Source organism: Uranotaenia lowii, chromosome 2 (genome assembly GCF_029784155.1).
Source record: "Uranotaenia lowii strain MFRU-FL chromosome 2, ASM2978415v1, whole genome shotgun sequence".
In the NCBI taxonomy this organism is placed as follows: domain Eukaryota; kingdom Metazoa; phylum Arthropoda; class Insecta; order Diptera; family Culicidae; genus Uranotaenia; species Uranotaenia lowii.
In genome coordinates this window covers 321,077,693-321,198,198 of record NC_073692.1, presented here as the reverse complement: position 1 = coordinate 321,198,198, position 120,506 = coordinate 321,077,693, and the positions used below count along the sequence as shown (strand labels likewise).

The 120,506-nt window shown below is 38.5% G+C and overlaps 11 protein-coding genes across 17 annotated transcripts; 7 read left to right on the top strand and 4 right to left on the bottom strand.

Annotated features, from left to right (window-relative positions):
- The first annotated feature begins 10,812 nt into the window (after positions 1–10,812).
- LOC129747659 (uncharacterized) lies at positions 10,813–17,949 on the top strand. Its single transcript, XM_055741962.1, has 3 exons — positions 10,813–11,441; positions 16,187–17,237; positions 17,301–17,949. The coding sequence occupies exons 1-3, from the start codon at positions 11,346–11,348 to the stop codon at positions 17,696–17,698; spliced, it is 1,545 nt and encodes a 514-aa protein (XP_055597937.1). The 5' UTR covers positions 10,813–11,345; the 3' UTR covers positions 17,699–17,949.
- Positions 17,950–26,034: 8,085 nt separating this feature from the next.
- LOC129747335 (transmembrane protein 222) lies at positions 26,035–26,903 on the bottom strand. Its single transcript, XM_055741491.1, has one exon. The coding sequence runs from the start codon at positions 26,738–26,740 to the stop codon at positions 26,192–26,194; it is 549 nt and encodes a 182-aa protein (XP_055597466.1). The 5' UTR covers positions 26,741–26,903; the 3' UTR covers positions 26,035–26,191.
- A 781-nt stretch (positions 26,904–27,684) lies between these two features.
- LOC129748296 (RNA polymerase II transcriptional coactivator) lies at positions 27,685–28,518 on the bottom strand. The gene is made up of 3 exons (XM_055742838.1): positions 28,363–28,518; positions 28,202–28,277; positions 27,685–28,142 (listed from the first exon to the last, which is right to left on the bottom strand). Exons 2-3 carry the CDS (start codon positions 28,253–28,255, stop codon positions 27,858–27,860), a joined length of 339 nt encoding a protein of 112 aa, XP_055598813.1. The 5' UTR covers positions 28,256–28,277; positions 28,363–28,518; the 3' UTR covers positions 27,685–27,857.
- An 853-nt stretch (positions 28,519–29,371) lies between these two features.
- Positions 29,372–33,931, top strand: LOC129742916 (uncharacterized protein K02A2.6-like). Its single transcript, XM_055734855.1, has 2 exons — positions 29,372–33,043; positions 33,113–33,931. The coding sequence occupies exons 1-2, from the start codon at positions 29,372–29,374 to the stop codon at positions 33,929–33,931; spliced, it is 4,491 nt and encodes a 1,496-aa protein (XP_055590830.1).
- Positions 33,932–36,736: 2,805 nt separating this feature from the next.
- On the top strand, positions 36,737–39,790 carry LOC129747977 (uncharacterized). The gene is made up of 2 exons (XM_055742423.1): positions 36,737–37,209; positions 38,856–39,790. The coding sequence occupies exons 1-2, from the start codon at positions 36,955–36,957 to the stop codon at positions 39,513–39,515; spliced, it is 915 nt and encodes a 304-aa protein (XP_055598398.1). The 5' UTR covers positions 36,737–36,954; the 3' UTR covers positions 39,516–39,790.
- A 9,113-nt stretch (positions 39,791–48,903) lies between these two features.
- LOC129749202 (uncharacterized) lies at positions 48,904–61,666 on the top strand. 5 transcript variants are annotated; one of them, XR_008737961.1, is made up of 5 exons: positions 48,904–49,196; positions 49,309–49,422; positions 49,492–49,634; positions 49,699–50,041; positions 61,321–61,666. XR_008737961.1 is itself a non-coding variant. In XM_055744130.1 (3 exons), the coding sequence occupies exons 1-2, from the start codon at positions 60,009–60,011 to the stop codon at positions 61,181–61,183; spliced, it is 1,059 nt and encodes a 352-aa protein (XP_055600105.1). In that variant the 5' UTR covers positions 59,972–60,008; the 3' UTR covers positions 61,184–61,244; positions 61,321–61,666. The 5 variants fall into 5 exon arrangements, 1 of the variants encoding a protein (XP_055600105.1); XR_008737958.1 differs by having other exon boundaries at positions 49,263–49,422; XR_008737959.1 differs by having other exon boundaries at positions 48,904–49,210.
- Positions 61,667–63,364: 1,698 nt separating this feature from the next.
- On the top strand, positions 63,365–65,017 carry LOC129749094 (sister chromatid cohesion protein DCC1). The gene is made up of 4 exons (XM_055743954.1): positions 63,365–63,494; positions 63,563–63,644; positions 63,711–64,768; positions 64,835–65,017. Exons 1-4 carry the CDS (start codon positions 63,478–63,480, stop codon positions 64,932–64,934), a joined length of 1,257 nt encoding a protein of 418 aa, XP_055599929.1. The 5' UTR covers positions 63,365–63,477; the 3' UTR covers positions 64,935–65,017.
- Positions 65,018–65,025: 8 nt separating this feature from the next.
- On the bottom strand, positions 65,026–67,818 carry LOC129749093 (ATP-dependent RNA helicase DDX24). Of its 2 annotated transcripts, none has more exons than XM_055743952.1 (4): positions 67,523–67,818; positions 67,027–67,461; positions 65,295–66,967; positions 65,026–65,176 (listed from the first exon to the last, which is right to left on the bottom strand). In XM_055743952.1, the coding sequence occupies exons 1-4, from the start codon at positions 67,733–67,735 to the stop codon at positions 65,041–65,043; spliced, it is 2,457 nt and encodes an 818-aa protein (XP_055599927.1). In that variant the 5' UTR covers positions 67,736–67,818; the 3' UTR covers positions 65,026–65,040. The 2 variants fall into 2 exon arrangements, with proteins under 2 accessions (XP_055599927.1, XP_055599928.1); XM_055743953.1 differs by having other exon boundaries at positions 67,027–67,458.
- Positions 67,819–68,211: 393 nt separating this feature from the next.
- Positions 68,212–82,052, top strand: LOC129749092 (uncharacterized). 2 transcript variants are annotated; one of them, XM_055743951.1, is made up of 6 exons: positions 68,212–68,986; positions 72,052–72,172; positions 72,242–73,128; positions 73,200–74,000; positions 74,070–74,959; positions 75,715–82,052. In XM_055743951.1, exons 2-6 carry the CDS (start codon positions 72,064–72,066, stop codon positions 75,809–75,811), a joined length of 2,784 nt encoding a protein of 927 aa, XP_055599926.1. In that variant the 5' UTR covers positions 68,212–68,986; positions 72,052–72,063; the 3' UTR covers positions 75,812–82,052. The 2 variants fall into 2 exon arrangements, with proteins under 2 accessions (XP_055599926.1, XP_055599925.1); XM_055743950.1 differs by having other exon boundaries at positions 72,052–73,128.
- Positions 82,053–82,576: 524 nt separating this feature from the next.
- LOC129749096 (DNA polymerase interacting tetratricopeptide repeat-containing, protein of 47 kDa) lies at positions 82,577–84,265 on the bottom strand. Its single transcript, XM_055743955.1, has 4 exons — positions 84,042–84,265; positions 83,030–83,787; positions 82,807–82,971; positions 82,577–82,732 (listed from the first exon to the last, which is right to left on the bottom strand). The coding sequence occupies exons 1-4, from the start codon at positions 84,183–84,185 to the stop codon at positions 82,624–82,626; spliced, it is 1,176 nt and encodes a 391-aa protein (XP_055599930.1). The 5' UTR covers positions 84,186–84,265; the 3' UTR covers positions 82,577–82,623.
- Positions 84,266–107,432: 23,167 nt separating this feature from the next.
- On the top strand, positions 107,433–109,460 carry LOC129742914 (uncharacterized). The gene has a single exon (XM_055734854.1). It carries the CDS (start codon positions 107,433–107,435, stop codon positions 109,458–109,460), a length of 2,028 nt encoding a protein of 675 aa, XP_055590829.1.
- Positions 109,461–120,506: the final 11,046 nt, after the last annotated feature.

Sequence of the window (120,506 nt, the reverse complement as noted above, 5' to 3'; positions counted from 1 at the left end):
CCACACAAACGGTTCCACAACCACCACCCAGCCTAACAAGTTTCGTCATTACGCCATTTTACCAAATTCAAAACCTTATACGATATGCTATACGCGAAAGACCACGTGCTCTCAGCTGGTTCGGCGTCTGCATGTTATAGCGTCAAATGACGGCTTCCCATTCGATGTGCCGTGGTCGAGACGTCGCGACGGCGTGCTTTTGAATGGGATTTTTTGCGCGGTCTTTAATGTGTGTGCGATTTTACAGTAATGTGTTATTGCATAACCATATGAGATTTTTTTGTATTTTATTTGCATTGTTTATTACCTACTATTTTAATGAAAAAATTTAAATTTGATTAAGTTGATATTTTAATAATATTTTCAATTATTAGTACCGTAATCCGGGGTAATATTGATCACTTTTTTCAATACAATTCGATTATTTTTTCTGTTAAGGGTAATGTGGCATGTTTTATATTTTTAAAACCAATACTGGACTCCTATGAACGAAAAAAATGGTTGCCGAAATTTATTAGAATACTTAATATTTGATTTAAAAATCAATTTCGTCTTAGTTTCGAATCTGATGCTTTGGGGTAACATTGGTCAGTCTCTATTTGAGACGGTTTTCATGAGTTTTTTTATCACATAGGATACAAAACACCTTCATAATATTTACCAATGCTAGTTTATCAATTATACCTAGCTTTTTAAACTTTTCTTTAAAAAACATTTATTATCGAAAAAAGAACTATGATGCTGCATACATTTAGGGGCAAAAATTATAACAATTGCTAAATAGTTTTAGCTTCAAAATACAAAGGAAATTTTAACTTCACACATTCCCCTAAGCCCTCCCATTATTTCCATTTTCATTTTTTCTTCAAAGTCAACCATTTGATAGGGTTTCTATCCATTTGTTCAATACAGGCTTACTCTTGGGAAATGTCCTTTTTTTTTAAATATAGAAAATTTATCACTAAATGACTATAAAAATAGCACTATAAATATACATATACAAAGAAAAAAAGTTGTTCTTTAACTTTTAACAACCCGTTAGCTTCTAAATGCTTATTGGTGTCATTAGGAGAGCTGCTTGTTTGCGAGCCTTAGAAAATAAAGATATTTTAGGATTTTTAAATTTGATTTTTACTGATAGAAAAAATTTTTAAATACAAACCAAATTTGGCTTATTTGATACTGAATAATAATAAACATGCTTTCAAATGTAGAAAACCGTTTTCAAAAATTCAAACTATAGACTGAGTTATTGATGATAATGGGCAAACATTTATTGTTGGTCAAAGTTTCCCCGGTGTTCAAAGTTACCCCGTTTTACGGTATTATATAATGTAAAGGGTTCGAGAGAACGAGAATCATGAAGAAATTTCGTCAGAATTGAATGTTTCACGAATTACAGGAGCTCATTTTATGAATCACATGACGTGACTCGCTAAATTTCATTTCGTCGTTCTGCCTAACACTAGCAAGGAAACGTAAGTTCAGATGACCTTCAAAGGCCCACCGCAGCTCATCTGAACGAGTATTTCAAGCATTTCAAGCCTTGAAGAATTACTGGTGTTTGAACTAAATGATGGAATTTGGGGAGTTCGCAGACTGGTGCTCCTGACGAGAAGTGAATCATACTCTCGAAAAAAAAACTTTGTATAAAATTTATAGTTTCAGAAACCTCGTAATGTAACTCAGATATTTTTGCCAGACAATATCCTGCTACGACATTTCAGTTTTCCGTTATTCAAAGTTAAAAAAAAAAACTTGAAAAAACATTCTTCGGAAAATGATTGTAGATCAGCTACGAAATGCTGAAAAAAAAATCACTTAGTGTTCAAGAAAGCCGAAGTTAGAGAAGCTACATTTTGCGCTTATGGAGATATCTTCTTGAAATTTTTTATGATCATGACCACATGAAATGTAGAAAAGTGGTGTAAAAACCATACTTTTCAATCAATGAACTTTCGAAGTGGTTTAAATCATACCTGATAAATAAAAAGAGGATTGGAAAGTTGACGTAATTTGACACATTTTCACATCTTCAGATTTTCGTAATACCACACACAGACTTTTTGACGAATTTTCATATGTACTCTTTTTTCGAACTTTTTGTCAATTTGCAATTTCTCAGATTTTCTAGCTCAGCTTAGCTTATTTGACTTAATCACTTAATGACTTATCCACCTTAAATCACTGAACCCGATGTGCTACAAAACTACAATTTCTTTACAATACTTAATTGAGCAAATTTTTCATAACTATCATTTCATTAAACACTTCGAATTACACGATCACTGTGGTTTACTTTAATAAGCTTTAATTTAAGACTTTAATAAGCAATACAAATCTATCGCTTATCAACATATATATTTAGTGTGAGGACTTCAAGAACAAATATTGGACTCTATTCTCACATTTAAGCCCAAATTTTGAATAATCCACATCCATATCAAAATGAAATATCTTTGCTGAAAATCTTTCATACTTTTTTATGATTTCTGAAAATTACATACTTTTCACTGTTAATCGATTGTTGAACCTCAGACACGGGTACCACAAGGATGTTAAAGTGTCATATATAAAACCAAAAATAAATAACAACCTTTTGTTCATGCTTGATTCCATAAGTTAGCGTTTTTGGAGCCATTCGTGTATGTAACAATGTGGTCGAATTTGAGTTTTCAAGCGAAAATTCAAGATTGTTCATTTTTATCAAAAGTACACCAACAGAATCTTAAGTCTTTCATTGATTTTTTTCGATTAAAAGGAATATGAAGATTACAAAATCTCAACATCAACTTTGTTTTCAACAATTCTCAGTGGTTGAATGATGTTATACTATTATTAGATATTTGAAAATATTCTCTCTAAATATTCACTATCAGATCTTAAGGCTTGAGATTTTTAGCGATTTTTTTTATTTGTTTGAATACACAATACATTTAAATTATTTTTTTTTTTCATATTTACCAGATAAAATTAAAAAAAATACGGGTTTTATCTAGTAGTATGAAACATGGAATCATTTATTTGGGGCTTTCTACATTTTTGGCTTTCCCCTGGAATGTCATTTTCTTACTTTTATGAAAACAAAAAATAACATCTTGTCATTAACAGAATTTATTGCAGTTGCTTAAATTGCTTTAAATATATTTTCTACATTTATTTGGCCATATTATGCACATATTTATGATGTTGCATTTTTGTTTAAAATACCGAAAACTTTATTTATTCCTCTCATTTTGCAAAGATTGGATCGAAAAAAAAAGAATTAGTTTTTTCCGGAATTATAAAACCCCATAAATGCTCTTTATTCTGATCAAATGTATGTAAAAGATTGATTATTTAATGTAAATTAACCATTCCGAGCATTGAAACACTCTACATTCAATAACTAAGATTGTAGAATACCATTTCTGGTCTTGGTACAATCAGTGATGAGAAATTTTATTAGATTTTTCAAATGAAATAATAATCATTCTGTTTGTCATATTACAACTCATTTTTTTCAATTTGTATCAATTTGATGTCTTCTACAAAGTTGCAGTCAGGGAAATTTCTCATAAAATCATTTTATTGACATATGGAGTTGGATCAACGCTAAAGGTGAGACAAATGTTTTCACAGTAATTAGGGGGCATCCATAAATTACGTAACGCTCCTAGGGAGGGGAGGGAGTAAGCTCGAACGTTACGAATTGTGATATAGAGGAGGGGGGGAGGTATGCTCATCGTTACGTAACGATTTTTTTCTTGAAAATGGCAGTTTACTTAATCGCAGCTATTTTGATGTCACACCATTTTTGCAGATTGATAAACAAACCATACCGAGCTTAAAATTTCTAAGCTTCAACGTGAATGGTTTGTAACCTTTCGTCTTTAAAGATTCTGAGATAGACTCCAACATGTGTATGGAATATCCGTGAAATAAGCGTTGGAAAACCGTTATTATCTGCGTTACGTAATTTTTCATAGGGGGGTACGTTGAAGCGTTACGATTTGTGACATACGGGGGGGAGGGGGTCAAAAAAGTGCATTTTTTTGGTTACGTAATTTATGGATGCCGCCTTAGTATGATTTTGTCTTTGAAAAAATCATTAAAAGATCAAAAAATCTTCAAAAAAAAAAATTGCTCTAGACCCTCCGATAGATTATTTTAAATTTGGCTCAAATGAAAAGTGAAGGTCCTAGCTTTTGAATGGTGCAAAAATTAGCGATGCTTATTTTCGATAAATAAAAAGGTTCCATCGAAGACACCGTGAATCATTCCACACACAAACACCGAACGGCCGCCCGGTAAGCATCAGGTTCAACTTGATTCTCCAAATATTTCAAACCTGGAGCTCGTTCATTTTTATATAGAAAAAAATAAACATTATGGATGACTTCTTAGTTATAACTTAGAGTAAGGTGGGGTAAAAGTACGAGTCGGGTAAAAGTACGTTTTGGGATCATCACAAACCGAGAACAGTAAAATTCCAAACTCTGGCGTGGATTGATAGTGATTGGAACTGCCAACAACCAGCCATATTTTTTTTTCGTAGAAATTGAAAATCCTCCGAAAAATGAGGTAAAAGTAGTTTTTTTGTTTGAATGATGTAATATTTCAAATAACGCCAAACATGTTTGTGCAATCAAAAGTTTGGCTTTCAATGATAGTTTTAATGTGTCTATTTAGTTGTTTTCAATCACTATTAAATGCCGAAGAATGAATTTACTTACTATGTCTCTGTTCTGCACAAAAAAAATGTGAATCATAAGAAACCTTGAAGGGGCAAAAGTACGAACTGCAAATGGGGCAAAAGTACGAAGGGTCTTTTGAAGTAAATCTGAACGGAAAATTTTAACTTCTTTTTTAAATGCTCTGGAAACATCAGCGCATATTTTTGTTTCTACAAGACGTGCTAGCGCGAAAAATTGCTCAAATTCGATGAGAACCGGATTTCGAAAACCTACTGAGTTTGGACAGTTAGTGGAGAACTCCAAATTCGCGCAGGTTTTTTGCCCATGAATAGGATTTGTATCAGAAGCGAACAAAGAAGCTGCTGCTGTAAGCAGAGATTAATACAAAATAATTTTCCTGTTGACTTCATGCAGAATTGTGGAGTTTTGAACGGTCGTACTTTTACCCCACATCATTCGAACTTTTGCCCCAGAGGTGGGGTAAGAGTACGTTTTGATAGCAGTTAGGCATTTTCACAACTGCTATCAAATGCGTCGATCGATTATCTTCGTAATTTTGTAGAAGAGAGATAAAAGTCTAAAGAATCAAATGCTGTTCTTGGTTTTTTGGAAAACTACCGGCAAAATTTTCTAAAAATAGGATAGCACTAAGGTCGTACTTTTACCCCACCATACTCTATAACTTATAAGGCTGATGGCTAGATGTTGATAAAAATGATTGAAAAATTTAAAAGGAATAATGAGCGAGAACTGTTCCATTGTTATGGTCATGTAAATTTACAGTTGTGTTTGGTTTTTGCTTCCGGAATTTCAAATTTAGTACCTAGAAATAACTTGTTCTAATTGTTTGCAGATTAAAACATACAAATGTACAAAAATATTTAATACTGTGTAGAGCATGGGTGGCCAAACCATGGCCCACGGGCCACATGTTTCTGGAGTGTAAATTTGACACCTCTGACTTAAACCACAATATCCAAACCGCAAAGCTGAAATTAGGTGTTAGAGATCGGAAAAATTTCAAATAAAAATAAAAGTTATAAAAAGTATGAAAATATCGTTTTCATCTCTTCGCAACGTGTGGCCCATCTATCTCCACTTACGTTACCGCATATGTGCACCAAGTTTCGCACCCGTACAACAATACGGACTTGACGTTTGAGTTGAAGATTCGGATTTTAGTTCGTAGAGAGATCCGGCTCGAGCGCCAAATATTTCGGAAACTTGCAAACGCAAATCGAGCTTTTCTGATCCGGGTTTCGATGTCTTTCTTGATACTCTTCTTGGAAGCACTTCAGTTTCTCAACCTGTTGCCCAGCTATCACGAAACTGAAAGGATTTACTGTGTTGATTTCCGTTGACTTGGTTGTCCGACATTGACTTTGAGACCTGCTGCCTAGGAGCTTTCGGTGAGGTCGTCGAATTTGCTCTGCATGTCTTGTTGTCTTTGGGCGAGCAAAACAATATCATTAGCAAGGTCAAGGTCGTTCAATAATACATTGTCGAAGGATTCCACGGCAATCCTCGGTATGGTCTACAGTCAATCGATCCAGTCAAGGTCTCATACATTACGATGAGAAAGAGTAGCGGTGATAAGATACATCCTTGTTTCACTCCAGCAGTTACCGGGATTGGATTGAACAAGACACCACCGTGCAGGACTTTGCACGAAAATGCCTCGTACTGAGTTTCGATGAGATGGACCAGTTTCTCTGAGACTCTGAGACTCTGAGACAGATGTTTTCGTGGTTCAGTCGGTCGAATGCTTTTTTGAAATCATCGAACACCAGCAGAAGAGAGTCATGAAATTCGTTGATTTGTTCCCGTATGATTCGTAGCTTTGTGATATGGTCCACACACAATCGTCCAGATTGGAACTCAGCTTGTTGCCGTCGGAGTGTAGCGTCAATTTTCTCCTGGATCATGTTCAGGATCACTTTGCAGTTCACTTCAGTGTTGCACAGATCAAAGTTATGCCCCCCCAGTTACCACACTCTGTCAGGTCTCCTTTTTTCGGGACCTTTACGAGGATACCCTGCATCCAGTCGGCCGGGATTGTTGCAGTATCCCAAATGTCAGCGAAAAGACGGTGTAACATTTGTGCTGACAAGGCAGGGTCGGCTTTCAGCATTTCAGCAGTAATGCAATCGATTCCAGGCGCTTTGTTGGATTTCATGTCCTTGATTGCCGCTTCTATTTCAGTCAGCGAGGGCGATTCCGAGTTGACGCCTTTAATGCGACTTACTGTTGGCGCCTCGAGCTGCGGGTTCTGTTGGCCATCGCTATTCGTGACTCGGAAGAGTTGTTCGAAGTGCTCAGTCCATCGTTTGAGCTGATCTGTCCGGTCGGTCAATAACTGACCTGTTCGGTCTTTTAGCGGCATTCTTGCATTAGTCCTTACAACAGGTTGTACTCCATTTACCCGAAAACCATTGCCCAGAATGAAAAATCCCCAGAATTTCAATCGCCAGAAAGAACCATTCCCCAGAATTTTTTCCCCCAGACGAACCATTCCCCAGAAAAATTTTCGCCAGAATGTACCATTTCCCAGAATTTTTTATCACCAGAATGAACCATTTACCAGAAATTTTTTCGCCAGAGGAACCATTTCCCAAAAAATTGAAAACATTTATCCTTACTAGAAATTATTAAAAAAAAAAAGGAATTATTACAAAAAAATGGGGTTTCATAACTTAATTCTTTTGCGGCAAAGCCGAAACCAACGAGGATGAAGGGGCTGAGGCGGCACAAAGCCGCCGAAGCTCCCAAATCCGAGGTGGCCGCCGACCCGCCGTCGGAAGCGGCGGCCCCATTACATTGGTCTAGGTCTGCCGGGACTTCCTAGGTCTGCGTGAAAGCTAGGGGTGATCCCTTAGCCCCGTCCGCCACGCGACAGCGTGAAGGACAAAACTTCTTTCAAGTTCGAACGCGCAGCGTGAGGAGTCGGATACCAAAACGGTTTTTTAAAGGACCATGGCAAGCATTGAATCAATTAAAGTACCATAAACCATACACAAAGCACAATATTGGTTCTAAAATAAATTTAGTTGGAAAATTTCAAAGTTGTAGTTTCATTTAGAAAATCATTTTGAAAAAACGAATTTCGAATCATATGAAATTCACAAGAATTCATTAGAAAAAAAAACAAATAAAAATATAAGGGGAAAAAAATCTGGGATTTGTGCCATTCTGGGAAATGTTGCATTCTGGGGAAAAAAGTTCTGGGAAATGGTCCATTCTGGGAAAAAAAAATCTTGTAAAATGGTGCATTCTGGGGAATTTTTTTCTGGGAAATGGTTCATTCTGGGGTTTGATTTCGGGTATTTGTCATTCTGGGAAAAAATCATTCTGGGCAATGGTTTTCGGGTAAATGGGATACAATCCTTGCAACAATGAGGCAGCGAGAAATATCATATAGTAATCAGGTATCTCCAATGGCGGCGGCTCTTTCTCCCTCTTCGGCTAGGGAGTTTGTCCAGGCTCTTTTGTCTCGTCTACAAGCTCGTTTAACTGCCTTTTCCAGCTCCGCATATTGTAAGCGGACGGCTGCTTTGGCTGACCCGGTACATGGCTGCTCAATTTCGACTTTCGCCTTTCTCCGATCATCGACCATCCTTCAAGTTTCATCCGACATCCATTCACTTCTTCTTCTACAAACTTTACCGAGAGTACCATGGCTCGTCGTGATAAAGACATTCTTGATTCCACACCACTGTTCTTCGGCTGTACCGTCTGTCGGCAATTCCGAGGCTCGGAGTTCTAGCTGTTCAACGCTGTTCAACCCTTTTCAACTCTGGTTTCTCCAACCGGCGGACGTCGTATCCAAACCCGACTTTCTCCTCTCGCCGTTGGACACGCGCAACTCTCAGTCGTATCTCGCCAAGGACGAGGTGATGGTCAGATGCAATGTCTGCGCTTCGTTTGTTGCAGGCATTAAGAAGGCTCCTTCTCCATTTTCGGCTGATGCAGATGTATTCAATTTGATTTTATGTTCGGCCATCTCGGGATACCCAAGTTACCTTATGTACTGGTCGATGGGGGAAAAACGATCCACCGATCACCATGTTGTTGTTACCACAAAATTCTACAAACAGCTCTCCGTTTTCGTTCGTTGTCCTAGGCCTTGGCGCCCCATGGATTTGAATGTCACCCTCCGGATATTTCTCAACCACGCTGTTCAATTCCCAAGCAATAAAGGGCCCACATCTACTTAAACGCCTACCTCAAAAGTTCGAATTTCGCTGAACAAAGGATCCAGAGGGGATTGGTAGCGAATTTTCTCAAATGCGAGCATAAAAATTACAAAATGTTCCTCAAATAGCCTTTTTGTGACACGTCAATCGCGTCATTCAGTATTAATGTTACAAATACGGACTCAAATAGCCTTCTATGAACTTGAAGCTCCAAAATGATCCTCAATTAGCCTTTTTGGAGACATGTCCGCCATTTAATGAATATGAAATGTGAACGAACATCACAAAAGGGCATACAATCAATTAATCATTTTTGTAGCTTGGAAATTGTTGAAATGTATAATTTATATTGAAATTGAAACTCAGAACAACTCAAAGCTAACTCACAAAGGATTGTTTCTGAAAAGACTAAAAAGTAAATTTTTCCACTTTAAAGAATTTCGTCCAACTATAATTACTTCCCAAGAATTTATCACACATTGAAAGTCAGTTGAAGCAATTCATGAATTAAATATCTAGATAAACTCAAGAATTTGTATAATTTTATGGGGGCTTGTGATATAGCTCAGTTGGCAAGTCTGTTGTCTCCTGAGCCGATGTCTGCGAGTTCGAGCCCAAGAGTAAAAATCGAACACAGTTGTACCGGATAAGTTTTTCAATAACGATCCACCAACTGCAACGTCGATAGAGTCGCGAATGCCATAAAGATGGTGAAACGACTTTTATCGAAACAAACAAAAAAAATATAATTTTATGCTTAAAAGTTATAAACATGGAATTCCATTTTTTTTAAATCGATATTATTTTAACGGATGTTTGAGTTGCATTCCGTTTCGTAATGTTTTTGAGTAGGTTATAATTAACATGCGTCTTCGGTGCTGGCCACTGGCTGCCCCTGTAGGTATTCTAGGAAAGTTTATTACCACTCAGAATTTTAGTTGCCAGCAAGGCAACATCTAGGCGTGACCTCGTGGCATCGTGTTTGGCTATCATCTCGAAAGGGTCATCACGCAGTTCAAATCTGGTATCAGAACTAATTTTTTTTCATACGCTCGTGCCCACCCTAAGAGCTTTACGGAATTTATGGACGTCCCATAATAAATCTATCACTGCCCGATTTGATATGATTCAAACATAAATTATGGACCTTAAATGTTCTTTAGCTGATTAATCCATTTCTCTGATATTTATAAATATTTGTGATTTTGAGTAAAATGCAAAAATAAAGGAACTTTCTCAAGTGATATGAACCGGGTGTGTTATAGGTCGAGGAAACGCGTCAACTTTCCTAAACCTTCCTTTTTTTTGCTGGAAGTTTAAGATATGAAAAAAAAATCAATTATTGTATAGCCGATGACAACAACTTACAAGGCCGACCACTTCTTGCAACCGTCTATCCGCATTCAAATGTGGTGCCGCCAGAAATACCACAGAGAAATGCCTGATAGTAATTACGAAGGTGGAATTTATTTGATCATCAACCAACAGCAACAGCAAAAGCGGCCTCACCACACATCGATAAATTATCATTTTGCCAAAGTTCTAGCGGTGGTGACACGAAGTTAACGCCAACGACACCCGCTGGATAAAATTGATCATCGGTTGGAATCGTTTGGGGGTAGATATATTAGACCGACTTGAATTTTGGACATTCAAGGTAACAAACTTTTGAGATAAATAGTCACATGGAACTAGCATTAGAAAGGATAGTTGAAAAAAAAAAGGAATTTCTTGGACAAAGATGTTCCGAAACATAAGTATTTGAGTAAAAGATACTTGAAAATGAAAATAAATGGTAGCCAAACAGGTGATATCGTGAAAATCGAATTGAGAGCCGATCTAATGGCCATAGTACATGGGCAAAAAAGATCGTGAAGTCATCCGCCCGAAGAAGTCCAAAATGATAACTACCTACTTGTGTTGTGAGTCGAACTTGACCATGCATACACCTCATCACTCAACTAGTACATGCAACGGAAAGTTTCGCCTTAGATTTCCGATCACATTTGTCAGTTGTCGACAGGTTCTAGAGAGCTTCGGTGTCCGGTGTTTGGTACTTTACTAAGAGTCGATCGCCCTAAGCGCTAAACCACTGCTGCTGGATTTTGCTAGCGGGATTGCACTCGATGAGCCATACCCCAAACAAGCCAAAGTTGCCGATCATCGGCTTTAACCTACCTAATACATTATTGGCTTATTTGTTGTGCAAATGTGGTGTATTGTTTTCATTTTCGATATCTCCGAGGCACATTTAATTAGCATACCACACCACACTTTGTGCAACAGGATTAGTGGATAGAAAGCCGTTGCAATAAGTAATAAGTTCGGATACGAGTTAATCTCAGTGCAGGCACCATCATCTGAACTGATGAAATAACGTTTTCTCAATCGTGTGTTTTTGAAGATCATCGAAAAACAATTGAACAATTTCTAGTGAGACTTCAGTGCAAGTGACAAATCTACCAAAATTGGAGCAATGGCGTCCAGCTCGGCCGAGAGTATTAAGCTCCCGGATTTGATTACCAGGTGGATGGAGGTGCAGAAGTCCCGGGCCGGATTGGACGATGCAAGTGTGAGTTAACAACGGTTTTGGATTATTTATATGGCTCTCCCACAACGTTTTTCACAGTGCCGAAGAAGAAACGCGTCATTCGATTAACCGTTAGACTGTATGCTAATTTTCACAGTTAGTAGGAAAAAACATGTCAACTGGAGCTTTGCAACAGATAGTGAAAATAATTTCCTTCAATTCTGCAAAGTTCAAAATAATTTAAGAAGGTTTTTAAATTAAGTGTTCTTGTCGAGCCGCAAAATTGACAAGTAATTTGAACCCGGTTATAGAAGCCAAATCAACAAACGAATATTATAAGATGTTTGATAAGAAGGAAACATATATGTAATTTTTTTACCGAAATCCTAACGTGTGTAAATCGTTAAACTGTTCGGTAATTTTTTCGGTAAAAAATAAACAAACATCGGTAAATGAAGAATCGATTTACCGATGTTCGTTTATTTTTTACCGAAAAAATTACCGAACAGTTTAACGATTTACACATGTTAGGATTTCGGAAAAAAATAACCGAACTCGGTAATTTTCGTTTACTGTGTAGAAAAGTAGCTGAAATAATAATTATGAGTACTATTCTGAATCTGAATCTATAATCTGAATCTGAATCTAAAATCTGAATCTAAAATCTGAATCTGAAATCTGAATCTGAAATCTGAATCTGAATCTGAAATCAGAAATCTGAATCTGAAATCTGAATCTGAAATCTGAATCTGAAATCTGAATCTGAAATCTGAATCTGAAATCTGAATCTGAAATCTGAATCTGAAATCTGAATCTGAAATCTGAATCTGAAATCTGAATCTGAGTCTGAAATCTGAATCTGAAATCTGAATCTGAAATCTGAATCTGAAATCTGAATCTGAAATCTGAATCTGAAATCTGAATCTAAAATCTGAATCTTAAATCTGAATCTGAAATCTGAATCTGAATTGTGAATCTGTATCTGGAATCTGAAATCTGAAATCTGAATCTGAATCTGAAATCTGTATCTGAAACCTGAAACTGAAATCTGTATCTGAAATCAGAAATCTTAAATCAGAAATCTTAAACATGAAATCTAAATCCTGAATCTGAAATCTGAATCTGAAATCCTAAAAACTAAAATCTGAATCTGGAATCCAATATCTGAATCTAAAATTTGAAATTAAGATTTCAAATGGCATAACTACTTATATTTGCCGCTGAAATTTGGTTTAATAGAATCTGAATTAGTAATTGTAAATTTATTTTCGGCATATCGGTGAAAATGTATATTCTTGGAAAAAGAATGTCAGAATTGAAAATTGATAAAGATAGATGGAAATGTTAGGAAAAAATTTACAGATGTTGAAAAGAGCGGGGTGATGTATGGTGTAAGTTCACAAGTTTCCTGTTTGTACAGTTAAGATTACATTAAATGTGTGTTATGAAACTATGTTTTGAATCCGAATTTGAGCTTCAAAATCACATGCCGAATTTTTGATTTCTGATTCTGAAAAATTAATTTGTTACTAAATACATTTGTTACGAGGATCATGTTCTAAAATTCATTTTGAACTTCTGATTCGTAGAACAAAATTCTGAATTCGAAATTTAAATTCAATGAAATAGAAATTAATTTAAATCAAAAAGTTTTCTTAGCTCGAATTTAAAACTTGATCGCTTTTCAATAAAAAACCGATATTTAAGTGGCAAAGATAAAAGTTTTAAATAAAACTTATATGCTGAATATCTAAATTTAAAAAAATGTTAACTAAAGTTTAGCATACATGAAAGCGAAGCAAATTATAAAACCAAAGCTAATTAAGTTTTGTTTTTGCAAAATATAACGAATCGCAGTGCTTATTTTTCAACAATACTGTTTTGTTGTAAATAATCAATTGTTCTAAATTGTTTTAAGTAATGTACAAACGAATGATATATAAATTCGAAAAATGGATCTGGCTTCTTTTTTTCACCCGAAATTACATGGTGGCACCGTTAACGTGACACACTTTTTTATTGCATAATACTCAAATTATTTGTTATCTCTTATCGGAATCAATTTTAACAACATCTACCGCAAAACGGGGTATCTTTGACCAACATCCAATTTTTGCACATTATCATCAATAACTCAGTCTTTAGTTTGAATTTTTCAAAATTGTTTTCTACGCTTGAAAGCCTATGAATTAAGTATCAAATAGAATAAATTTTGTTTGTATTCGAATTTTTTTTTCTCTTAGTAAAAATGTAATTTCAAAATTTTAAAATATCTACTTTTTCCAAGGCTTGCAAACAAACACCTCTCTTGATGAAACCAAAAAGCATTTAGAAGCAAACGGGTTGTTGAATGTGGAAGAACTACTTTTTTTCTTTGAATATGTATAGTTAAAGTGTTATTTTCACAGTCTTTTAGTTATACATTTATGATGTATGTATATATGTATGTATGGTTCCCCCATCGGTAGAAAGGTCCAGCCTATGTCTGTGTGGCTTGGCCTTCGAATTGCTTCTCAGGCTTCCACGGACGATGGTTCGCCGAGAGAATGGCATCCAACCTTCAGAGACCTACAATGGTTGGCAATCCACTCCGCTTGCAATAGTCTCTTCAGATTAACCCCAGATGCATCCCCTCTGAAATATTTAGTTGTTTATTCAATATAACACATCTTACCTGTCGGCAACTTATGGGATTCGAACCCAAAAGTTTTCTTGCCGATACCGGGAATCGAACACAGTACGCCTGGGTTACCAGACTCGCGCCAGCCTATTCACTAGACCACATCAGCGCTTTCTTTTAGTTATACATTCATGATTTTTAAAAAATAAGGACATTTTCCAAGAGTAAGCCCGTATTGAACAAATGGATGGAAACCCTATCAAACGGTTAATTTGAAGAAAAAACAAAAATGGAAATAGTGGGAGCGCCTAGAGGAATGTGTTGAGGTAAAATTTCGTTTGTATTTTTTAGCTCAAACTATTTAACATTTGTTTAAATTTTTGCCCCTTAATGTATGCAACATAATAGTACTTTTTGCAATTATAAATGTTTTTGAAAAGAAAAAGAAAACGTTAAAAAGCAATGTAAAATTTATAAACTAGCATTTGTAAACGTTATGAAGGTGTTTTGTATCCTTTATGATCGAGAAAACTTGTTAAAACCGTCAAAATAGAGACTGATCAATGTAACCCCAAAGCATCAAATTCAGACGAAATCGTTTTTTTAATCAAACTTAAAGTGGTCTAAAAAATTCCTGCAACCATGTTTTATGTTCATTGGAGTCCAGTACTGATTTTAAAAATATGAAACATGCCACATTCTCCTTAACAGAAAAAATAATCGAAAAATATTAAAAAAAGTCATCAATATCACCCCGGATCACGGTACTAAAATTACAAACTAAGTACCTACTTGAGTATTTTTCATTCAACTTGTTAATTCTGAAGGCAACATCGAACAAGAAAAATAACCGTATTTAGCAGCGTGTTTTCGTGATATAGACCTTCGCAATGAAATTATTTATATTCACCAAAATAGCAAATTCATGCCGGTTCTAATGGCGCAATTACATAAGTAACAAAATCCAGTGTAAAGTTAATTTTCGGTGTTAGAAAATCTGAGAAACTGCAAATTGATAAAAAGTTCAAAACACAGCTACCTTGGAAAATTCGACAAAAATTCTGTGTTTCGTAATTTGAGAATCTAAAGATGTCAGCTTTCCAATTCACTTTTCAAAATTATTCTTAAAGGATGGACTGAAATAATTTTGACAGTTCATTGATTGATTGAGGGGAGAGTGGGGTTTCGTGGGCCATGGGGAAACGTGGGCCACTTTTAATATCTCAGATGTGTGTTGAGATAAAAATCTCAAACCAACTGTCATCGTCGTCGCTTTGCGTGAGCATATATTCCTATATGTTGTTGACTGAAATACGCATCATATGCTTCTTTTATTTATCAAGCTTAAAAAAAGTTAGAAAAATTTACTTACATAATTAAAAAAACACCCGCTAATTTCATCGATGGGGAACCTAAAGTGCATAACAAAAATATGGTCATACGCTTATGATCTTAGTTTTGTCATGATATTTCACGTGGAAAAGGAATTTTTGATAAAACATCAATAGGTCACTCAAACGCAACCAATTTGCAAATCATAGCTTGTGGGGAATCGTGAGCCACACATCTTGAATTACCTATATTTTTATGTTTTTATACACATTCTTAACTTAAAATACGTTTTCCCTATCTGAAAAGTTTTCTTATGCCAAATGAAGAGTTATGAAAAATATTTTGTCCTTCCTATATATGAAATTTTGCCAAAACGTTCGCGAGCCAGGTTTTGGAATCTATGCGATCATACACTGCTCTCTTTTTTATTTCATCATCTGAAATTGCTTTAAAATAACTAAATGAATTAGGAAATCGCAGTTTTGGGTCAACTCATAAACTTTGCATGTTATTTGGTCAATTTGGATTTGGTGGCCCACGATTCCCCACCATTTTTCAAAATCCAAAAAATATTACTTTTTTTCAAACAGTCAGAAAACCATACCATTTTTCAATTTCATTTTATCTTTTATAATAAAGAAGTTATGGAACAACGAAAAAAAGTGGCCCATGATTCCCCACTCTTCCATACAATTTCTCTATTTTATTTTTCTTACAAAAATCCCAGCTTATCGAAAAGTTACGTAAACGACAAACTCTTTAAAATCTGCCTATTATATGTTGGTCAAACAGATAGTCATGAATACAAATTTTTTTGTTTTGTTTAACCCAATAGCCCCTGAAAATAGATGTCATCGATCTCACCCTGTTGCTTAAATCGATGGGTCTCAAGTTGGAGTATTTGGACTTCCAACCGGATCGAGCCAACATGGATACACTGACGGTCGATGTGAAATGCAACCGGTCGGGAGTTTTGGCCAGGATGAGCTACGATCTGGTGAACGGTTGTTCATGTCCAGAAAAAGACGAAAAAGAAACATCCTTCTGGACAGTACAGGCAACCGGCCCCAAGGCCTTTTCGAAGGGCAACACTAATACGTCGTCCAATTTATTGCCCGAGGTGTCTGAAAATTGTTCTCGTGTGTCCAAAGCCATGCTTTCTAACCTTCTTGACTACTACAGGAGTAGTATGAAAACGATCGAGCGCGGTGAAGATGTTGTCCATTCGCCGTTAAAAGTTCCATCACCGAAAATTTGTGTCACTAGTCCTGGAATGACCGTTAGCTCACCATTTGCCACTCCTCCGGCCGAAGGGAAGTTTATGTCTCGTATAGGAGATGTTTCCATCAAGATTGATCCCTCTTTGAGTCCGATGAAGCCGAAATCTCCCGCTAGTCAGATGAAATGTGAGGAAGATCATACTGATAGTACCAAATCGAACAGTCCGAATATGAGTGAAGCTATTCAAAATGCAACAAGGGAACTTTCGAAGAGTGAAACGGATCTTCGATCTACCAAAGTGGAACTGTTCCAAGATGTTCCCCAGGTCAGTGTTATCCCGGATGACAACTCTTTCGCCAACAGTGAGGAAATGAAAGCCATCATCACATCGAGTCCCAACGATAAGAACTTTGAAGCTCAACTGAACATCGAGCAGAGCAGGGAACGTGATCTTAACATTATCCACTGCCTGCAACAAGCACGGCAGCAAATCGATGCTGCCCTCCTGGTCGTGAAACTAAACAACGCCTGTCCGCGGGATTTGGTCCTATCGCCAGCATCATCGGTAGTCATCACAACGCCTCAAACGGTTATCCGTAAGAAAATATTTTCTATTGACAAGAATCCATCGCTGGGAGCTCTTGGGCGCAGGATGTCACTGCCAGGTGAATAAATGAATTATTTAGTGTAAAGAATTTAATAGAAATTTCAATCTATTCCCATAAAAGGTCGCCCATCGGAATCGCCGAAAATGCTCAACACAGCCTCTACTGGGAAACCTCAACTAGGACCCCCCAGAAAAAAGCCGATAGGAACGTCTCAGCTGGCATCAATGAAGACTGCGGCACCGGTTTCTCGCGGTGACACCCCTAGACCCACCGGAACACAGCTAAAAGCGGCTGTAGGCCTAAGGAAGACCAGCTCCATCACTTCCTTAACAGGAATAAACGGTGCCACTGCGACTGGCAGCGTTAAAGCATCGTCCGGTTCAACCAATATCATAAAAAGAACTACCGGAACAGGATCCAAGCCATTGGTAGGGGTGCGACAATCTTCCAACACTGGTGCCAAACTTGGAAGTGGTCAGCTGATTAAAAGTTCCAGTTCGACCGGCGATAAAAAGTGATTTAGTCTTCTCTTGTAGTTTTTTTTCCAAATGTTTAATTTCTTTTATGTAATGTTTTATTTTTCCTTTTTCGTAACTAATTCCTTGTTGCCATATACAAAAATATTTATTCACAACGTTTAACAAAACTTAAAGAGTATTAAAAAGGTAAAATACAATACTATTGCAATTAAAATACTCATTAAACATGGCAATTTTGTTGTTTGAAAGCTGATTTTTCTTTCTGAGTGACAGACCTTTGAATAATTCTTACCTCAATCTCACGCAATACATATATTGAACAAGATGGACACTCTCTGATGAACCGAACCTACCCAGCTTGGGTAGTCGAAATAACAGGATTTGAATCTGGAGATAAGAGCATAACGAGAGTACCCGGGCGAGCTGGGCGCTTCTCTTTTCTAAGGAAATACTTATTTTCTGAAATAAATTTTCACGAAGAACAGTTTTGTAGCTCCTATAGTATTGATTTTCCAGCGATAAACAAATCTCCTTATCATCTTTACAGAAATAATTAAAAAAAAAAAGGTTCTCAAGTGAAGAAAATATCATAATTTTTGGGCATCGGAAAATAAGCCCTTACGATCGTTAAAACATCTTGATCTATAATGTGCGACTGCAACCTGATGTACACCTCAATGCTTCTCAATTTTCACTATCATTAAATTTGTGATTTTTCACTAGAATCCGTTTTAAAACGCATTACTTTTCCTTGTTGACTCGGGGTGAACAGAGCACTTTTGATCGGGGTACGATGAGCATTTTCTGCCGTAGAATCTGACAGCGAGTTCAACTCGATGAAGTCAACTGAATTATAGAGCTACAGTTTGACTAGTTTGCATCTGACGTTTTGGCCCATTGGTAAGGTGTCAGAGAGGCAATCTGAAGACTCGAGCTCGATTCCTGGTCATGGCGATTTTTTTTTTTCATTTACCTTTCATTATCGATTATTTTGATTGTTGCATTATACGGCTAGTAGCATCATCCGCCAAACAAAGCACCAGAAAAATAATGAATGAGTGTGTGTGAATTGTTTGTATTCTACAAACAGGCATACATTATTTTGTGATTGCTTTGTTTGATGGATCTACGACTAACCGTTTAGTGCAAAATGTATCAATCGTGAATGGTAAATGAAAAACCTCGACCAGGATTCGAATTCGAGTCCTCTGATTATCACTACAATATCTTACGAATAGGCCAACTCATCAGTTCGTCGCCACGGGACCCACATTCGGGTGACGGGTGTATTTCCTGGGAGGCCCTGTCACAACAAAAGTGGGTGACGCTCTCTTACTCAAGTAGGCCTCTCAATTTAGTCACACTTTGCAAATCTTGGAGTTCTTCCAAACTTGCAACTTTCAAAAGGATTGTGGCGAACGTGTTAATGGTGCTTTTAATACCCCAGAGGGAATTCTCATAATGCCGCTTCAACCAATTAAATAATAGCCTTTTTTGGAGTCTGAATACGAAACACATATTATAGATGTTTTCTATGGTTAAATAAGCGTCATTTTTAAGGTGGCATTATCTCCCCTACAGAACAAAATAAGTTGACTGCAGCCACACGACATTGATCCAGCGTATTAACACGTTCGTTGCCATGGGACCCATATTCGGATGATGGGTGTATTTCCTGGGAGGCCCCGTCACATCCAAAATGTGTGACGCTCTCTAACTAAAGTAAGCCACACGTGGCCTAATTTTTCGGTCCGAGAATTTGTTTGGTCCCGCCCGGCTAGTACAACTACCGAACTGAGCGTGGCGATTAACGTTTTAAAGGAGGCAAAAACTATGCCCAACGTGCTTGAGACCGACCTACACAACCGAAAAACACCCTTCAAATCGAAAGAGTTCGCAACCTTCATTCAGCCAATATGGAGCATGGCAAGCATATTAACGAACCATATTCCAAATAAAAAATCAGATTAAACATTAAACACAGATACTGAACTTATGACACAAAGTTAGAAGTGGAACGCAGAAACATGATACGCACAATAAACGGGAAATACCAAAACCGGTAGTTTCTTCGCCGAATTTTTCAGCATACGGAAAAACGTTAATCAGTTCGGTAATTTTTCAAATCGCATATGTGACAAATACGTTTAACTGAACAATCTGCGAAAGAAAGTAACCTCGGTAGTGATTGCTGAAATACAGCAATATTTACCGAAAAAACTGGTAAAAGATTACCAATTGGACGTTTTTATGATCAAAAGTTCGGTTTTTTTTTTTTTAGATTTTAGTTAACTGGGTAAACGCAAAATAATTTAGAAATTATTTTTACGGGATCCTTTTTTCTACATAAGTACGTATTTTCTTAAACAAGTTTTCATAAGGACTTGTTTTGTACTACCTATAGTATTAATTTTTCACCAAAAAAGAAATATCCTTTTCATCTTTACAGAAATATTAAATAATAACCAGCTAGGTTCTCAAGTGATCAAAGCATCATCCGTCAAACAAAACACCAGAAACATAATGTATGCGCATGTGTTAATTCTTCAAATTCTACAAACAGACCTAGATTATTTTGTTATTGCTTTGTTTGATGAATCTACGCCTCACCGTTTAGTGCAATCATGATCATGAATGATAAATAAAAAAAAATCACCTCCACCAGGAATCGAACTCGAGCCTACTGATTATCTCTCCGACATCTAACCAATAGGCCAAATCGTCAGATGATACAAGTTAAGCTGTAGCTCTATTAGTCAGTTGACTTCATCGAGTCGAATCCGCTGCTAGATTTCCCGGCAGAAAACGCTCATTATGCCTTCATTAATGGTCCTCATACTGCCTCGGGGGGTTTCTCATTATGCCTCTACAGTGACTGGTTTTCAGCTTTCGACAAAAAATTTTAAAATGCATTTTTAAACTTTTTTATCTACTTTTTCAAGTTTCATCCAATTAGGTAATAGACTATTTGAGTGTTGTAAGCGTCAGATAACACTTCCATCGAGGTTGTAGTGATTTGTCGCGGGTAATTGTAGTTTTTAAATATCGCAGTGAGGGAAAATGATGGGTGATGGTTTTCCCCAAATAATGTATTCTTCAAAGCCGACAACAGCGCCACAAGCCACCAGTATGCAGCCACGAAGCTTCAACACCTGACAACCAGAGGGCCATTCACGGTAACCCGCGCTGCTTGGTAACCACCCGATCGGTAGCGACGCCCGAAGGCGAAGCGATCGTGTCCGCCATAATGGGAGTGCAACGACCTGGACCAAGGACGGGAAAAGGCGACTACCTGGTGCTGGCTCACTTCCAATAGTACCACAAAACAGCGAAGTACAAAGTGCACAACACATCCAGCACATAAAGCCAGCTAAGTGTTAAAAGTCAGACACCAGGTAAGCCATCAGACGCCTAACCGCCATTTTGTTCCCGCTGAAAAACGGAACACTAACGCCGGATTATTATGCAGGACCCCTAAGTTTTGGCCAAAAGAACCCATTTGGCGGGACAGAAGCAAACCTTTGTCCCTGAGCTCTTGTCACTGAATCAGCTTGGATTTGACCCCGATCGCCCCGAATAGCCGTTACCATCCGGGTGATCATTGATTGAAGGTTGTGGTCGATTCCGAACAACAACACTCGGATCGACCAACCAGTTCCCCAAACCATTCATTGGTCATCAAAGCCGAGATTCCTGGAAGGAAAGTCCCGGTTTCCGGTCGAATTCGTACCGATAGAGGAGTTGGTCAGCCGTAGCGTCACCATCGTCGCAGCTCCGCCATCTTCAGTACTTCAGTAGCGACAACCAGGGCGTGGCCCTAAAAGGTACTGTAACCAATTGACCCTGTTGAAGTGTTGAGAATTGTTGTGGCCGTTTAGAAATAAAAATTCGAGAAGTGCATATTTGGGGTTTTTCCTGAGGTCAAAGTTCGGACTCCCTGCGATTTCCTTTGGTAAGCGAGCCGCCCTGAGGCCTAATAAAGAGAGTCCCTGTAACGCCGGTGGGGTGTGTCGTATCCTGAGTCACTTTTCACTTTTCGTGACAAATTTCCTCGCGTTTGGGAACGTTTATTTCGACGCGACTTTCTTCGGCAACAATCACAGATAGAATGTTTTACTCATGTTTGCTGCTCTCTCATCCATCCTATCAATTTATTCCTCTCTCTTTTACGCATCAGCAATTCTATATTCTGGAAAATACCATATCTCATTCAAATGGTTACCTAAACGTTTGCGCTAAAACACTGAATGAAATTCACTTCTAATTATTAAATCCTTCATCAGTAAAGCTACATTTAATTGAGTAATTTATTAGTAATCTTTACCTTATTCACTACATTACTCTCCTTCTCTACTCTGAGCTAATGTACTAATTCGCTTGTCTCAAATAATGAATTCATCCGGTAGTGTTAAAAAAATAAATACTTTCAAAATTTCAATCAAATAATGTTAAAAATATGAATACTTAAAAAATATAAGCACTCCATTAAACTCAAAAACTCAATTAGAAGCTGTTTTTTTTTTCAGAGATATTTCTAAGATTATCGGTATCATTGGGTTTTAATTTTGTATTATGTCTTATTCGATATTGTAAATGCTCAATTTAATCATGTTCAGAAATTTTCTTCAATCATATTAACTAGAAATTACAATTCACTTATTTTGCAGAAAGCTTACAAATTGATATAATCAGAAATAGTGATTAAAGTTTAAAAAACTATTCTTCGTTTAACAATTTTATTTAAGAAAAAAATTAAATCCGTTAAATAAATTGACTTGCTAGATAAATCATTAACCGAAAAACTACTCCACCATGTAAGTTTACTATAATTTTATGTTACATCCAAATAAAATATATTCTTTCGCATTTCTTCTACCTAATTCCTCGCACCTCACACTTTCGTTTACTCGCTAACCAACCGTGAAATCTCTATCTCTATCTGTTTCATATATTTTCTGCATTTTCACACATAACACTCCCATTCGGGGACGGAGGGGGAAGCTATTTTCCCTCTTGCTCATTGTAGCACAATGAGTCGCCAGATTGCCACGTTGGGTCATATTGGGATAAGCGCGCAAGAAATAAAATTAAATTCTCCTGAATCATATTTTCTCTTTTCTCTCCCTTAGATCCTCAGACGTTGAGATACATCTAAGAATCTTAGCTTCAAACCAAGACCCTGGTCATGAGGCAAGAAACAATGAAAAGATACACTATTTAGTGTCAATAAATCAAAAAATTGTACACATTTCTCTCACTCTGTCACATATTAATACCAGGAAATTATTTTGTCCAGACACAACGGTTATTTAGACCTTTTTTTTTTGCTCTAATATGGAGTATGCTTCTGTGCTAAAATCATCGTTCTAGTCATTCTCTACCTAACAATCGTTCATTAAAATTCATTTTATTATTATTATTTTTTTTTTTAATCATGGCTCAGAGATCTCTCGCTCTGTTAATTTCGGATTCTCAATTCTAATCAACAGAACACAGATTTTCTCTTTACTCCGAACTCGATCTAAAATTTTTTCTCATTTCAAGGTACTGTTTTATCGTTTTAGGTTGAAAATTACTTCAGGTGATAAACCGAAGCATGTTTTATAACTTTCGCAACATTTTTTTTTTCTCAGGCTTCAAACCGAGACTTTTAACCTTTAAGATAAAGAATAAACAAATATATAGCTCAGCCATTCAACGCATCATTTCACATAGCAGAGTCTCTCGCTCTAACTTTTTTCCATTCAATTATTTTTATTTCAGAGATCTCTCGCTCTGATTCAGAGTACTCTCGCTCTTTTTTATTTTTCTTCATTTACTTCAGCTGGCTTCTTTTCTCAGGCTTCAAACCGAGAATTTCCATCCAGTTTTTTTCAGGTTCAGAGATCTCTCGCTCTGTTTTTCATACATGACATTACTTTTTTTGTACCGCGTGGCTTCACTAAATATTTGTTTTTCTTCATCCTAGGAAAATTTGAATAGCGAATTCCACTCCCGTTTCACAATTACACTTTAACCGAGCAGTTATGGAAGCTGCTACGCCATTGTCGTATCCTGAGTCACTTTTCACTTTTCGTGACAAATTTCCTCGCGTTTGGGAACGTTTATTTCGACGCGACTTTCTTCGGCAACAATCACAGATAGAATGTTTTACTCATGTTTGCTGCTCTCTCATCCATCCTATCAATTTATTCCTCTCTCTTTTACGCATCAGCAATTCTATATTCTGGAAAATACCATATCTCATTCAAATGGTTACCTAAACGTTTGCGCTAAAACACTGAATGAAATTCACTTCTAATTATTAAATCCTTCATCAGTAAAGCTACATTTAATTGAGTAATTTATTAGTAATCTTTACCTTATTCACTACAGGGTGGTAGGTTTAAAACTTACAGTGTCTGAATACGAAACAATGATGTAATTCACATATTACAGCTGTTCTCTATGGTTAAATAAGCATTTTCCTTAAGGTGGCCATTATGCCCTCATCTCCCCTACATTTGAAAAATTGTCAGGCATTGTATAAACTATAGAATTTATCAAATTCATATGACCTAGAACACATTGCATTCAAAATTTAAGCTTCTTAGTTCAATCCAAAATAAACTTACAAAACTAGATTAATGTACAGATCGTAAATACACGACATCTTTCAAAATTAAAAAAAAATATCTGTCTGTGATTGCGACTTGCAGAGACAAAAACTTGCTTTACAACTCTGTGATTTTATAGATATTTGTCCTCAACCTGGCTATAATTTGGTTTTCAGAGTTCATCGTTTCATTGTTGGGCATCGTTGTCATTTCAATTCTAAGTTGTTCCGTAATTCTGAAAATGTGAATTTAAAAAGGACCCCACCGCCCCTTGAGCCCTTCCAACGCCCCCAAATTTCAAAGATAAACTCACCGCCTCTCTAGAAGCTCTCAACGCCCTCTAGGGGGCGGTAGGGTCCACTTTGAAATTCACTGGTCTATAACCACAAGCAGAACGTGTCCAGCAGAACGTGTTTGTTTGCTCTCCGAGTCCTACGGTGGGAGGTGATTTAAGCAGAGAGTGAGAGAAATGCGTGCCGTGACTAAAGCGGGCCATAGACTACACAAATGGCCTGTACAAATTCGATGATTCCAAGACGTTTGTTTGATCTATGCTCGCCCACACACTATACAAACATATTTCACGCGAACACAAATGATTGCTGGCGAAAACAGCAACAGCAACAAAAAAAACCATCTCCACCCCGGCTCGGAGAAAGTTTTGTACAAAATATTTCGATCCCGACCGATTTTACTCCAACCGTTTGGGCGCTCATTCAAGCAGTGCCATACACTATGCAAATCGTGCTCACAGCGACAAAATTTCATCGAATTTCATCGCATTTGTACAAATGTTGTGTAGTCTGTGGCCCGCTTGAGGCATGTTTTTCGGATTTTTTTTTCTTTCATGCTTAGTAACGAGGAAACTAGTAGCTTTAGGTATATATAATGTTCTTTACATATTTTTCTGACATTACAAGGTTTCTATTGATATAAGTTTTATGTGAAATTAATTATAATTCAAACGACTTAGATAGATTTTACTTTTGGAGTGTCAAATTGACACTCTAAGTCGGAAAAGGGAGTTTTTTTTGTCCAGGCTTCCAGGGTTCGTCCAAAAAAATTTAAGATGCAATATTAAATAACTTTTCAATTCATTTAGGGTCCCCGAATTTTCTTTTTTTTTTTTTTTTTGAAGCTTCTGAACAAAGTTACAATCATTCAAACTTGCAATAGTGTCCAATTGACACTCTGATGCGGATGAGGGTTAACCTTTGTTAAATCGATTCATACTTAAAATATGTTTATAAACTTGTTGAACATAAAATTCATGTAAGTACATAGAACACGCGTTGCATACATTTTTTTAGAACCCATTTCTGAAATAATTTAAATGATACATACCTAATTGATTTTTAATAAAAAAAAACGATACTATCACTTTTTTAACAGGAACAAATCTATATTCTCGCAAATTCAAAATACATATGATTATTCGTTGTTCTAAATTGTCCATAAAATTATTAAATGCCAAATACCGATATTAACATAACAAAAAAAGCCTAAATTTGTGTTACGTTTTGTAATCATGGGCCATTGCAATTATTTTAGAAGCCAGTTACATAACTTTGAAAACAAGACCAAATGTGGAGTAATATTTTGATTAAATCAAAAGAAAGTTTTAAGAAATTTTAAATCATTAAGTTAAGTCTAGTACGTATTTTTAGTCGTTACCATCAGTTTTTTTCGCTAGAAAGAGATCTTCCATGAGAAATTGTGTGTAATTGAGTTATGAATTTTTCCAGAAAAACAAAATTAAAAGTACATTTTCATTTGAATTACTGTTTATTCATTCATCGATTAGTACATAAATAAAAAAAATAAATACAGTGCATTGATAGCTTATGCCTCTCACAATTTTCACATTTGTCATCTTAAGGAAAGAATTAGTTTAGTTGTTGTATCAGTTCAGGATGTGTGTGGGGATTGTGAAGTTCTATTTCAAGTAGATCGCCACTAAGGTACATGTCACCAGTACCACCGCAAAAGGAGTCCAGGTCTTCAGGAAACCCTTCCAGCCTACATACTTTCCAGCGAAGAACATCCAAAACGCCAGCACGACCATATTCCAGTTGGTGTACTGTTTGTACTTCATCAGAGACAGGGCCATGCCGACGTGCGAGTGGCAATTGTCCAGAAAGAGGTTGTGCATCCGGGTCCCGTACACTACCGAAGCCTTCGATACGGATTCGTCCCACTCAATGATGCCACCCTCAACAAAGTGCGCATCCAGCTGCAGGTATCGGGTTGGCCTTCCGAAGCCCATGTTATCCTCAGAAACAAAGTACGGCCCGGCAAAGTCCCGTATCACCCCGTTGGACATGGCGATGCCCATGTGACCGATAAAGGGGAAGAACCAGGTTAACACCGGAATCGGGGTCCATACGATACAGAACGGATACTTATCGGTGGTGAAGTTGATGTTTGCAATGGTGGCCGAGTCCCCGGAGCCACTTTCCGACGAGAGCCGCCTGCCGCGGTCCATGATTCTCGCCCGGTAAGCTGGTGCGTGGGAGGACAAATTTGCACTGTTTTTTAACAGAAATCTTCGGTCCACTGCTGATTTTCCGATGTTGTTTTTCAAACGCAGAAGTAAACAATTTTTTTTCAGCAACTAAAAAATATCGTTTGAGTGCGGCGGAATGTGACATTTATGCATTTATCGTTAAATGATTATTGAAAGGTATTAGAATGTTACGATTATTCGGTCGGGCTTCGACCAGACCGAACTGAACTTCATCAGTATTTTTTAGAGTAACTCGAAACTTATGTGCTAATATTTTCAGTTAAAGACGACAGCTTCAATGTTCCTGAACCGAGAGAATGTAATCCAATGAATTCATTTAAATCAATCATATTTGCTTTATCGATTAATAATATGATTTAATTTCTTGTGTTTCTGATTTTCTCATGGCTATTAAGATAAAGATTGGCTGTAATTACTATGTAAATAGTTTTAACAAATGTATGAAGAGCTTAGGAACATGACTAAGTTGGTACCGAATCTTCAATATCGGATTTCTTTTTTCATTGTGAATGAACAAAAATAGAGTTAAGCATGGCATGTGGTTACTGCTAGTGGTATTATTCTTAGCCGATTGATGGTGGTGTAATCGGTGTAATTGATTTTTTTCAGTGGTGAATATAAATTCTGAAAAGCCCCCTAGCGGACGATAGCTTTAACAGCGGCATGTCTAGGGATTTCTGTAGCGATATCAAGAAAATCTTTAAGGACTACCCGTCCTCGAAACATTGATTCGCGGTTTTTACTCTAAAATAAGATTGAAGGTTTTCGATTTCTCACTGATGTACCTTTTTTTTAAATTTCTTAACCCCGTACGTAAAAACCTAGTCTCTTGAAAACTTAACATTTTTAGAAGCTTGTTATAATAATTCAATCATCTCCCAAAGAAATAACATAAAGCAAACTGATGTACAAACAACTTTTTTATTACTCTCGGTAATCAAAGGAATTCAGTTGAACAGGAACATGACTTACGAGCTAGAGTTCGCATTACACGGATCACACCAATTAGGTTCTGGCACACCGGAAGCGAAAAATGATCAAAACAAATAAAGGTAAAAATAAGTAACTTAAACCTCTAAAACTGTTTAATTTTCTCATTAATCTCGTCCTGGTGCTCCAGCAGCTTCTTCCACTGAGGGACGGTCAACGAGATCCCCTTCTTGCCGGGCAAAGTTTGGCCGTCTTTTTCATAGTATTCGCGCACATTGACGAAAATTTTGTTGCGGAACTCGCTGACGGTTACCTTTCGCATCCGGTCCAACTGCCATTCTTCTTCGCCATTTTTGTTGGTCACCGAAGACGTAGCGGAAGCCTTAGCAGCCGGTTTCGTGTCAGGTTTGCTTTTTTTGACCGGATTGCGCTGCAAATTCAAAGAAATGTTAGGTTAAACCGGTTAAGAGAGCTAGCAGCTGAACATACATCATCGGGACCGGAGTCTGAATCGGACGTGTCATCCTTCTTGTTTTTCGGCATTTTGTTTTCTAGTGATAGAAATCTGCAATGAGGTTATACAATTTTAGGAATCTCAAAGATTATTAAAATAAAATACTTTCAGTAGCATACCAAAGAGTGATACCCACCTGAGTTAAAGGAACAAACTAGAATCCGGTTAATAAATTGCGACAAAATAATAATTTTCGGCTTTTTCCAAATAGCTTACGAACCAGGGAACGAGGAGAGAGCGCGTAAAATAAATCGAACTGCACCGGTTTCAGGTTTCACCACTTTGAGGGGTATTATCCACTTTTACCGTTCCGGTTACACCGCAGTTGCTACTCAATTGTGGTGAATATAAATATGTATAAACACGCTAAGAAAATTGTACATATTGGTACCGTAAAAAGTACATACTTTGAAATTCAATAACTTTCACGTAGAAGGGAGTTTTAGAAATTACATACATTGTCAGTCCTCTGTTCTACAAAACCCTCTCTGTAGAAAGAACATCCATTTCAGAAATTTTTTAGTTGACGGTGTTTTGCTTCTAAAGCCCGGTTTACAGTTCTTGTGAACTCGAACTAGTGAAAGTGAACGTGAACTCACCACAGTGAAAAAAATATTCCGCAGTGAAATGTCAAATCGGTCAAATCTTAAAAATTAGTAAGAGGTTTGTTCAACTGCGGGTAGAAATTGGTTTCGATCGGAAAATGACAGATCATTCAACCAATGTTTTGATCGATACTTGTCGAACCAATGCTCATATTTAAATTCAAATTTTTCAAAAAAAACATATTGTTCTTTTTCAAAACATATTCAGTGTTAGGGCGTGAAACACCCTATGAAGAAACCCGCTGGGCTCACTGCTGGCAGCTTGTCTGTCAGCCGATCGATGCGAATCAGCGGATAACAACAAAACATCAACAACACATTATCATTGTTTACATTAGAATCGTGGCCGTACATTTTAGCACGTTAGTAAAGTCTTGTTTTAATTCGTTAATTGTTTCGCGTTTTATTATGTTTGTATCCGTAACGTCCCGGAATACAACAGTGGCGACGAGTCGGTCGTAATTATTCGCGACATCCGCTGTGTTCGATCGCGAAATTACGTCACCCACGCGAAAACGACGTCGGTGCGAGACGAGTGAAATGGATTCGAGTGAATGTAACCTCACTCCGGATCGACCCGCTGGTGCAAGTGGAACCAACAACGGTTTTCCCATTGGACAGCAGCTCCAACCAGCCGGAATGCAGCAGAATTTCATCCGTGCTACACAATTCGGTCAGCAGCTACCGAATCCGGGACTCGCAACGCAGTTCCTCGGGCAGCAGCAGCAGCAGTCTCGCATGCAAGACTCCCCAGCGACCGAAGGCATTTTCTCGCAGCAGTCATCACCACATCAGCTCTCAGCATCCGATGCGCTCCTCACGCAGCTCCTCCAGCAGCAGCAGGCGTTCACAACTCAAATGTTGAACCAGCAGCAGGAGTTTATGCGGCAGCAACAAGAGATGTTTATCCGCACAATGTCATCGATAAACATCCAGGTGCCATCCAATCCCGAAGTGATACTCGATTCACTTTCGCACCACATAAGGGAGTTTCGATACGAGCCAGACCAGAACATCACTTTCGCGGCCTGGTATGCGAGGTACAACGACCTCTTCGAGCAAGACGCTTCCCGGCTCGATAGTGAAGCAAAAGTTCGTTTACTCCTCCGGAAGCTAGGTGCTGCTGAGCATGAGAGGTATGTAAACTTCATACTACCCAGACAACCGAAAGATTTCCTGTTTGAAAACACCGTAAGAAAGCTGGGGATACTATTTGGTGCCACGGAATCCCTCATCAGCAAGCGGTATCGGTGCATGCAGATCGCAAAAAAGTCCACCGAAGATTATATAACGTTTTCTTGCCGTGTAAACAAGAGTTGTGTCGATTTTGAACTGGGAAAGTTGACTGAAGAGCAGTTCAAGTGTTTGTTATTTGTTTGCGGCTTGAAAACGGAATGTGATGCTGAGGTGCGCACTAGACTGCTTGCGAAAATTGAAGATCGGAGCGACGTTACCCTGGAGCAACTATCCGAGGATTGCCAGCGGCTGTTGTGCTTGAAAAAAGACACAGCCATGATAGAAGGAACGTCCGGATCAGCGGTGCAGTTTGTGAAGCGGAGTAATCATCGGCAGCAGAATTCTCAAACACCTCCGAAGAGAACAGTGAAATCAAAAAGTGTAAACAAAAACATTCCCCCATCCCCGTGTTGGAAGTGCGGTGCAATGCACTACACTCGTGAGTGCCCTTACAAGGACCACAAGTGTAGTGATTGCGGAAAAAGTGGACACCGAGAAGGTTATTGTGCGACCTCAAAAAGTGAAAAGCCCTATCGAAAAAGAAAAACTAACACTTTTCGGGCAAGAACACTAAGTGTAAACACAGTGCAACGAAAGCGGCGTTTTGTGCAGGCGAAACTAAACAGTGCTGAAGTGAAACTCCAGTTAGACACTGGATCCGACATCAGTGTCGTGTCGAAGAGTGTGTGGGAGAAAATCGGCAAGCCATCCACCACCCCCGCACTAGAAAAAGCATCTACTGCTTCTGGTGCCCCTCTCCAGCTCCTGTTTAAGTTTGACTGTGACGTCAGTGTCAATGGTCAGCATCGCCGTGGAACTTTCTACGTAGTCGACAAAGCGCTGAATCTGCTCGGCATCGATCTGCTTGATTCATTTGGTTTCTGGTCAGTACCTATCTCATCGTTCTGTAACCAGATTACCAAACCATCTACATCGTTGGAATCACTAAAAGCAGCTTACCCGACCGTCTTCAGGAGTGCCCTAGGATTGTGCAGCAAAACCAAAGTAAAGCTGGAACTGAAGCCCGATGTCCAGCCAGCTTTCCGGCCCAAGCGCCCAGTGGCTTACGCAATGCTAGGTACTGTCGACGATGAGCTCGATCGGCTTGAGCGCGCAGGCATTATTTCACCGGTTGATTTCTCCAACTGGGCAGCTCCGATCGTGGTCGTGCGGAAATCCAACGGGTCAATACGGATTTGTGGAGACTATTCCACCGGGTTGAACGAAGCCTTGCAGCCCCACCAGTACCCGCTTCCGCTCCCTGAAGACATTTTCACGAAACTGTCCAATTGCACCGTCTTCAGCCAAATCGATCTCTCTGATGCCTTTCTACAGGTCGAGGTTGATGAGGATAGCCGGAACCTGCTTACCATCAACACACATCGCGGGTTATACCGGTACAATCGACTTTCGCCTGGCATCAAAACAGCACCCGGAGCTTTTCAGCAGCTGATTGACACCATGACAGCTGGTCTCAGCTGCACTTCTGGATACCTCGACGACGTTGTTGTCGGAGGCGAAACCGAAGAGGAACACCTAGCCAATCTCGAAGCGCTTTTCAAGCGGATTCGCGACTTCGGATTTACATTGCGCCCGGAGAAATGCACTTTCGTCCAGCCTCAAATCAAATATTTGGGGTACCTGCTAGATCGCCATGGTCTACGTCCAGATCCAGCCAAAGTGCAAGCCATCAACGAGATGCCCGCTCCAGTTGACGTGTCCGGAGTCCGTTCGTTCCTCGGAGCCATGAACTACTATGGCAAGTTCGTGCCCAACATGAGGACACTTCGATTCCCGCTGGATGAGCTCTTGAAAGCTGGAGCTAAGTTCAATTGGACCCCTGCATGCCAAGAATCGTTCACCAAGTTCAAGGAGATTCTCACTTCAAATCTTCTGCTTACCCACTACAACCCGAGGCTCGACATAGTCGTCTCGGCGGACGCTTCTTCAGTCGGAGTTGGGGCTACTATTAGTCACCGATTTCCGGACGGTTCTGTGAAAGTCATCCAGCATGCAGCCAGAGCGCTTACACCTGCGGAGAAAAACTACAGCCAGCCTGACAGAGAAGGATTAGCCATCATTTTTGCAACCACCAAATTCCACAAAATGATATTTGGCCGCCACTTCCTCCTGAAGACCGATCATGCTCCTTTGTTGCGAATTTTTGGATCGAAAAAGGGCATTCCAGTCTACACATCGAACCGCTTGCAACGATGGGCACTAATGCTGCTCCTGTACGATTTCTCCATCGAACATGTGCCGACAGCGAAGTTTGGGGACGCCGATGTACTTTCCCGGCTGATCAAACACCATACAAAGCCCGACGAGGATTATGTGATCGCTTCTTTGGTTCTCGAGGATCACCTGAGGTCAGTTGCTTCCGATTCTCTTAATGCACTTCCCCTTACTTTTAGCGACATTCAACAAGCCACGCAAACCGATCTGGTCATGAAGAAGGTCTACCGCTTTTTGCAAGATGGTTGGCCCGATCCAAAAGCTCTCTCCATTCCTGAGCTCAAGCGCTTTTACGACCGAAGAGAATCCCTCACGATTGTCGACGGTTGCATACTTTTCGGGGAACGTTTGGCCATCCCAGTTCCATTCCGCAAGCGCTGTCTCGACCAGCTTCATCGTGGGCACCCTGGCACTCAGCGTATGAAAGCCATCGCTCGTTCATACGTTTATTGGCCGAATGTTGACAACGAAATCTCCAGCTACGTCCAGGCTTGCCGGCACTGTGCACTGACAGCGAAATCTCCACCACACTCTGCACCTTCGCTGTGGCCCAAATCCACCAAGCCATGGGAACGAGTGCACATTGATTATGCTGGACCAATCGAAGGAGATTACTTCCTGCTTGTGATCGATTCCTTCACCAAGTGGCCTGAGATCGTTCGAACGAGCAGCACCACAAGCACAGCTACAATCAACATTCTCCGAGATCTCTTCGCTCGTTTTGGAATGCCGACAACTTTGGTGAGCGACAACGGGCCCCAGTTTTGCAGCGCTTTGTTCCAAACCTTCTGAGCTGAAAACGGCATACAGCACCTCACCACGGCACCTTTCCACCCACAATCGAACGGCCAAGCTGAACGATTTGTGGACACTTTCAAACGGGCCATTCGAAAAATTCGAGAGGGGAGAAGCTCGGTACCGATAAGCGAAGCGTTGTGTACCTTTTTGCTGACCTACAGAAGCACACCCAATCCAGCGACGCCTGAAGGGAAGTCGCCAAGCGAAGCTATGTTCTGCAGGCCAATCCGAACATCCTTGGATTTACTTCGCCCACCAGTTCACAGCGAAAATCCACCAGCTGAACTCAACCGAAGCTTCCAGAACCATGACCCGGTTTACGCGAAGGTGTTTTCAAGAAACCAATGGCACTGGACACCTGGAACGATTGTCGAACGAATCGGAAACGTCATGTTCAACGTGCGTCTGGAGAACGGTAAGCTTGTGCGATCCCACTTAAACCAGCTTCGTAATCGTACTCCAAGTGGGCCAACAAATTCTCCGAAACCATCGCAACTTCCGTTAACCATTCTGCTGGACGCCTGGAATTTGCCAGAACCTTCAACACGGGCCTCAACCTCTGCGCAATCCAGCCCACCATCAACAGCGCATGGTCGTTCAGCTTCGCAGCCAACTTCTACACCGAACACTGTTGTGCGAGAACCAAGGCAGTCACCAGATATCCCACCGATGTCACCATTGCCCTCAACGTCTTCTACTACCTCACCATCAAGCTCTTCTGATACAGTTGAGTTTCAATCAGCCATCGAGCAAACAGCTGTACACTTGCCTCGTCGATCTTCTCGGACTAGAAGACCGCCGATCCGGTTTGATCCGTACCAGCTGTATTAAGGGAGGAGATGTTAGGGCGTGAAACACCCTATGAAGAAACCCGCTGGGCTCACTGCTGGCAGCTTGTCTGTCAGCCGATCGATGCGAATCAGCGGATAACAACAAAACATCAACAACACATTATCATTGTTTACATTAGAATCGTGGCCGTACATTTTAGCACGTTAGTAAAGTCTTGTTTTAATTCGTTAATTGTTTCGCGTTTTATTATGTTTGTATCCGTAACGTCCCGGAATACAACATTCAGCTTTGAAAACGATTGATTTAATCAAATAATCCGAAAGTTCTTATCTTTGAATACAATGAATTTAAATTAAATTTTATGAATTTAAAGTACTCCCAAAACGTATTTATCGATCAAGGAGTAACGAGCTTTAGCGATTCGTTTCTTTTAAAAAACTTATTGGAAGGACGTTATGAATATAACTTCTACAAGATAGCCATTTTTTGTTCTTGATTAAAAATTGACAAACAAAAATTTCAAAATTACTTTCAATTAGTGAAACAATTGAAAAGGTTTTTATTTAATTAAAATGCATCAGTACCCTTTTGTTTGTTAATTTTTCTGCTTTTCAGTTCTCCTTAAATCACATTATTTTTGAATGATTTCATAAATTTTTATAATTAATTCCATACCTTTTCTGAAACACACATTTGAACAAAGCGGAATCTATTTTTTTTTATTTCAATGGAATCCGGCCATTCGATGATCTTTATTTACATTTATTCGTTGAGAAGCTCTTCCAACAGGTGCAATTAAATGATGCCCAAGCGGGTTTTAAAGTTAAAAAAAAAATATCGTATGCGTTTCATTTCAAATTCGTAGTATTTTAAGCCTTTAATTGCCTTCAAATGTGCTTACAAATTAAAAAAACTAATTTTTTATGAAGCAAAACTTTTTCCGTCATCGGTGAAATTTTTTTCAGAATGTACATTGCCATTCGAACGTGAAAATGAACGCGGAATTTATATTCACCACTCTTGTTCGTTTTCAGTTTTCACGTTCGCTCAGTGCGTTTACACTTCGAGCGGAATGTCAGTGAACACGGAAAAAAAAAATCCGCAGTGAAAATCGGGGGAATTGAAATAAAATTAAGATTAAAGGGCTTTGAACAAGGAAATCAGTTCAAAAATAATCGTTCAACCATTCCGCATCTATTCCACCTAGTTTCGCAGCCATGAAATGCAGCATAGTCGAGTTTTTGAAGAATATAAGTTTTTTCATTTTCACGTTCGAAAGAACTGTAAATGCACCTTGGCCGTTCACATACCACTAAGCTGTTTTGCCGTTGAGGAACAAGTTCTGCTTCGTGCACAATATGTGAAAATCGGAACAAACTGGTAAGTGTTTTCTTAGATTTCATTTAGTTGTGCTGGTTCTCTTCATAATACTTTGCTTTTGTTTCAGATCGGCCCACAGAGCTTCGTGTTGTATTCCCGTCAGCCTTCAGATATTATTCCGGACAAGCCGGACCTGACAAGCTTGGCGAACAAAGGACTTGCCTCAACAATTTTTAAAGAACACGGTGATATATTTCAAAAATAAATATTAGGTAACTCCCTATTTATTTCAAATAAATACCAATTTTTTCATGAATTGTGTTTTTTTTTAAATTAATTATTATTGAAGAAACCAATCAAACAAACAAGCATTTACCTTTTAAATCAGTGAATGGGAAAACGGTATTATTTACTATTTTGCTAGGTGAATGAGAAAATGGTAAAATCTACCTTTTTGCTAGGTGAATTGAAAAAAGGTAATATTTACCTTTTTGCCCCTAATCAAAATAGGGGCAACATTTACACACACACACACCTTCAAAATGAGGGGTGTTCAGGTTTTTTGAATGCAAAATTGAAAGAAATACGTTGATATTGACCAAATTTTGACCGTATCACCCTTTAGGTAGTTTCATTGAAATTATTATCAAATTTTAATTTCTTAAAGTTACCAGAGGCATTCGGCTCCCAAACAGGTTTCAACTAAAAATTCCATTTGGTCCAATTCTGCAATTGAGCCGCTCCAGTTACCTAGAAAAATTACTCAATTAACTTTTGCACATGTACCCCCTTGACTTCGAACACCTAACGCACAAACTTCCGGAAGGTAAAAAATATTGTCTTATCAAGCTACATCGAAGCAATAACACTTCCTTTTTCTGGTATCGCATCAGAAAACCGCCACCAAAACATGAATCATCACAGCGAATGTGACGGCACCTTTTTTCGTGATACATCACCAACGACACCATACACGTTTCGACGCCAACGGAATTCTAATGAAGCGTCTCCGTCAGTCCGAGCAACGCCGTTTGATATGCACTGAGAGTATCAAGCTTCATGACGACGGCACATGTTCCGATCGCAAATCAAAGTATAAAAAATGCGTTGCAATATGATCACACGTTGTGCACCGAAGGTGCCAAACGTTGGCCCTACCGCAGAAATTATTCTTCATTCAACTTTGTTTATGCACATTCGGTTGCATTTGAAGCCAAGGATGCAATCTATCGAATCGCAGCGCTACCGCGCCAAAGAGAAAGAAGTTTTGGCGTCCAAATGGAGCGATCCTTCGATTGTTCGATTGTTTGATCACGCAGGAAATTTAAAAAATTCATCACGAGCCACCGTAGATTTGAAGGAAAATGGCAGATGGGTTTGGCGCGTCGGATGGTGATGATGATTGGTGTTAAAATGGGCCATTAAAGGTTATTTAACTAAATCATTTGCCGACCGGGGGCATTGATTTGTTGATTGACGCTACGCGTTTGGCGGTGATGATGGTGATGATCAAGTTCTGAACTCGCGCGCGCGTTTTACGCATGGCGATAGGCGTGGGCGGATGATCCTGCATATTAAACATGCTTACAGAAGGTTCCTGATGATTGCAGTTCTATCTAGTGTTTCATCCGCTGGATTCCGAGGATGGTGACAAATGTGGAAAGATGTATAAAAATGGTGCCACGTAAACAGTTTGTTATCAGTCAGTCGGTTGATCGGTATTCGGAACTGAGCTCTCAAACATGAAACTGTTAGTGTTGTGCGTTTTTGTAAGTGCGGTGGCCGCGGAGGCTCCGTTCACTGGATATGCTCCTTCGGGGTGGCGCCCTCAAGGAGCGCAGTTCCGACTTCCAACGGAATACGGTGCCCCGGCTTCGGAGGGTCAAAAACCGGAAGTGGAAATAACCAAGGAAAGGGTGGCCATTGCAGCCCAAATTGTGGAGGCCCGAACGGAATATCCGGTGAACGAATATTTGCCTCCAACGACAACGGAAGAGGTAAAAACTTCGTGATAGTGTTGTTGATAGTAAAGTTTTGAAAGATAAGGTGTTCATTACAACTAATTAAACATGACTGACCTATAATAAATTAACATAAATAAATCCCGTTCTACGTCATGTAATATTGAAGGTTTTCAATTTCAGTGTTGTTAAGGATTCAGATTTTCATTTAGCTGTGTACAGCAAATTCAGAATTTTATAAGATTGTAGAATAGACCGCCTCAAATTTGTATGAGATATTTTATGCTTGTGGAATGTTATGCGTTGCAGGCTTAAATTGATCCTAGGCCTAGTACAAGGTCTCATGCCAAATTTGGGCCAGATCGGATCACGGGAAAGGGCCGCTCAAGTTTGTATGGGATTTGGAGACATTTTTTTCGGGAGGAACATGAAATTCCAGTTTTTCATGAATAACTTTGACCCCCTTCGGCTGATTTCTTTTGAAAACGGTTGTTCTTAAAGCCCCTAAAAAATATATCTATTTTTTGAAATTTAATAACTTTTGTGTCCTAAGTTGAATTTAAATGCAGCCTAGGTATGAAATATTTGTCATCGTTTAGGCTTTCAGAAAAACTGTGTTTAAAAAAATCGGCCGAAGGGGACCAAAGTTATTCATAAAAAACAGGATTTTCGTGTTCCTCCCGAACAAAATGTCTCCAAATCCCCTACAAACCGATCCGCACAAATTTTGCATCAGACCTTGTACTAGGCCTAGGATCAATTTAAGCCTGCAGCGCATAACTTTTTCAAATGTCGGGTCATTTGCGGCACTCTGTTGATACCGAATCTTAGAAGTGCTTATACAATATACATAGAACGCACTTTTTTTGTGATCGAGACGTTTTCGTCCTGTAGCTGAAATCTCGGGACAGCAAAAAACCTCAAGAAAACAACCTTTAATTCAAGTAAATAGGACCGAAATCAGTAGTCAAATATCCATTTTAGTTTTATTGTCCTTAAAAAGTCAAAATTACCTCATTTTGAACTTACTCTCAAGATGAAACTTCCCAAAAAAAAACTTACTCGTCGTAACCCAATTCCCACATTTGTCTAAAAACCTAAATCTTACTGCATGCTAGAAAGGCTTAGGAGAAAATTAAAAAAAAAAATGAATAAACTATAACACCTTTACGAGTCGATATGACATTGCAGTATATTTTTCATAAACGTCACTAAACATTTTATTAAATAAGTTGAAGATTACAGTTCAGTTCGGGAATTTCGGATTGATATTCCAGACATATATTAAAGATTTAGGATTCAGGTATCAGATATCAAATTTCTATTTCAAATTTAAGATTCCATTCAGATTTAAGATTCGAGGTTCTAATTTCAGATTCAGACACCAATGTTTAAATTTCAAATCATTTTTCAGATTCATAATTTAAAATCAGATTGAGATTTTAGTCTTAGATTTCAAATTCGGATTCAAATTCAGATAACAGACTAGAATTTTCAATTTAGATTTCAGATGCAGATTTTAGATTGACATTTCAGATTACAGATTTGGAATCTCAGATTCAGATTTAAGATTCCGATTTCAGTTTTCAGATTCAGATTTCAATTCGAATTAAAGATTTTTTTAAATTTCAGATTTATGAAAGATTTTGAGCAAAAACTTAAACATTCTGTATATTTTGCAGGCCGAACTTGACCCCATCCGTGTCCAAGGACTGCCAGACAACCAATTTAAAGACTTCCGCCGAGGCAACCTCCAGAAACCTGTAGCAACAAACCCGGGACGTCGTTTCAATCAATCCCAACAGCAGCAGCCACAACAACAACAACAGTTCCGACAACAAGTTCAGCAACAACCAGACCAACAACAGCCACCAACATTCTTCTTTGCCAACGGTCAGTTGCGAGCGCTCCCATCAGCCAACGAATATCAACAGCCTCAGTTTGGTCGTCTGGAACAAGCTCAACCGGTGAACAGCTACGGACCACCAGATCAGGACACTTCTTCCGATGAACCTGCAACGGAACAACCTGAAGACGTTCAGCCGACCACAACTGTCCAGCCAGAATCTGACGAAAGTTCCCAAGAAGAAGAGGGACAGGACAACGTCAACGTCAACGATGGCCGAACCGTTCTTGCCGTGGCGAATTCTTTCTCGGGTCAATACTACATCCTTGGGCCAGACAATACACTCCAGCGGGTGATGTACGCAACTTCCCAGACCGATGAAGATTTACGCGATATGGGATTCACCGCTCAGCTTCGCTACACCCAGGTTGAGCCAATCCGTGGACCCGTCTATGCCTACAACGAGCAAGGACAGCTGATGCGAATTTTCAAATGAAGATTTTAAAATTCACTGAACACGTTCGTTGGACTGCAAATCACGTACTCACTCGATACTACCGGTCAAGTATATCGATGGGTGCACATTTGTTGACACCAGCCAAACCACCGAACATAAGCAATGGAAAATCCATCGTCTCCGCATTAATCCTTGTTATTTATTCCTCGGTTAATTCTTTCGGATTGTAATTTATTTATGTAAAGCGTTTTTTTTTCGGCTCCTTTATCTTTTGTTTTCGATCGCAATAAATTGCTTGTTTTTATGTCACATTATCGACTGAATATTTATATGGTTCCGAAAGCATTGAGTTGATCGATACTGCGCTACTTTAGCTGTGGTAAATACAAAATTGGAATTTGGATTTTATTTGATTTTAAACATCTGCACAGCAAAAAAAAAAAAAAAAGAATCCTTAATAACACTGAAGCTGATAACCTTTAATATTACATGAAGTCGAATGTGATTTATGAATGTAAATTTATATTTATATTATATTATATTTTTAATTCTTGGAGCACAACATTGTTCCCCAAGAGTGGAGACAAGTGAGAGTTATTGCTATCCAAAAGCCTGGAAAACCAGCGTCTGATCCCAATTCCTACCGTCCAATAGCGATGTTGTCTTGTATACGTAAATTGATGGAGAAAATGATCTTGTTTCGTTTGGATAAATGGGTGGAAACAAATGGTCTCCTTTCAGATACTCAATTTGGGTTTCGAAGGGGCAAAGGGACAAACGATTGTCTTGCTTTGCTATCTTCAGAGATACAAATGGCGTACGCAAAACGTGAGCAAATGGCTTCAGTGTTTCTACACGCAGAGAAAACTTGGATTTTGAAACAAAACAAAACTGACTTTGATTCAAAAAAATCATTTTTTCGATTCAATCTCCTGTTTTCTTTGAATCAATGAATTATGGCTTTGTTTCAAATAAATAATTTTTGAAAGAAAGAATTAATTTTTTGAATCGAATAATTTTGGAATTTGATTTTAAACAAATTCTTTGATTCAAAAGACATTTGTTCAATTGCATATTTATTTGGAAACAAAGTAAATTTTCTTTCAACCAAAGAAAAATGTATTCAATGCAAAGGAATAATTCCTTAAAATAAAAACTTCAAACTTAGAAGATTTTTTGCATTGAGTAAGAAGAATTTAAAACAAAAAATCGGTTTGGCTGGTCGTGTGAAAATGTGGATCAGAGTTAGCTCAGTTAGGAGGATTCAGGATGAAGTATGGTAAGTTCAAGTTTATTAAAGAATGAATATTGAATATTTTCAATAAGTGCTTGAAATTTTACAGGACCACGGCCGATAGATGGTTTTCCAAGTCCCTGCATGGATGCCTCAACCGAGGTGACACCGCTCCAATCCAGCGATCAGGTCCACAAAAATTTAAACCGGATGATTCGATTAAAGTGAACCAGTGTGTGACCCAGTGTTTCGTTTATTTGTGAATAAAAATAAATTTTAAATTTTGAATCCTTTCTTTTTATTATTCGAAATTCCTAATAGGAATTTCAGAAAAACAGAAAATAATGCTTCCAATTGGAATAAATAAAAAATGGTTCAATGAATAAATGCTTTTAAATCTAAATTAAATTACCTTGTGGCAAAAGAAAGCAACTTTGAATCAAAAGAAACTGTTTTTTGTTTCATAGTATAAATATTTTGAATCAAAGATTTTTCAAAAGAAAAATTCTTTGAAACAAACGAAAATGCATTTGAAACAAAGAAATTTTTATTTATCCCAAAATCAAAGGAAATTTTCCTTTGTTTTCGCTGCACTTTCCTTTGAAATAAAAAATCTTTTCGCTGCGTGTAGACATAAAGGGAGCTTTTGATGCAGTCTCAATAGAGGTGTTGTCAGACAAATTGCACTCCCGGGGTCTGCCTCCTCTTTTGAACAACATCTTATACAGCTTGCTTTGTGAGAAACATTTGAACTTTGCTCACGGGGATATTGCAGTTAGAAGAACCTCTTACATGGGCCTCCCACAGGGTTCATGTTTGAGTCCACTTTTGTACAACTTTTACGTAAGTGACATCGACAGTTGTCTCTCTGAAGGCTGCACTCTAAGACAACTTGTAGATGACGGCGTGGTGTCTGTCACAGGATCTTCCGAGTCTCATCTGCACAGACCTTTACAAGATACTTTTGACAGATTGTCTTCCTGGGCTTTGGGGCTTGGGATTGAGTTTTCCCCTCAGAAAACGGAGATGGTTGTTTTCTCCAAGAAACATAGACCTGCTCAACCTCAGCTTCAACTCTTAGGCAGAACGATCACTAAATCGAGGTGTTTCAAGTATCTTGGGGTTTGGTTTGATTCCAAGTGTACCTGGAGAGCTCACATTGAGTATCTAAAAGGAAAATGCCAACAAAGAATCAATTTTCTCCGATCAATCACTGGCACTTGGTGGGGAGCCTATCCAGAAGATCTTTTAAAATTGTATCGAACTACGATTCTCTCAGTGATGGAATATGGAAGCTTCTGTTTCCAGTCAGCTGCCAAAACTCACCTGATCAAACTCGAGCGAATCCAATACCGTTGTCTCCGTATCGTCTTGGGCTGTACGCCCTCAACGCATAATATGAGTCTTGAAGTTTTGGCAGGAATACTACCTCTGAAAGATCGATTCAATTTACTATCTCTGCGGTTCCTCATCAGGTGTGAGGTCATGAACCCATTGGTGATTGCGAATTTCGAAAGGTTACTTGAGCAAAATATTCAAACTAGATTTATGTCTATATACCAAGTCCTCATGTCAATGCAGGTAAACCCTTCTTCGTATTCTCCAACTCGTGTTTGTAGCCCAGACTACGATAATTCTTCTGTCCAGTTTGATATGTCTATGCAGCAGGAAATTCGTGGAATTCCGGATCCGCATCGTCCACTTTTGATTCCAAGGATTTTCGAAGCTAAATATAGACACGTCGATGCTGATAAAATGTACTTTACCGATGGATCACTTATAGAGGAATCAACAGGATTTGGAGTGTTCAACGAAATCTTTAGCGTCTCTTACAGTCTCCAGTCACCATGTTCTGTGTACATCGCAGAGTTAGCTGCTATTCATTGCGCTCTGGATAATATCGCCACACGACCTGTTGAACACTACTATATAATAACTGATAGCCTCAGCTCTGTTGAAGCAATCCACTCTATAAGACCAGGAAAATTCACGCCGTACTTCCTCGAAAAGATTCGCTATATATTGACAACTTTATCAAGACGTTGCTTTTCCATCACCTTTGTCTGGGTCCCCTCACATTGCTCGATAGTAGGCAATGAGAGGGTAGATTCCCTTGCAAAGGTGGGTGCGATGGAAGGCAACATTTACCAGCGTGAAATCGTATTCAACGAATTCTACTTCTTGGCTCGGAAAAATTCTCTTGTCAACTGGCAGCGCAGATGGGACGAGGATGACATGGGTCGGTGGCTCCATTCGATTATCCCAAAGGTAAGCCTTTATTTTCCCGTCTCATGTCCAATCATTGTTCCTTGAATGCGGTACTCTATCGTATAAACATTGCTAGCAGCAATTTATGCGGTTGCGGTTTAGGTTACTACGACATCGAGCATATTGTTTGGTCGTGTGAGGACCACCTTGTCGCCAGAGTGAACTTCATAGATTCCCTTCGGGCCCGAGGAAAACCACCTGACGTTCCAGTGAGGGATGTGTTAGCTGTGATGGACTTGGACTATATGTTTGAAATATACCTTTTCCTTAAAACTATTGATCTCCGTATATAATTCTTTTTATTCCCTCATTTCCCTATCTATCTTCTTTTTCTTTAAAAAGTGAACTAGATATAAGCACACAATTGTAATCAAACAAAACGAGTTTGGCTCCTTAAAGCTCGAAGGTATGAGCCGTTTCAAATAAAGAATTTATAAAAAAAAATATATATATTATATTATATTTATATTGAAAAAAGTTGAATCCTAAACAACACTGAATTCTAATGACATGAATAATGAATATTACTTGACATACTTGGGTATTAATTAGAGATGTACCGAATAGTGGTATTCGGCGAACGGCCGAATACCGAATATTGACCTTTTCAACTATTCGGCTAAACGAATATTCGGCCGAATATTCGGTCGAATATTCTTTTGAGTTTTTAATGAAAGAAACTAAAGCGATTATTTCAATGCTTTGTATTTCTTCCATATTAATGCCCCTCATGTTTTTAGTCGATTATTTTCAACCAGATGATATTATTGGATGATGTAAGGCTATGATCATTTAGTATCCGGGCACTTTATTTCGGTGATAACTACGTTATTAGAGCTCGGATATGCAAAACTTTAGAAGCGTTGTGTTGGTTATGAAAAGGACTATCTTGCATATTTTTGTCAGATTTTTAAGTTAATGTGTGTCTGAGATATTCACGATGCAAAAAGAAATGGTAAAAATAATTTTGCACAAATTGGCGCCTTTTGCGCATTTTGCGCCTCGAAAATTTTTCATTGTCGACTTGAAAACTCATAAACTGTTGATTTTTTCTGATTCTTTTTTGGACCGAATGGTTAAGAAGTATAGCCACTCTAGAATCCACACGAAGTTCAAATCAAGCATCGGAATTGATCTTAAATATGGTAAAAAGTCTATGGTTATTGGGGATAACTGAATGCAGACCCCTTAAATAATGCAATTAATCCATTTCCGTCAGTCAAAAAGTGTTGTCTGACTAGCAGACACCAAGTAAATAATTAATAGTAAACAGTTCCTTAGATTGCAATATGTGCAACCGGTTTTTACGCAATGTGACAGATGTGTCCTGATGGACGAAGAAATTCATGTTAAAACCGGATTTAAGAGATCAAATTTTTCGAGATACCTACTCATGAAAAGGTTCCAAAAAGATTCCAATTGCTTTTTCCAGGTGAGTTTGTGTAAAATATCATGATTTTGCAAATGTTTTGATTCTGTGGTAAAAATAATAAATCAATACATGACTGAAAAAAGTGTGCAAAGATAAAAAAGAGATTTTATGAAAAAGTAAGATAATTTCTTGAAATCATTGATAAATAATTTTTTAAATATTTTTATATTAAATGCCATATTAACACCTTCATTTCCTCCATAGAAAGTTTTTCAATCTAATGAATAGTTTTTAAAATACATTCGTTTGTAACTACCCGGATACTAAATGATCATAGCCTTATTACAAGATATTTCTTTAAGTAGGGGTCTCTTTGATTTTTCATATGTCACCAATAACTGATAAGACATTAGATGACTAGTCGCTTCTAGGGCGAATTTGAGCAAGACATCTTCAAAATAGTTGTTGAAAAGAAAGATGATCTTTAACCTTAAGCATACCATACTTTCAACCACACGTCGTATCCACATGATCAGGCATTCAGGACAGTTTTTGAAGAAGAAGAAAAAAAAGGGAAAAAAATTATGTTTATTTTGAGATTTTTGAAAAATCGTTATTGAACACAAAATCTAAAAATTTATGAAGAGGAGTATGAGTTTCTCCCGGCCAGATTTGACTTATGTGAAATCTTTACTGGACTTATGGGCAAGCCTGAATATAACCAGAAAATCTGGTTTAAACTATAATCATAGTATAAAGCGATACTAATCAGCATTCTCCTGTACGATCTACAGTGAAAGATACGCGAATTCACCTTAGATGTTTTGCTCAAATCATAAGTTTTTGATGATTGTGTAGGCTTTACAATACTACCTTTGGATATTTTATAAATTAACCAAAATCATTTGAAAAATTTTACAAGTCTGTAGTAGATATTCGGCCTATTCGGCCGAATACTTAGCTCAACTATTCGGTGGGCCGAATATTCGGCTTAACGGTTTTCGGCGGTATTCAGCGCCGAATATTCGGCCGACCGAATTTTCGGTACATCTCTAGTATTAATCAAATGTAATAAACACAAGACGAGTTTGATTCCTTAAAACTTGAAGGTATGAGCAGTTTCAAATAAAGAAATTAAAAAAAAAACACACGAAGATTTCAATTTTTCTACTCGGAATAATGGCTGTCCGAGTCACAGAGAAATTGCTGAATTTCAACGAAATTCGAATATAAACCTTCCCGAAAGTCGTGACGCTTCATTACTTCCTGTATGCAGGATTAAATTTCTACGAGTGCACAGGTACTCAAACAATTGTCTGAATTCGAGACAGATAGCCGAGATATACAAAGTCTTCGACTATCTCCAGCTCGACACCTTCTTTCTTGCTTCGCGTTTCAGTTAGCGGTAGATCTCCTCCACAGCCGCAGATGATCTACCGATTATGTCATCGGCAAAGCAGATAATTTGACTGAATCTGTTGAAAATCGTGCCCCGCACTTTGCCCTCCGCTCATCGAATAACACCTTCTACTAAAGGGTGTCCACGATGAAATTGCCGCACACAAAATTGATTCGCGCAAACATTCGAGTTTTCATCCGATTGCCATCAACTTTTCAAGGATTGAAAAATAATTAATAAACTTCATTTTATCTCGTATTTTATTCACAGTCCATACGCCAATGCCCACACCTAGGCCTTAACCTCGGCCATAAGATTCTGCGCAACCTGTGAACCGGTTGAACCGATTTTGCATGTAAACCCATACTTTCTTCAGTTCCTCAACTGTCTTCACTACCTTAGGTCGTTTAAGAAGGTGCTGCTTCATAATCGCCCAGTACTTCTCGATGGGGCGGAGCTCCAGAGTGTTGGGAGGTTGAACATTTTCGGCACGAAATTGACCTTATTGTCCGCATATCACTTCAGAACGTCCTTGGAGTAGTGGCATGAGGCCAAATCTGGCCAGAAGTTTATTGGGACGGTGTGGGCCTTCAGGAGAGGAAGCAGTCGCTTCTGGAGGCACTCTTTCATGTACAACTGTCCGTTCATCGTGTCCTGGGTCACGAATAGTGCACTCCGCTTCCCGAACGAGCAGATGGCTTGCCAAACCAGGAATTTATTCGCAAATTTGGAAATATTCTGAGTACGTACATGCTCCGGAACGCTGAACTTATCCTTGGCCGTGAGAAACAGGTTACCGGGGATCTGTTTGAAGTCGGCTTTCACATATGTATGTATGTTTCATCGTCCATGATGCAGCATTCAACTTTCGTCAGCATGTTGAGGTAAAACTTCCTGGCACGAGTTTTGGCGGACTTTTTCTGCTTCTCTTCGCGATTAGGGGCCTTTTGTACCTTGAACGTTCGAAGCCTAGCCTTAGTTTTGACCTTCTGGACAAAACTTCGGCTTATGTGCAGCTTCTTAACCACATCCTGAACGGAGGCGTTTGGGTTTCGGTTGAAGGCCCCAACTAGGCGGTTGTGATTTTTCATGTTGTACGGAATACTTTTTCCTCCACTTCTGGACTTCCGATCGGTGGTCAATCGCTCCTCGAACCGCATAATCACTCGCGACACCGTGGAATTCGCGATTTCCAACGTTTTAGCGATGGAACGATGCGAGAGATCCTTGTTCTCGGGATGAATGCGTAAGATTTTATCACACACGAGCTGTAATTTCGCTCCATTTTCGCGAGTTTTGATTACAGGACTTTAAAACTTACAGGATGTAAACAATGCATTATAAACTAAATCTTCCCAAATTTTTATTAAATTCTACCCAACAGTTAAAAGTTAGAGCAATTTTATAGAGTGGCAATTTCATCGTGGACACTCTTTACTCTTTACAAAAGGCAAATGCAAGCCAGTAAAGTTGGATGTAAGCAGCTTAACCATAGCGAGGTTTCACCGCTTCTGTTGGAGCAAACGGTAGGCGAAAGGAAGTGTGATTTGGCGCTTTTATCAGAACCATACAGAATTCCGTCTGGAAACGGTAATTGGACAGCGGACAGGTCTGGCTTAGCTGCTGTCTATGCCACGGGGCGTTTTCCTATCCAGGAGATAGTAATAGGAGGAGACTTCAACACTTGGGCGGTTAACTGGGGTAGTAGGTGCAACAACCCTAGGGACCACAAATTACTAGAGCCCTTCGCAAGACTGGAGGTTGAGCTGTGCAACCAGAGATGTCAATGTGCCTGATTTTTCGAGGCTCTGCCTGACAACCTGATAAGCCATTGATTTTTTAAAATATGATTTTTTCAAATATGCGAATGTCATGAAAAATGGGCTGTAGGGAACTGGAGTAGGTACCATAGCTGAAGTGAAAAAGTCAAAATGTGGCTAAATCAAAGCTATCGAAAGTTTCCCGGTAATTCTTATTTAAAAAAGAGAATAAAAGGGAATCTTTCGTTTGCTTTGATGCAGTAGAATAATTCAACCAATTAGGCTCACAACACATATTAGAGTATGTGGAGCGTAAGGTCATCACTATGAGCGAAATTTCCGTTATACTTTTACGTAGCCTGATTTTGTGTGATTTTTATTTCACCAGTTCCCTGATTTTTTAGAAAAATGTTGGCAACTCTGTGTGCAACACTGGATCTATCGCAAGCATGGAATATCAGACAGAACGCCTCGGGGTCTTCCGTACCAGTCTGAAGTTGGCGATAGAGGAAAAGGAGAAAGATGATAAAGGAGAAAGACCAAAATTGTAGATGAGATGTATAAGTGCATGAGCACAGCCTACCCCTTGATCAAGGTCTTTTGATACACTAGGTTCTCCGACTTTCACAGTAAGTAGGCGAGGAGTGAGCGGGGCTCTCAATGAGTTTGTTTATTTTTTGCTCAGCTTTTCGGTGGTTTGTTGGTAAACAAACTTCATGAGTTCCGCATAGTTGCATAGCCTACATAGCCAAAATGGCTGAATCGGGAATTCTATATTCGGTAACACCTCCTGAATATATACACACCTTGCCCTTGATGTAGTATCATAGGGTGAAACCACGGGGCACATCGGGCACACGAAGCCCAGGATGGTTTTAGTGGTACGAACCCATTCATGACAGCAAACACCCAGCTGTTATGGTTTGAAGTAAATAAAATGTGTGTTCAATGGAAGTTAGTCGAAACAGGTTGAAATAGGTCGAAACAAGTAGGAATGGATTTTGACAGTTGGTAATCTGTCTCTTTCCAATTGACTTCGACCGATTTCAACCAGGTCGTCCGTTGAACATACTTACACCAATACTAATGCATGTTTTGTGCGTTTTGCACACGAACTTCTAGACAGACCGAAACAGATCACGTGAAAATTTAGACGCGTATCGTAACGGGCTAGAAAACAAGCTTATATGCATGGAAGCCTTAAATGTATTGAAACAAAAAATTTCGTAATATTAAATGAGACTGAAAAAGCGATGATGGGACAATCTGAATTTATTTTCCCATGCATCTGCAGAGTTCCGCGACATTTTGGCGGTTTGCTTTTTGTGGATGTGTTCACATTAGTAGACCATCTTGGTCTTAGCCGTCCACAAACAAAAAATGAATAACAAAAATTACGTGGACGTGTTTCAAACGCATTCGAGAGGTAATACCATTAAATTTCTTAAAATAAGATAACTTTAAGACAAGTTTTTATTTCATTCATTCCCCCCGGGGCAAGTGCAAACGTCTTCTACCGCACAGCACAGGAATAATTGCAGGAAGAGTTAGCACAGCAACAATCGCACCGACTCGAAACACATAGAACCGACTGCCGACTGAATCCAAGCATCCAGAGCACTACACGGACAAAACCAAACTACCCACTCCACTACTCACTACTGGGTTGATGCCTATTAAGCCCAAAGTACGTAGATTTGGGTGGGTAGTTTTGATCTACTAGAGGCTTTTCACCAATTTACTCACTCACTAGGTATTATTTTTTCCTCCACTGTCCGACATTTTCTTTCATTGAAAAGACGCGTCAGAAATTAGCAGAAACATGGAAGTCTGTGGCAAAAGATTATTAGCTGCTAGTTGGAAATAGATGACCTTATCAAGAATCCGGGAGAAATATGGACACAAAGTTTCAAGTAAGTTTTATCGTTTATTTTTCTATAATTTGTCTGAAAATAAAATGCACCTGCATTTTTTTCTTACAGAAAAAGCAGCAAAATCAGTCGCCTCGAAATTCCGACCCACTCCTGTGGTGTCGCTTGATGGCTAACGAATACCATAGCAACATAATGCAACTCAAACATCCCGGAAAGTATCGGAACTCTCCCGGAAGACTTTCCGGAAACTCGTAAGTATTCAGAAGAATTATTTTTTTATAGAAATAATTCTATTCTTCTTTCCTTTTCATCTAGAAAATTTTCTGTGGTATTCAATGTCACCTTTAGCCTCACAACTGGAGTGTGTTCCTTCCCAACGTTTCTAAAAACCCCAATATTCATCAATGACGAAACCATCCCGTTACAAGTTTTCGAATTGCTGGTGATGGTTCCGCTCAGTTTACCCCCATTCGAATCTGGTACGGCTGGCGCTGGGGCACCATTGGGAGGAGGGAGCGAATGGACGGAACACAAGGTCCCGGATGCATCAAAGAAACAACAGTATAAACCTTCTGGAAATACCGGATGAACTGATATATCCGGCCGAAAAACTATTTTCACAGTATCCCTCCGAAAATTAGGGTGCAGTTCTATCAAGGTAAAATATTTTAATATGTTATAAAAGGCACAACATAAAGTTCATTCGTATCGCATCACTCGGAGAATTCAGTCGCGTTTTAAAGTGTCCCGATCTTCGCGAACTGCTGAAAGTGAGTGTGATCCCGTCCAGTGAATCCGGGTATTTGTGCCGTTCGGACGGTAAAAACGGTGTTTTGTGCCGCGACAAAAGTTTCCTGCCAAAGGCTGGTTAATTTGATTGGCCCCAGCTCGCAGAAGGGTCGATCGATCGCCACGAGGTCCGCCGCCATTGTTTGGCGAACCAATTGTTCCATAACCAATCATCATCATCATCCATCATCATCATCGAGGCCGAGTCGAGACGAGGAGGCCATCTTCAACCAACGAGGAAGGGCCAGCGCTCGTTTGGTTGGGTTCTTCGGTTATCGTCATCCTTGAAGACCAACGGAGAACCACGTGGTTGGAGCAGTCTATATACACTGGAAAAAATATATTTCCAAAAAGTGCTAAAATAATTTGTAAGTTCTTTTTTATTTCTTTTTTCACTTTTTCTTTTTCTATCATATTTCCCTTTATATATATTTCGATAATTTTGTGCTTCGCTTATATTTTCAACACGGAGGGCATTCGTTTTCCCGTTGAAAAATATGAGCGAAGGCGGGGGGTTATACCCTTCAACTGGGGATGATGCGAATATCACCTATGAAGATGAGGAGCATCTGGAGGAATCAGCTGATGCTGGTCCTTCAGATGCAAATCGTTCTCGGATGGATGACAATGTCGGATCATCCCCAGTGGAGAGTAGAGTCACCCGGCTCCGAAAATATGCTGAAGGCTCATGTTCCTCTGGGCCATGGGTGGTTTTCATCCGGCCCAAAAAGAACGGTAAACCTCTTAATGTGGTACAGATCACCAAAGATCTGGCGTGGTGGACCTCTGTAACCAGTGTTACAAAATTACGTGCGAACAAGCTGCGCGTTGTTGTGGCTAACTCGAAAGCTGCAAACGAGATTGTGGCTAGCAATTTTCTAATTCTAGAGTATCACGTTTACATCCCGTCTCGAGACGTAGAGATTGAGGGCGTGATCACAGAAATGAGTCTGGATGCGAAATACGTTAAATCCAACGGCGTTGGTAAGTTCAAGAGCCTCGATTCGACTTCGGTCGAAATCGTGGATTGCCGTCAACTCAATACTGCCAACGTCGTAAATGGAGTTACAAAGTACTCGCCTTCAGCTTCATTTCGTGTGACCTTCGCGGGTACCGCCCTCCCTCACTACGTCTTGATTGACGGAGTTTTAAGGCTTCCTGTGCGACTCTTCGTGCCTCGACCCATGCATTGTCAAAATTGCATCAAGTTGGGGCACACAGCGTCGCACTGTTGCAATAAGCCACGCTGTCCCCAATGCGGGGAGAATCATGGGGATGGAGCATGCTCAGCAATAGAGCAGAAATGTGTCTATTGCGGGGGCTCACCCCATGAAATCTCTTCGTGCGAGGCATTCAAGAGTTGCTGGGATAAACAGAAGCGCTCTTTAAAAGAACGATCGAGACGTTCTTATGCCTCTATCTTAAAGAGCGCTTCTCCACTGGCCCAACCTCATTCAAGTAACATCTTTTCTGTGTTGCCAGTTGACAACGAAGAAACAACGGATGAGGAAAACCCTTTTGTTTTCGTTGCGAACTCCCGGAAACGTGCTAAAACAACTCCCAAGACACCCAAAATACCAAAGAAAATCCCTACAATGAGCCCTCCAATCAGTGTCCCTAAAAAGCTGAATGCTGCAGAACAACAAAAACAAAATCCTCCTGGATCCCGCACGATTTTTTCACCACAGAATGATTCAACACCAGCAGGGACCTCAAAGGCCCCTATGACGAATGCAGTTTTTCCAGAATCAACTTCCCAGCCAGGATTGTTTAAGTTGACTGACATTCTGAATGGAATTTTTTCGTTTTTCAACGTTTCTGAATCCATCAAAAGCATTATAACAACAATGCTTCCTGTATTAAAGACATTTTTGAAGCAATTGATGCAAACTTGGCCCCTCATTTCAATGTTTATCTCTCTCGATGGCTAATTTACGCCGAGAGGTCGGAGATATCACTGTTATACAGTGGAATTGTCGTAGTTTAGTTCCTAAACTGGATCCGTTCAAATTTCTTCTTCATGAAACTAGTTGCGATATTTTTGCCCTTTCAGAAACATGGCTTTCTTCTCAATCAAACATCTCATTCCACGATTTTAACATTATCCGTTTGGATCGCAACGATTCTTATGGAGGGGTGCTTTTAGGGATCAATAAGCGTCACTCCTTTTATAGAATCCACCTCCCTTTATCAGGAGGAATTGAAGCTGTTGCATGTCATACAACTATAAGAGGTAAGGATTTATGTGTTGTCAGTTTGTACTGGCCTCATAGAGTTGCAGTGGATCGAAGTAACCTAGAGGACCTGTGCTCAATGCTCCCTGAGCCAAGGTTGATCCTGGGTGACTTCAATTCACATGGAACTGTCTGGGGAGAACAAATTGACGATAGTCGTTCTACTCTTATCTATGATATTTGTGATAGTTTCAATTTAACAATTTTGAACACGGGTGAAAAAACACGAGTACCTAAACCTCCTGCAAGACAAAGCGCAATTGACCTCTCACTCTGCTCAAATTCACTATCATTGGATTGCCACTGGAAGGTAATCCCTGATCCCAATGGTAGTGATCATTTGCCTATCAAAATTACAATCACCAATGGGGTCAGCTCTTCGAATTCTACTAATATTACATATGACCTTACCAGGCACATCGACTGGAAAAAGTACTCGGACGAAATAACAACAGCCATCGATTCTATGAATGTTTTGCCTCCTTTAGAGGAGTACCACTTTCTTTCACGTTTGATACATGAAAGTGCACTTTGCGCACAAACAAAACCCATCCCAGATTCATCAGTTCCTCGAAGGCCTCCAAACCCATGGTGGGATCAGCAGTGTTCCAAGCTTTATAAGGACAAATCAAAAGCATTCAAAGATTTTCGGAAATATGGAACTCTCGTCCTTTTTGATGCTTATGTTTCCTATGGTGATTACTTGTGATCACGTCAGCATGATCATCAGAATTGTAATATTTTAAAGTAGGCTTTTTAGTGAAAATACATTCTTGGATTATACATCAAACTGCAAAGACGTGTTTTATTGATAGTAGAAATTCCGGAAATACCACATCTGGCGACGAGGATGGGATGAGCACACCACCAATTTTCAACCACATCATTTCGTCACCATCTCCAATTTGATAAATGAAACTCTGTTGTTCTTTATTAACATTGTTCTCCGTTGATTCTATCAACCGTACGTTGTGTGATTTAAATTTCTTATTCTGTTGTTGAAAAAAAATTAGCCGAATGTTGACGCTTGTTAGTCACCTGTTTCCCAGTAGACTTACAGCACTGAGGATAATGTCCCATTTTAGAACACTTTGGACACTTAAACCCAAAACAGAAAGTCGTTATTGTCAGACGGAAAAAGAAGCATTGGCTTTAGTCTGGGCGGTTGAGAAATTTTCAATTTATTTGATTGGTCGTGAATTTGAACTTGAAACTGATCATAAGCCTTTGGAAATTATTTTTGCTCCTACATCGACACCATGTGCACGAATTGAACGTTGGGTTCTACGATTGCAGTCTTTTCGGTTCGTTGTGAAGTACCGAAAAGGTTCAGGAAACATAGCAGATTCTCTTTCACGGTTAGTCGAGCAAGAACCTTCTGGAGATTTCGAACAAGATAATAAATTTTTGGTGCTCGCTGTCAAAGAGTCCGTTGCTATTGATATTCAAGAACTAGAAGAAGCAACACTTTCCGATCTGGAGTTAAAGACTGTGAAAGATTGTTTGCGTACAGGAATATGGTCAAGTTCTTTAGTTAAACATTATGAACCATTTGCAAATGAACTTGGAATTCTTAGCGATATGGTTGTGCGTTGCAACAAACTGGTCGTTCCAAAAATTTTACGGCATCGAATGTTAGAACTGGGACATGAAGGTCATCCAGGCGAATCTGTGATGAAGAAGCGATTGCGAGAAAGGGCTTGGTGGCCTATGATGGATAAGGATATCAAGAAATATGTTCTTGATTGTGAGGGATGTAGACTAACTGGACTTCCCAGCAAGCCAATTCCGATGGCACGACGAGAGTTACCGTTGAAACCTTGGATTGATATAGCAATCGATTTCATGGGACCTCTTCCATCGGGAGAATATTTATTGGTTGTGATAGATTATTTCAGTCGATACAAAGAAGTAGAAATCATGAATCGCATTACATCACGTGACACGGTGGATAAGTTGAACCAAATTTTCACAAGACTTGGATATCCAAGAACGATAACTCTTGATAATGCTAAACAATTTGTAGGGAAAGAATTTGAGGAATTCTGTAAAGTACATGGAATAACGCTTAATCACACAGCACCATATTGGCCTCAAGAAAATGGTCTTGTTGAAAGGCAAAATCGATCTTTATTGAAGAGACTTCAAATTAGCCATGCCTTCGGTAGAGATTGGAAGAAAGATCTTAAAGATTATCTTATGATGTACTATACACCCAAAATTCAGCCTCTGTGCCAATGGCGTGTAGTCAATTACATAGCATCATTGGTACAAGAAGATAACGCGATCGGTGCTGATTCGATTTCCTCCCACCGGCATTAATCTCCCAAGTTAACCGAATTGCATATGTCTGAAAGAAACAAAATAAAAACGCTTTCACGTCCCTCCCTATCGCATCACAAGACGAAGAAGGATGGAAATAAATACCGGCCAACACCAGGCAGCCAGCGAACCGAGCACTGTGCGTGTGAATGTAGCAAAAGCAACAACAAAAACATCCTTCTAATTCAATCCCTTCAATTCACCGGCAAACAACCACGGCCGAAAGTGCGTGTGTATGCAGTAAAAGCAACAACAAAAAAAACATTCCTTCAATTCAATTCGCCGGCAAACAACCACGGCTAAGCTGTGCGTGTGTATGTAGCAAAAGCAACAAGAATATATTCCTTCAATTCACCGGCAAACAAGCACCGGCCAAGCTGCCCGGCTTTAGCAGCTGTGTATATGTAGCGTGTGTATGTAATAGCAGGCAGTAAGCAAAGCACAGTTCTCATTCAATGGGTTTCCCGTTTCCTCCACTCCCGTTCCCTTTCCCAATTCCATCGCAAGACAAATGAATACCTTGAAAGGAGGCCAAACGCCGGGAAGCCACTGTCGTGCGTTTCTTTTGTGATTGATCGGTGGCAGAATGCCTATGACAAATATCCCTCTTCCTGCATGAAGCTCAAACAGTACACTGGTTAAGATGTCGATCTGGCATGACCATTTAGTTAGTGATTTGAGTTCGATTCTCCCTACGGGCGCTGTGGTTTATATATATATTTTCTTGTTTCTGGGATGAATTATCCAATAGGAACGAAATCCCATAAAATGTTTTTCTTGTTTTGCTTGAATGTAGTGGTCATGCATCATTTTAGTTGGGAGCCGAGTCCTTATGCCAGTTACGGTTTTTCAAACATATCATCTTCGGCACAGTGCACATTTCAGCGCATTATCGGCACAGAGATGTGCTAAATAGGCATTGGATTTCTGCAACCTCTTCTATGGGTGTACAACTCCACATTCGACTACAGGAAAAACACCTACTGAGTTGTGTTATGGAAGAACAATTCGTTCAAAATTGCCAACTATCGAAGATTTGGAAACTACACCAACATCAACTGATTATCGTGATCAAGACCGCATGAGGAAGCATAAAGGTAAAGAAACAGAAGACATTCGTCGTGGAGCTGAGACATCAAAAATTCAACAGGGGGATAAAGTTTTAATGGAAAATCTAGTTCCATCGAATAAATTATCAACTAAGTTTGGGAAAACACAGTTTACCGTTACAGAAAGAGTGGGTCCAAGAGCGGTAGTGGAGGATGATTCAGGGAGATCATTCGAACGAAATGTAGCTCATTTGAAGCGAATACCTTTAGAACAGGATTCCAGTTCTGAAATTGAAGATCTCGATGAAGCCACGCTCATAAATGCACCGATAACGATTGACGATGAAGTATCAGCAAATGAACAAGAACCTGCTTTCAATAATACATTAATATCATCAAACGTTGCTGAAGTCCGGGGAAGGTTGTCAGCTAATCGCGAACGTCGAAAGCCTTCAAGATTCCAGGATTATGTCATGAAAGTTCAACAAACCTCAAACTTTGCTTAAACTAAACGAGATATGGTGATTACTTGTGATCACGTCAGCATGATCATCAGAATTGTAATATTTTAAAGTAGGCTTTTTAGTGAAAATACATTCTTGGATTATACATCAAACTGCAAAGACGTGTTTTATTGATAGTAGAAATTCCGGAAATACCACATTTCCCTTGAAAATCAGTTCAAAAAATTAATCAAAGGGAAAAAGAAGGCGTATTGGCGGAATTTTGTGGGTGGTTTATCACGGGAAACTTCCTTGAGTACCTTATGGAAAGTTGCACGAAGCATGCGTAATCGATCATCTACAAATGAAAGTGAAGAACATTCACATAGATGGATATTCAACTTCGCACGGAAAGTCTGTCCAGATTCTACACCTGTGCAAAAAATAACCCGGAACGTGCCTCCTGATAGGTGTGGTCTGGATTCCAGCTTCTCGATGGTCGAATTTTCACTTGCTCTCCTCTCTTGCAACAATTCAGCTCCGGGAATTGATAAAATCAAATTTAACTTGTTGAAAAACCTTCCGGACGCCGCAAAATTTCGCTTGTTAAATTTATTTAATCAATTCTTGGAGAATAACATTGTTCCCCAAGAGTGGAGACAAGTGAGAGTTATCGCTATCCAAAAGCCCGGAAAACCAGCGTCCGATGCGAATTCTTACCGTCCTATAGCGATGTTGTCTTGTATACGAAAATTGATGGAGAAAATGATTTTGTTTCGTTTGGATAAATGGGTAGAAGCAAACGGCCTCCTTTCAGATACTCAATTTGGGTTTCGAAGGGGCAAAGGGACAAACGATTGTCTTGCTTTGCTGTCTTCAGAGATACAAATGGCGTACGCAAAACGTGAGCAAATGGCTTCAGTGTTTCTAGACATAAAGGGAGCTTTTGATGCAGTTTCAATAGAGGTGTTGTCAGACAAATTGCACTCCCGGGGTCTGCCTCCTCTATTGAACAACATCTTATACAGCTTGCTTTGTGAGAAACATTTGAACTTTGCTCAGGGAGATATTGCAATTAAAAGGACCTCTTACATGGGCCTCCCACAGGGTTCATGTTTGAGTCCACTTTTGTACAACTTTTACGTAAATGACATCGACAGTTGTCTCTCTGAAGGCTGCACTCTAAGACAACTTGCAGATGACGGCGTGGTGTCTGTCACAGGTTCTACTGAGTCTCATCTGCTCAGACCTTTACAAGATACTTTAGACAGATTGTCATCCTGGGCTTTGGGACATGGGATTGTGTTTTCTCCTCAGAAAACGGAGATGGTTGTTTTCTCTAAGAAACGTAGACCTGCTCAACCTAAGCTTCGACTTCTAGGCCGAACGATCACTCAATCGAGGTGTTTTAAGTATCTAGGGGTTTGGTTTGATTCCAAGTGTACTTGGAGAGCCCACATTGAGTATCTGAAAGGAAAATGCCAACAAAGAATGAATTTTCTCCGATCAATCACTGGCACCTGGTGGGGAGCCCATCCAGAAGATCTTTTAAAATTGTATCGAACAACTATTCTCTCAGTGATGGAATATGGTAGCTTCTGTTTCCAGTCAGCTGCCAAAACTCACCTCCTCAAACTCGAGCGTATCCAATACCGTTGTCTTCGCATCGCTTTGGGCTGTATGCCCTCAACGCACAACATGAGTCTTGAAGCACAGACAAACAGACGGGACACTCAGAAGAAAAATCTTCAAATTTTTCGCAAAGCTGCTTGTATAGCCATCTGGTGGCGACATTGCCTATTATGAGAAACTGCAGCCACCAACCGGTTCAGAAAATAAAAAATCATCACGATACCCATGAAACCAGATATCTTTAAACCTGTTGTAAACAAATAAACATTTACAAGTAATGACATCATCACTCAGACAAAAACATCCGGTGTGTGTGTCACGCAAAAGACGATGTGTACGATCGGTTCCCGAATAATACGATGATCTTCTCCAGCTTGCGGCCACAGGTGTCCCCGGATCGTGGCAGTGAACAGAAAACTTTACTATCCACCCGAGTGACGCCCAACGTGACCGAGTTTGAGGAAATTTTCGACCGCCGGAATTCGGCAACTGCCGCCCACATGAAACCGGTCCGCCGGAATCCAGTGCTGGTGGAGGTGAACCATCACCAGGAACCAGTAGGGGTGGGGGAAGGACCGGAATAGTGGAACTGGACTTGGACGACACCCGATCTGATGTGGGATCCGAGATTTGTTCGGAGCTAGGCGATGTCACCACTAGACGCAAGACGCAGTTTCGCCGGGTGATGGATTTGATTCAGTGTGAGAAGGTTCAAAGTTGATGGAAACTAGCCCAAAGTGTACCCTGGTTGCCACCCCAAAGCCGGAAGCTTTCGATACCGTCAGAAAGCTACAATCGGTCAACAGTTCCAGCACGGTGCAGTAATTTCTATCGGAACTTTGTGACCATTCTTTCGGATTTGTTCTGATGCTGGATGCTGGTTTACCTAAAGCAATCCCTGGAATAGGCTATCATACAGGGTAAAAACTACATCATAGCTGCCGTAGGATCCACCGATCAACCACCGCCAGGATTGGTGAAGAATTTGCGAACCTGTATCACACCCAGAGGCAGATCCATACTGCTCATATTTATCCTAGTTTAAATTTATGCCATTGTTTGGGTTAATACTCTATAACATGCTATAATAAATGCTAGAAACTATTAATCAGTATCAATTCAGTAGCACATTCGTTTCATACTCGATCCTTTATATTTGGTTTGACTCAGGATTTTTCAGTTACCAGACTTTGCCAGCCAAACGGTAAAAAAAATCATTATGTAGACCTAAAATTTTTTTTTTCATCTATGCAGGTTTTCAGAAAATGGACTGTCGGGACAACCCCCGATTTTGATCAAATTAGTGAGAGTTCTTAATTAACTTTTGCAATTGTAAAGTTTCAATATTTTTGAAATTCAAATCATTACGGATAGAAACATAATCAACAGTAACAGAAGGTCAAAATCGGATTGAATAATTTAACACAAAATCAATGCCTTACAATATTTTAATTTTTGGTTTATTTTCACAAACTGATTTTATATTTGTTTTCATAAAAAAAAAACATGATACCAGCCATACCGCTACGTGCATAATTTTTGGCCTGCGTTGGAATGTACTGCTTTCCTGCTATCCACATCTTTCTCGAACTCTTGCAATTCTTGGAACTGATGAATCCATTTTATATTTATTAACGATTCCTCCTGATTAAGCAACAGAATGCAACATGATTTCTTGTGGAATCAAAGATGAACACTGCTGCAGTAGAACTACTTAAAACTAACCGGTACCAGCTGGTTCGTAAAAATGATGCGTACGACTAGGTCACGGACCATGGAAGTTACTAACGTCTTATTTCTTTTCCGTAGTTCCGAGTTTTCCGTTATTTTAATCGAAAAATTTGATCTACTTTTATCTCTCACCGTACTTTGTTTACATTGAAAATTTGTTTTCCTATAAGCTCCAAGGATATTTATAAAACAAACAGCTACTATGATGAAAAAAATTTGATATTCACACCAGTGCACTCTGGTGTCGACATTGCCTAGCTTTGAGAAAAAACCGGAACCGGTTTGCGAAAACCGGAACCGGTTTGCGAAAACCGGAAACAGAGTGTCCCGTCTGTTTGTCTGTGCTTGAAGTTTTGGCAGGAATACTCCCTTTGAATGATCGATTCAATCTACTATCACTTCGGTTCCTCATCAGGTGTGAGGTCATGAACCCACTGGTGATTGTAAATTTTGACAGGCTACTTGAGCAAAATTTTCAAACCAGGTTTATGTCTATATACCATGTCCTCATGTCAATGCAGGTAAACCCTTCTTCATTCTCTCCAACTCGTGTTTGTAGCCCAGACTACGATCATTCTTCTGTCCAGTTTGATTTGTCTATGCAGCAGGAAATTTGTGGAATCCCGGTCCCTCATCGCTCCCTTCTGATTCCAAGAATTTTCGAAGCTAAATATAGACACGTCGATGCTGATAAAATGTACTTTACTGATGGATCACTTATAGAGGAATCAACAGGATTTGGAGTGTTCAACGAAATATCTAGCGCCTCTTACAGCCTCGAGTCACCATGCTCTGTGTATATAGCAGAGTTAGCAGCTATTCATTGTGCTTTGGACAGTATAGCTTCAAGGCCAGTTGGGCACTACTTTATTGTAACGGATAGTCTGAGTTCTGTTCAAGCAATCCACTCAATAAAACCGGGAAAGCACTCGCCATACTTCTTCGAGAAGATACGGGATAGTTTGAGTGCTTTATCAAAACGTCGCTTTATCATCACCTTTGTTTGGGTTCCCTCTCATTGCTCGATAGAGGGTAATGAGAAGGCAGACTCTCTGGCAAAGGTGGGGGCGATGGAAGGCGACACGTACCAGCGTGAAATTGCCTTCGACGAATTTTACTTTTTAGTTCGAAGAAACTCTCTTGTCAACTGGCAGCGCAAATGGGACGAGGATGACAAGGGTCGGTGGCTGCACTCGATTATCCCAAGGGTAAGTCTTAAACCATGGTTTAATAGATTGGACCTGAGTCGAGATTTTATTCGTATATTTTCCCGTCTCATGTCCAATCATTATTCCTTAGACGCGGTACTCTATCGTTTGAATATTGCTAGCAGCAATTTGTGTAGTTGCGGCCAAGGTTACCACGACATCGAGCATATTGTTTGGTCGTGCGAGGTCCATCTTGTCGCTAGAACGAATTTAATAGACTCCCTAAGGGCCCGAGGAAAACCACCCTATGTTCCAGTGAGAGATGTGCTGGGTGTGAGAGACTTGGACTACATGTTCGAAATATATCTTTTCCTAAAAGCTATTGATCTTCGTCTATAATTTCTTCTTATTTTCATATTTCCCTATCTATCTTCTTTTTCCTTTAAAAGTGAACTAGATATAAGCACACAATTGTTATCAAACAAAACGAGTTTGGCTCCTTAAAGCCTAAAGGTATGAGCCGTTTCAAATAAAGAATTTACAAAAAAAAAAAAAACATAAAGTTTTAAAAAATATCGTCCATTTGCAGGAAAATTGTACTACAACAACGTTCGTCACCTAACGAGCTGCTGGTGAAGCAGACAAAGGCAGCTGTAATCAAAACTGTTGCAGCTCTCTGGTTTGGTGCGATACCACTATTGATACCTCCGAGTGTGGTGGCCAATATCCTGCACTCTCCTGATCACCGCTATAGCAATTCGCGTACCTACGTCGTTTTCGGGCGTTACTCCTGGTCCAGATCAACCAAAAATGTGTCTTCAGTTTGGATCAATTCATGGCTGAGACGTTTGCAGTTTCTGAAGACCCCGGAAGAACCGCAGGAAACGGTCGAAAAACTCAATTATAAAAAAAAATATTGATGCAAAAAACGATTATTTAAGGAAAATCATATTTATCAAAAATTGTAAAACATTCATGTAATTAAAAAAATTATCATTGAAACAACATAACTTGGTTCAAATTTCTTCATTCCATGTTAAGAAGCATGACATAAATCGAAAACGACATAAAAACATTAATTTTCAAGCTTTTTCCAAAATTTTCGAAAAATAACGAAGTGAATCATTTTCACCCACTGGGACCTTAAAGCGCAACTACCTACTTTTAGGTTGTTGTGTTTTAACCTACTAGTAAGTTCCTGCACTGAAGTGGCGATTTACGTCCAAAGTACCTAGAGTGGGTTGTTTTTTCTGTCCGTGTAGAAATATATTTTTGGCCACACTGAATAAAAGTATCGTTTTGATTTAAAGTTATCGTTTGATTGAAAACGAAATACACCCTTTTTATAAATGATCCATCATACTTGTCAAAATAATAAAATTTTGGGTAAAACACACAAAATTTTTTTAGCCTAAAATTAAAAAATAGGGGGGGTTAAAAATTAACAATATTTCATGATTTGAATTCATTTGGGTTTCAATTCAAACGAAAGCGATTTTTTTATTTATTTTCGGATTTATTGAATTTATTGTTTAATGCTTATTTATTGAATTTATTGTTTAATGCTTATTTATTGGAAACATAATGCCTTTTTTTATAATGAAATATTCGTGTTCCCCTTGGCACATTATGATCAACCTATTCCCACTAACCGCTTGACTTGGGGAATAATTAACCCCAGTTGTAGCTGCTGGATGAAAGTAATGTTCCGCCTTACTTTTGAATGCATATGGTCCGATTTTCTTCCTGAACAAGTCTCACCAGTTTGCATGTTAGTCCAATCCGATCTGTTCCTTAAACATAAAAAAAATAAATACCTCACCCGAAATTGAATTGATGATACAAACCTGGAATAAATCCGGAGGGGTCCGCCCACACCGACGAATGAAATTTGTTGTTCCGAGCAGTCACAGCCGTTTCAATGGCTGCTCAGGATGTTTCCGCTGCTGTTGCTGACTGTTCGGATGAGAAAATTTGTTAAAATTCTTTTTCTGTTAATTTTTGTTTTTTTTCTTGTTTTTCATTTTTTGGCATACTTCACGTTTAAAGAAATAAACCGAATTTTGGTTTCGAATTAAACCATATTTTATTTGTAAGTAAAAAAATAGGAGTGTGTAAAAATTACAAAATTTTATTATTATTTCCGATTGATTTTTTAGTGAAAGCTGCCAAAAAATCTACATTGATAAAGTAAAATAAAATAACAAAACGTTTTGTGGAAACCAACCCCCATTCTTTTTCTGCGTGTAAGATTGCGAGCGGGCCCATCGCCAACAATTGGCATTTCCCCACTCGTCAAACGAGCAGCTGATTTCTCGTGTTTACATTTTCTCGGCAATCGTGGTAGGGTAAACATAACAACAACATTACGCATGTTCAATGACCAGATAGTAACGAAATAAAATTCGCAATGCAATTGGTGGCTTTGCAAGCGCACCTTGGTGACGAAAATGTAATTTTTTTATTTAATTAATTGTAAATTCGTTAAGACATGAAGGTATGTTGATGATTTTAATTAAAGAAGTTTTTAAAAGAAATCCTCAACTCTGGCATCCCTGACAACAAACAAACATCAATTAATTCTGGAGTGATGATCATTCTCGGTGTTGCACGTAACGAATTTTATACTCGTGCAAAAATTTCGGTTCCCCCAAAAAGTTGGCGCGATATTTACAGTTGGCAGTGGTCGGCGGTGTTGTTGTTAAAGGCTCGCTTTAAAACGGTTCAAAATTTAACTTATAAAACAATGATATTTAGCCAAGAGTACGTACTTGGCAATGTTCATTCAACATTCTGAAAAAATTAAAATTAATATTTCGATTTTTTTGCAGCTATCAACGGTCGGTAGAAGATGTTCATACGATTGTCAGATATGCGAAACTTGATAACAACAACCTTACCAACATCTCTCAAGTATTTATTTTTTATTAAAATCTATCAGCAATAATGAACGAGTTCATGAATGTGATTATTTTACAGGCAATCTACTATCCCCATGAAGATACTCCCGAGGATATGGTCAATCTGAAGCTTCTGGAGGCAGATGATCACATTCTAGAGCAAATTAGCTCAGGGAGTTCGGTTTCTTTCAAAGGTGCACTCAATGAAAAAGTGGTGCTCTGTACCGAGTCCAGGACCTATGAACTAAAAGAGGCTGAAATATCAAATAGTTTGCTTCTGGTACCGAAGTTGAAGCATGCTCAAGCCACTAGTCGATCACCGATTAAAAGTCCCAAGGGTGGAGTGAACACTTCGTTAGATAGTAGCACTGAGGAGACGGAAGAATTGGTCGACAGTGTTGATGAAATTGAACGGAAAGATGTGGTTAAGGTGTTTCACGATTACTTTGAATGTCGGCAGGTCAAGCCGAAATATAGGAAAATTATTGATCTGCTACGATTGACAAAATATTCGGGACCGGAGAATGAGCATCTGGTGGATCGATCATTGCTATTTCGCTTCAATCAGCTGCTGGATACGGTTCAATGTAGCAAGAATGAGTTTGAGGAAGGGTTGAAGAAATACCGAGCCATAGAGATAGAAGACCGGATAAGGATGCTGGACAATGAGTACGAGTATCGCGTTATTACTTTGATGCTGGCGTTCATTGGGGAGAATTCTTGGAAGTTGGATGAAATTGATAAGGCAACCACCATAGAAGCTCTCGAAGGAATTGTCCCGTACGAAATAGTTGATGGAATTTTTGATGTGTTTACGGAGAAAAGTGAACGAGTCCCGGAACGATTCCGGTATCGTGAAGAGCTAGTTTGCGCTTTGTTCGCCGAGAAAATTTTACAGCAAGGATTGAAGTTTCACATTGAGGAGTTTCTGAGCACCTGGCAGGAAACTTTACCTGAAGGGTTCAAAGTCGACGAAAAGTATTTGCGTGGTATCGGCATAATCGATCGAGATGGAAATGTTCCATGCGTTCGGGGTTTGAACGAAGCTGATTTGCCGATGAATTTACTCATTCGACTGACTACGTTGTTCAGAACCAAGGAACGATGGAATCTTGAGCAAATCGAACCTTACATTGAGTGAGTTTGTGATATGATAATATAAAAAATAAATAAACTTACCAGATGTCCTTTTATTCGTTTCAGATGCTTTACGACCCCCAGCCTTGGAGTGACATCGATTCTGGCCAAACACACGCGCTCGCTCGTCGTCAACGGCGTGCGAATATACGTTTCAAAACACTGATGCTATCATCCAAGGATCTGTTCTTTTGTTCTACTTCGAATAAAATAAATATGTTAGTGCTTTTATGTAACGAAAATTGAAAATATCGCACCATTCTGTATTTTTGTTAGTTAAACTTCTGTTTCTTCTTGTTACGTTGCTTCTTGAGCTGGGCATTTTCCTCGGCCACTTGGCGCACCAGCTTGATGGCCGATTGTTCCTTCTCCGCTGGAAGACTAACGGCAACTGCTGAAGAAGGGAATCTAGGGGAAAAACATTAAAATATCTACATATGAGTATAACAGTTTTTTTTTTGTTTGAATCCTGAAAAGACAGAGTCGATTCGCTTTAAGGATATCAAATGTCTAGACAGATACTTACTTTAATTCCACTCGATCCATCACGATTGGTTTGGCTAGTAGCTGACTGAGCTCGAGTCGGCGTGCCTTCATCTGTCGCTTTTCCCGACCCTTGGCAAGGCGTCGTTCTTCCTCCTGTTCGCTGTCCAAATCGGAATCGCTCTGGAATTGTTTGGCAACTTGGTCTTCCCAGACGCGCTCGTCATTGGACCGTCGCAGTCGCAAGTCCAGTCGCTCTATGTCCCGCGCCAGTTGAACACGTTGTTTGATTTCGCGCATCATCCGTTCGGATGTGGGGTAGAGGGGCAAATCTTCGGTGCGACCGAGGGATTGGTTCAGTTTTACGTAGTCCTTGGTTTCACTGGGTCCTATTAGGAGTACAGTGATGCCTTCTTTGCTGGCCCGAGCCGTGCGACCAGAGCGATGTACGTAATTTTCCGTGGTTTTCGGCACCTGATAGTGAATGACGTGATCTACGTTCGGAATGTCTAAACCTCGCGCTGCAACGTCTGTGGCAATCAGTATTGCCGAGGGATTGGCCGTAAAACGTTCCAGATTTTTCAGACGCTGGCGTTGTTGCATGCTTCCAAAAAGACTGAGTGGATCACAGTTCAGATAGGTAAACAGCGAAACGAGCCGTTTGACACAATCGATGGAGTTGCAAAATATCAGAGTTCTCCCGGGATGTCGCTGGAGAAAGTAGTACAAATAAAAATCTTTGTGCTCGGTTTTGCACAGAATTCTCGATTCGATCAAAGTGTGAGCTGTGCCGTGTTGCTGAGTTATGTCCACTATCTTAGGATTGGTCATTCCAATGATTTCGATCAGATGGTTCAATCTTTGACCGGTAGTCTCTTTCGTGATTTGAAATTTCTTATTTTTTCGTGCCTTGGCTGAAAGATGCTCAGGCAGATCATGATCCATTGTTAGAGTCGCAGAGAAGATATAATTTCTACGTAACTTGGTAGCCTCCTCGTTTTTATTGATCATCTCCAACAGCTGTTTAAGTTCATCGAAATGCCCTTTTTCCAACATTCGATCAGTTTCATCAATAACCAAGAATCGAATCTGATCTACTTTACAAAGGTGAGGATTCTTAGCTTGAATCAACTCCCACAGTCTTCCTGGAGTTGCAATCACAATTTCCGGGCATTGCTTCAGAATACGTTCCTGTTTGACTGTAGCCAAACCTCCGAAAACTGTCGCTATTTTTATATCCGTGTATTTACAGACAGCCTTCAAATGGTCGTTGATTTGAACCGCTAACTCTCGAGTGGGCGTCAAAATTAACGCATACAAAGGTTTAGTCAGTTGGTTTTTATCATTTTTCTCCAGCTCTTTTTCACTTAACACCGACCCATCTTTCGAATCCGGGAAATATTCCAACTCTTCCGGTGGAGGTGTCAGCTCGTGACCCTCTCGAGAATCTTCTTCATCCTCAGACACTTTTTTAGTACCTGAAGAACTTTTCGCTTTCAAACGATAACCATTTGATTTAAGTCTCATAATTCCTTCTAGCAAAGGGATTCCGAAGGCCAAGGTTTTTCCACTTCCCGTCTCGGCCGCTCCCAATATGTCCCGTTTCCCTAAAATCGCTACTGGTAGCGACAAGGTTTGAATTTCGGTAGGTTGTTGGAAGCCTTTATCGGCCAACGCTTTTATGATTATTTCCGAAACACCCAACTCGATCCATTTCTGAAACGATAAAAAAATTAAATTAGATTTGAACAGAAAAATTATCGGAAGTAACTAACAGAATACTCAGCAGATGAGTAACATTGCTCAGCGTCGAATTTTGTTTTAGTCAATCCTTCTTTATCAGATTTCTTATTTTTGCGTTTTTTCTTCTTTTTGTCTTTGGCCTCGTCTTTCGAGTTATTTTTCAACATAACAAATTGACCAGGAATATGGTCATCATCTTCATCCTCTCCTGAATCTTCCCCAGATTTCTCAGAAGCTTTTTTAGCAGGTTTTTTCTTTTTTGTCGGTTTATCGTCAAAGCCAGAATCGGATTCATCTGATTGATCAACGGGTTTGTTTTTCCGTAGCTTTTTGGAATCTTTCTTGGTCTTTTTCTTCCGATGATTTTCATCATCGCTGTCCGGATCCGGGGAAGCTTTACGTTTACGTTCAGCCTTGTCCACCGGATGTTCCGGTTCATCATCCAAGATGGGATCTTTTTTCAACTTCTTGAAGGAGAAAAAAAAATAATTGAGCGAATATTTAAATTTTAACTTATTTCATTCTTACCTGCTTCTTATCCTTAAGAACCAAGGAACGATCATAAGTTTCCAAGATCTCCAATCCTATCAGTCCAGCCAAGTCACCGCCGTCATCAGATATTACCGGTCCATCCAGTTTCACCGGTTTCCAGGAGGCTTCCGGCAGACTTTTGGGACCCTTTGGGGCTGCCGGGCGTTTCTTCATCATCTTATGGCGAAACTTCTTCGCTTTTTGCACCATTTTAAAGCGAAATTATCGAATAAAAGCTAAATTAAAGTTCCTGATAAAATCCGAATAGAAACCGCACTTTGCACGTGTTTACATGCGGTCGTACACTATCCTGATATTTATACGAAATTCGTGTAAATGGCTACCACTTTGATGCTTTTTTATCCGCCTTGGAAAACAACCAAAACCATGTAAATACTGGCAAATGCTTCCGGATTTTTCGTTTATTTTTTATAAAAAAAAATGTTAAGGACAATTTGTTGTAGATTTTCAGAGAATTTGGAGTTTCTAAAGAATGAAATTTAAAATAAAATCTAATTTTGAATTTTATTAGAGCATTTAAGACAAACGTTACCCCAAAAATATGTTCAACAGTTTCTCCGTGCAACAATTTGACAGTAAACTGGCTGCGTCCGTGCAATAACAAAAAAAGTCAGCTGTCAAATCGGCCTTTTCGACACCGAGGGGCCCTCAGCTTCGATTTTCGTCGACCATCGGTTCTCTCGGCTTTCTCTCCTCGACCGAACAAGGTGTGCGTGCGTCGCGCTGCTGAATCCAACATTCACTGGTGCGGAAAGAAAATTACCTGCATTAGTTAATTTTCCGTCGAATTTTCAAACATCAATTTGGCCGAGAAAGTCGAAGAAAATCGTAGCTTAATAATTATATTGCTAAAATCCGGTGCCAGAAGCTCAATTTAGCAACAAAAGTGACCCCGTCATCCGTTTCAGAAACGGGCAAACAGTGAAACGCGTTTTGTGGGAATAGGAAAATTTTTCACTTCGTGTACGCCATCTTATTTTCCGAATAAGGGGGCCCCATTGCAGAGCACCGATTTCTCAAGCAAGTATCACCCCAAATCGAATTCGTCGTCGAGAAGCAACAACAACAACAAAAAGCTCGGAAGATTTTGCCTCGTTGCTTCACATACCCTTCTCAAATAGTACGGTGCCCCGTTGTAAAGTATAGTGAGAGCTTGTGCTGGTCAGAAACATTAGAAATTCGACCATCGCGGTGCGGAAAATTCCTAGTGCAGGTTCAATTATTGCGCATACATTACACACGTTCGCACACCAAACGTTTGGAAGGAGCAGATAAAATTGTAACTCCTGGAGAGCAACAAGAAACACTTGCTTAAAATCACGTCGAAGTAAGAAGTATTATTGGTGAAAGTATCGTGATCAAAAGTTTTTAAGTGTTATTCCTGGTTGCATTGTCCGGAAAGCGTTCGGTAGTATTGAACGGAAGAGAAAGCTTGAGTAGGTAAGTTTGAAATAAAAATTTGCATATTTTAAAATTTTTTAACATTTCTGTTATATTTAATAGGTTTGGTGTTTTAAGTGAAGTATTCCATTTTATGAGCGAGCAGATTGAATTCAAGATTTCTTTTTTGCTGGAATTGGCTGATTTCCATTTTTGCTCAGCAAAGTAATCAATCGGAAAGTTGATCAAATTTGCGCATGTGTTTTCCCGAGACATGATATCTCATTTTTTCGCTTTTCTGCACCGGCTATAACGTCGCTTTTGCATGACCGAATGAACGTTTTCTTTCATGATTTATCTGCCGGACTAGTTGAAATGACGCTCTAACAAAGGATGCGTCTGTTAAATAATTATCAACGGCAGAATCGAAAGAAATATCAGTTTAATCCGAGGTCCTGAACGAATAACTTGAATTTGTTCCTCTGATTAAAAAAGGGGGTGAAAATTTGGGGGTTTCATTCATTCATGAAAAAAAAAGCAATAATGATATTTTCTGGGCTTTAACGGTAATGTCCTTTTAAGGAAGAATATGTATGTATCGATTTTTGTAAAGGGCCTATTGTTTTGAGAAAAACGCATTCGAAGTTTTAGAAAATATAATCAATTGCCTATTGCGCTGTATCTAATCAATATCCTAACTAACTATCTTAACGCCTTAAAGGTTGAAAGAATAGTTTCTACGTGATTGTTACGTAAAAATGAATAAATAGGATATTTTGCCCGTTTGTTTTCTCATTCTGTATCTTCGCCAAAATACAAGCGCCCTTTTGAAATCCAGAATGTTACAAGTAACCTCACTGAACATATTTGCACATTTTAACAAACCTTTCAAAAATCACTATTGTTTGCGTTTTTTTTTTGCCTTGCAAAGTTGATTGAAAATTTAAGAATGCGCTTTTTCGATCCCAAAATCACTATTGGCCTTTTTTTCGTGATGAAATTGGGAGGAGGAAAAAGCTTGCCAGATGAAAATAAACAAAAACTACTTAACGCCCTCCGGGATAAGTCGGAGCATCGTGAGTGATAAGTTCTTATTTTAAAACTCAAATTTTAATTCCTACATTATAATAAAAAAAAATAAAAGGGGCTATATTTTCAGATGTAAAATAGAAAGCTTTATACGGTTATGCTAGTAACTGTATTTGTTAACAATTGGTGCATTCACCCTTTTCAAAAATCTGCCGATTTCAAGATTATGAAATTTTATTAACGGATAGAAAGTTATAAGATATGAAAGATGGTAAAAATTAGCGAGAAAATGTATCTATCTGTATCTACTACTTCATTGTAGTTGCCACGCCTTGAACGAAAATTTGGTACAATTTCTCCTAACTTTCGGCCCGGGGGTACACGTCAAGAGCTTACTCACAAGCCAAGATATGACAAAGCAGAATAGGTAATTAGATTTTCGGATGTACACTGATGAGAAATAAACGGTGTGATAATTAGATGATAAAAAATACTAAATGAATAAATAAAAAACTACTGTAGGATTGTGATTCTCAAGAAAATTGCGTTACGTTCTATTTGAACGTTTCTTATAATAAGTTAAAAAGTTGCTTTTTATGCTGAACCCAAGTCGCTAAAATTAGTACAACTTCTTGGGGTGGTCGTTGAGCCTAATGACGAACGTCTTTGGCTTATAAGCCAGAGGTCCAGGGATCGAATCCCGCCACCCTAAATCTAGGTGAAGGAAATTGGGTAAGTCTTCGGATGTAAAATGATCACTTATACCCGGAAATGTTACAATGTAACGAAAAATGTAAACTCTTCTGAGTATAAAAGAATGCAAACTATCTCTCCGGAGCAGGCTTGTAATTGGTCACCATCGTTTGAATTTTTCCGGAGACAACCACCACACATCGTTCGTGACAATCGTGGAGAGCGCAATCGTTTGATCGGAGAGCAAAAAAATGTAAAACGAAATTTTGATCTTTTTTGTGATTAGTCGTTTGACTGTCATCCCTCTTGCGTAGATAATCGAGATAATCATTCCACATTGTTCGACCAACACATCCAAACATCACCCGGCGCTGCAGAGTGACGAATTTTTTTTTCAACAGGAGGGAGTGAATAGAAAAGATTGCATTTGCTTATTGAGTCTGTAAGTTCTGCTGCGTGAAAGAGATAGGCGATGTCGTAAACTGTCGGGAATGATGGTCGTTTGACCATCAAATTATTCCTCTCGTGTACCAAGACACGAAATTTTGTTCGACAATCACACAAAGAAGAATGAATGTCGTTTCGTTTGATGGTAGTCGACTGTTCGGCAAGTTTTCGGTCGCATTCGTTTAATGGCACGAACAATGATACTGATAAAAGCAGGCTGTGCGACTGTCAGAGAAAATGTCGATGGTTTACAAGTCTGCTCCGGAGTGTAAAAGAATTGTAAACTCTACGGAGTATAAACGGATACGCTGTTCATATAGTCTCAGTAACTGCCCATAATAGGAGCTAGTCGATAAGGCAGTTCCGAGTCGTGCTTAAAATAGCATCGGCGAGAAGAAATAGAAGAAGAAGAAGTACAACTTTTTTCTTTCGCCGTATAATTTATTGGTCTCATATTAACTTTTTTTTGTCACGTCAAGTCTTTTCGAACCGTAGGTACACTGCATCTCCGTGAATACCGGAAAAAACAAGTTCCATACATCTTCTCACGTATCTTTTTTCACGTCTTACGCCTCACTTTCAATTTTTCATATCTCACTGCTCTCGTTTCACGTCCCACCTCTCATATTTCATTTTTCACTTCTGACGTCTCCGTCTCATATCTCATCTCACACTTCACTTCTCTGGTCTCACCTCTAACTTCTCATGTATCAGGTCATAAGTACCGTTTATCATGTTAAATATCTGATGTCTCAGAATTCGTGTCTCAGAACTCAAGTCTCATGACTCCTCATGTCGGAGATCTCATTCTTCTCAAGGTCTCAAGTCCCTGGTTCCTCAGGTCTCGGGTTTTCTTTCTAAGGTTTTTCTGTAATGGAACACCTTCCCAAGCTTCGGACTTTCATCGGCCCGGATTATACACTTTTGGCTTAACACTTTCCTGCATTACCTTCCAGATAAAAACAAAGATGCAGTTCCAAGGCAACAGCCAACCACACCCGGGTGGTTTCCGTCCGCGCAGCGAGAAGCCGGACTTTTACGGCGGAGGTGCCGGTGGACCAGGCGGTGGTTCCGGAGGTAAACCCCATTTTATGAACAAACCTGGCGGTACCGGTGGGCCACCTTCAATTCCTCCTTTTAATCCAGGTTTCGGGGGACCAAAGCCGATGTACGGAGGTGGCGGCCCGACCGGTGGACCAGGGCAAGGCGGCCCGCGGGGATTCAACAAGTTCGGACAGAACAATTTCGGTGGGCCCGGCGGCATGGGAGGCATGCCACCCAAGAAGGATTTCGGCGGCCCTAAATTGTACGGTGCTGGACCGGGAATGGGCGGCCCAGGTAAGCCGCAGTTCGATCGACCTCTAGACACGTTCGGTGGACCGAAGAAGTATAACACAATGCCCGGTGGATATGGAGGTGACAGAGGACGCAACGGATACGGTCCGAAACCCGATTTTATGAGTATGAGCAAGGAGGAACGCGCCAAGGTTCAATCGCTGAAGGCCAAGTTCCCCGGACAGGGTCTGGTTAAGCCAATCTGGAAGGAGCTGGAGCCCTTCGAGAAAGATTTCTATGTGCCACACCCTAATGTGATGTCCAGGACCCAAGAGGAGGTCCAGACATTCCGCGAACGTATGCAAATAACCGTTATGGGCAACAATGTACCACACCCTACTCAAAGTTTCGAAGAAGGGACATTCCCGGATTCGGTAATGAACGAGATTGGCAAACAGGGCTTCCCGGCCCCAACAGCCATTCAAGCCCAGGGCTGGCCCATTGCTCTTTCCGGCCGCGATTTGGTCGGTATTGCGCAAACCGGTTCCGGCAAGACGTTGGCCTACATGTTGCCAGCCATTGTTCACATTGCAAACCAGAAGCCACTACAGCGAGGCGAAGGACCGGTCGTGCTGGTCCTTGCTCCAACTCGGGAGCTAGCTCAGCAGATTCAAACCGTGGTGCGGGACTTCGGTTCCCACACGAAACCTCAGATCCGCTATACTTGCATCTTCGGTGGAGCGCTGAAGGGACCACAGGTAAGAGATTGTTTTTATGCGTTTGTTTCCTTTCAGTATATAATTGATGTAAATCATTCGTATTATGGTAGGTTCGCGATTTGGAGCGCGGCGTTGAAGTTGTTATTGCCACTCCGGGACGTTTGATTGACTTCTTGGAACGCGGTATCACTAATTTGCGTCGTTGCACCTACCTGGTGTTGGATGAAGCGGATCGTATGCTGGACATGGGTTTTGAGCCGCAGATTCGCAAGATCATTGAACAGATTCGACCGGACCGACAAGTTTTGATGTGGTCAGCCACATGGCCGAAAGAAGTTCAGGCGCTAGCAGAGGACTTTTTGCACGATTACATTCAAATCAACATTGGGTCGTTGAATCTGTCCGCAAATCATAATATCCATCAGATCGTGGATATTTGCGAAGAAAACGAGAAGGAAAGCAAACTGCTGACACTGCTGAAAGAAATAGCCGCCGATAGAAACAATAAAATTATTATTTTCGTGGAAACTAAGAAAAAAGTTGAAGATCTGCTGAAGAATATAATTCGCGATGGGTATGGCGCGACTTCGATCCACGGTGATAAATCGCAGGCGGAGCGAGACTATGTGTTGCAAGACTTCAGGCATGGAAAGAGTACAATACTGGTGGCGACTGATGTTGCGGCTCGCGGTTTGGATGTGGAGGATGTCAAATATGTCATCAACTTTGATTACCCCAACTCTTCGGAGGACTATATTCACCGAATTGGTCGCACTGGACGTTGCTCGTCATTCGGAACTGCCTACACCTTCTTTACTCCTGGTAATGGTCGCCAGGCAAGGGAACTGTTGTCGGTTCTAGAAGAAGCTGGTCAACAGCCAACCAATGAACTTATAGAGATGGCAAAATCGGTTAGTACAGTGTTTAAAGTAGAATCCCAATAAACGTAAGAGAATAACATTAACATATTCGTATTTTAGGTACCTGGAGGAAAAGGTCGTGCACGTTACAATATTCGTGGAGCCTTGACTTCGAATGGCTTCGGTGGTCGAGGTCGTGAACCGATGATCATGATGAAGGGAGGATTTGGCGGACCTAAGATTTTCCCCAAGAAGCCATTTGAGAACCGTTTCGGTGGTCCCCCAGGAGGTGGTCCAGGAATGAATCGATTCAACAATCCCAATGGCCCTCCAAACAAGTTCGGTGGCCCAGGAAGCGGTGGATATCGTGGAGGCGACAATGGTGGCTGGAACAAGAATGGTGGAGGCTATCAGCAATCATCCCACCAGGGGCAACCTCAAGGAGGTCAGCACATGTACGAATCACATCAACAGATGCGATTCCCTCCGAAAGTTTATCAAAATCATCAGCAACAGTATGACGATTTCTCCAACCAAATGGTTGGAGGTCCACAGCAGGCCTTCAACGGCCACAGTGGAACTCGATTCTACCAAAACAAACCCCACCAGGGTGCTGGCGGACTTCAACAATCTCAACCGGGCGGTCCAGGTGGTCGCTACAATCCAAACAACGCTGAGGGTGGCCCGAAACCGCCATCGGCAGGTCGTCCACCTTATCAGCCGAATCAGCAACAGCAGCAGTTTAGCAACAACTATGCAACAGGCACCGCCAATCCCTATCCGCAATTAGCAGCGGCAGCCGCAGCAGCTGCAGCCGTTGGCGGAGGACAAACCATTCCGGCAGCTGGCTTTGCCACCGGTTTCGATCCTCTAGGGGGTGGTGCTATGGGAACCTATGCTTCTTCGTATCAAATCCCGGCAGCAGCGGCTTTCTATTCTTATCCAGCTGCAACGGGTCCACCACCACCGCCACAAACCCAGGCGCCACCACTTGTTCCACCGGTTCAGCAGTAAGTTGACTACGCATATTCTCCCAATAACTTAACATGCTACCATTCCCCCCCAATGGAATCTCTACATCACAACTAACATTACCAAACGTAGATTTATCAACCATATAGAGATCTGTCAGAGCCACAAAGCTACTACCATCGTTACGGTTTATTCGGAACGTTATGGCTCTAATCCCCTTATATTTATCTTAAGATGTGTGTTCTATAATTTTCTTTGATATGAGGTCATTCCTCTCTAAAAATTAAAGCATACAGTACCCACATTCAGTAGAATGTATATATATATATATATAGTGCGAGGTTCATTCAACATAATATGAAGAATCATCCATTCAAACAAGCACCCCAAACGTGCTGATTCTAATGAAACAAGATTAACAAATTTTCTATTCTCCATAACATACTTATAAAAATCATGTACTAGAATTAATATTTATTGAACGAAAGATCATTCAGATTTAAGCAGAAGAAAGAAGAAATGTTATGCATTTTCAAATTAATATTTAGTTCCTCCCCATTAAAAAAACGCAATTGAACTGATACCCATAGCGCAAACAATTACTACATTTTCCCCGGTGAAGGCTGACTTTTCATTTTTACCCCGGAAGATAGGCTGCGATAATAATAACCCCATTGTTCGTTGCCAATAACAATCCTCTACTAAATCGAAAATTTAACACGAAACCTAGAGACAAAAAATGTGACCATCTGTTCTATTCCCCCTTCTTTTTTTCTGTTATTTCTCGTTTCAGAGCTGACGATGTGCGACAGATGGGTTTGTACTCGCCGAACGGTGGACTGGTAGTATGTCCAGTGGACACGGACTTTCAAACTTTTGTTCCAAACTAAACGAAGATGCACTGGTGAAGAATAACGTAGGTCACAACGAAACCGCTACTAGCCTAATAACTACCATTTTATTGCTACAAACCAATACTATCACAACTTCTGCTAACATTACCGCTTCCATTTTTTGCTACTACTGTTGCTAAGGTGTTGCAACTTTAATTTTTTTCTTCTACCATAACAATATTCCAATATTACGATATATCCTTTAACATGGAAAGAATTCCTCATCATTTGCAAACTAGCATGATTTAATTTATTTGCTATTACACCGAACATGGGAGTATGTTTTGAATTCCAAAATGGAAAATTGATCAAAGCCGGGACTACATATCGGAAACGATCGATATATTGTGCGAAGTGATTCAATCCAAACATTTTGAGCTACAAGAGAGCTGTCGAATTGCGATCATCAGCATATAAGGGCATCGTTATTTTTTATTCGTACATAGTTGAATCCTGGTGTATGAACCCAATTCAACACATTTAAGAAGTGTTTCCAGCCCCAACTGGAACGACCGGAAGCTCTGTCTCTCTAGTTCGGATATTGGTGTATCTTGCTTAATTGCTGTCTTAGGTTATTAATAGACGGAATAACCTTGTCGAAATTTTGCAACCTACCTAGAACTTACGATCGGGAATTTTAATCTGTGTTTTGTGATTGCGTATCGTATGTACATGAAAAGTATTTTATTGTTTCTTATTGATGTAATTTTGTCAGATTATAGTTTCTGATGTTTCTATGCTCGTTGCTAGACAACAACATTTGAAATTTATAAACCTTAAGCCTGAGACTTGAAATATGAAAGACAGAAAACGATTAAGCTAGAACAAATTCAATACATTGAAATATCAAAACTAAGAACTATGGATTTCAAATCGAAGTATAATGTTAAATAATTGGAAAAAATATATATAAACCTGAGCCAAATAAAAAAAATGGAACAAGTGAACAAAGCAATTCAGTCCATTTCAAATTATTGAGTTATTATCCATTCTAACTTGAATTGAATGCGTTTCGTCCAATCCACCAGTTTAATAATACTTAAACAGATCAACCCGGTCGCTGTCAGCTTCTGAACATAATCGTGTTAATTGAAAAGTTTAGTTTTGATTTCTTATGAAAAAACTACAAAAAAAACAACAGCCAACCACTCTGATAACTTGAGGGAGAGTATATTTTTAAATTTACCTGTCGTAAACATATGCTTTATGGGGCAAAAATGCAAGATATAAGCCAGTAGCCGAAAATTGAAAAGAAAACACAAATGTAACTGAGAAAAGAGAGACGGCGAGCGCCTGAAAACTGAAGAAGCCATAATTTCACAAATACGGAAGAAATTTCCCGTGGACAAGTTAATGACACTTAAAACTAACAATGATCAAATGCAAACCACGAAGTAGTTTAACCAGTAAAAAACGCAATCGTTCGGATCGAATATCAATGATAATGATTAAGAGAAAATCCAGGAGAGTAAGTCCGAGATAAGAGCTGTGACAAATGTTAGGTAAACAATAAAAAAAAGAACTAAACAGTTCGAGTCAATCGCAGGGAAATGAAACCTGAAGAAGAAACAAACAGATGTTAAGACACAAACAAACACAATGAAGGCAAGAGACTTGAAAACTTTTTTGTTTTATTCCCTTGAATTTGTGATATTACTCGCGTTAGACTAAATGCAAACACATTGAACAAAATTATACCAAATGGTATAAACATAATTTCGTTTCCGTTCTAAAACCAATTAGAAGAATTTATATTGATGCAAGTGTGGTTTAAAAAAACAGGACCCGCGTTGGCACGAATTCCCTTCCGCTGACTAAGACACTAAATGTGGATAAGCATAACAATCAGATTGAAACGTTGTAAAAACATGTATTGAAGAGTGCTCCTTTCCAATTCCGAAGAAAATCAATTGTAAAGAAAAAATTCTTTCAAATAAAAGAAAAATTAAGTTAACAAAAAACACGACGCTAAAAGTTTCGTGCCAGCTAATACCAATGAAAATATCGCGAACTCATGCTATTTACAACATTTCATTTAGCCAAGTAGAATCTGTTCAAAGGGTAACATTCCTTCGAAGCGCAAATTTAGTTGTATCGAATATTGAACCGGCTAGCGCTGACCGCGGTCTCATTAAAATAGTAATTTTCAAACAATGCACTCACTTCAGTACCTGTGTTTTTGAAACTCAAGAGACTAACTGAAAAAAATATATGAAATCAAACTAACGTTTGGCAATCTTAAACTAGAAAAAAAAAACATTTAAGTGGAAGCGAATGAGTCCTGCTAAAACGCAAACGGAAAGACGAATTTTAATTTCCAGAAACTAAAACCAATTTGATAGTAATCTATTGGACGCCCTGCAAAAATGTTAAGTGATAATAGAAAAAAACAGTAATCAACATGCATCAGTTGAAGACAGTAGTAGTTAAACAAAATCGCAAGTGAAACAAGGATTTCCTTCACACTAAAATATACAAACTTATCCATACACACGTGCTAAAATGTACGGCTGATAAAAACAAATCTAGTCCAATTCACAATTGTTTTTGTATGATTTATTTTCTATATGTTCTTTAAACAAAAACCATTAAGCCAAAAGAGTTTTGTTGTGCATTTTAAATGTGCAACGATTTAAGATACCATGACTGCAAAAACAAGACCGAGCGTGGCGATCGCTCGATAAATGTATATCGTAGCGAGTTTTTTCGCAGTTTTGTTAAAATTATTTTTACATCTCATCGTATATTTGTGTACCATGTACCCGAATAGGAAGACGAAAGACTATTGTTTTTCTCTTCTTATTTAGTCGAAAAACGTTCTTGTGAGATAAATGATTCGAGGAACATATTCTATTTAGAGGTGCTAGTTGTTGATAAACGAGCACACAGAATCAGAACCGAGAGTGAATGAGAATGAAATGTTTGTAGCTAGATGAAGGCTACAATGACTAAAACACTAAACTTTGACGAAGTGATCTGATTGCGATACTACCCTAGACTATGTGGATCAAACTATTCTGAGTCCACTGTTCTTTGCTCGTGAATTTCACGCGGATTAACAGTATTTTCAACACTGCATGCCCAAAAAGGAAGAGTGTGCACACGTTGATGTGGAAACGTGGTCATCGGATTCGATGATTTTGTGGGACAATTAACCTTAGATAAGGTTTTCACAAAAGATAAGTAAAGTGGAGGTCAATCTGAACGATTAGGAAGAATCTGTCTTCCTAAAGTCCAATCTGTGCAAAACGTTCAATATAATAGTTTCAAATTGATTTGAAAACAATGGTTTTCCGCTTACATACCTAGAAAATATTCTAAATTCATTACTAAATTATTAAGGAACTCTCGAATAGTTTACTTCTGATCGTCTTGCTACGCGTTTCTTTTGAAGCGACTGACCTTTTAGTTGACAATTTTATGTATTGTTCCTAAAACCACAAACTAATCATGTTCCTTTGTATCAGAGTCTTAACAAATCACTGAAACCCAGTGAAGAAAATAGTACATTGCACAGATGGAAATTCAGACTGAAGGCTTCCGTCTAAACCAAATTGCCTTTAATGAACTGTGATCGTATCAATCTCGTCGCGTTCCTTTTTCTCATCTCACATATACACATATATACATATAAATTCAAAATATTGAAAAGTAAATCTTACTTTTTTGTGATAGCAAATTACATGCGACCGGATCGCAGCCGAGTGAAGCTCTCATATTTTCATAGAACACGCTCTAATTCACCGGTATGCGTCCTTCATTTAAAATTTCATTTTATGTTGTAATTTGAATCTGCGAAAAATAATTCGTTGGTCTAATTTTTGTTATTTATCTACACTACAACAAAAAGAAAGTTTATAATTACTAAAACACTACATTCATGTGTGATTCGGAGTTGTTTACGCTCTGGCTGACTGATTATTGTTGTTTATATTACACTAGTTAGAGAAAAAAAGAAAAACCAAGCAAAAGCAAATTATCTCATACATTTGAATCGACGCTAGCAATGTATGCCTAAAGTATTCATATCGATACAAAAGAAAAAAAACGAAATCCCTTTCCACAATTAAGTTCTCTTTATAGAAACGAAACATTAAAAAATGTGAAACAAAATTAAAATTCGTCACATGTTCCTAGGGATAAAGAATAAAAACCACCACGCGGTTAATTTTTAGTTCTCATTTAAGCTATAGTAATCGTTATCGCCAATCGGGAAAACAAATGAGAAGTATATTTAACGTAGACGACCGGCTACTTCTCGAACCTTGTTCGATGTAACAATACGGACTAATGAATATACACAAATATTGCAATAAAACAAAAAAGTTAACCGAAAAACTTTCTTTCATGGTACCGATAGAGCAAAACCAATTTTACATTATACAAAAAGCACTGATAGTCAAATGTTGTGTATGTTTGTCTCAAACAAATCTCAAAAGAAAAAAATACGCAGAAATCTTTATTAAAAGAAACCGAAGTCCAACCGATGAAGCAAAATCGATTATTATTCAATCTAAGTTGAGTTTGCACAGCGGAAAACATAACGAGAAAACAATAAATCTTCCCACCATCAGCTGTAGGAAATAGAAACGAATGGTGAAGAGTTATAGATATGTGTTGTGCGCCTATTATTGAAACTGACAACCAGAAACATACCAATGGTAGTGCAAATTCTATTCAATTCGCAAGATTCGTAAACTCTTGCCACTCTTTATTGGGTGCGAAAACTGTGATCAAACCTGTTTTTTCTTGATAATCGATAAGTAGGAATGAAATGAGCCAATGCAAATGAGTGTTTCCCGCGAAAATTGTCGGAAGATATCTAACAATAACGACGACTGCTAGTATCCTGAATACAATTAGTAAGAGAACCGATAGGTCAACAATTGATTGCGGTGCAAGAGATCTCGTATTCTAGGATTGCGTATCAAGGATTTTTCGGGATACTGAAAGATAAAAAAATCACTCATTTCAATTAAAACACGCATTCGCATCAGGTTAGGAACGAAACACATAAACGAAACCATAGTAAAATCATTATCAAATTGAGACAAGCTCGTATCTGTGAAACTTTTTTTCTAGGAAAAACAATCGTTGAAAACAAGTGGATCTACGACACTTTAATGAACTTTCGACAAAGTATCATTGCACGCAGATCGCAACTGTGCATCCACGCCACAAACAGATGATAGGGTATTTTTTGTACTATTTTATAAGACCGCGAAACATTTTTATTGAATTCCTTGAAAAGTGATTCCCACTTTCGCCAAGTGCCACAGGTGGATTCTGTTCTACCCTGTGTTAAGACATATACCCTCTAAAACGAGTATAGAAAAAAAACCCAGAAAACTACTGGAAACGATAACAGTGGTGCATAGAATGAGAACTACAATTTTTACACTAAAACATTGTAAAAACAGACGAAGGAGGTTTATGAAATGAAAAATTAAAAATAAACGAACGCTCGCCTCTCTGAAGGAGAAAATAACAACCAAAATGTTTTTGGTAATTCAAACAGAACATACTAGAACGAAGAAAACGCGGAAAAAACCAAATAAACCAGAAGAATAAAATTGAAACACGTGGCAAGTAAAATCGAATGGATTTATACAAACTAATCGCAGCGTTTAGAAGCTAACATAAAAGAAAATCTATTTACGAAGCTAAAGCAAACAGAAAACGCTATATTGTTCTTGCACACACGCAAAATCAGACCATGAAAATTCTACCCTAGGAAGTTATTCACACGCAAATAGAAGCAAAATCAATTGAATGCATATTTTATTTTCCCTACCACTGTTTTCTTAATCAGAAACAGCATTACACCTTATGTTGTGAAGAGAGAAATATTATAATAATACTTTAATTATATGTTTATTTGTAAAATGCATACGAAAGCGTGACTGTTACTAAGAAAACCGAGCAAGAAAACAGGCGCATTTCCGTGAACCACTATTACTACTACGGAATCATGGAATGATTATCTTAACGCCCAAAAAACCATACAGACAAATATGAATGGTGCGGGAGTTTGATGATACCTGCTTAGAGTATAGGCGTGGGAAACGAAAGAAAAGAGATCGGAACAGAAGACGGGAATGGTGGAAAAACCGTTCCTCTGAGTATGTAACCTTATGAATGTAATCGTTTGATGAATTCAACACATAATTATTATAACCTGAAAATGATGATGATTGAAACATTAATAAATAATCATGTTTAATGGGCAAAAATTAAATCATGTTTATGTTTTTAAAGTAGAACAAAAGAAACGGATAAGGTTTGAAGATGGCATCAATACAATACGCAAGTAGTAATGGAGGACCCAACAGTTAATCGATACATACGAGGACAATTCCTACGAGCACCGAAAGAATATCTGCAGGTGAAAAATCTTTTGTTGTAATAAATCTAGCGACTCTGACCTTAACCCAAGGAAAATAATGATGGACGCGCTTACAATTCCGATATACAATTTTCCATGTGTAAAAGTGAGAACTAATAGCCTTCACTCCAATTTCAATCAGATCTTCTGTTATCTTATGAAAATCATTGTAAAAGTAGAGAGCAAGCTTTATTCTATTTAACTGGCCCAAGCCCAATAACAGCCGGCCGAAATCGATCCAGCAAACTAATGTTCTTAAAAGCAAATATATTTAAGAGTGGGATGAGCAACAACAGACTACAATACCGAAAAAGCATCATCTCTTTTCCTTATACTGAAATTTGATGGAAGTTCTTTCGATATATTCAATATTTTTTCATGAACATTAAATTTCATTTTTTTTTCAAATATAAAAACTCAAACCTTAATTATTCAATCGTAGCGGAATCCTAGTTTGGTTGAGAAACTCTTTCTCGTAAACCGATGCCTTCGGTAGTATGTAGAATGTTAGTGTACCATCGTAAACATAGAACCTGAAAAATAAAAAAATCATGTCAATATCAATAAGCACCAGTTCATATTCTTTTTAACAGACTTCCATACTTACGTTTTTTCTTGCAATAACTGTTTAATGGTGTTTGCAGTTTCAACTTTGAAAACACGCCCTGCTAGTCTATTTTCGTAGTATACATTCACACAGGTAGGAGTGTACAGTCCTTCTTTGTCGCATTCGAGGGGCTCTTCGAACAAGTTGATCAAAACTTCGTCTAATCTGTTAAATAATTTAAATGATTTATAAAAAGTTAAATAAAACAATAGAATGATCTTACGTGCACTCTTCGGACAACTGCTGCTGAAAATCGCTGCTCAGAAATTGCGGATAGCAGAACACCGTCGGCCAGTGCAGCACTCCATTTCCATCTGCTGTTACCATAAAATCTTCCAACGGGGCCAGGCGTGGCCTCAATTTGTTCGGTTTGTCCAAAACTCCTGGCTCTTCGAATTTTATACCTCGCTGACGGAGCTGCTCCACTGTTTGGGTCTGTTGTTCCAACTTTTTGCGTTCTAGATGGGCCAGTTTTCGACTGTCTCGTTCCTTGGTCAGTTTCTTATTGACAACATTCTTCCTCAATTCTAGCGCTTGCAAATTTTCAGAATCATTTTTCAGAATCTGATCGCAAAGCTCCGTGCAAAGGTCGTATTTGTCCAGCAGACTAGCGCATTGGGCCGCCCGCCAGCGAGCTTTATCGTAGTCTGGTTTAAGTTCGAAAGCTTTTTGGGCATCCAGTAGAGCCGATCGGTAGTTTTTAATGAAAAAATGTGCTGCACTACGATTGTTGTACAGTATCGATTTGTAGTCCGGATCGGTTACGTTGAACTTCAACGCTTCCGTGTAGCTTAACACGGCCATACGAAACTGCTTGTGTTTCATGTAGAATTTCCCGTCTTCCTTGTAAGCGTCCGCAAGTTCTTGGGCAGTGTTTTCCTCTGGATCGTACTTCAGGTCAGCGAGGCCTTGCATCAAAGGGCTGAGCTCTTCGCCCGGTTCGGGAGGTTTTTGCATGAAAAACGGGTGTTTGGCCATTTCCTAAAATAGCTCAGTTCTATAATTCATCTAAATTCGATTTAAAATTATTACATTTTATTTGATTTTATGTAAGTAAATGTATCTTTCTATTTGAAAGCATGGGTTTTAACACGTGCGCTATTTTGGTAAAATGAATAAAGTAAGTAATACTCTAAAAATTGTCCCACAGGACTAAAATTCAGGAAATCTGATGTTTTTTTTTTAATAATCGCCTATTCATAAATGAATCCATTCAAAATAAACGGCGAACTTACTTCCTCCCAGCGGTCTTCGGGCCATCCTTCGGTATATCGTCGCTTTTCCAGACCATTGATGAAATCATCCAGTTCCCGATCCAGTTTGGCTGCTAGCTGCAGACGCTCTTCATCTGTCATGTTGGCTTTTTCCGTCTTTTCCATTCTCAGTTAAATAAAACAGATTTTACAGAATTGCAAGGAATTATTCTTCTTCTTCTTCTTCCTTCTACTTGAACTGCTTGCAGCATCGATGATCGCCGCGGCAGTTCTGGATTAAGGGCCAGTAACTTAGACTATATGCCCTGTGTTACAGCTTACTAGAGTTTATAAATCTGCTTTGATTTCGTTTAAGAATTTTGCTACTTGTTCGTAATGTGATATGTTTCTTGATTTGAAAAGTTCTTCCAAGTTCGAATATTTGTTGTTAAAATCGTACTTCAATCTCGATGATTCGAAACGTGGGCAAGCGAGGGTTACGTGATTGGAAGTTTCAGGTTCTTGGCATAGTTCGCAGTTAGCATCGTTCCGAATTTTCATTTTGGCTAGCCAATACTTGGAGAAGTCATGGCCAGCCATCAAGCGATTCAGTAGTCGGACGTCCCTTCCTTTTAAATCTTTTCCCACGTACCATGGAACCGTGGAAAAATCTGGTTGTATGGAATAAAAAGTCTTTCCTTTTTCTAACGAGTAATTTTTGTACCATTCTGTTGTGTGTTTGGCAAGAGACTTCTTTAAGAAGTTGAAACCGTCAGCCAGCATCATGTACATGTTGTCAATCACCTGATTCGACTGGAGACCATGCTTGGCTAATGCATCAGCCACCTCGTTTCCTCCAATCGATACGTGGCTTGGTATCCATTGGATGGTGATTCGATGTTTTGAGCAACTTCGGAGGATTTTTACAAAAACACTTTCAACTTCCCTGGACTCTAGTGCATTGAGAAGCATCATGCAAGATGCTTGCGAGTCGGTGTAGATGACGGATCCTTCGAGACACTGCTGTTCAATTAATTCCGTTGCCTTTAGAATAGCGATCAGCTCCGCAGAGGTAATGCTGGTTTCCTTCTCGAGACGTTGAGATAATCGCGTTCTTGTTTGTTCAACAAAGACTCCAACACCGCAAACGTTTCCATCCTTTGAGGCATCCGTGAAAACACGACCACGACCTCGATATCTTCCATTCATAACGAAGAGTGCCAGTTGTTTCAGCCTCATGGGGTTGGAGTTCTGTTTTGAACCCGTTAAGCCTTCCAAAGTCGGGAAAATGTCTACACCATGCACATTTTCGAAGCGTTCGGTCGATTGGATACAGTCAAATACTTCTTTGTTCGTCCAGTAAATTCTTTCTTGGTAAGTGTACTGGTGCCATTTACTTATATCATCTGGTAGTTGGATTGTTTTTAGTTGACGAGCGATTAAATTGTTTCTTGACATGTGTCGACATATTTCCTTCGAAGCAATATATGCGTGCCTAAGATCAACTGGCTCTTGACCGCTCAGGGCTACAAGCACGTTTCTCGGTGTGCTCCTGGTAGCTCCCGTGACCTTTCTAAGGCATTGGTTATTCACCACTGCCAGAATATTACGATTGGTTTTGCTGGAGTTGTTGTATACTGAGCTACCGTAGTCCATTATGCTCCGGAAGAGTCCCCTGTGTATCTTTATCATCGATTCCGGATGAGCGCCGTGTTTTACACCATTAAGTACCTTGATCATGTTTAAGCGGTCTTGTACTTTCGATCGCAGATCTTTTATGTGTATCCCAAAACTGAGGTAGCGATCAAAAATTATGCCCAGGTACTTGTGACATCTTACAGATTCCAACAAAGTACCATTGAGATGTACACTTAGCTGTTTGTTGCCGTGTTGGAACAGTATTGTTTTGGTTTTTTCTGGGTTAATAGAGAAATTTAGTGTTCTGGCAGTTTCAGCAAAATTGGCTAAATATGCTTCTCCGATTTCGTTGAGAGTTTGCAAATGCTTTGCTCGAATAAGAATCCCGAAGTCATCCGCATATTGAACGAGCATCACATCTGGATGTACGATTTTGTGTAAGTTAATTGTATAGACGTTAAACAGGGTTGGTGACAAGACATCCCCCTGTGGAAGACCGTTATTGATTGTCCTTGATAGCGTCTTGTATCTCATATGAAAATTTATTGTCCTGTTTTTCAGGAATGACATAACCCAACGAAGCACTTCATGTGGAACCCTTATATGTTTTAAAATCTCCTCCAATTTTTCCACCTTGATCGCGTTGAAAGCGTTTGACAGATCGACACATATCATGGCAGTTGTGAATTTGTCTCGCTTACTTTGTTTCAGCCAGTTAAGGACAAACGATACGCATGTATTTGTTGAGGAGTTTTTACGAAAACCAAAAGAGGTTTCTGGCAGTATTTTATTAACGTCAAGAAAGTCCTGCAGACGTTCCAATACTGCTGTGTTAGCGATCTTGGTTAGAGTGGGTACTAATGAAATTGGACGCTTACCTGCAGCGGTGCTCTGGTCACGACCGGGTTTTGGAATGGCAATAACTTTTATTACCTTTAAGCTCTCTTCCAAGGCTCCTCTCATCCACATGTCGTTGATCAAGGATATTATCTTTTCAGTTACTACGGGTTTGAAATTAGCCAGAAGCTCATAAGAAAGGTGGTCTTCCCCAGGGGCTGATGTCTTCTTTTTGGAAGCTAGAATTCTGTGCCACGACTCTTTAACAAGCAAGCCATTTGTAAGTAAACTTAGAGGTTCTTCATATGGTTGTGGATCGTGTGATCCAAAATGTGTATCCAGAAACGCCTCTGCCATAGCTTCGTCCTCATGTAATAGACAGTTTTCTTTTTTATAAAAACGTTTGCCGGTCAAACGTCCCACTTTCTGCCATAGTTCCTTCGAACTAGTGAAAGGGTTAAACTCATTGGAGAACTCTTCGAATTTCTTGCGTATCTCATCTCTTTTCCTCTTTTGGAAAATGGCTGCCTTTCGTTTAAAATCTAAGAGGTTATCTACTGTAGAGATCTGGTTGAATTTTTTTCTAGCCTCAGATTTGTCCTTCCATGCCTGGTCTACAACATCGGACCACCAGAACTTTGGGGTGTTTTTGCATTTCATTTTGCTTGACTTGTGTATGCTCTTCATTTTAGACGAAAGTTCAGAAAAGTTGTCAAATTCGTAGTGTTCTAATGCAGCCACTTCTTGGCGAATAAGTTTTTTGTTGTAGAAGTGCTTATTGTTGCGATGTGAGTTATTTTTCAACGAAATATTCATACACATATGGTGACTTCCAATTCCATGATCCAAAACCATCCAATGTACCGTATCTATCAAACTCGCAGAACACAGTGTTACGTCAATAGCAGTAGATCGCTGGTTCAGTTGTAAAGGGATGTATGTCTTGCTACCGTCGTTAATTACCAATAAATTGCTGTTATTTATTGCTTCAACAAGTTTCTCTCCTCTTGCATCACAGATATCATCTCCCCAGTCTGTGTGGTGAGCATTGAAATCACCACCCAGAATGATTTTTGCATTTTGCGCCAGGTAAGTAAAAATAACTTGAACGTCGGATTCGAAATCATGTATGTTGATCGATGGGCTGACATAGACAGAACAAAGTATTAAATCCAACTGCGTGATTCGAATACTAACTGTTTGTGTTAACGCAGAAAGGTGTTGGGGTGTTGGTAGTCTTTGGTAGCTTAGAGTATTTTGAAGTAAAATGCCTGCTCCTCCGTAATTATCGTTTCGAGAATGCGGTACAAAGTGGTAATTGGGAAAATTGTATTTATTGGTGTTTTCAAAATTTTCGTTAGTCCATGTCTCTGACAGTAAGGCAGCAGAAAAACCATCTCCAGACAAAATTCTTTGAATCTCTGCTTTATTTGTTACTAAACTTTGCACATTTGCTTGAAGAATTTTGAAATCAGTTTTTTGAGCCATTTTTATTTCGGGCAATTTTAATTGTAAGTTTTTATTTGGAGAGAGTTAACGCATTCGAGAGTCAAAGATAGTTAATTTTTATTCAAAACAACTGAATTTGCTAAGTTAAAATGTTTCTTTGTGCAATCTTTAAATAATGCTTTGACCTCTTCTTGTGGTCCTAATAGATTGATGAATTCAGAATAGAATGACATCATCCTTTCCTGGTAATTACGATCTAAATTTAATTGTGCTTGTCTTACCGCATTTTCCCATTTTTCGTCTACTTGAACCTTCTGTGGGTTGTTGAGTGCTGTACCACGGCCGCTTCCTGGTACTGGTGCAATTATTTCTTCTCGCTCCTCGAAAGTAGATTTAGCTTCTGACTTAGAGCGAGAATCTTCCGTTCTAGCTCTTTTGAAATTTTTATTCATTTGCTTCGGTTGATCCTTGTGTAGTTTTACAGCTGGCTGAATTTCCTGGCGTTCTTCGTTGGTCTTGATCCACGCTTCTCTCATGGCATCTTTCCTGGCAGCAAAATTTCCCCGCGTTACCTTGGCGAAACTTTCCATCGGTGTGGGAAACTCTTCCGCGTTCAGAAGTGGAGCATATGGATTACGATACGATGTAGATATCTGTTCCTTGGCCTCAGTATACGTCCAGTTTCGCTTCGACATAAGGATCTTTATGTCTTGCTGCCTTTTCCTTTCAGGGCAGTTGTTATCAAGAGAATTATGTTCGTTGCTTCGACAATGAGCGCACTTTTGGAGTTTCTGGCAATTTATAAACTGTTCTTCCTCCTCGTGCCGTTCTGCACAAATTTCGCAACGCTTTACGCCTTTGCAATTGGTCGTTTTGTGCCCAAATCGAAGACATTTGCCGCACAAAATGATTGATGGGGTGAATGGTCGGATTTTGGCGGAGCAACAAAAAAGTTTCACAGTCTCCGGTAATTGCTGTGATCTGAAGGTAATACGCACACGATTGATAGGTTCTTTCTCCTTACCTCTGAACATCCTGTTGATACTTAGGATTGGGACATCACACTCTATGTCACCCTTGATTTCTTCCAGGTCAATTTCGGTCGGGATTCCTGCTATTACACCAGTTATACAAATCAGGTGTCTAGGGATATAAGCCTTGTATCCTATTCCTTCCTTTTTGATCTGCTCAACCAATTTGTTCGCTTTCACGTAGCTGCTCAAAAAGACGATTATCTTCCTTTGACTAACATATTTCATGTCAGTAATAAAATTTTTGAAGCTTTCCATTTTTTTGAGTGCACTCCCGAGAGCAAATTTGTTCAACTTCCCGGAAGCTTTGTCGGCGGGTTCAAAATAAACGCGGTACGGTGCGGAGTCAGTAGCGGCATAAGAAATTTCCTCATATTCCCTTTCTTTCGGCTGTTGTTCATGGCTGTTTCCTGGGCTCCTGCTGGTTCCTGGCGGATCAGGGGGATCCTGTCCACCCTCCATCGTATGTGATAACCTCACTTTTCACTGGCGTCCTTTCGCCTTTCTTTTTCGGTTCACGATCTTCGATTTGATTTTTCCGAAATCAAATTATGGGAAAACACTTTTAAACTTGGTCGACACTGTTTTTCTACACGATACTCCCGAGAAAAAGCGTACTTCCGGTAATATTCGAATTTCAATATTCAAATTTTTCACGCGTAGTGGAAAAAAAACCTCCGATGCGCATACACGCTAAAACTTGAATGAAGGAAAGGAATTATTCGAACAATTTAGCGAACCGTTTGCCGAAAATTCGGTCAAAAAAAGCACGTGAAATCCTATGAATGAAAATATCAAAACAACCCCGAGTACAGTAGAGGCCGCTTAACGGCACAATTTGCACTGGAACAAATGCTCGTGACTGTTTTGGATGTTTCATAATCATCTCTCTTTACACAGAAAACATTATTTACCCACCTGGTAAGTATTTATAATGAACTAGGTTTTTTTTATGTCCACGCTTGTCCACGAAGAGGGGGGGAGGGTTTCGGGTCATGTCCACGTGGACATACTTCCTTTCAAAATATTTTCTAAATGTGAATAAATATTAAGATGTATAAATCAACATTTTAAAATTTCAAAGCTTTCCATTTTAAATTTAAAAAATTAGTAGCTATACCCCAACAAACATTTTTGCTGATTAAAAACGCCAATTCTCTGATCGTATTCTGTATTAAGGTGCTGGCTGATTGCTGTTTCAGCTTTCTGGCTGAAGTACGAAATACTTCAGCGCTGTTTAAGCGTGCAAGGAAGTTTTATTTCAGCCAATAGAAAGTAGGGGAAAATGGTTGAAGAATAACTCGTTCAGTCTTCGTCCAACCATTTTTGACACCATTCAAATTTGACAGCCTTCAGCTGTACAAGGGTAACTTCGAAAGCTCCTTTCAGCAATATCAAACTTCCTGTTATTCATGTCATAATAGCGAATGGATTAAAATAATTATCATTTAAATTATCTATAATTATTCGAAATTTCTCTCTTTGCTTGATAAAAAGGCCTAGCCGGGAAATTTACTTTTAATTTCGAAGCTATTTCAATTTCTTCATATGAAATTGACCTTGGTTGAGAGATATTTCGGTCGCTTAAGAGCGATACTTTTCTGATCCTTCGCAGAATGCCATAATTTTTGAGGTTTTTATCGTGCTCTTATTTGCTGCTTGGACTGCCATACAATCTATGAACCAAAATACGCGTACCTGGTAGCACACGCGTAAGTCATATTGTATTGATTTTTCTCAGTAAATATATGCAGCCAAGATGTTTCGTCTTTTCTGATTCAGCAATTTGTTGGTATTTATAGTCTTTCTAAAAAGATAATCGACAGAAAAACTTGCCAAAAGATGAAGGTATAAGTTGTTTTATTCATGGAACGTTGTTATTGATTTTATTTTAGGACCTACTCAATTTTTACGATAAACTTACGTTATCTTTATCTAAATATGTTATAAACATCATTTTAAACTTATTTTCATCAGTAAACAACCAGTAAAGTGAATAATACAAAGCAGATAGAGAGAATCAAATGATCAACTGACAAAAGAAAAGCCAAATACTGGACAGCTTTGCGGGTATATTTAATCCGCATGCGAAATATACTCGCAAGGCTGTCCCATAATTATTTTCTACTCCGCATCAACAATTTCCAAATCAAAAACACATTGGACGAAATTCTACAACAGTTATCTTAATATCTGTGAAGAAAGAAGTAGAAAAGGTAGAGTTTCAACCGAGAAATCCACGAAAGTTTATAAAAATCTTTAAAGCCGTTTTTCTCGGTTTGTTGTTTTTTCATATGGGACAGACTTGACGGCAGCGGCAGTATAGGTATTTAAAAAAAAAAGTATTTCAAATCTGTCCACGTGGACATCCGGGGAGGGGGGTAGGGGTTTGCCAACTGAACACGCTTGTCCACGGAGGGGAAGGAGGGGGTCAAAAAATCATTTTTTTTGTCCACGCGGTATCTGAACGGCTCCACAGGTCCAAAAAAAATCCACATGGTTGATTTTTTGGAATTCAACATGATCATTTTCGAATTTCATGGAAGGATTTCCATTCGAATTTTGTTTAAAATTAGCTGCTTTCTGCCTTTTTGCCTTTTAACTGAGACTCAGAGAGCCATTACATGTCTGGGTATTTGCGGTCTAAACAAAAAAAATCTGCGAAGTACCAGCTGAGTGTATCCAGTTACAAGAGTGGAACATCCGGCACAGCTGGACAGATCTTGTAATACATCACCTTTGGATTTACTGCTTTAAAGTTCTTGAAGTCAGCAAATGCGCCTGATAACAACATTATGATGCAACTGTAATATGAAAGCTAACCGTTTTAGGTGTGTGTTTGATTGGAAAATTGCTCGCTATCACAACTTCGCCTTGCACCTGATGGTTTCGTAACTGCTCAAACACGAATCAAATGACGATCATTACAGTGCATAAACATTGTCCAAATGGACGAATTAAGCAGTTTCACCCCTATCAATAAGCCGAGGCTAGTAGCGAAAGCCCATAAGTTATTGAAGCAATTAAAGTCGCAATCAGCATAATGTCGCCGTTCGTTGGGTGGCTGAGAAGACTTCGAGAAAATCCTCTCGCGTCTAGGAGTCATGTTACAGCTAGCAGCTAGCAGCTAGTTAACGCCTGAACGGAAAAAGTACTTTCTACTTATATCAGGTAGGTATCATGTAAATTTAACAGAAGAGAGCTAGAGGGCCGGAGCAGGGTTATTTGGAATTCTATACGCATAACGCATCGCCTCCGGTGCGCGTAGTTTACCCCGATGTAAGATTGTAATTGAACCGTTCGACATGTTAATCGCAATTTATTAAACGTTTTTCCGCGCTTCGCCACCAAATCATGGGCTAAAGAGATCGGGTCGATCGGGTTGGTCGAAAATTAACTGGAGCGAAAATTAAACTGGGTATAAGAAATATAACAGAAATTTATTCATAAGTGTAAAGAGGATTTGGACTGATTTAAAAAATTATTGATTTGACCGACAAAAAGGTTTAGTAAAAAGAAGAGTTTCAGTGAAAAACCAGAGCGTTTCACCGTATGTCCAAATTTATCAAAGTTATAAGCATTTTACTTAAAAAAGACTCATTCCTGCTGTGGTTGGGACGATTTCGTCCTGTATTTTCAACAGCTGAAATTACAGGTCAATTTCAGGACAGCAAAATAGCTCAGGAAAACAACTGTCAAATTGTCCGGGATGATCGAAACAGATTTTCCCTGTGACTTGGAGGGAGTTCTAGCGTTATCCTATAGGCTCGAGACGTTTCACTTCTAAAATTTATATGGAAAATTAGATTTTCAAATTAACGTTTATTTAGGGTAACGGACCAATTTTGGACCGCTTTGGGAAGTGGCTATGCTATTTTTTGAAATAAAAAAGTACATGTTACAATTTTTGACTACTTTATCCGTTCATTACGAAGATCAAGGCTTTTTCTATCGAAACATATCGTCGTTTGTTGCAATGTAACAAGATATAAGCCTAAAAACTCGTTTCTTGTAACATTGCTCTGGTCGGTATTTTGGACCACCAAGTTTCTATTTTGGACCACCCTTTAGACCTATTTTGGACCACCCTTAAACTAAATAAGTTTTTTTTCTAAATTTTGCTATATCTACGACAGCGATTGATGCGCAATTATGCCAATAATTCAGTTTATCTTTTCCTTTCTTATTCTTGTTGTCAAGTTTTGTTTGTTCATGTTAATTCGTCCCTGAACTAACTTTCTTCAATTTCTCCCCAGCCTCTATTTGAGTACACTTGTATGTTGAATATTTCCTACTAAAACCATCTGTTTTTTCTACAACTAATTATGCTTTAAAACAGTAATTTTCGATAAGAATTGAGTAAAAACAGAAAAAGTTCTCCGTTATAAAGTGTATTGAAATGTTTTGAAAATTCCAGCACACTGCAATCTCGACGAAATTTGTTCTGCAGTGTTAAATACTGGCCACTTGGCTTATTTTTAGGATCAATTTTTTAAACGCAAATCTTCTTCAGACGACCCAATGATAAGTTAAGAAAGTCTGACAACACCAAATTGATGCATTTTGACTTCCAAAACCTTAGTGGATTTGGTTTCGACTCAGTTCTGTAGAATTCGTAGATTCCAAAAAGATTCAAATGTGCGAGAATTATGCGATTTTTGTAACCATCTAAAAGCCAGTTTTCTTTTCGCTGAAGAATTCGCAAAAGTTCAGTTTTATCTTTGAAACAACTTTTGTGCTAAGAAATAAATTATCGTTGGAGTAAATTAATCAACAGTTTTCTTTTTCAATAATTGCATAACCACAGGGGCAGATCAACTTGAGTTTTAGTACTTTTTCGCTTGTAATTTTTACACATTTCAACAATTATTTTTCCTAAGTTTTCAATCACCTTAAGACTATCTCATAGCTATAGTTGAATATATTATATAAATTAGTCTACTATTAACTGAGATATTTCAACTGTTACAAATTTTAAACTCAGTTACATATTTGCCGATTTGTTGTCGGTTTTCCCCAACCCTTCTCTTAAACGGGGTTTATATTTCGTTTTTCTACCTAATCAACTATATTCTCGAAAATCAACCCTGTATGTTTGTAAGTTTTAGACCAAACTGTCAAAAAAATTTCATGAAACATAACAAATAATGACTTAATAAAAAATTGGTGCATGTCCAGTTTTTCATGTTTTTGTTTAAGCTGTAGTTTTGACAACAGTTGCCATTAATGTAGATTGTAAGATTAACTTGGTCTAAAGCATAATGCACAAAAAGTAAGTTAAAACACTAATGAATTGAAACTATAAATGGCTTGATTATATGCCAATTGAAATGAACCCGGTCTGAGGGCGATTTTGGGCTTTAGCGAGTTGTTTCAATATAATAAATAATACGAAAATTAATTTTTTTTATAAAAAGCGATTGAAATAGTGTGCATAATAAGTTTCATATCGCCGTACAACGTTTTATTGCGTTAATGAACATTTAACAGCAAATTTAATACGCATGTTATGTTGGGTGGTCCAAAATAAGTCCCTAAGGAAATAAGTAGGACCTATTTTCGACATGGCTCGAATTACGATTAAAACAAGTTTTTTTGATTCTGCGAGCATGCAAACTAGTTTTCAAGTGTTTTATCATAGCTGTGAACATGTTTGTAGTTGTTAAATTTATCACACCTAGGCAGAAAACTTCTTGAAAGTTGAGTCCAATAATGGCACTTCCTCCTGAAATTGGCTTGGTTTGGCCCAACTGTGAATAATCAAAACTTTATTTTCAATTGTCTATCTCTTATCAGCTTATTTAAATGGAATATTGGATATGATTAGAATCATAAGAATTAGCTTTAGCTATATTTGTTCAAAATTTTCATTATTTACATGATATATGAGAGAAAGATTGGAAAAAAGCTGCAAGGTGGTCCAAAATATGTACCCGGTCCAAAATAAGTCCGTTACCCTATTTTCATTTTATAAATATGGCGTCTCTAATGGTCCTCTTGGCACGTTGAGGCATTCATATATTTTGCCTGAAAAAATATGGAAAAATTTCAATTCTCAGTCATTAGGGATTCATTTTGAAAATCTTTTCAGCCCAACCACATACTTGCCGGTGAAATCGTGGCCTTCAGCAACTCCGCTTTTTTGGATAGACGGCTACACATGACGCGCTTAGTAGAAGAACGGATAGAAATTGGAGCCATTAGAGTACATAATAATAAAAAAAAGCCACATACTTTCTCTACAACGATCAAATCGACAGAGAACCAAAAAAAGATTGCCAGAAAAATAAAACATATACATTTAGAAATCACAACTGAAATTGATTTCTTGATGGATATATCGACTTAGCCCGTCATTCCGATATCTTAAAAATTACCTTATAGGGAACATCCATAAATGACGTAGCATTTGAGGGGGAGGGGGGGAGTTTGACTTTGTGTGACGATATGTGACGAGAGGGGGGGTAGGGGTTCAAGTAAAGCTACGTAGCTTTAATAAAATATCGAAAAAAAATCAAAATTGAGCAAACTTATGCCTAATTCAATCCAGTCTGAACCTGAACATGTAGCTTTTGACTCCTACTGCCCGACTGTTTTCAAGCGTATCAAGGAGCGTACATGCAAGAAATGCAATTTATATTTTGCTTCAAATGTTCTTCAAAAGAAGCATAGGAAAATCTACCTCGGATAGAAAGATTCGTCCAAAGCGAATTGAAGGAAAAAGAGGACACGAAGTGCTGGTCATCACTCCGGAGGAGGATAGAGAGTGAGTGGAGGCAGCTGACATCGCAGATGCAATTATTCCAGCCGAACAGACGATGGAGGAAAGCTGCCCAACGATTTCATTGGAATCCCGACTGGAGATAATTTGGACCGACGTAACTGATTGAATACTTACTAGCTATCCTATTTGTTGAAAGGAAGCTTGATTTTTTTTTGACTGATTGTTGCTTTTTTAAACTTCCATTTATAACTTCTTTCCCTTTTTTTGTTATTTTTTGTATTATTCTTGCAAAATGCTGATAATAAAAGTAAAAATTAAAAACCGATTTTTAAAAATTGGGGGGAGGGGGGGGCGGGAGTTTATTAAAGCTACGTTATTATCTAGGGGGGGTCTATGACTTTGTGACGAAATGCTACGAGGGGGGAGGGGGCGTATAAAAACTCAAAAAAAAGCTACGTCATTTATGGATGTTCCCATATATAGTTGCCTCCTTAAGTAGGTAATAAAACCATTAAAACGTTTGTTTCAAGAGCATACATCAAAAATGTGACCAAATAAGGAACACGTTTTTCATTATGTTCATAATTTTGCTATAGTCGAAGTGTGTGTAATTAAATTAGACTCATAGTCCCTTGTTATTTTTATATTTTGATGTTGAAAATCTGTATTGCAAATTTCTACATAAACAAAACAGGAATTTGAAACTATAATACTAAATCATTTTATTTTATGAGTTACTAGCTGACCCGGTGTGCTTTGCTACACCTTTCAAAATTTAATGATATTTTCAGAAATTATTCAAATTTTTATTGTTTTGTAGGCATTATGTTAAATCAAATTATAGCATAATTCATAAGCAACCGCTATAAAATAAGAGCTGCAGCTGGAGTTCGGAATTGCAGCACAAAGATAACATAAACTAATATTCTGAATCTTGATCTATTAATTTGTGTAAAAGATCTTTAAGCTTCGCCCTAAGGGGGTCTCAAACTAATCGTACGCAAACAATCCAACTCATAAAATATGGTTGTTTTTGCTTGATATGTTATGAATTTATGCTAAAAAACTGATAAAGGACCCTCTCCCCCTGTCCTCCTTTTCACCCCCTGCTGAATGGAGGTCGTGATCAGGAATTCGATACTAAACCGATCAGGAATTCAAATTGATTTCTGTTTGTAATGTGTCCTTTTTATGTTCACTTGACACTTTAATCAATTTGTTAGCAAACACCATTATTTGTGATCGTACCTTAGCATAAGATCAACTCTCTCTCTCGCAACATAGCGAACATCGCGGAGAGAGTTCACACAATAGTTTGTAAGCCATTTTAGATTTGAGTAGAATAGATCAATAAATTGAATTGAACGCACGGTATTTTACTTCTCTGCAATAAATCAAATTAGGGTTAGTTGCCCTACTTTGGACCCATTAAGCGGTGGTTTTTAAATAATCGAGGTTTTCTCACGAATGGACGGGAAATTTATATCCTCCAGGATGTTCATTTATAAGTCATGATCTTATCTGCAAGTTTCAATGAAAAATTTCAACATGGGTTTCGCCATTATTGAGAGATTTGCAAAGATATGGATGATTTAAATTTCCAACTTTGAACCTACTGTTCCTATTTTGGTACTGGACCGGTTCCTTTCATTGGACCTAGAACTAAAACTCCTTTAAAAAATTTGATTTTTCGAAAATTTATTGTAAATGTAAACTTAAATCAATTACTATCATAAAATAGTATTACAGCTTTTTAATACTTAAAAAAACTAATATTTCTGTTATGAATATCACAAACACTTTTATTCCCCGTCAGCTCTATCAGCAGAACGATAGCTGAAACTTGATTGTGTTTACTTACCTATAGTTTATTTGCGTAAATCTGGCAAAAATGTTGGAAATATTCAATATTGGTTCTGAATTATGCCCCAATTAAAAACTCGCAAAAATTGTTGATTTGTTGGTTTTGATACAAAGATTTGGTGACATCAGGTCTAAACATGAAACATCAAAGTCGAAAGTTTCCTATATTTGGACCCTTTGCAAATTTTCCGAGTATTCCATTGATTTTCATGAATTTTTGGAAAAATGGGAAGTATGGTTCATATTCTTCACAGTGGAAGTAATTTCCCTTTAAACTATGGCTTTGAAAGTAAAAAATCGTGATTTTCCCTTAAACACTCTAATTTCTCAATATGCGCCCCACTAAATGAGCTGTCTGATTTACCACTGATGAAGAGGTACATTTTTCAAAACGTTGAAAATTTTTATCAGAAAGACTTTTAATGGCAAAACACGGTATGGTAGGGTTCAGGAAGAATAAGAGTTCATTGTGTGCATAGGAATATCTTTATTTTATGCCAGCACAATGAATTATTTTCAATTTTCGGCATTTTAGGACTAAAGTAGGCTCTAGGTCCAAAGTAGGAGCACTCATCTAAGTTAAAGTCCAAGCAAGCGACTTTCTATACTAGTTCCGAACTCAGGTCCAATAGATCTTAGTAGTCGGCAAAACTGGAAAGACGTAATTGAAAGAAGCTCCGAATTTTTTTCAAATTTTTTAAAGTTTGTGCGTGTTTTTGTTTGCGCTTTAACTAAACAACGGCAACTGGAAGGGTCCTAAGGTACGAACCGGTCGAACAACACAAATGGCGATGTTGAAGGCACAAAGGAATTGATACTGAATATCTCAGAAGTCCGGAAAGTTGCTGAACAACATATCAAACACACAAAAAAAATCTGAGTTTTACATTTGATGTAAAATTTGATTTCATGTAAAATTCGGTCAGATGTGTTGTATATTATAACGCAGCCCTGAAAAAAACCATGCGTTCCCTCATTCGGGTCATTTTGTAGTAATTTTACATGACTTTTGCTTGAAACGATGTTTGGAATCAGACACGTTGCTATCGCGCACAGGGTGTGTCTTATTGTTTGCCAATTTTAATAAATATAAAAAAGTGAAATCCTTTTAACTATTTTCACCAAAAACAGATTATATTTTATTGCTAATTGTAAAAAAAAACACTTTAAAAATAGTAAATTACTCGATAGAATTTTGTTGAGTTTATTGGAGAAGTGATATTTGTTCTAAACAACAGTTTGCAACAACAACCTCTTGTTTTTGATTTTTAATAATTGAAAAAATATAGGAATAACTCTAACCGATAACATTGATACGAAATCTTACAATTAAAAATGAATAGCACAATAAGTAGTCAAACTTTTTGTTCAAATAAATATTGCACAAAAAGGTCAACAATATTCTCAATTTGTTGTTACAAAAAATTCAGCACAATAAAGCATTTTTTCTCTTTGTTCTTCGCTTTAAGTATAAACTTGTGAATTAAAAAAAAAAAACAAAATTCTTGGATTTATATTTAAGTGAATCGTTTTGAATTATTTTATATATTTACAAACAAATTACAAGCTTCATTACCCCTTCCTCACATTCGATCATTTTGCAAAAGACATTTCAAAGTACAACGAACAAATTACAAGTATTATTAATCAAAAGATATTCTAGATTAACTTAGTGCTATCTATTTTGAAAAGTAATGAAAAACTGTTTTCAAAATCATTCATCCAAAAAGTATTAACGAAACTGAAAGAACATTCAGATACACCCTGTAGCAGGATCGTTTCACAAACAAACACCGAACGGCCGACCGTAAGCAGCAAGTTCGATTTGATACGCGAAGAAAATGCTGTTTCAAATCTGGAGCTTGTGGATTTCAAGTTATCATAAACATTATGGACATCGTTTCAACCATTGTCATGCTTTGTTATTAAGCTGATGGCAAAATTTGATAAAATAATGATTTAAAAACTAAAAAGTAATAATGAGCCGGTACGGTTTCATTGTTATGGTCATGTAAATTCACAATGTCATTTTTTTCGTTTCGGGAATTTACATTACGTCATAAGTCATGTAAATTAAGTAGAAATAACTTGTTCCATTTATTTGCAAGTTATAACATGTAATTATTTAATACTGTGAAGCTAAGTATTTATTTTGTTATACCCAGATCATTTCTATTACAGTCGATTCTATGTAAAAGAATCTTATTCACTGTATTAATTATTCATTCGCTTTCAACAAGCAGGTAACCCTTTAAGATTCGGAATCTCGACGAAAATGTCACAGTAAAATTGATCATACATATTAAGCATTAGTGAGTATTCCGGATATTATTTGTTTTGAACTATCAATGTTTTGCGATTGAAGATAGAACATCACTCGTTCAAACTGTTAGTAAGTTGAACAAAATGATTCAAAAAATTATGGAAATGGGTGTTGCAAATAAATTTCATAACCCCATTTCTACTAAAGGTTAGCAAGAGAGTGTATCCTACGACTGTTGAATTAATAATAAAGTTATTTCAATGATCATCAGGATTGAGGCACCATAATCCATTAAAGATTGTTACCTCCAATAATGGAATCGCTCAAACAGAAACCTTTTTTTTTAAGATAAAGTATCGAATTACGGTGCCATGATTCAAGTTAGGAGAACAGATTGAACAAACAACAATAGAAAAAAAAATCGAGTATCGTAAGATTTTATTACAGAAATAATAAATTCTCATATGCTTCAAGAAGGATTGCGCGTCAAGCCGTTTACAATTCTTTAAAGGATATTTAAAATCGCTACTTTGATAAAACGACCTACATAATACCCGTTGGAACATAATTTTTTGCATTTTTTGTTTTTTTTTTCGTTTAATAGTGGAACTATTATAGAAAGAAACCGAATAAATTATATAAAATCTCGGTGAGGATTAAGGACTAACTAACTCTTCTTACATAAACTATTTTGTTAAGGTGAAGTTTAGACAGGGAAACATAAAAAACCATCATCAATTCAAAATACATTGTAACGATACTTGAATTTAATACAGGACATAACATGAGAAATTTGTTCTAGTTGATCGCACTAGTCAAAAGTGTCTCCTGATCATATCCTTTAACCCATACTTCCAAAAACAATTTTCTTGCTAGGATGCAGAGGTGACCTCGGTCCTTAAGCACAATATTGATCTTTCATCCCTTCCTCTCTTTTCCAAACTATCTTTTGACTACTAGGACGTGGCCGGCGCCGTTATTGTTTATTTATTTATTTATTTATTTATTTATTTCGCCAAACATCGTAGGCTACATATGTATTCTTAAAACTAGTAGTACAATCTTAATATTACTTTAAATACTACAATATTAGGTTCTTAAGTGCCTGTTGCCGTAAAAAGCACTTTTTAGCTGCTGTTTAGACATAGTAAAATCTATGTTCTGGTAGTTTTTATTATAATTCTTCATAAGACAATTGATTGGACTATTTTTACCATAATCAGTTCGAGCAGAGGTTAAAATAAACAGATTTCTAGTTCTCAACTGGCGACTCGGACAATAAAAGTTTAACTGATTTAGTAGATAAGTAGACTGAACACGCTGATTAATTATGTCGTTTACAAAGGAGATTGCAGCAAATTCTCTTCTAACAGTTAATGGTTCAATATTTATTAGTAAACAGCGTGATTCGTAGCTTGGTAATTGGCTCTGAGACCATCCTAGATTTCGTAAAGCAAATAGAACAAATTGTTTCTGAATGGATTCTAAACGGTTTTTATGAGAAATTTGAAAGGGAGACCACACAACGCTACAGTACTCAAGTATGGATCGGACATAAGCTGTGTACAATGTTTTTAATGTATATGGGTCTTGAAAATTATAACTAAAACGTTTTATAAAGCCAAGCATACTATTTGATTTTTGAATCACTGAGTTATAGTGATCTACAAAGGTAAGTTTTGAGTCCAATATAACACCTAGATCTCTGATCTTATTGATTCTCTCCACAGGCTCATTTCCTAATGTAACAATTTCATATGACGGATATTTTTTCCTTGTAAATACAATATGTGAACATTTTTTCACGTTTAGTTCAAGTAGACTTTTACTGCACCATTTGTAAAAAATATTTATTTCATTTTGAAACACCCTGAAATCTTCTTCGTTATTGACTATCATATAGAGCTTCATATCGTCTGCATATATAAGCACGTTTAGCTGGTTCAGTAAATAAGTAATGTCATTGACGTACAATATAAATAATAAGGGACCGAGATGGGAGCCTTGAGGCACACCAGATGTAACGGAGATGCTTTTCGAAAGTGAACCATTGAATCTAACAATTTGTTTACGGTTTGTCAAATACGACTCAATCCATTTCAGCAGTTGTGCACTGAATCCGTTTTTATGTAGTTTTAAAATTAACAAAGGGATGTCGATTCTATCAAAAGCTTTACTGAAGTCCGTGTATAGAGCCTGAACGGAATTTCCTTGATCCATGGAGTGGATATTATAAGAAACGAATTCAAGTAAATTAGTCGCTGTAGATCGTCCTTTAACAAATCCATGTTGCTTTTCAGTTATGAGTGTTTTTATTTGATTATATATTTTTTGATTCACTATTGCTTCAAAAAGTTTCGGTATGCACGATAAGATTGCTATACCCCGGTAATTTTTAATGTCAGACTTTTTCCCCGACTTGAAAATAGGTACAAGAAAAGATTCTTTCCATACTTGAGGAAAAACACCGGATTTCAACGATGAGTTGAACAATAGAAACAAGGGCATACTTCATTTACAAGATTTTTTAGAAGTAATGGAGGAATTCCATCAGGCCCGGGCCCTTTGGAGCTATCCAGGGAGCAAATTGATTTATGTATTTCCTCAAGGGTGATTGAATCTACCACAGTCAATGATGCTGAGTTGGAAATATAATCGAAAAACGCAGTGTCGCGATCGGCTTCCGAAAAACTGGTGTAAACGCTTTGGAAGAAATTGGCAAACAAATTACATATTTCGTGGGAATTATTACCGTTAGCGCTGTCCAAGTGCATACGAGATGGAAAATTATTACTTTTCAATTTGGAACTTACATACTTAAAGAAGCTTCTTGGGTTAGATTTAATGTTTTCCTCTGTTTTCCTATTATATTCTTCGAAGGAGGTATTAATGCATATGGCTAGTTGGTTGCATGCTTCTTGATATTCTAAACTGTTAGCTAGCGATGGTGTCTTTTTCCAGTTTTTATGCGCTTTCTGCTTTTTATTTCTAAGATGCTTTAGCTCTTTTGAAAACCATGGCGGATTTCTGTTATTATTCGTTCGTCGCTTTATTTTTATTGGGACATATTTACTTAAGATATTACCAAGAATGTTATAAAAAATAGCTACCTGATTGACAGTTTGGTTTTCGCTTTGAAATGATGATTGCCAATCAACTGATTGTAATTTAGTTTTAATCATCGTGTAATTTGCATGGAAAAAGTCAAGGGTCTCCTCATATTCGTATTCTGGTATTCCTTTGTTGTCAGAACATATTATTGAAAATTCGATAGCTGTATGAAAGATCTCATTTTTCCAAATTGGATTAGTAGCTTCCAAAATACAAAAGTCATCAGTCAAGTTTGAAAACAGTAAATCGAGATAGCGATTGCAGGCATTTTTCACATGATTTATTTGATTAAGACATAAGGTAGCAAGATTATCGAAAAGGAATTGTAATGTTTCATTATCTCCAAAAATCGGTAAGAGGATTGCCTCATTATCTTCATCGGGTAAAAATTGCAGATTCGATTGATTAAAATCGCCATACAGGTGAATTTTGAATTCGGGTTGGAAGCTTTTGAATATTTCTGTTATGCTCAGTAGAAACTTTTGGAAATAATCTTTACTGGCATATTCTGGAGGAAAGTAGATCGATCCAAAAATATGGGTTTCCTTGAAGATTTGAGCTTTTGCCCACACCTGCTCAAATTCTTTGTGCTTAGTTATTTCAATAAGCTCAGAATCGAAAGCAGAGCTTATTGCTACTACAACGCCTCCGCCTGATTTCTTGTCAGACAAATTGAAATTTCGGTCATCTCTGTAGACATTGTAACGCGATCCAAAAATTTCCTCGCTTTTTATACTATCATCCCAGCTTGTTTCGGTTCCTAAAATGATAGTATAATTACTTGCTACTAAATTTTTATGAATTGTGTTTAGTTTAGATGCGCTTCGCATTCTGTTAAAGTTTTGGCAATATGCCACAATTTCTTTATTATTAATAACTTGGTGATCGCGCGAACGAATGGTAACATGATCCGCATGGTTTATATTTACAGAAGAGCTAGTGCTTATATAGGCACGCGTCGGTTCGGCAGAAAATATGGGTTGTTATACATTACCGGGTTGAAATATAATGCCGATGGGTCGTGGTGACAGCACGGTGCAACTAGAGGTGCGGTGAATGGCTGATTGAAGGTAGCGTATGGATGAGCAGGTGGTACTGTCGTCATCGTGTTACTATTCTGGTATGTTGATGAGTTCGGAAGGTGTGGAGAGACCGGGGGTGGCGCAGGAATATTTGAAGGCCTTTTTCGATGCCGTGCACATTTGGTGAAGCAGAACTAGGGCCGGGGTTCAATGTTTCTCCCCGTTGGAAGTTGATGAAGGTCGGGATCTTCACTTTCGGAGTTGATTTTCTATTAAAAGCGACTTTTGCGGCAGCCAGTAGCTCTTTATCAGTAGTGGCTCTTGCTTTTGATGAATTTTTTACGGGGGATTGTTTTCGTGACTGCTTCTGTTGTTTTTTCGATAGGAAGATTTCTTTTTGTCGTTGTTTATGCTGCTGTTTTTTATGCTGTTTTCGCCTGGCTTTTTCCGCGGCCTTGACTTGAGCCGCACGCTTCCTTTTCCTTTCGTCGTATTCGTCCCAGTACTGTTGAGGTTTCCAAAGCATTTTGTTTCCGATTCGTCTCCAGCCGCTAGACGAAGTAGATGGATTTATCCTTGACGACGAAGCAATTTCCTCGGCTAGAGTTGGTCCTGAGTGGTGTTGATGATCGGCCGGTTTGGCTTTCACAGCGTCGTGAATGGACCGTAATTCATCAATAAGGTCCTCGTTTACACCTGGATTCCTCACTGTAGCTCTTAACGCGTTCAGTTCTACCGCGATGGACTGGAGCGTAGGAGTGAGCTCCTGTTCAAAATTTATATAGCAGCTACGGTGTTGTTCACCTATTTCCAGTTGTTCCACCTATTTTGATGTTCAAAGAGAGAGCATCAGTTTTGTGCAAAGCTGCCCATATTTGATAAACGGTCTAATATGCCATTTTTTCAAAATGGAGAAAATTGTATCATTTGATAGCTTATACTCTACATAATATCCCCACTTCATTCATTTTTCAAAAAATCCATTGGTGGAGGCATACAACCCTAAAGAAAATTTGTCTAATGTGCAATATATTTGATAAATTGTCTAATGTGCATGATGTGTTGAATCATCCTTCGCAGCAACCGGTGTTTTTGTAAAGAAAGTTTTCCTAATCCCTTCTTGTTGTGATCTTGTGGCTTGGTGGTTATGGACGTGAGCAATCGCAGCAATATTTGAAAACGTATGCACATTAGACAAATTCGGAGCTATTTGTCAACTTTTGTTCACGTTATATTTGATAAAATGGCTACTGAGATTGAAATTATTTTTTTTCATAAATTCTTTATCTTAATTTGCAATTTAACTCAACCGCCTATGTCCTACACATACAATGATTGTTATACACATTAATCTACTTTATTTTGAGTATTATAATGCAAAAAAATTGTTAAAACATTTATTTTGCGTTTTTCTGTGCCACCGTTCATGGCACATTAGACCGTTTATCAAATATGGGCAGAAAGAGAATGAGCTGCTATTCCCAAGCACCATTCTTTTGACCTTTGCACAAAATTGATGGCCTCGGTCAATCACGGAGTAGCAACCATTGGCGATGTGGAACTAGTTCTACTGAGCCACGCCAGCGATCATGGAAATCCAAATGTAGTTATCTTTGACATTAAATTTAGGAAAACAATCTCAACATCCATTGCTCAAAAATTGTATGAAACATTTCGGATTCAATGATTCAAGGTGGATGTGATTAGTCAAACAAGCTAAGCTAAGCTAAGGGGGCATCCATAAATTACGTAACGCTCCTAGGGGGGAGGGAGTATGCTCGAGTGTGACGAATTGTGACATAGAGGAGGGGGGGAGGTATGCTCATCGTTACGTAACGATTTTTTCCTTAAAAACTTCAGTTTAATCGTAGCTATTTTGATGTCATGCATTTTTTTCAGAATGATAAGCAAACCAATATCAGCTTAAAATTTTTAAGCTTCAACATGATTGAAACTGGTTTGTAATCTTTCCTCTTTAAAGATTCTGAGATAACTTCTTAAAATGTGTATTGAATATCCGTGAAATAACCATTGGAAAACCGAATATTAAGTACATTTACCCCTAACAACTCAATTCAACCTTAAGACGGAAATTTAACTATTTTTTTCAATTGATTAAAAAAATACGGTTTTGATTATTCCGACGAATATTACTAAGTGGAGTATATTTCGCTTGCATAATAAGTTATGCTCCTTGAACAAAATAAAGTAAACAATGTAGATGAACAGTTAAGATGCACAGAGTCCCTCGTAATGAGGCAATTAAATTATTTTATCATAGAGTTATCATCAATGAGTACTAAGAAGCGATTTGGATAGATATTAATTCCTTTTTGAAGTTCGTTTAAAAATTGTATGTTAAAATCTTTTTTACCTTCGAAAATCAGTATTTAAACACATGAGAAGATGGAGGGGGGGGGGGTTATTATCAGCGTGACGTAATTTTCATAGGGGGGTACGTCGAAGCGTTACGATTTGTGACATACTGGGGGGAGGGGTCAAAAAGGTCCTTTTTTGCGTTACGTAATTTATGGATGCCGCCTAAGCTAGTTCCGAAATCAGGTCCAATAAGTTGTGGCAAATTAATCGCCAATCATATTGTGTTGTGTGCGGAAGAAAACTTACACCGAAGTGCAAACAAAATCTCCCCCCAAGCGGGCGATCAGCTGTTCTGCCAGCAAGAGTTGTCGACTTACCCCGGATTCCTGTGTTGGTTGATGCCGTCGGCTGGAAACGGAAAGAAATCCCTCGAAATCCGAACCCCCCCATCGGCCGAGCCCGAACATTTGGTCCTTCGAAGCCGGATTCGAGGACAGGAAGCTCATCTGGACCAGCAGAGGAATCGAAATTCGCCATCTTCCGGGAGCGCAGTAGCAGCTGTGGTTTGTATAACATCCACGACAAGTACAAACAATTTGCAACACAGTACAGCGCAAAAGTTTTGCAACACGAGAAAATTTCAAAACTTTTTAATGAAATTGCATTTTGTGGTCTATACGGCGAATTGCAAGTGCATTTAGGGTGGTGCACTCTACAGTGTCGTTCATAATTATATCGACACTTCAAAAATTGGATTCTTCGGAAAAATTAAAAATCGCTTCTGGTGTTCATTTTGAGGCGATTGTATCATTACTGGGTGGCGTTGATATAAGTTGCTGATTACAGTACTGTCCAAAAGGATAGCAACTCGAATAAAATAAGAATATTTTGGAGATTTTTATTTACAAATCATCCGAAAGTCAATCGTTGGTGGCATTTACGGTCGTTTTGGTGTTTTAAGTGTGATTTGAGTGGTGTTGAGTGATAGCTAGAAAGGCGGAGAAAAAATTAGCAGAGGACCTTTTGACGATACGACGAGCATGTGCCGAACGAGATGTGGTGGAGAAGTTCGTAGCGGATTTCACCTATGAAAGGGATTGTTGCCAGGTTGCGGTACGTTTGGAGGCGCTCAACAAGTGCAACGAACTCTTCTTGAACGTGCAGAACGACATCGAGATGGGTGACAGCGAAGAACGGTTTGAAACACACATGGGATTCCTTGCTGATTTTGAGGATCGATTCTGCAGGGCTAAGGGTTTTTTGCTGTCCAAACTGGAGAGTAGGGAGCATCCGTTGAGTTCGACGATCATCCACGCATCGGCTTCTCATAGCATGTCTTCCAGCTTTCAACCGTTCGAGTCTGTGGATATCCAAGCCGATAACTATGCGTCGACGTGCGACGCATTGAAAAAGCGCTACGACAACAAGCGATTCCTCAGAAAGGAGCTGTTCCGAGGCCTGTACAACCTTCCACCGATCCAGCATGAGTCAGCACAGGACCTCAACACACTGGTTGATGATTTCCAGCGACACGTCAAGGCACTGGGGAAGTTAGGTGAACCGATAGATCATTGGGACACTCCGCTCATCTTCATCCTGACGAATAAATTGGATTCGGCGACGAATCGCGCATGGGAGCAGGATACTCTACAGAAAGATAAAGTGAAGTACGACGAGCTCATCGAGTTTCTCGTCCACCAGGTCCGGATGTTGAAATCCGTGGACAGCGATCTCCAGCATCGATCCGCAGCGCCCACCGTTTCCAAGGTGGCCGGACAAATCCCGAAGAAACCAGCTTTCATCCGATCTGTTGTGAACACTGTCACATCCCGAACTCAATCTAGCACTTTGTCATGCCACTGTTGTTTGAGAACACATCCGCTTCACCAATGTCCACCATTTTCAAACCTGTCAAGCTCCCAACGGCGAGAGCTTGTGACACAGCACAGCCTTTGCTGGAATTGCTTTCGCGCAAACCACCAGGCAAGATCCTGCAAATCCAAGTTTCTGTGCAGGATTTGCCAAGCGAAGCACCATACGATGCTGCACGACCCAGCAGCACCACCGAATGAGTTCTCACCCGAGAGATCACAGCTCACACAAGGGAATCCAGGTCCGAGTGGTTCACTCAAGCCACCAACGATAAATCTATCCGTGCATTCAAATTCGACGGTTCTGTTGGAGACAGTTTCGCTGTTAGTTGTCGACCGATACGGCAGAAAGATTCCAGCACGAGCTCTTTTAGATTCCGCAGCAATGTCCAACTTTATCACCAGGAAGCTGGCGAACGAGTTCGCCACCCGACAAACACCCGTGGACATCGCAGTTGCCGGAATTGAAGAGTCAGTCAAGCGCATCAGGAACAAGTTAGCTGCCAAAATCGTATCCAGGAACAACGACTTCTCCACCACACTCGATTTCTTCGTCATGAAGAAGCCAACCTCCCATCTTCCCACATCCTTGATCGATTCAACTGCCTGGAGAATGCCGAAGGTTCCATTGGCAGATCCTCAGTTCAACGTTCCAGCAACAATCGACATGATCATCGGTGGAGAATGTTACCACGAGTTCCACACGGGCGTACGCCACTCTCTTGGTGATAATTTTCCGTTTTTGGTGGACACCCTCTTTGGCTGGACAGTTTCTGGAAAAGTGGATTCCAGCTCCACCACTGCACCGCGAGCGTGCTTCCTCTCCACCGTTGATCAAACCCGAGAAACGATTCCTGAGGAGTTCCGGCCAATGGAAACCGCCGATGGGAGCCTGAGAACGGAAGCTGAACCCTCCACCACTCAAATCCACAAAAAAGGATCCGTCGCCCGCCATTTCCGGCCCAATAATCCTAAAACCACCCTTGGAGATTCGAACACGAAGGCCACACAACGAAACTCCACCAGAAATGCACACCACAAAATCCCTGGAAGTCACGCTCAACCCGGAAAAAAGCACGACATCGATCCTGTTGACGACAATCCACACTGCTATTGGCCACATCACCCGGTGCTCAAGGAAGCCAGCAAAACCACCAATGAACGCGTGGTATTCGACGCATCCTGTGAGCCAAATTCAGGGTACGCGCTCAACGATACGCTGCTCGTCGGTCCCGTCGCTCAACAAAGTCAACTGTCTAACACTCCTTCAAGCGCCGCTAAGGTCAACGACGAAGGAGAAGACGCTGCCTGTGGATCAACATCTTTTAAATAAGTGGTCGTGAATCTCGGTTTTAAGCTTTTTTTTCCTCAGGTTTAAGCTTTTTTTGCCTTGAGAGCATAGGAGACGAAAGCTTAAATCTGAGGAAAAAAGCCTAAATCTGTCAAAACGAGGGGAAAAAAAGGGAAATCTGAGAGATATGCTCCATACGGTTTGAATAGCGTTGCCGTTGCCTGAGCAACCCATGGGCCTACTGATCTTTCCTTATGCGAGAACAGTTCTAGCGACGTTGCCAATTTTTTTCAGATTCGCTGCGAATAGTTGCTACTTGTCGATTTTTTCGCATTTCACATTTTATCTATTCCGCGTTCTTACTTTTTTGGCCAAGTGTCAATTTTTGAACCGTATTTTCTTGTTGTATTTTTTCTTTTTGCCAATGATTGTTTGTTATACGATTTTAATCGCCGTGATTTTCTAAGACTATAATTTTAATGGCATGTGCGGCGGAATGAAAACTAGAATCTGAAAAAAAAAATGGCAACGTCGCTAGAACTGTTCTCGCATAAGGAAAGTTCAGTAGGCCCATGGGTTGCTACGTTTTTGCTCGTTTGAAGTGTGCGTAAAAACACGCTCTCAAACCACTGGGCTCGCTATTCATGGGAATTCTCTTTCTGAGTTTCTCATGTATAGTTAGCTAGTGCAGAGCAAAGGCGGGAGCAATTCATGGGAGCTTTTCATCAACATGCCCTCTAGCCTAAAATTTCAACACCTATCAAGCTTTCTCCTATTGGCGCACTAATGCTTGTCTATCCACCTTTCTTTCAAATTTCTATAAAATAAATTCTCTCTAGTTTTCATTCCGCCGCACATGCCATTAAATATACAGTCATAAAAAATTACGGCGATTAAAATCGTATAACAAAAGTGAAGTTCATAAAATCATTATAAAATTTTCTGAACTTGAATATGAAAAAAGATAGATACGAAGTTTGTTTTTCCATGAAAAATTATCATCATTTTTCTAAGTTCAAATGTGCTGTAAACAGTGTAATTAACACTGTGCTTGAACAACCATAAAAATAGGAAACGGCTGCTGGAAATTTTCAGCTGATGGGCAAGACGAATGTAAAATTACATTACTTCTTACAAATCCACCCGCATTTCGTAGTAGGTATGCATATCTTGATCGTGCCCCTACGGTGCAATTGGGATGTTACGTTTGAATTTCTTGCAATCTGTCAAACTTTGAACCTCGGGTTCATATTCAAATGATTAAGGGAGCACCAACATGAAATCAACCAGAAGAAGCGTAACTCCGATGCCCTAATGGTGGACCTGACACGGTTTTGTACCTACAGCAGCCGTTCAACATTTACCGCTTGTTTGTACAATATGCTAGAAACAACGATTGCAATTGCACCCAGAATTTTGTTTTAATATTCAATAAAAAAAAGTTCAAATTGTGAAGAAGCTATTCAAAAAAGTTTGTTCACGAAAATATTGTAATAATTCAGAATTTTAGAATAAAATTTTGAAATTTATACCATTCTTTTAAATATTGGTTGGGTGCATCATCTGGATCCAAGAGATGCATAGTGACTGAAGAAATTACGTGCCTCCGTCGAAAGATTCCCGGAGATTCGTGCCATCAAACCGAGACTCGCGTTGCGTTGTTGGTGTCCATTTGGTTTATGATGTGATTATTGTCCGCAAGGTAGTCGTGCAATTGCTACTTTGGCAAATATCCAGCTATTTTCTGCTAGATCCAAACGTTAACAGAACGCCTTCGTCGATTGCCAACAACGGGTGTCGATTGGAATGAAGTGGTTCTTGGAGAAAAAAATTACTTGATTTTCCCTAATTAAGATAATTTCTAAATAACACTCCTAACAAAGTGTTAATTTTTTAACAACCGATACACTAATGTCTATGCTAGCAGAACGAAGCAAAGTTCCACTCTGAAAGCGGCAAATTCCGATAGCCCATCTCACGAAACGCCTTACGCCTCCATACAGAAGACTTCGATGCCGTACAAGCAACGAACGTTTTCTTTTTGAAGAAATTATGACCCTCATCAGAAGACCATTTGCGATCTCCAATGGGCGAGCGCCAGGGAGATATTTCTATTAATGGTCGTATATAATATCTAATCCTGTTAAGCGAATCATAATCTAAGCGTCTGTAAGGCGATGGGGCATGGCGTTTTATTTTATGGGAGAAAGAGTTAAATTCTAAAACATATGTACCTATTGCTAACGTTCAACGCGCTCAGGGTAATCGCGACGCGCAAAACGCAGGGCTGTCGAAACGATTTGTTTGGTGCCAGCCAGCAGCCGGCAAACCAATCCGATTCCTATGTGTTTTATGTTTTATGGCGACCTACTACACAAGAAGTCACGTCGTTTCGCATTTTGTCACAAATTTAGTCGTAATGATGCATACCTGCTTACATTATTATAGTGCCGCCAATAATGTGTGCACGTGCTGCTGCGTTTTGCTTAAGGGTGGTTTTGAAGTTACGGTCAACGGTTTTCTAACCTAATTTAGATGTTTTATAATCCGTTAATGTGGTTTCTAATGAAAATTTAAGTATATAATATCCAATTACTGTCAACCCTTCATTATACAGCTTACACAATTTTTCTTTTAACGTTTAGATTCTCATCATAACTTCACACAACTTTCATAACCTAGTTTTTTTTTGTTCACTCTTGATTTAAAAATTTCAAATCTAACGTCGTTTTTGCAAAGGAAGTCGAACAAATGGATCAGTGCCAAAACATTTGACTCGGAGCTCATATTTTGCGGGATTTTTTCATTCGACCACCCACCACGACGATTTCGCTGTGTTTAGCGTTAGATTAAAATTGATTCACACCATAGCACCGGACCAGAAAAGCAAGCAAAAAATATGAAAAGGAATTTGAACACGGATATAGTGAGACCACTATCCAGCACCGCACAGCTTGTTTGGAGCCTTTGTTTCATTAGTTATTTAGTATGTTATCGGTGCTGCAGTAAAAATAAACTTGAGCAAAAGATAGTTATTTTTGAATGGATGAGGTTCATTTTTAACCAATATAGGTGCTTTATCAGCTGTAAAAATGAATTAAAACGAAGAATTATAATCATTGTCAAATTTAAATTTCAGAATCCAATGGAGAGTACTTAAAAATAATATGTTTTGCTTGCTACAAGGCCGTATAAAGTCAAGATAAAATTCATGCTTCCGTGAAAATCCAGGTGAATTTCAATAACACAGTAACACAACATTAAAACATCACGAAACAACTTGAAGCGATGGCCAGGGCCGTAGGAAGAACTGACTTATGGGTGGGGTTTTTGTGACTGATTTTTACCTATGATTTTTTGCTCAACAATACACGAACGAATACAAAAAAAAAAAAATTAAAAAATTATGTTGTTAGCCATATGAATATTCATTTTTAAGTACTTTTACAAAAAAGTTTTCATATTAAATCGTTAACTTAGAACAACTTCAAAGGTGAGCAAAATTCGCATTCATCGATGGTTAGAATCGTTGAATTTTTTTGAGAGAGTAGTTCAAACTTGATTTGAGCATAAAATAAGCTTTTTCAAAGAGATTTTATTATAGATCATTTATTATAAAAGCCTATTCTGTAATCGAATTTAACTCAAGCCCAATCTTCAAAACTATTTTGCAAATTCAAAGATTTCAACCTTTGATGAAAATAACTCAAACTAAAAAAAAAGAAGATTGATTGATTGATTTGATTGATGCAAACTTGCACCAAACTAATGATTTTAGTTTAAAATTTAGCTTTTAAAAACTTTATTCAAAGGCATAATTCAAAAGTTTTGAGTCATATAATGAAACCTCATTCTACAAAATTTAATACAACACTTCGTCACTCAAATGTATAAAATTAGCGGAATTTCTGAAATATATAATGCCGAATTTTAAATATTTTTGACAGTACACCGAAAAAATAGAGAAGTTTGTGCAGATTTTTTGGGTGAAGATCAGCAAATATTTTTTTATAAAGAATCGATTCCATTATTAAAATCATGTAGATGATGTTTTTTTAATAAAATTCTGATTTTTCGTATAAAACGAAAAACTCAAATTATACTATTTATTTGTGATTTTCAACTAAATTGTGTTTACAATCTAATTTTGAAAAAAAAATTTAAAATCTTTAAATTGAATTGTAAAGCAATCATGATATCTTGAATTCCTCAACAATTAATGTTGATTGTAAATTTTATTTTCAAGCTAATTCTTTTTCTGAGATTTGGATCTGCATTCTGAATCTGAAATATAAACCTCAATTCAAAAGTTGCGTTTTGAATCGGTATCCAAATTTCCATACGATTTCTTATATGTACTAAATATACGATCTCCGAATCTAATTCCAGATAAGAATTTAAGTAAAGTTTTAAAGCCTTCATGCATGAATCTTTTTTAAAATTCTGAAGTTCAGGTTAAATCTAAATTAAAATTCAAATTATTTAGTTTTAATCTGTATTGTGAATCTGAATTAAAATATAAATTTAAAATTATCTAAATCGGAGTTTTCAATTTTGGATTGCCTTTCGAAGCTTTAAATGTTTTAATTTTGTGTTAGAATTAATTTCAAATTTGAATATAAATCTTTTTATTTTTTCATATTCGGTAAATTTTTATCAAAATATTGAAAATTTATATGAATTCGAAAAATATGATTCAAATTTTAAATTTAATGTTAAACCAAATTTGAACCAGAACTTCAAAGCAGCTCTTCATTTCTACCTCTCATGATTATTCGAACTGAAAATTATTAATCCGGAAATAGATACAGAATCCGAAATACGAAAATAGGAATACAATTTTGGTTATGGGAATTATGGAATCAGAACCCCCGAAATGGGTTAAATTTAAAATTCACACCTGAATTTCTATGAACAAGTGAAGAAATTTTTTAAAAGTGTAGTAGAATTTTGAATTCTGAATGGGTTTTGGAAGTTTGGGCATTAGTTTACTCTTGATTAACCTTACTCTATTATCATAATTAGGTTCTGAATTTAAAATTTTAAGTGTAGAGTAAAATACGTCGATTGCTTTTTTGGATCCTCATGGGGGGTGTTTAACCCCCAAAACCCCCCCCGTTCCTACGGCCATGGCGATGGCCAATAAAAAACACTTCAAGTTTCACAGCAAATCCGTATCATTATCACCCTTATCTCTGTTTTAGCTTAGAAAGTTTATAGTTAAGAGAGAAGGCTGGATATGAAAATAGGTTAACCTTCCTTTACGGTTAAAAAAGGACAATTAGTCGATTGGGGTCATATAGACCCGGATTATTATTTTGGCTGTATCTTCAAAACTACTCATCCGATTTTTTTTTTATAAATTATTCTATTTTGGAATCGTCTACATGGTCCCTATCTATTTATAGAAACTTTTTTTTAAAGATTTAAAGATTTATTCAAAGTAATAGAAGTTGTTTATTTACAACATCATACGCTATAAATACAAATTTTAGGAAAACTGGAAAATCAATGACTTTCTTTTTGAAATCCTTTGTTATGTTTTACTAAATAATCAACTAATATTAAAAAAACTTTGCTTTTAAATGTTGTGTTTTGCTTATGGTTATTCCTATGCTTATGATAAAGGGTGATACGGTCAAAATTTGGTCAATATCAACTTGACGTATTTCTTTCAATTTTGCATTTAAAAAACCTGAACACCTCTCATTTTTAAGGTGCGTGTGTGTAGAATGTTGCTCCTATTTTGATTTTGGAATTCACTCTTCAGTTGTCAAAATGCCGTCCCAGAAAGAAGAGCAGCGTATCAAAATTTTGCTCGCGCATCGGAAAAGTCCGAGCTACTCGCACACAAAGCTGGCAAAATCGCTAAAAATTACCAAATCAACCGTTACAAATGTAATTAAAGTGTTTGGGGAACGTTTGTCGACAGCCAGGAAGTCTGCATCGGGGGGAATCGAAAACCGGAAGCCGCTGAGACGACAAAGAGAGTTGCCGGTAGTTTCAAGCGAAACCCTAACCTCTCTCCGAGATGCCGCAAATAAGCTGGGTGTATCGTCTACAACCGGGCATCGAGAAAAAAAAAGAAACGAAATATTGACTTACAAGAAGGTAGTGACTCCAAATCGCGATGATAAACAAAATACGACGACCAAAGTGCGATCCCGGAGGCTGTACACAACGATGCTGACGAAGTTTGACTGCGTGGTAATGGACGACGAAACCTACGTCAAAGCCGACTACAAGCAGCTTCCGGGACAGGAGTTTTATACGGGAAAAAGAAGGGGAAAGGTAGAAGATATTTTCAAGCAAGAAGAAGAAATATCTGGTTTGGCAAGCCATCTGTACCTGTGGCTTGAAAAGTAGCATTTTCATAGCCTCCGGGACTGTCAACCAAGAAATTTACGTGAAAGAGTGTTTGAATAAACGTCTGCTGCCTTTCCTGAAGAACACGATTGTTCCGTACTGTTTTGGCCGGATTTGGCATCTTGCCATTACGGTAAAAAGGCCATGGAGTGGTACGCCGCCAACAACGTGCAGGTGGTTCCCAAGGACAAGAGCCCTCCCAACCCGCCAGAGCTACGCCCAATTGAGAAATACTGGGCTATTGTCAAGCGGAACCTAAAGAAGACCAAAAAACTGCTAAGAACGAGCAGCAGTTCAAGGCAAACTGGCTTTCTGCGGCGAAGAAGGTGGACAAGGTGACTGTACAAAATCTGATGGCAGGGGTTAAGCGTAAGGCCTGGCAATTCGGATTTGGAAAAGCGGAAGCCTAACTGAATATTTTTCCTAAATTTTATACTAATTAAGCTTGAAAAAGGAATTTAATTTGAATTTTTAAATAAACGATTTCACCGATTTACACGCGTTTTCCCTTGACCAAATTTTGACCTTTACATACACAGCCAGATCTTGTCAGCATCCCGGTGAGTAGTTAAAGTACATTTAGTACTCATGTTAATTTGGACGCAGAGCCAACTGGAACCAAGGGAACAAGAAACGGACAGCAGTACCATACGTTTCCATAGTTATAAAATGTTTGGAATTTTCACTGTGGAATCACATTTGCTTAAATTTACTGTGCCCTTGTTAGTTCGTCCTTCTGTGGATGGAAATGAGGCTTTTCAGTGGTTTTTCTGCACATAAATCCAAAACATTATGGTATAACTTGAATCAATTGATAAATTGTAAATGTATCATATCTGTATTTAACGTCTAATCAAACAACATGTTTTGGATTTTTATGCACCATCATCTCCGGTCATTGACTTTGGATAAACCGCCTATACTCTCTCTTGAAAATAAATATTGAAAGAACAGAGAAAAAAACTAGTTCCACAACAACATCTTTCCAAAAAAAATTTGCGGAATGAATGTAAAAGTTTTCAACATCGATTTAACCAATCAACAGTTTGTGACTGTATCACAGTTGCCAGTAACCAGAAAATTTCAAATGTGTCGTCATAGTAACAAATGATTACGGGAATAATAATTTTATTAAAAACTTAGCGCCGGATTAACTCTAGCAAAGAAAACTCTAGTACCTAAATATCACAAAATTTAAACCTGGAACTCGATTTATATAACGAACAAACGGTAGGGTTCCAAGACGCAACATAGTTAAAAAAAATCGCCTTATTTGTTCGACGATTTTAGACGTTATTCTCATGCGCATTTCGCTTCCCTTCCAGCCACTTTTTTCAAACACATAATAGTAATCTCATCACAACTTTATAAAAGAAACCCGAAAATGTTTCCCACATTATTCTTCTTTAGATAAAAAAGTAGTTTGCATTAGAAAAAAAAACTCCCCTGCGCTTCTCGCAAAATTTCCCAGTATTGAGAATTCGGTAGAAACTCCCGAATTGCATCATCAGTTGAATGAGAAGGATCATGGAACGAACTCACCAATTGTTAAAGCAGGAAGTGTGTTCCCTCTTGTAGCGGATGGCAACTGCTGGAAGTGGATGATATCAACGGAGAATCAGGTCGGGCACAAACAATTAATCATGCAACTATTCATTACTATGCTTCACCCACTAAACCAAAAATAAAAATCACTTTTTCACAATAAAAAACCACTTGAACTTCAAAAAGTGAAATTTCATAGCGAACGGAGCAAAAAAAAAAAACACACACACAAGCAACCAAAAGTCGCATACTAACTTAAACACGAGATTCCGAAGTTAACATTTGGCTGCACAAAGCGTTTACGCGATTTCCAGGTACGCATGATACGTAAAAGTTACTTAAACTTCCATCGCCTTTCGAAGAGCCAAAGCATTAAAAACGGAACTTCAATGCACCTCCCATGCGATATCTTCTTAAATGCAATCATAGTGTCTGCTATGCTTTTTCTAACGAACGAATAAGATCACATCTGGAACCTTTAGGAGAATTTCAAGCGATTTGTCAAATACTTCTGTCATTATTTTTGGATTGTTGACATCGGCAGAACATTGCATTGAATCAATTCGATAATTCTAAGTTTGTGCAAGCCATGGCAGATAAGTGCTGCAAAATATTCACCACCGTCCGGAACCGCGACGTGATTACGGATCCCAACTATTTGGACATCACTTGAACCCTGTAAAGTGCAAAGTGTCCTGTGTGAGTGATTTTTGTGCAAATATTGAGAAACTTGATATTTATGGCTTTTTAATAAATAAATAGAGGTGATAGACTTTGTAGTTATTTATTCAGTGTATCGAAAATCCCTTAAAAATCCAATAAAAAATCCTATCGACACTTCTGTTTGAATGAATCCGCTCACTTATACTGTGAGCGAAATAAGAATAGCAAAACTATGTGTTTTGGTTTTTAAAAAATGAATGATTGAAAATCACGAAAATTGTCTTCTACAGTTTGTTTTTAATTGTTTAACGGAAAAATCAAGCATAAGGTTACTTTTTTTGGACGTAGCAATTGGCGTTGAGGACCAAGAATGTGAAAAAGAGGTGCGAAATAAGAATAGTACCACTTGAGTTTTTTAACAAGAACCAGATAATTTTTTAAAATTTACTGTGTAAAAGAGAATAATAATGCTTCTACGAATTATTTGAATAGATAACTGCATTTTAAGGAGTTTTCAAGAATTCTAAAGGTTTTCAAAGGTTTTAAAAGAGAGTTTTGAAAGATGCTTCTCTAGCGTTAAGGAATTTGATATTTGAGCTGTAATTCTTTACCAAACTACTTACTTTCTTCATTAAAACGACGTGAAATGATGAAACCAATATTCGGAATTTATTTTGAATCAGAAAAAAATAGGTTGGGAATCAAAAACTTAGAGTAAACCACACTTATTCCAGTTTCAAGTCTTAGATGACAGCACTATCTTGCAGTTAAAATCAAATTAAGTCTCAATATTGATTTTTCAGGTTCATTCAGGCCCATATTGATCATTTTGAGGTATTTTCCCATTACAGCTTTGTGGAAGTTCACGCTGCAGGAAGCTTTTCCGGGTTTGCAAAAGAATCACCAGCACAAGAATCTACAACCGCCAAAATTCCTGCTCATCTCAACTTCCGATTCAACTGCAAATCATACCAATTATACTGCTAGCCGTCTGGTCCATCAAGCTCCATCGCAAAGTAAAACTTTATTCTGATAATCGGTCCAAAAATTTCACTTTTAGTGCCCTTGATGCAATTCTATTATTTTTGATTTAGTGATCTTAGAATTTCCAAAGCGTTCACACGGTACCATGCATTTATTTCTTGACCATAATCATCCAGCACACCCTAATTAATCCCGGATATTCGAAAATGGGTATGAATTTGGTTTAATTGCAAGATAGTGCTGCCATCTATGACTTAAAACTAGAGAAATAGAGTTTGACTATTAAAAAACATTAGTATTTTTGAAATCCAACCTGTTTTTAGGATTCAAATTTAGCCTTAAATCTATGTTTCATGACTTTGCATCATACTTATGAATATGATGAAGAAATCAAGCAGTTTGATAAAATTTTATACCTAAAATATCAAATTCCTTAACGCTAGAGAAACATCAATTAAAACCCCCTTTTAAAACCTTTGGAAACCTTTAGAATTCTGGAAAACTCTTAAAATGCAGTTAGATAACTTCACAGTAGATTCAAATTATTCGTAGAAGCATTATTATTCACTTTCACACAGTAAATTTATAAAAATAATCTTGTTTTTGTTGAAAAACTCAAGTGGTACTATTCTTATTTCGCACCCTTTTTTCATATTTTTGATCCCCAACGCCAATTGCTACGTCCAAAAAAAGTAAACTTATGCATAATTTATCCGTTAAGCAATTCCGAACAAACTGTAGAAGGCAATTTTCGTGATTTTCAATCATTCATATTTTAACAGGCAAAACACATAGTTTTAATATTCTTATTTCGCTCACTGTAGCTTTAAGCATTTCATAGTGAAATGTAAATAAGTCGAATTACTGCTCTCTTCTGGTTTGGTCGAGAGACTGGTGAATTTGATTACGACGTGGAGAGCCCTGGTTCTTTTCCCGAAGTGTATGTAAGTGGCTTTGTTATTAAATCTGTAAAAAGTCAACATTTAAATCAATGAAATAAACCTAGATAGACCGATAATCTGCTATCAGCAATCAGCAATTAGTTGTCAGAGCAACTCCCGGATTTTTTGTTCGGCGCGTAGAAGGATCTTTATGTTCTCTTAAGGGGTGAATAGCATTCTCTTTAGCCATTGAAATGAACTTCAAAGTAGCTTTAATTACCTTAATTTTGGGCTGATTAGCATTTCCTATGAACATCTGCAGAAGCTGATTTAGCTTCTATGGTACCTCTTTATGGAACTTTTGACTGCTTGGGGCTTTAATTACTTAAATTTTAGGCTGATTAGCATTTTCTAGGAACATCTGCAGAAGGTGTTCACTAGACCGCTACAAAAAATGACTTTTTGTTCCCATATGTTTTTTCGATACCTTTTGGGTCACTAAGCATCAGCTTAAAACTTGAGAGAATTTGATTGATTCCTGAGTTAGCGCAACGCGTTTCAAATTTTGCATGGAAATTTATATGGAAGAAGAAATTTTTACACATTAAATCCTCCAGAAAACTCAAATAAGCTTGAAATGAAGTTGGTC

Coding starts and splice junctions, on each gene's coding strand:
- LOC129747659 (XM_055741962.1), top strand. CDS start 11,346: ATGGCGTCCAGCTCGGCCGAGAGTATTAAGCTCCCGGATTTGATTACC. Junction 11,442..16,186: donor CCGGATTGGACGATGCAAGT/GTGAGTTAACAA, acceptor TTAACCCAATAG/CCCCTGAAAATAGATGTCAT. Junction 17,238..17,300: donor GCGCAGGATGTCACTGCCAG/GTGAATAAATGA, acceptor TTCCCATAAAAG/GTCGCCCATCGGAATCGCCG.
- LOC129747335 (XM_055741491.1), bottom strand. CDS start 26,740: ATGGACCGCGGCAGGCGGCTCTCGTCGGAAAGTGGCTCCGGGGACTCG.
- LOC129748296 (XM_055742838.1), bottom strand. CDS start 28,255: ATGCCGAAAAACAAGAAGGATGACACGTCCGATTCAGACTCCGGTCCC. Junction 28,143..28,201: donor CAGACTCCGGTCCCGATGAT/GTATGTTCAGCT, acceptor TTGAATTTGCAG/CGCAATCCGGTCAAAAAAAG.
- LOC129742916 (XM_055734855.1), top strand. CDS start 29,372: ATGGATTCGAGTGAATGTAACCTCACTCCGGATCGACCCGCTGGTGCA. Junction 33,044..33,112: donor TTGGAATGCCGACAACTTTG/GTGAGCGACAAC, acceptor AACGGCATACAG/CACCTCACCACGGCACCTTT.
- LOC129747977 (XM_055742423.1), top strand. CDS start 36,955: ATGAAACTGTTAGTGTTGTGCGTTTTTGTAAGTGCGGTGGCCGCGGAG. Junction 37,210..38,855: donor CTCCAACGACAACGGAAGAG/GTAAAAACTTCG, acceptor TATATTTTGCAG/GCCGAACTTGACCCCATCCG.
- LOC129749202 (XM_055744130.1), top strand. CDS start 60,009: ATGAACCCACTGGTGATTGTAAATTTTGACAGGCTACTTGAGCAAAAT.
- LOC129749094 (XM_055743954.1), top strand. Junction 63,645..63,710: donor ACCTTACCAACATCTCTCAA/GTATTTATTTTT, acceptor ATTATTTTACAG/GCAATCTACTATCCCCATGA. Junction 64,769..64,834: donor CAAATCGAACCTTACATTGA/GTGAGTTTGTGA, acceptor TATTCGTTTCAG/ATGCTTTACGACCCCCAGCC.
- LOC129749093 (XM_055743952.1), bottom strand. CDS start 67,735: ATGGTGCAAAAAGCGAAGAAGTTTCGCCATAAGATGATGAAGAAACGC. Junction 66,968..67,026: donor ACTCATCTGCTGAGTATTCT/GTTAGTTACTTC, acceptor TTATCGTTTCAG/AAATGGATCGAGTTGGGTGT. Junction 65,177..65,294: donor ATGGATCGAGTGGAATTAAA/GTAAGTATCTGT, acceptor TTTTTCCCCTAG/ATTCCCTTCTTCAGCAGTTG.
- LOC129749092 (XM_055743950.1), top strand. CDS start 72,064: ATGCAGTTCCAAGGCAACAGCCAACCACACCCGGGTGGTTTCCGTCCG. Junction 74,001..74,069: donor TTATAGAGATGGCAAAATCG/GTTAGTACAGTG, acceptor TTCGTATTTTAG/GTACCTGGAGGAAAAGGTCG. Junction 74,960..75,714: donor CTTGTTCCACCGGTTCAGCA/GTAAGTTGACTA, acceptor TTCTCGTTTCAG/AGCTGACGATGTGCGACAGA.
- LOC129749096 (XM_055743955.1), bottom strand. CDS start 84,185: ATGGAAAAGACGGAAAAAGCCAACATGACAGATGAAGAGCGTCTGCAG. Junction 83,788..84,041: donor CCGAAGACCGCTGGGAGGAA/GTAAGTTCGCCG, acceptor GAGCTATTTTAG/GAAATGGCCAAACACCCGTT. Junction 82,733..82,806: donor CAGTTATTGCAAGAAAAAAC/GTAAGTATGGAA, acceptor TTTATTTTTCAG/GTTCTATGTTTACGATGGTA.
- LOC129742914 (XM_055734854.1), top strand. CDS start 107,433: ATGGGTGACAGCGAAGAACGGTTTGAAACACACATGGGATTCCTTGCT.